This window comes from Lissotriton helveticus, chromosome 5_1, assembly GCF_964261635.1.
Source record: "Lissotriton helveticus chromosome 5_1, aLisHel1.1, whole genome shotgun sequence".
Lineage (NCBI taxonomy): Eukaryota > Metazoa > Chordata > Amphibia > Caudata > Salamandridae > Lissotriton > Lissotriton helveticus.
This window is the reverse complement of record NC_136065.1, coordinates 106,173,354-106,317,532: the sequence shown is the minus strand read 5'-3', so window position 1 is coordinate 106,317,532 and position 144,179 is coordinate 106,173,354.

The window sequence follows — 144,179 nt, the reverse complement described above, 5'->3', positions numbered from 1 at the left end:
CAGGGTTAGTGTAAGGTCTAGGGTGCAGCTTGGGGTTCGGACTGGGATTAAGGTTAGGTTAGAAGCAGACTGAGGCTATCGGGTAATTTAAGTCTTTGGGGTAGGTTACAGTAATGAGAAGTATTAGGGTTAGTTTTGGGGGTGATGCAGTAGTGCTTGAATAGTGGTCAATTACACTCACCCCTGCCCTGTTGACGTCGTTTTTGATGCAGAGTCGTCATATCTAAGGAGCCACAGCCCAGGGTTGTCTCAGGCTTTGGGGCAATCAGATGATTTGGGGTGTCATCCAAAGAGCTCATTTGGGGTGCACTAGATGAGCTGCGCGACGGGAGGGGAGATGGGCGGTCTTGGTCACCAGCTCTCCTGGTCTTGATAGCTCTGTACATCGGACCCCCTCCTCCTACGATGGAGCTTCCAGCCTCTTTTTACGTGTTCACTCAATTAACTCAAAGTACCTGCATTTCCTAAAAAGTGACTATTAGCAAAATTCGATTTGTTCATAGACGCAAAAGCTGCAACTTCCAAGATGTGTTTTGCTTGCGGAGAGGCGAGGAAGAGAAATTGAAAGATTTCCCAAACACTTGTCTTCATGTACACTGCAGAGGTTCAGGCCTGAGATTACGTGCACCGGCTCTTCCATCCTCTTGTGTATCACTAGTGAAGCTTCATTGAGTTCAAAGGGTCCCCAAGGTATCACTGCAAGTGTGTGGCATGCCCTCCTCCTCACTAGTGAAGCACAGTGCCAGGTGACCTCAATGATTTACTCTCATCCTGCTCCATAGCCCTCTAAACGTGGTCCTTTGTCTATTTTTACTTTTCTCCTAGTTCTCTGAGGCCTTAAGTGGGGCCATGTGTCACTTTACACGTGTATGCTTTGTCCTTATATATCCTAGGCTACTTGGCTAAATCCTGCTGTGCTCAGTACTTCCCTGAAAGTGAAATGGGATTACAATTTCTGCAAAACAACACATGCCAGAATTTACCACCTGGATGCTCTCACCATGACTGAGCATGACAAGAGACTGGAGATAAAACATGAAAAATTGAATCTAGTTCGCACCAAAGTAGAGCACCGGTTTAACCGAGCCATTGCATGTGCGGGCGAGGGGGCGGGGGTCGTGACGGCTGTGCTTTACAACTGGAAACAAACAACCTAGTGAAAGTGATTTTAAGAGGAGGGCAGGATTAATCACCCCCTTACCGCACCCCCACACCACCCCGATTCGCGTGTCCACCATAGAAAAGACTCTTTGGAAATGTATCAAACATTGTTTTCAAAGGTTGAACGCATGCGCACAGAGGCGAGGCGGACGTCAGCCAACCGTAGTATCGTGAGTGCTGCGTGCGCGCGCTCTGACAGACACATTATGTCCACCCCGCTCTGCTTTAAACACAAGATCTGCCTGGCCACTCACACATTAATGAACCTAGTCGACCTCATCGGCTCACAGATGTTTCCAGCATTTTGCCAATTAAAAAATATGGTTTCTGTCTGGGACACTGCACAAGTAGTAGGATCAATCAATCAATCAATCAATCAATCAGTCATTTGTTAAGCGCACTACATACCCGCAAGGGTCTCAAGGCGCTGGGGGTGGGGGGAGGGTAGGTAGGGGCCACTACTGATCTAACAGCCAGGTATTTAGTATCCTCCTGAAGGCCAGCAGATCTTGGGTCTGTCGTAGGCTCAGTGGGAGGGTGTTCCATGTCTTGGCGGCGAGGTGGGAGAAGGATCTCCTGCCGGTGGTTGTTCTTCGGATGCGCGGGACGGTGGCGAGTGAGAGGTCGGCGGAGTGCAGCTGGCGGTTGGGGGTATAGAAGGAGAGCCGTCTGTTGAGGTAGGCTGGGCCGGTCTTGTGGAGTGCCTTGTGTGCGTGGATGAGGAGCTTGAAGGATATCCTCTAGTTGACGGGAAGCCAGTGTAGGTTTCTCAGGTGGGGGGTGATGTGGCCGTGTCGTGGTACATCGAGGATCAGTCATGCCGAGGCGTTTTGGATGCGTTGTAGTCGATTGATGAGCTTGGTCGGGGCTCCCGCGTAGAGGGTGTTTCCGTAGTCGAGTCTGCTGCTGACGACGGCCTGGGTGACTGTCTTTCTTGTATCTGTCGGGATCCATCTGTAGATCTTGCGGAGCATGCGGAGGGTGTTGAAGCAGGAGGAGGAGACGGCGTTGACTTGCTTGGTCATTGAGAGCGTTGAGTTGAGGATGATTTCCAGGTTGCGTGCGTGGTCGGTGGGGGTCGGGGCTGCCCCCAGTGCCGTTGGCCACCAGCAGTCGTCCAAGGCTGACGGGTTGGAGCCGAGGATGAGGACCTTAGTCTTGTCCGAGTTCAGCTTCAGACGGCTGATCTTCATCCAGTCGGCAACAGCCTTCATTCCTTCATGGAGGTTGGCTTTGGCGGTGATGGGGTCCTTGGTGAGGGAGAGGATCAGTTGAGTGTCATTGGCGTAGGAGATTATGTTGAGGTCGTGCTGTCGGGCGACGTGTGCGAGCGGGCCCATGTAAATGTTGAACAGCGTCGGGCTGAGGGAGGATCCTTGAGGTATGTCACAGATGATCTCGGAGGCTTTGGAACGGAACGGGGGGAGGAGGACGCTCTGGGTTCTGCCGGAGAGGAAAGAGGTGGTCCATTCCAGAGCCTTGTCTCGGATCCCTGCGGCATGGAGGTGTGCGTGTAGTGTGCGATGGCAGACGGTGTCGAAGGCGGCGGAGAGGTCTAGGAGGATGAGTGCTGCAGTCTCCCCGTTGTCTAGCAGGGTCCTGATGTCGTCGGTGGCGGCGATGAGGGCGGTCTCGGTGCTGTGGTTGCTGCGGAACCCTGACTGGGAAGGGTCCAGGATTCTGTTCTCTTCGAGGGTTCGGGTTAACTGTTAGTTAACAATTATCTCGATGACCTTGGCCGGGAAGAGGAGCCAAGAGATGGGTCGGAAGTTCTTGAGGTCTCTTGGGTCTGCCTTGGGTTTTTTGAGTAGGGCGTTGATCTCTGCGTTGTCCTGTCCAGGACAAGGGCACTAGGACCATGGGGCAGCGCAGGGGCGAGGGGACACCGGACACCACATCCGGTCAAGGGGTGGGGAGAGGGACATTCTGATGCTGGACCTCGAAGCATGAGGTCGTGATTTGCATATGCTGTAAGGGAAAAGAATAAAGGCATACCTGTACAACACTATCTTGTCCTGCGTGTTTTCCTGGGTCTGGGAACACGACATCTGGCGACGAGGACGACGGACCGCATGCTGTGCCATCGGAACATCGTGAGTTGAACCAGGAGCCCACCCTGGATTGCGTCGTGGTCAAGAAGGAAGAGGGAAGAGTGAAGCGCCGTCCAGAAGAAAGCAGCGACGTGGGAGCCCACCCCGACCGCCGCAAACGAAGAAAAAACGAGCCCGGTAAGCGCCAGCCAAAGAGCGCGAGCTTCAAGATATAAAAGAAAAGCCAGCGCGAGCTCTCGCGAGAGTCTCGGCGGCCATATTGGGGCCAGGCGCGAGGGCCAATAGGGACGAAGAACAAGCGCGGCGGCCATTTTGAGGTCAGGCTGATCCGCGATTGGCTGCGAAGTCCCGCGAGAAGACGGCGGCCATCTTAGAATCAGGCTGTACAAGCCAATAGGGACGAAGGACAAGCGCGGCGGCCATCTTAAAGTCAGGCAAAGGGCGAAAAACATCAGAAAGTGCCGATCAAAGAGGAGAAAAGGCACAAAGAAGGACAAATAACGACAAGTGGGCATAAATACATAAATACAGGTACATAAGAGAAACACCAAAAGAAGAGGGGCCAATAAAAGGACAAAGGAAAGAAAAGAAAGGAAATAAAGAAAAAGGCACAAACAAGCATATGCAAAGGCAAAAAGAGGTAGAATAAGGAAATAAGGGTTGAACAAGGAGCAATAGAACAAAGAACAGAAAAGAAGGTGACAGCACAACGAACAGGTGCAAATAAAGAAGATACAAGAGAACAAAGCACAGACAAAGAAGAAAATAAAGAAAGAACAAAGGGTGCAAGGACGAATAAGAGAATCGAACTAAAGGAATTGAGCGCTAATAAAGCACAAGAGAAGACAAAAACAGTGAATAAGAGAAAAAGACAACAAGTAAAAGGACAAAGGAAAGAAAAGAAAGGAAATTAAGATAAAGGCACAAACAAGGATATGCAAAGGCAAAAAGCGGCAAAATAAAGGACAAAGGAAGGAAAAGAAAGGAAATTAAGGAAAAGGCACAAACAAGCATATGCAAAGGCAAAAAGAGGCAAAATAAGAAAATAAGGGTTGAACAAGGAGCAATAGAACAAAGAACAGAAAAGAAGGTGACAGCACAACGAACAGGTGCAAATAAAGAAGATACAAGAGAACAAAGCACAGACAAAGAAGAAAACAAAGACAGAACAAACGGTGACAAGGACGAATAAGAGAATCGAACTAAAGGAATTGAGCGCTAATGAAGCACAATCGAAGACAAAAACAGTGAATAAGAGAAAAAGACAACAAGTAAAAGGAAAGAAAGGAAAATAAAGACACATAAGAGAAAATAAAGACGACAAAGTGCAGAGCACAGGAAACAGAAGAGTGCCAGAAAGAGCACGGGAAACAACAAAAGAAAAAGACAATAGAAGAAATAACAAGAAAAAAAAAAGAGTGCCAGGAAGAGCACGGAGAATAGAAGAGTGCCAGGAAGAGCACAGGAAACAGAAGGGTGCCAGAAAGAGCACGGGAAACAACAAAAGAAAAAGACAATAGAAGAAATAACAAGAAAAAAAAAGAGTGCCAGGAAGAGCACGGAGAATAGAAGAGTGCCGGAAGAGCACAGAGAATAGAAGAGTGCCAGGAAGAGCACAGGAAACAGAAGAGTGCCAGAAAGAGCACGGGAAACAACAAAAGAAAAAGACAATAGAAGAAATAACAAGAAAAAAAAAAAGAGTGCCAGGAAGAGCACGGAGAATAGAAGAGTGCCAGGAAGAGCACAGGAAACAGAAGGGTGCCAGAAAGAGCACGGGAAACAACAAAAGAAAAAGACAATAGAAGAAATAACAAGAAAAAAAAAAGAGTGCCAGGAAGAGCACGGAGAATAGAAGAGTGCCGGAAGAGCACGGAGAATAGAAGAGTGCCAAGAAGAGCACAGGAAACAGAAGAGTGCCAGAAAGAGCACGGGAAACAACAAAGGAATACCAGGAAGCGCGCACGAAAGAGTGTCAAGAAGAGCATAGAAAAGAAGAAATGACAGACCCCAAGCCAGAAAGACAAAGTGCACAATACAGAAAACCACCACCATTCAACTTGTCGGAGCCACAAGTAGGAATAAGGTGGGAGAATTGGATCAGACATCTGGAGAGATACATGGAAGAGACTGATGTGACAGAGGCAAAGAAACTGGGTCTAGTACTAAATTATGCAGGCGATGACATTGGGGACCTCCTAGTGACGCTACCAACAAAGGAAACAACTACTTATAAAAAAACTAAAGAAATGTTTAACAATGAAATTTGACCAGCAAAGAAATATTGATCTTGAAAGATACAATTTCGCAACTGCGTCTCAACAAATAGGCGAAACACCAGATGACTTTTCGACCAGGCTGAGGAAACTTGTAACACATTGTGAATTTGACAAATTTGACAACACACAAGCAATAAGATTGCGAATAATAGAAGGATGCCGTGACAGGAGCTTCCGTGCAAAGATACTAAAAGAGCCAACATCACTAGAAAACATCCTGGCCCTAGCAAGAGCGGAGGCTAGAGCGACAGCAGACGCAAAAGAAATGGAGCGAGGAAAGTTCACAGAAGAAACAGCGCCATGCCTGTTGAGCAACGTCACAACGCAAATGATGGGTCTTATGGCAACTGAAAGACTGGAAGAAGATGATGCCATCACAAGCACCCCACCGAAGGGGCTAACAAACAAAGGAAAACGTGTCACATGGACCGAAGAGCACCACAAAGAATTGAAAGAGATCAGATTTGCTATGACGGCCGAGGACGACGCAGCACATGCTGACCGGGGACAGTGCAGAAAGCCAAATTCAGATGGCAACGAAATAGAACTGGTAGCAAAGGTGACACAACATCAACAAAAAAAAAAATTACCGAAGACAGGTGGTGGAAATGAGAGAATGAAGAAGAGTGAGACTATCACACACAAGAAAGGAAAAAGCGTGGAACAAGAAGACACTGCTGTAAGAGCTCAAACAGCAAACGCAACAACAAAGGCTCAGGAGAAAAAAGGAAGACATGCGACGAAACGGAAAAGAAAGAAAGGAGGCATTGCGATGGTCAAAGAAGGACAAGCGAGGAAATGGAGCAACGAGATCCCCGGAGGCAAATTGAAGATGACAAAAGCAAAAGAACGGATGGCAAAGGCGGCAGTATGGCCAGTGTCACGTCACAGGGCACCTTTCGCATGTCAGCAAGGCAGACGCAAGAGAAGCGGAAAGGTCAAAGCAAGAACTATAGAAAGGCACACAAAAGGAAGAAGCTCAAGCGGATATCAGAAAACAGCGATCAAGAAGGAAGCACATGGAACCAAAGAGACTAATTGAAGAGGTGTAAAAGAAGAGGCCTCTGGGCCATCGAACAACATCTATCTCTCTCTCTCTCTCTCTCTCTCTCTCTCTCTCTTTCTCTCTTTCCTTTCTCAAAAATGTTTGTTTTGCAACAGGGGGGAGATGTCCTGTCCAGGACAAGGGCACTAGGACCCTGGGGCAGCGCAGGGGCGAGGGGACACCGGACACCACATCCGGTCAAGGGGTGGGGAGAGGGACATTCTGATGCTGGACCTCGAAGCATGAGGTCGTGATTTGCATATGCTGTAAGGGAAAAGAATAAAGGCATACCTGTACAACACTATCTTGTCCTGCGTGTTTTCCTGGGTCTGGGAACACGACATGCGTGTTTCCAGCTTTCTGGGAAGGTCGCGGTCTCAAGGGAGAGATTGATGAAGTCGCGTAGGTGGGGTGCGATGGAGCTGCTTGCTTTGTTAAAGACGTGGTGCGGGAATGGGTCTGACGGAGAGCCGGAGTGGATTGTGCTCATGGTCTTGATGGTGTCATCGACGCTCATGCTGGTACAGGCTAGCAACGGGATGTGGTCGATGGTGTGCGGAGTGTCTATTGTGTTGCTGTCTGTTGGGGCTGTCTGGGTGTTGAAGCTGTCGTGGATGTCTGCTATCTTGTGGTGGAAGAAGGTGGCGAGGGAGTCGCACAGGGCTTGCGACGGTAGGATGTCGTTGGTGTTGGAGCTGGGGTTGGAGAGTTCCTTCACGTTGTTGAAGAGCTCCTTGCTGTCATGTGCGTTGTTGTTGAGGCGATCTTTGAAGGAGGTCTTCTTGGCAGCCCTGATGAGGTGGTGGTGATTGCGACGGCGTCCTTGTGTGCTGCGTGGCTGTCCGGAGTTTGTTCACTGTGCCATTTCTTCTCTAGTTTCTGGCAGGCTTGCTTGGTATCTAGGAGTTCTGGGGTGAACCAGCTGGCCCTCTTGCTGGTGTCTCTGTGGGGGGGGGGGTTTCAGCGGGGCGAGGGTGTTGGCGCAGTCCTCGATCCAGCATATGAGGTTGTGGGCATCGACGTCGGTGTTGGAGGGTTCGGTGGGTTGGCTGAGAGCAAGGTTTGCATGTAGTTGGTCTTCGGTGATTTTGCTCCAGCAGCGGCGGGGGATCTGTTGGGTGTGGTGGTGTGTTTCTGGAAGGTGAAGTGGATGCAGCGGTGGTTGCTCCAGAGGAGTACGGTGGTGTGGCTGACGGAGACGTGTGGGCCTAAGGAGAAGACAGGGTCAAGCGTGTGGCCGGCGGAGTGGGTAGGCGTTGTGACGAGTAGTCTCAGTCCGAGGTTGGCGAGGTTATCGATCAAGGTTGTGGAGCTGTTGCCGTTGTTGTTCTCAAGGTGGAAGTTCAGGTCTCCGAGGAGGATGTAGTCGGTGGAGGTCAGGGCGTGCGTGCTGATGAAGTCGGCGATGGAGTCGCTGAACTGGGAGCGGGGTCCGGGGGGTCGGTAGACGAGGGTGCCTCTGAGGGTGGACTTGGGGTCTGTGTGGATCTGGAAATGCATGTGTTCAGCAATGCTGAGCGTGTCGCTGGTGCTAGTCGAGACCCTGATGCTGTTCTTGTGGACAATGGCAATTCCTCCTCCGACTCCGTTGGTGCGGTCCCTGCGGGTGATCTTGTAGCCGTCTGGGATGGCTATGGCGATGGCGGGACCGGAGGAGTTGTTCAACCAGGTCCCTGTCAGGAAGGCGACGTCTGGGGAGGTTGTGTTGAGCAGGTCCCAGAGCTCGACAGCGTGTTTGCGTGCGGAGCGGGTGTTCAGTAGTATGCCTCGGAGGTGGTTGAGGTCTTTCTTGGCGGGTGGTTTGTCGGCTCTGTGGCTGGTTTAGCTGCAGTTCCGGCAGGTGAAGGGACCGTGTGTGCATTTCGGGGCGGCCTTGAAGCAGTTGTGGGTCCGTCCGGGGTTGAGAGCGTGGAGAGTGCTGGCATCGTAGTGGTGGTGGGTGCGGGGGCCAGGGGTATTTGCGCTGGGCGCGGTCCAAGCGCGGGCGGGCGCAGACGGGCTTGCCGCGCGCCAGCGGCACGACCACGCAGCGGCTGGCATGCTTGGGGAGGTGGGAGTGAGGAGCAGCTGGGAGGCGGGAGGCGGGAGGCGGGAGGCAGGGGCAGCGAATGGGCAGTCAGGGGGGTGGAGCCGCAGGGGACGCAGTTGCGGGGGAGGTGAGGGGCGACAAAGGAAACAGAAGGTAAAAGGGCACAACAATTGAGGGGGAAACGAGTGGCACAGAGGGCAGAAAGGTCACAAAAAGGGCAAGAAGGTCACAAAAATACAGGGGAAACGAGTGGCACATAGGGCAAAAGGTCACAAGAAAGGGCAGAAAGGTCACAAAAAACGGGGGAAACGAGTGGCACAGAAGGCAGAAAGGTCACAGAAATGCAGGGGCAGCTAAGCAACAGAAGGCAAAAACGGGCAGAGAGGCACGATGGCCGCAAGGGGAGCAGAAGGAAAAACCGGGCAGAGAGACACAGGGGCAGCGAGGGGAGCAGAAGGGAAAACGGGCAGAGAGACACGGGGGCAGCGAGGGAGAGAACTGGCACAGGCGGTGCTGTGCGGAGGGGGAGCGACCTACCTTGAAGGATCAAGGGTCGCTCTCCTCACCACGCAGCGGCCAGCCTATATGGGGAGGTGGGAGGGAGGAGCAGCTGGGAGGCGGTAGGTGGGGGCAGCAAATGGTCAGTCAGGGGGGCGGGGACGCAGCGGCGAGGGGCGACGAAGAAAACAGAAGGCAAAAGGGCACAACAATTAAGGGGAAACGAGTGGCACAGAGGCAGAAAGGTCCCAAGAAAGGGCAGAAAAGGTCACAAAAAATGGGGGGAAACGAGTGGCACAGAGGCAGAAAGGTCCCAAGAAAGGGCAGAAAAGGTCACAAAAAACAGGGGGAAACGAGTGGCACAGAGGCACAAAGGTCACAAGAAAGAGCAGAAAAGGTCACAAAAAACGGGGGGAAACGAGTGGCACAGAGGCAGAAAAAGGTCCCAAGAAAGGGCAGGAAAGGTCACAAAAAACAGGGGGAAACGAGTGGCACAGAGGGCACAAAGGTCACAAGAAAGGGCAGAAAAGGTCACAAAAAACGGGGGAAACGAGTGGCACAGAAGACAGAAAGGTCTAGGAAATGTAGGGGCAGCTAAGCAACAGAAGGCAAAAACGGGCAGAGAGACACGGGGGCCGCGAGGGGAGCAGAAGGAAAAACCGGGCAGAGAGACACGGAGAGGGAGCGACCTACCTTGAAGGGTGTGCCGTTTTACAAAACTTCGCGTGATGAAGCACAGATACACTACACAATATAATGTATGCTACACACGACAGCCCTACTCACACTGAAATACACTCTCCTCCTTAATTGCTAGACTGCTAAACATTTGTTAGGGCTCAAGATCTGATGTCACTACCTATGATGCCACTTCCTGTGATGTCACAGGACGTGATGTTGCATGCTGTGATGTCACACCCACGATGTCACACACCGTGATGTCACGCGCCATGATGCCACATGCATTCTAATTAACTAATTTAGTCCCCCCACTTTTTGTTTTAGGACTTGTGCCCCAAATGTTAGGTATGCTACACACATGACAGCCCTACACCCACTAAAAAACACTCTCCTACTTAATTTGCTAGGTCATATTCAAATAAGCCAGAATCTACAATGCACCTTATAGGATCTACAGTAGTTTCCATCCACATTACAAATTTTGACAGAGAAAAAAGTATTTTTGCCTGATGCAGCATCTGTTGGTCAAACTCTCCCACACCCAACTCCCTACTTGTCCTCTTAAGTTACCGGCTCACTAATTTCGTTCTTGCTAGGCAGCTAACAGGTGGTTTGTTCCACTTTGAAAAACACCAGGACCAGCTTGCCTTATCTAGACTCTAGAATGTACATTAGTGGTGGTGGGATGCACACCAGTGTACTCCATTATACAACTGTGCTTAACTGCTTTAGACATATATAGGCATGCAAGCTGGATTCGCGCTCCGCCCAATTGGGCGTTGCAAAGTAAAACAGACACACGGGAACCCTTGTCGATCCCTCTCCAGCTGCACAGATGTATACATTACCAATGAATCGAATAAATCAATTTCATATTTCTGTTCTTCAGTTCATCCACTTGTTTGCTCAATCGCTTTTGTATCCCGAAATGGATTGGGTGAATTATAAATAAAGTCGTGACATGTGGAAACATCTCCTGTTTATGGATATTCTTGAATGTGATATGGAAATGAGTATAATATATGTAGACTCTGGGGCATATTTACAAGGGCATTTCCCCCACAGGAACGTCACTTTTTTCGCCATTCTGATGGTGCAAAAAGTGGGGGGAGAAGGCACGGACAACGGGAAGGCAGTTGGGGGGAGAAGGCCCGGACAACGGGAGGGCGGGCGGGGGAGAAGGCATGGACAACGGGAGGGCTGCGGGGGGAGAAGGCACAGACAACGGGAGGGAGGGCGGGGGGAAGAAGGCACGAAAACTGAAGGGAGGGGGGAGTAAAGAAGACACAAAAGCATGTTGTGCCTGCAGTAGGAGAACCTCATTAAAGAAAATAGTGCTCACAGACTGAATAACACATATCGTGTAACAACCGAAGTAAAGGGGCCCGTCGCCATGGGAGGTGACAAATGAAAAGGAGACGGTTCTAAGGAGAGACTAACAAGTCTATTGATGAATCAGAAGCCAGCATTTAGGACAGACAATGACACAAGCCAATGGCAAATATGGGCGGACAGTGGGTGGAGCTTTTATTCCCTACTCCTCTACAATAAGTCTTGCAGAACAGCACATGTGTGATGGCTCTATGCTCGACCTAAAAATATGTGCCCTTTCCAAGCAGACTTGTCTTCGCGTCAGTGGTGTAGCTTCCCTACTCTTCCCGCCACTGCTGAACCAACCCTTCTCACCTCTCTTTCAGCACAAAACTGAAAACACGTTACCTTTGTCAGTGCAGGTTCATCCACAGATGAATTTGTCAGTGCCTTGAACCCTTCCTTTGGTGTCTACACGCTTGGCCAAAAATCCTAAATTAAATAATATTAAAAAATAATATTAAAAAGCATACACTCAGGCTTGGATAAGATGTTCAACTATAGACTTCCTTTAAGATCTATATAGACATCTGAGCTAATAGCCCCAGATTAACGCGCTTTTAGATTACATGTTCCAAATCGTGTACTGGAAAGGGCAGTGATGCAATGGCAAAGGCAAATTGTGCACTATAAAAACGGCAACAACGACATTACTACAAATACAAACGAGGGAAGATTCCCTCTATGGAGGAACTATTTCTTGGTAAAACCAGTTGCTCGACTATAAGTATTTGTAGGTCATAACTGGCTCCCTCAGGTGGCCACTCAGCCTATTGAAAGATAACATGTTTTGTGTTACCGTCTTGAAGGATAATCAACCTTTGAAAGATGAAAGGCTGAATGGATAAGGCAGCATTCAAAGATTTATCATGTTGGTGCAATAGTCACCCAAGCTACTAGACCTGGCTTGTGCACTAGGTAAACATATTATCCACTTAAAAGAAAAAAAACTACAATTCCACGTGTAACCTTTTAAAACATCCTTTCACTATTGGAATACCTTTGTACAATGTGCACCAAGGGCTACACTGCTGGGATGGAAAGTTTCAACAACTCGAAAAGTCATCCCTAGGATGCACTGCTAGTTCAAAGCTTGGTTTACCAACTCAAAAAGTTAACCTAGAGCTGCATTGCTACTGTAAAGAGCGTTTTACCACTTCGACAATATTTTCAGGTCCAGTATGTTTACGAAGTGTCTCCGAGGTAGAATCCCCTGAATCCCTTCCAAGGACCTGGGGCTTCTTCACTTCGCTCACTAACTTGGATCTATAGCTTGTACTTTTGGCCCACCACTTTCCAAGTTGACCAGCCGCCACGGCCACACTGAGGATTCAACATCTTTACATTTCTCTTCATTGAACAAACCTTCCAATTCAGACTTCAACTATTCTATAAATATTATCCTCACATTGTGAACTTTTTCTACTGCCTGGGCATCATGTTTAAGGGCAATTTTGTGAACAGAACCCCTCAACGTGCCTAGGCTAACCCTAAAAACCACAGTGCAACTTGTACCGTTCTACCTTTCTCCTTCGACAATGTTTCATGCAAAGACCTCTATCGCTGCAATGCCCACCACAAAGCTGTCTTAGCAATGTAAATGGTTAATTTGGTCGTTCATTCCTTACAATTCATAGTGTGCAGGAAACCGCTCCCTATATCTATGGACACTTCCCCCCAATGCTAACCATCTGGGGGGGACATCTGATAAGACATTCCCTAGAAACTTAGAGAAGTCATCTTCCCCAACGTGTTGCATGTTGATGACCACCTTCTCTAAAATCAATCAACGATAAGACATGCTGTAACCCGTAAGACAAAGCACTCATCAAGTTTGTTCTCCTTGTAGTTAAATCTATTTATATATTTGCTAAATTTGCTGTCGTCTTGCAATTCCTGCACACTTTCATTGTTGCTTGGCATTTCTTGACCATTTTAGAGTGGACATTGAACTCATACAACAAAACTTGCTTTTTGTTCTTTCCCTGTGTACTCATATCTCAAACATTTTCTGCTTGAATAGTGGATTCTTTCACAGGGTTTAACCACAAGAAGACCTACTTACAGAGGTTCTCTCCATGGATGGACTGGCCGTAGCAGGCACTCAGTGTTTTTCCGTTGGGCCGGAATGGTGGGGGCCGGTTTTGGACCGGTGATGTCAGTTTTTATTTCTGGGGGCCTGTTTTGCAGATCATCGGAGCGCGTCGGGCCCGACACGCTGGCCACAGACACACTCCGAACACTGCTCTGTTTCCCTAGACAGCGAATACCATAATACAGTACTTCACACTGCCTTAAACACAGAGAAATTTTCTCCACTACGAGTTTTCTTCACCACGTCTTAGAACGGTTTTATTCTCCATTCTTAACTCAGCAACTAAGGATGTAACTGATTTCGCAATCTTATTGCCCTGAAGAAGCCAATGTTTGGGTGAAACACGTTGGCTGTTTCCATCAATTTCATGTTGAGTACATCTGGAAATAAAAGACCAGAAACTACTCTCTTCTGACGTTTTTTCTATTGTTGTGCTTTTGTGTACCAACTGTGTGTGTTTATATATTGCCTCTCATCCAACTAGCTCATACATTCATTTCCATGATCTACAAGCAGCAGATCATTTGAGGTGGGCAATATCATTTTTACATAGTGACTAGTCCAGGTGATGCAGCCTTCTAAAGACCCAGCTGCTTTCCTTATTGTCCTTCCTTTGAAGAGTAAATGGTGGGCACTCATGAGAGGGGCTTCTTTTTTGCTCAGGTAGACGGGTTAGTGCCGGGGACAGAGAGGGTAGAACAGTTGCCAAACTGTTTTTGTCATGGGCGTGTAGCCCTCAGGTAACAACACCTCTAGGGTTGGCTAGTAACCTCTGCACAACAAAAGAAGGGTTTAATCGTTTTGGGAGTAGGTAGAATAGTGCACTTTGGGATAGATATATGCCTCACATTGCAGAAAGTCAATCAGAAAATCAGACGGGAACGATCTTGGTAACCGCCACATCCCTTAGGGCACTTTCTGGGCATAAATATGGCACCTTGGCACGCAGACCTCATATAACATCTGAACTGAAGAGAGGACCAAAGAAGGACTGTCCAGCTGTTCATTGGACCTGGCATGAGAGGCTGTGCCAACCTCTGAACTGCACATGTTGATCCTTGTGCTAGCAAAGAGAAGACAATGACTGTGATGCCTGGCTCATGGAAAAAGTCACTTCTGAGCCCCAGAGAGAAAAGGTGAACTCCAAGAGCCAATTGGCTGAATTTCTGTTATAGCACTAGGGCAACAAAGGCTGAAGAAGCCCATTCTGGCCAGTTAGCATCCACAATTTTTCACTTCTGGCTGCTGACATGCAGCACAGATGCTCAATGCTCAAATGTCACAATAGTGTCAGTTGGACCTGGGGAGTCACCAAAGTGCAGTTTGGTCACCCAAGATGGACAATAGCCATCACCAAAGAGAACCGCTGTTTTTTTTTTGACCGGAGACCAGTAGTCCAGTGGCATCTGGACTTCTGCTGCCCGAAGAGAACTCGAGAAACATTGACCCCTGTGGCTTAACTCACCCCATTTGGATGGTAGACGAAGACGTAGCCCCAGGAATCCCGCATCGACCACACAGCATCCTCAACATCATCAGCATCCTGTATCCCTTGCATCAGGACTACTCTATTGAAATCTATGGCAGTTCGCCCAAAGAGCCTCGAACTTGTTTTGAGACTGCTTTGGTGACCTCTCCTCTGTCGGATTTGGTCACACAACAGGGACCAGAGCAGCGAAACACAATTCTTCAAAGTTTCTGAACTTTACGGTTACGAATGTTTGTCGGAATTTTATAGTGACTAATGCTTTACTTTAAAATCTATATCTCCATAATCCTATGGTGGATTTTGTGTCTTCTAGTGTCTACAAATGCTTTAAAATAAGATCTATTTTTTTAAATTGGTTTGGGATTTTTTCGTGTTGTGTGACTTTCTTATTTAGTTGTTTTTGTACTTCTAAATGCTTTATACTTGTACCTTTGTTTAAGACTTGCTGATCGAATTAACAGCTACCCAGGGTTGAGCAAAATAATTTACAAACAAGCCTGACTGAATCCAGGATGGTCTTGTGATTGTAGTACATGGGGAGGTTTCACAACCACACCATATAATACACCACTTTCCTCACAGTCTTGTTAAAATCTCTTAGTGTTCAGTCAGAAGATCAACTGTGTGTTTGTGCAGCACTTGTGAAATGCAACACAACGCAGTTACATGATGCAAAGAAGTGCAAAACTGCAGCATTGATGAACTTTTCTCACAAAATATATTCATGCTGAAAAATTGATTCCAGCAAAATGTCAAATGGCTTTGCGTTGCATAGCCCCGTACCCCAGGTAATGAATGCAATGGCGGTGTGACGGGATAGGAGATGCCATGGGGTTCACACAAAGACAGTGTTACCAAAGTAGAACAACCTGGCTTTGAAATAAACTCCTGCACAAAATGAAACCAAGAGCAATCAATGGGCAAGGAGAATATAGAGTGATATTCTCATGTGTAATCTATAATTTAAGTAAAATTCCACTTTTTATGAGACCTCATCTTGGATGGTTGTTGAGCATAGATATTTGCTCTGAAAGGTGTACCTTGAGAAAAAAGGTAACACAAGACCTATCTGTCGGCCCTTCGCGTAGCACTGTGCTAACACAGTATGATGCCGTCTGTGGCAAGCCTTTCCAATTTTTGGCACTGGACAATTTTTTACAGTTTGCACAAAACAGTACCACAGATGTCCATGCACCACTGCACTGCCTAATCTTCTGTAAACCTGGGCATAGGAGCTACAGTGCTCTTCGAGTACGCTTTCTAGATAGAGCGCCCGCCACCCACCACAGACAGAATGCACCCTAGTGAAGCATAGAGCCCTTTGACTAGTAGTCCTGTAGCATTAAGGTGTGGATTCTGCTAAGGCACCACCTTCCCAATTCTGACAGCCTGTGTATATGCAGACTGAATGCTTCTGAGGACCCCAGAAGTGTCAGACATTGCATTAGGCCTGCTTTTTACCTGCAATACATGCATGATATACGTGCTATGACCGAGCTAGGGGTGCCTATTCACAAACTCCCTTTTGTAGTATGTTTAGTAGCGCTAAATAGTACTACTAAGGTACTACACAATGCTATTCACAAACTTACCACTGTAAATGCCAACCTTCACCTCTCCTATATTTTCTATGAGGAGATCCTGGCACATGTATTTTTCTCCTTAGCACATTTATTTATTATTAAATTATAAAATGATTTAGCAACCTTTTTTACATTTCTAAATTAACGCCTTTGACGCTCATGACGAGCTCAGCTCGTCATGAGGTACACCTCTCGTACGCTCATGACGAGCTGAGCTCACCATGAACCGCGGGTTTTTAAAAACGTCAGCGAACAGCGGGAAAATGCGCCGCACGCATGGTGTTAATGTAACATTACTTTTTATTAAAACTGAATTAAATTAAATTCCTTTAATTAGTGCTATGCAACACTTTTATTAATTGTTAATGAAAAATACATATGCATTTTTTACTTTAAATAGGAATTTAGTTTTAAATGTATACTTCAGAAAAAAATCTTTTTTATTTATTTTAATGTATTTAAATGAATTAAAGGTTTAAATCAAATGTAATTTATTAGTTCTGTGTTATTTGTTATACTGTTCTACATTTTAAATGAAGATTTTAAGCTAACGTACTTTTATATTTATCTAAAAAATATTTTTACTAAATGTTTGAGTTAAATAAACTTATTTTACTTTTTTCTATACAATAGAGAGACTCCCTATGGTAAAGTATAGGGGAAATTATAAAACGTTATTAAACTTTATAATAAATTAGTAAACATATTGTATAGTAAATATTAACAAAAATGAATTGTATGTATTTATTTCAAATATAGAACAAATTAAAAAGCAGTTACGATGTTTCAATGAAACTATAATAATTTATTACAGTTGAGCAGCTTAGCGATTTCATTATTACATGTAAAAAAACACCATATATTATAAGGATATTACAAGTCACCGAGGAGTTCCATGGCCATACAGAGTAACAAGACTGAAGGCTCAGTTCCTCTGCCTTGTTCCTCTATAAGGTTATAGAACTCCGAGGTGACTTGCAATAGTATTATTGTGTAAGGCAGGGGGTACTTTATTCCTTATATTACAGGGTTACACAGTCATCCTTCCCACAAACCATTCAAATCTTTGGTGCATAGCTCCTTCATAGGAAAGAGAGAGCGTGGGCCTGATTCACAGAACTAACTTAAGACAAAATCCTAAACTTACTACCATTTTGGTATTCACAGAAGGCACTTACTCATTTTGGTATTCACAGAAGGCACTTACTCATTTCGGTATTCACAGAAGTTAGGAGTCCTAAACTGAGAAAAATCCTAACTTTAGAACTTTCGTTATTCACAGATGGCATTTAGGAGTTCTAAAGTTAGGACTCCTAACTTCTGTGAATACCGAAATAAGTAAGTGTCTTCTGTGAATATCAAAATGAGTAAGTGCCTTCTGTGAATACAAAAATGGTAGTAAGTTTATGATTTTGTCTTAAGTTAGTTCTGTGAATCGGGCCCCATGTTTGCAAATATGAAGAATAAATATTGAATCTGTAGTGAATAATTAATCACATCAAAAAAGCTGTTAGAAAATATCACAAATAGTTTCATACAAGTCCGTTTAAAAAAAAAGGCAAGGTCGCTTATAATGTGTAGAAACATGTTGAAAGATTCTTAATTTTAAATAGTAACTGAGGAGGGCAAAAAAGTCACGTTGACATAAAATCACCTTTCTGCTTGTCATTGTACAGCTGAAAAATCAGATCAGAAGAAAGAAAAGCAACATTTCATTTTCTTTCTTTAAACAGCTGCTTTAATTATGCTGCCTTTCCCCTCGGCAGCTGGCTCTGGCAGAAGGCATTATAATGTTAGAACCCAACTGTAATAAGCTATTACAGTTGAGTGGCTACGTAAATTCTTTATAAAAGGCAACTGGGGGTTTGACAAGTCGACTACTATAAACACAATTAGTCACGGGTTTTGCGCCAGGAATTGTGGAATGACATGTATTAATTGAAATTAGAGATGAGCGTTTATACTGGGATTGCAGCTTTCATATATTACATGCTTATTACCATCCAAGTCAACGGTACTCTTATTTTACAGACATTTGAAGGAAGGACTGCAGAGTGAGCCCCCCCAGGTTGAAACGGAAGCTTCAACAAAAGCAGGAGTCCCTGCTCTCTCGTCAGCTGTTATTCGTGGATAGCTCTGCCTGGAGCTGACGAAAACCAAGACAAATTTAAGTGGAGTTTTAAAGGCTGACGACAGATGGACTCTGCCTGCTTAGTTGCCTGAATAGAACAAGGAGTTTTCTTCAATGTAAGAGGCTATTACCCCGAGTAGACTTTCTGATTATTGAAATCAGGGCTTTATGTAGGATGAAAAATCTGGGGGGGTCTCTCAAAGGGGTGTGGCCGATGTAATTAAAGGCGTGACTTAAAAACACTAGACCTAAAAATCTGTGTTTAGCATAGTGTGCCACTCACTGGTATGTTGCTGTTTCTGTCATTGCATCCAAATATATAATACAACAAGTAGCATCACACCTACAGCAAGCCAGGACTATTGGCTTTGTCAGTGGTTGCTAGTTGCATAAGATAAATAAGCAACAACTATAGCTTTGTTGTATATAATATTGAAAATGCTTCAGTTCTGAAATGAGGAGACTGTGAATTAACTATGAGTCTCTTAGAAGTTCCATCGCAGGCAGTGAAGGATGGCACTGCTGCAGAGGCAAAATGTATTATTTTTTTCCTGAAGACTGTGGCTAAAATGTGAGACCGATAGGGACCCGTTTCAGCACCTGCTTCTTAGAACTGCCGGTGCTGAGCACCGGTGGGACCCGGCCCACTTAAAGGCCTGATTGAAATCACAGAGAGGGCAGCTCTCCGGCTCGACAACTCGGAATAAAATATGCATGCTGAATTGCTATTGGTGCATGTATCATTATCAACCTTTATATCTCTATATGGGTATAAGCTGGACTTGCATGTCACTGTATTTGCTGTTATTTCTCCATTCGTAATTTTACCTATAGAATAATTGATGCACAAGAAAAAGAAAGCATATTGCAGCAATGTAAACCAGCTGAAGGAAGCGGATATCTCAGATTAGGAAGAATGCAGATAAAATAAGAAAGTGGTAATATTCATTCTGAAAGTTGTTGTGAAATTCACCCGCAGAATGTAGCCGTATGGTCAAGAAGCATTTTCATCCACAGCACATACATTTTTTAAAAAACAGTAGGATAACAGAGGTCTCACTCTGGATCACATTAATCAGTGACGTCATGCTAAAATGGATGCCAGAAGTTAGAGGTGCAAGAAAGTGCTTCACAGCTTTGCTTTTTATTTTTTAACTTCACCAACTCATTCCTGCTGCTTTTCAGAGTCTCAGGCAGGCTACTCGGTTCAAGCAGCATATACGTCATCATTTCGGGTAGCCCGCAGTTAGGTTATCTGTTTATTACACTTGATAAACAATACTACAGTGGAATGTTATTTATCAGGTGCAATACAGGTTTATACCCTTAAAAAGTGAACAATATGTTGGTCTTGTTGGTTAATGCACCAAAATCCACATCTCTTGGTATTTACTGGCAATTAACCCCTCAATAAATATGGGCTGCTTTGATTTTCCAAAATTCATGAAGTAATGTGATTTAGATTGCAAATCTTATACTGTCCTTATCATAATTTACCAACCATAGTCTCCCTGTGGGTCCTAAAAAGCGGTCATCTTCCCCTTCCCATTGCCATAAGTCCTAGGGGCCGATTACGATGGCGGGCGGACTTAAGTCCTCCCGCCATCGTAGTGGGATCGGGACTGCCTGCCTGTAATGTGGCGGTCCCGCACCCCTAATTACGATGCGACCGCCACAGTGGCGGTAGAATCAGGCAATTTAACATTGCGGCGGGTGCTGCTGGCTGCAGCAGCCACCGCAATGTTAAATGGCCATGTTGTGCATTTTCCTGCACAACGTGGCAGGCACCACGCGATGCCTGGCACCTTGTGCATGGAAATGTAAGGGGGGTACTATGGGTACCCCCAGTGCACAACTGGCCACCCACCACAGAGGGGGCCCGTAACGGGCCCCTGAAGCCATCGTCCGCCAGCCTTTCCTTGGAGGTCCCACCGCCATGGAAAGGCTGGCTGTCCCCAGCATTGTGATCGGGCGGGCGGTGCTTGCTAGGCACCGCCACCATAGCCCCAGGCTGACCCGCTCCGCCAGGCAATAGCAACGATTGCCTGTGACGGGCGCTCTTTGCGCCCACCACGCTTGCGGAATGATTACCCCCGCCATCCTGATGTGGCGGGGGGAAATGTGCATTCAGATGGCGGAGGGACCGCCACCGCACGGCTGGGAGTGGCGATCCCTCCGCCATCGTAATCAGCCCCCTAGGGCGGGACTTCCGCTAGGAGTGAATGAGAGGTACGTGCTTCGACGTCAGGCAGCCGCTGTTGTGTTTCCAGCTGCCACGCTGAGGTAAGCGCAGCCTTGAGTGACAGCGGGGAAATCAGGTCCCTGCTGCCAGATGCCTTCAAACCTTTGGACTGCATCGAATGGGCTGTTTGATGTAAAACTCTGGAATGAGCCCCTGTTTCCAGACTAGCTTGACTTCACATTTTGTGAACAAAGTTTTCATTTTGCACACTGTCGATGCACATGAGACCCAGCCTCCTGCACTTCATATAAAAAATACAGCTGCAAAATGCGGTCATGGCATCAGTTCACAGCGGCTCAGGGTGTTATTAAACGGAAGTGATCCCTCTGTCCACGAGCTTCCTTTGCTGGCAGCAGCAGGTAAAGCTTCCTGTCCAGACGTAGGAGGCTCGCGCTTGTCAGGCTTCCGCATGGAAACCAGATGGTCAGTCCTGGCCCGAGCACACGGCTCAACATCGTATGCAACACCAAGGCCTATTTTAATGTGTCCACGGTCCTGTCTGAACCCTGAGGACAGGTAGTAATAGTAGAGATGCTTTATTCTTGCTTGGGTGCGGAGTTGGTGTTCGCCACGCCGGAGCCCCTCGTCTTGCCCTTGTGAATCCCTTGGTGAAATTGTGTCCCAGCCTCAATCAATCAATCAATGCATTTCTAAAGCGCGCTATATACCCGTGAGGGTCTCAAGGTGCTAGGGAGGGGGGGAGGGGGGATGGTGAGGGGAGGGGGGCTCCTACTGATCAAAGAGCCAGGTTTTGAGAAGTCTCCTGAAGGCCAGCAGGTCTTGAGTCTGTCGTAGGCTGGTGGGGAGAGCGTTCCAGTTCTTGGCGGCGAGGTAGGAGAAGGATCTGCCGCCGGCGGTGGTTTTCTGGATACGGGGGACCGTGGCGAGGGCGAGGTTGGCTGAGCGGAGGCTTCGGGTGGGGGTGTAGATGCTGAGTCAGTTCTTGAGGTATGTGGGTCCGGTGTTGTGTAGTGCCTTGTGTGCGTGGATGAGGAGCTTGAAGGTGATCCTCTTGTTGACGGGGAGCCAGTTTAGGCTTCTCAGGTGGGGTGTGATGTGGCTGCGTCGGGAGACATCGAGGATTAGTCGTGCCGAGGCGTTCTGGATTCATTGTAGTCGTCTCAGGAGCTTGGTTGTTGTTCCTGTGTAGAGGGCGTTCCCGTAGTCGAGTCTGCTGGTGACAAGGGCCTTGGTGACGGTTTTTCTCGTGTCTGTCTGGATCCATTTGAAGATCCTGCGGAGCATTCGGAGGGTGTTAAAGCAGGATGCAGAGATGGCGTTGACTTGCCTGGTCATGGAGAGGGTGGAGTCGAGGATGACCCCCAGGTTGCGAGCATGGTCTGTGGGTTCCGGAGCTGTGCCTAGCGATGTGGGCCACCAGGTGTCGTCCCAGGCTGATGGGGTGGGTCCGAGGATGAGGACCTCCGTCTTGTCTGAGTTCAGCTTCAGTCTGCTGTCCTTCATCCAGTCGGCTACGGCCTTCATTCCTCTGTGGAGGTTGGCTTTGGCTGGTGCCCCCCCCCCCTTCCTGCTCCACCCCTACTGATCGGAGCAAGTGTCAGGTGTCCATCACAGTCCATGCAGTGTTCTAGTGCCCTGCTGCATCCCATCCCTGTGACACCTCTCCTCTTTGTTCAAAATGATGGCCCCTGGGGGGAAATAGGGTAGCAGACCAGTCTTCCCCCGGGGTTTTCATGCAGAAAGGACAGGCTGGGAGGTCAAGGGGTGGAGTTGGGGAGGGGTATAAGGGTTCAGGGGAGTAAGGCTCTTGCTCTTGATTCATTTGATTGATTGAGTACCGATCATGAGTTGATCATTTCATTCGGTATTCGGATTTGGAGTCGGACATCGGAGCTTCGTTGCAGCTGACCCGCATCTGCGATTTAGTTCCAGAGGGCTTGATTTTGGCCAGTGGATTTGCCAGAGATGAGGATTCTTGAAGATTCCTGCTCGGAGCCAACCCTCATTGTTAGACGGAGACTCTGAGGGTCGGCCGAATACTGAGGGAGAGGTCCCCGAGGAGGACCGTCTCCGGTGATCGTACAGACAAGTCACCTCCCTCCCCACAAATAGGCACCACACCAGGTCGAGTTCAATACTTTATATAAGGTTCGTAAGGCAAGGATATTAGCGATACAGGATATCTTGGACCCGAGGGTCCTCTCACTTCTAGTCTCTGTAGGGAAAAGGGAGTAGCGGGACAGTCTTGGTACCGGGTCGGTACAGGGGGTGGCAAGAGGCGAGCTCGCAATCCTCGAGCTGGAGAGTCTGTGAGTCGGGCCGCGGCAGCGCCAGCAGGCCAAGACGATGGTTTCACGAGGCAGAGGGCCGCGGCAGCGCCAGCAGGCCAAGACGATGGTTTCACGAGGCAGAGGGCCGCGGCAGCGCCAGCAGGCCAAGACGATGGTTTCACGAGGCAGAGGGCCGCGGCAGCGCCAGCAGGCCAAGACGATGGTTTCACGAGGCAGAGGGCCGCGGCAGCGCCAGCAGGCCAAGACGATGGTTCCACGAGGCAGAGGGCTGCGGCAGCGCCAGCAGGCCAAGACGATGGTTTCACGAGGCAGAGGGCCGCGGCAGCGCCAGCAGGCCAGTCACGGATGAGTTCTTCTCGGGTCTCTCGACTCCAGGATACAACTGCCTTCCTGGTCTGGCCCTGCCCCAGTTATAGGTCTGGTCCCCTTTGATGTCCGGACCCTCGCGCCTGGGGGCCAGGAGGTCCGGGATGAGGGAGTCCAGACACCCAGCAGGGGGGTGGAGCCAGCGCCCAGGGCGGCCGGGGGTGATCGACACCTGGCGGAGGAGAGCCGTTGACGATTCCTTCTCCCATTGACTCGTCAAGTGGTCACTCTGCCTCCTGGGGGGAGGTTGGTGCCTCGATGTCGGGGCCGGCCGGGCCCAGGGTTAGGGTCGAGTCGAGGCCACGCGGCCTCGTGCTGCAGTGCCCCAAGATGGCGGATGGGCCGAGGCCGTGGTGTGGATGGTGACCCGGGCCAGCTGGGTCCGGGGCTGGTGTCTTGTGGTGGAGGGATTGCAGTGTACTTCGGGTGGTCGTCGGGGACTCTGGCTGGGGATGCAGGGAGAGCCAGGGTCCAGGTCCCATTGCGGGGAGGGGGGACAGCCCGACCATGCGGCCTGTCCAACATGCGTCCCCCCCAGCTGAAGGCGGGGAGAGTCAGCCATCTTCCTGGGGACTCTCCTCGCTGAGGCGGAAAAAGCGTGACAGGCCGTCGGCGTTGGCGTGGTCCTGGCCTGGACGATGTTCCACCGTGAAGTCCATCCCCTGCAGGGAGATGGACCAGCGCAACAGCTTCGGGTTCTCCCCCCGCATTTGCATCAGCCATTGCAGGGGTCGGTGGTCTGTTTGCACCCGGAAGTGGGTGCCGAAAAGGTATGGCCGGAGCTTTTTGAGTGCCCAGACTACGGCGAAGGCCTCCCTCTCAATGGTGCTCCAGCGTTGTTCTCGGGGCAGTAGGCGCCTGCTGATGAAGGCCACTGGTTGGTCGACCCCTTCGGTGTTGAGTTGGGAGAGGACGGCCCCCACACCATAATCGGAGGCGTCCGTCTGCACAATGAATTCCCGGCTGTAGTCGGGAGCCTGGAGCACGGGGGCCGTGCACATGGCGGCCTTTAGTTTCTCGAAGGCCGATTGGCAGTCCGGGGTCCAGTTGACGGTTTTGGGGCCCTTCTTGGAGGTGAGCTCGGTGAGGGGCCCCACGATGCTGCCATAGTCCTTCACGAACCGCCGGTAGTATCCGGTGAGCCCCAGGAAGGCCCGGACCTCCGTTTGGGTCGTAGGGGGTTGCCAGGCCTGGATGGCAGCAATCTTGAGTTGGAGAGGGGCCACCAGCCCGCTTCCCACTTGGTGTCCCAGGTAGGTCACGGACCCTTGGCCAACCTGGCACTTGCTGGCCTTGATGGTGAGCCCGGCTTGCTGGAGGGCGTGTAGAACCTCCCGCAGGTGGCGGAGGTGGTCAGTCCACTGGTGGCTGTACACAGCAATGTCGTCCAGGTAGGCGGCGCTGAAGTCTTCCAGGCCCGCCAGTACCTGGTTTACCAGCCGTTGGAACGTTGCCGGGGCGTTTTTCATGCCGAAGGGCATTACTTTAAAGTGGTAGTGCCCGTCCGGGGTAGAGAAGGCGGATCGTTCTTGGGCCCTAGGGGTGAGGCCGATCTGCCAGTAGCCCGCTGTTAGGTCGAAGATGCTCAGGTAGCGGGCGGCCCCCATCCGGTCAATTAGCTCGTCCGCCCGGGGGATGGGATGAGCGTCGGTCCTGGTAACTGCATTCAGCCCCCGATAGTCCACGCAGAACCGGAGCTCAGGGGCAACGCCCGGGGCGGCCGCCTTGGGAACCAGGACGACTGGGCTCGCCCAGGGGCTGTCTGAGGGTTCGATCACTCCCAGGGTCAGCATTTTGGACACCTCGGTCTGGATGCAGGCGCGCACCCGGTCTGGTACGCGGTACGCCCGGTGTCGAATAGGAGGGCTGTCCCCGGTGTCCACATCGTGAAGGCACCAGGGGGTGACTCCGGGGGTGAGGGAGAACAGGGAGGCGAACCGCCTCAGGAGCGTTTGGCAGTCTTGGCGTTGCTCTGGGGACAGGGCCTGGGAGAGCTGGACCCCTTCCACTGAGCCATCCTGTTCGAGGGCCCTCAGTAAGTCCGAAGGGGTTCGGAGTCTTCTTCTGTCCCATTATCGGTAGCCATCAGGAGGCTGAGTTCGGATCGCACAAAATGGGGTTTGAGCCTGTTGGCATGGAGGACCCGTAGGGGGTTCCGGGCAGTCTCCATGTCGATTAAATAGGTGACGGGCCCCTTGCGTTCGATCACCTTGAAGGGCCCGGACCATCTGTCTTGGAGTGCACAGGGTTCAACCGGGGACATCACCCAGACCTGTTGTCCCGGTTCGAACTCAGTGGAGGACGCGTGCTGATCGTACCACCTCTTCATGTCCTCCTGACTGGCCTCGAGATTGGCTTTGGCGGTGTCTCGGAACCGCCGGGTCTGGTTGCGGAGAGCCAGGAGATACCTGTAGATGTCCGGGGGAGTTTTCTGGGGAGGCTGCTCCCAACCTTCCTTGACTAGGCTGAGGGGGCCCCGGACGGGGTGCCCGTACAGGAGTTCAAATGGGCTGAAGCCGAGGGATTTCTGCGGGACCTCCCGATAGGCAAACAGGAGGCAGGGAAGTAGCACGTCCCACTGGCGTCGAAGGGGTCCTTCTAGGCCCATAATCATTCCCTTGAGGGTGCGGTTGAACCTCTCGACCAGTCCGTTTCCTTGCGGGTGATAGGGGGTCGTGAATTTGTAGGTGACCCCGCATTGTTGCCAGAGAGACTTCATATATCTGGAGATAAAGTTCGTGCCCCTGTCACTGACGACCTCCCGGGGGAACCCCACCCGGGAGAAGATCCCCATCAGAGCTCGGCCCACCACGGGGGCCGTCACAGTCCGAAGAGGGATGGCCTCGGGATAGCGGGTGGCGTGGTCTACTAGGACCAGGATGAACCGGTGTCCTTGGGCTGTTCGAGGGTCGAGGGGCCCCACAATGTCTATTCCCACTCGTTCAAACGGGGTGGTGACGACAGGAAAGGGTTGTAAAGGTGCTTTGATTTTTCGGCCACTTTTTCCGCTGGCCTGGCAGGTGGGGCAGGCCTTGCAGTGGTTGGTGACATCCTTTCGCATTTGGGGCCAGAAAAAATGGGTCACCAGGCGGTCGTAGGTTTTATCCTGTCCCAGGTGTCCGGCAAGGGGGACATCGTGGGCTAAGTTCAGGAGGAAGTCTCGGAAGCGAAGGGGCACCACCAGCACCCGACTGGCCCCTAGTTCTGCAACTTTCTGCTCGCTGTAGAGCAGGTCTTGGTCCCAGTAGATCCAGTGGGCCCCCGAGGTATCCCCGGTGCTCTGGGCCAGGGCTTGCTGCCGGAGTCCTTCGAGAGAGGGACATGTTTTCTGTTCGGCCCGGAATTGTTCCTGAGTGGGGCCTCCCTCCTGACGCCATTGTGCCAGGTCAGGGACGTCCCGAAGCTGGTCGGATCCTTCTTCTGTTTGGTTCGGGGGACTGGCTTCTGGGGCGGCCCCCCGTGGGATGAGCACGGGAGGAGGTTCCGGCCACTCGGGCTCTTCTAGACTGGGGACCGCGCGGGCGGTCATGGACCGGGTCGTGACGCAGACCCATTCGGGGAGGCCGAGCATCCCCAGGTGTTCCCTCCGTTCGACAGCTGCCCAGGGAGAGCTTTCGAGGTCGTTTCCTAGGAGGCAATCCACGGGGGCATCATCGCGGACCGTTACCTTTAACATCCCTGTTACTCCTCCCCACTCGAAGGGGACGCAGGCCATGTGGCATAGACTTTCGGAATTGTCTGCTGATCGGACAGGGCAAAGAAGGTTCGGCAGGATTTGGTCGGGAGTGACAAGGTGGCGTCGGACCGCCGTTACACTGGCCCCGGTGTCGCGGAGGGCTTCCGCCCGGCGGCCATTAATGTTGACCCACTGACTGTACTTCTGCGTGTTGGCGGGAAGGGGGGCCCGCGGAATCATCTCTCTCTCCCCCAAGCAGACCAGCGCCATGGCAGCTGGTGCCCACTCAGAGGGGTCGGTCTCGTACTCTTCTTGGTCTTCCGGGATTAGTTCTTCCCCTAGGGCGGCCGCTGCGACCTGGCGGGGGGTAGTGTTCGGATTCTTTGGGCAGTTGGGATCACTGGCGTAGTGGCCGGGTCGCTGGCATCTGTGGCACATAACGTTGGCCCGGAAACCGGCCCGGATGGCTGGGCTCCCTCGGCCGACCGGGGTCGAGGGGCTGCTTGTGGGTGACAAGGGGCCGGGGTCTCTCCCCCGACCCTGGCCTCCTCCTCCTCCTCGGGGGCGATGGGGCCCTGGGTACGGTCTGGATGATTCGCTGGGTCCGTTCCGGCCAACTCGGGTGCTTTCCCACCGGTCGGCTTCGGCGGCGAGTTGTCGAGGTTCGGTTAGTTTACTGTCCAAGAGGTGTTGCCGGAGTTCCACGAAGCAGTTGTTCGACAGGTGCTCCCATACGATAAGGTCAAAAAGTTGTTCGTAGGTGGTCACTTTGTTGCCCTTGATCCACCCTTCGAAGGCTCGACTAAAGAAGTTCACGTACTCCACCCAGGTCGTACCCGGAATCCGTTTGCAGTCGCGGAACCGCTGGCGGTACATCTCGGGTGTGAGCCCGTATCGAGTGAGGAGGGCGGCCTTCATATGGTCGTAGGATGTCATCAGATGGTCCGGGAGTTGCAGCAGGGCGTCCCGCCCTTCGTTGACAAACCTCCCCCATAATCCGGCTCCCCAGTCGCTCCGTGGAATCCGGTGGGAGGTCATGGCCACCTCATAGGCTTTAAACCACTGCTGTATATCATCGTTCTTGTGGTATTCCCGGATGACATCTTTGGGGATGTGAACCTTGGGCTCGGTAGAGGCAGGCAGGGTCAGTCGTTCGGGGAACCCGAGTTCTTTATTCTGTTTCTGGATTTCCAGTTCCTTGAGATTGCGCTCATGTTCGTACGCTAGTTTCTTTTCCTCTAGCTCTCTCTGTTTTTGCTTCTCTTCTCGCTCCTCTCGGAGCCGTAAGTGTTCCAGAGTTATTTTTTGTTCCGCCAGCTTGAGTTCTCCATCCAAGCGAATTCGGGCTAGTTCTAATTCGTGGAGTCTGCTTTTTTCTCTTTCTCGGATCTCTTCCAGGGAGAGACCCGCTCTTCTTTCTTCAGCTGGTGCGGGGCTCGTCTCGGTTGTTCGTGTTCGGGGTACGGCCGTACCCGTTTCTGCCCAAGCTTCTAGGGCCCGTTTGAAGTCTTCCTTTGTGCTCAGACCTGTGGTTGGAAGGCCAAGTTCTATGCAATATTGCTTCAGTTCTCGGTGGTTGTAGTCTTCCAATTTTTCCATCTGGAATTTTTCCGTTGTTCCGCTTTCTGTTGTCATGGTGGTTGTGTGTCGTGGGGCGAGTGACTTTCTGTACGATTATGCGTAGGTTCGGATCCCGTCGCTGGCCACCCATGTTAGACGGAGACTCTGAGGGTCGGCCGAATACTGAGGGAGAGGTCCCCGAGGAGGACCGTCTCCGGTGATCGTACAGACAAGTCACCTCCCTCCCCACAAATAGGCACCACACCAGGTCGAGTTCAATACTTTATATAAGGTTCGTAAGGCAAGGATATTAGCGATACAGGATATCTTGGACCCGAGGGTCCTCTCACTTCTAGTCTCTGTAGGGAAAAGGGAGTAGCGGGACAGTCTTGGTACCGGGTCGGTACAGGGGGTGGCAAGAGGCGAGCTCGCAATCCTCGAGCTGGAGAGTCTGTGAGTCGGGCCGCGGCAGCGCCAGCAGGCCAAGACGATGGTTTCACGAGGCAGAGGGCCGCGGCAGCGCCAGCAGGCCAAGACGATGGTTTCACGAGGCAGAGGGCCGCGGCAGCGCCAGCAGGCCAAGACGATGGTTTCACGAGGCAGAGGGCCGCGGCAGCGCCAGCATGCCAAGACGATGGTTTCACGAGGCAGAGGGCCGCGGCAGCGCCAGCAGGCCAAGACGATGGTTCCACGAGGCAGAGGGCTGCGGCAGCGCCAGCAGGCCAAGACGATGGTTTCACGAGGCAGAGGGCCGCGGCAGCGCCAGCAGGCCAGTCACGGATGAGTTCTTCTCGGGTCTCTCGACTCCAGGATACAACTGCCTTCCTGGTCTGGCCCTGCCCCAGTTATAGGTCTGGTCCCCTTTGATGTCCGGACCCTCGCGCCTGGGGGCCAGGAGGTCCGGGATGAGGGAGTCCAGACACCCAGCAGGGGGGTGGAGCCAGCGCCCAGGGCGGCCGGGGGTGATCGACACCTGGCGGAGGAGAGCCGTTGACGATTCCTTCTCCCATTGACTCGTCAAGTGGTCACTCTGCCTCCTGGGGGGAGGTTGGTGCCTCGATGTCGGGGCCGGCCGGGCCCAGGGTTAGGGTCGAGTCGAGGCCACGCGGCCTCGTGCTGCAGTGCCCCAAGATGGCGGCTGGGCCGAGGCCGTGGTGTGGATGGTGACCCGGGCCAGCTGGGTCCGGGGCTGGTGTCTTGTGGTGGAGGGATTGCAGTGTACTTCGGGTGGTCGTCGGGGACTCTGGCTGGGGATGCAGGGAGAGCCAGGGTCCAGGTCCCATTGCGGGGAGGGGGGACAGCCCGACCATGCGGCCTGTCCAACACTCATCCACTTGGTTTCCGGATGATTGGATTTCTGCCTCAGCTGATTTCTCGGATGGCCGCCATGATGGGGGATTGAATCCTGCAAGCAGGGGCTAGAGAAGATCATGCCTGGTAGGCGCCATTTTCTATCCTTTGTGGTAGATTTGGCCTGCTTCATTGTTTGATTCATTTCTTTTTACCCTGATTTTCAGCGGGAGCTTTTCCGCTCTGCTTTGTTGCTTGTTTAACTTTCAATGCATGACTGGTTTTGTATACTGATTGCTTGATTTTGTGTTCAGACTGTAATTTGACATTGCTGCGCTCTGCTTGTTGAGTGAATTCCTCTGCTTGCGCTTGGACACTCAGATTTCATTTTGTCTTGCTGCGCTCTGCTTGCTTAATTCATCTTCACTGCCTGATTGATTTTGCACTCAGATTACAGTTTAATTTATTTATCATTGCTGCGCTTTGCTTGATTTATCTTGCACTCCGATTTTCGGCGGGAGACTCTCGGTCTGGCCCGCTCTGCCCTCTCTCCCACTCCTTTAGGGTGCTGGGCCTGCATCTCCCTGGCTTGACCGGGGCCAGGCTGCGTGCCGAAGAGGCAAAGGAGAAGGGAATAAACCCCTTAACCCCCCATCCAGCTGCATCAATTGACCATGGAGGCAGACGCCATGGCTCAATCCAGCACCACCACCGAAGGCGACATGGAATGGCAGATTAAAATAAAGAGAGGACGTGAATTGGGCCCAAACTCACCATAGAAAGCACCAGAACTTGCCCGCGCACCCCCCGCAAGCAGCGCAATTCCAACCTTAAACCGCTATCTGGCTCTCCAAAATACCCAGGACAGTGACGCCCACCCTCAGGACCACAAGACATCTGAACCCGAGACCTCTTCAGGTCCCATCTGGTGACTACGGATCCCTCCCATCATCCTGAAGAACTTAGCCACCCACAAGGGCCTTGTGGAGCTACTGGAGGAACACTGCACCTCCCCCTTCACCATCAAGACCCGGCAGGACCACGCCAAGATCATGCTCACCACACCAGAGGACTACAGAAGTGTGGCCAGCATGCTTACAGATCAGAAAATGGAGTACCACACCTTTTCATTGACCACCGCAAAAGCCCAGCGCTTTGTAATACGGGGACTCCCAGCAAACGCATCCCCTGGGCACATCACCCAGGACTTATCGGAACTTGGACTTCCAGTCAAAAACATAACACAGATTGCCTCTCCAGTGGACAAGAACAAGAAATTTCCCCTCTTTGTTGTAACCCTGTCGGCAAGCCATGATGGGAAGCCAGCAGACCTCTCAGCAGTCACACGGCTCTGCAGCTGCATCGTCACCACAGAAGCGCCTAGAGGGAAACGAGTACCAGTCATGTGCTACAACTGCCAGCGCTTGGGGCACACCTCTGCTTTCTGCCAACAGAAGCCAAAGTGTGTACGCTGTGGAAGCGAGCACACCTCTAACCAATGCACAAGGAACCGGTAAACCGAACCTGCAAAATGTGCCAACTACGGAGGACCACATCCAGCAAGCTATCGCGGCTGTCCCTACCTGCATAAGGCAAAGAAGGAAGGACAGCGCAAACCCCTCCAACCACAAAAGACTTCTCTACACTCAACAACAATGGACCAGGGGCAAAGGAAGACTTACAAACCCGCATTGGCAGACAGGATCCCAAATGGCAATCCAACCAACAGCCGTAGCAACGCGTGTGTGGATGGAAAAACATACGCAGAAAAAACAAAACCCAAACAGGACAGCCCACCACCAACAACTGCCCCAGCACCATCCTGTGAAATAGGCTCAGCCATCAACTGGCAGGAACTCATCACGAAGATTGCGAAAACAGTTGCAGACACGAACATCCACCCTGTGGTGACAATGGAGGCGAATCTTATTGGCGGATTTTTCCACGGCGAAGAAAAGACCTGCAATGGCAGCAAAATCTAAAGGAAACTCCCTCTTCTTGATGTGGAATGCTAATAGCATTCAGAAGAAAACTGCAGAACTCCTGCACCAGATGGAAACCATGGATGTGAGCATAGCGCTTATCTCCGACCCACCTCCAAGGAAGCCAGAAGCTCAACATAGCAAACCACAGGGTATACCGCACAGATCGAATCACTGGAGCCAAGGGCGGAGGAACAGCGGTGATTATCAGCACAAAAGTGAAGCACCACGAGATCTCACTACCACCAGTGGGGAGTATTGAAGCAACAGGCATTCAGATCCAGACACCTGCAGGCCCGCTACGGCTGATTGGCGCCTACTCAGCCCCAGGCAAGCTGAGCCCAAAGGACTTGGATGCTTTATTGGACCCCAGCATCCCAACATTAATTGGAGGCGACCTTAATGCCAAGCACCAGTGCTGGAACTCTCACACGGCAAACAGCAAAGGACACGCTCTACTTGCCCACTCAAAGAAGGAGGACTTTGTAGTGGCCAGCCCCACTCAACCAACACACTATCCAGGCTCTGCACTGCCTAAATCGGATGTTCTGGACATCGTTGTCATGAAGAATCTCTCCCAGACTATGGAGCTTGATACCTTAACAGCGCTGACGTCCGACCACAACCCAGTGTTGATCACAGTTGGAGATGTAATTGAAGACCAGCAACAGGGCACCAGGCACAACTTCAAGAAGGCAGACTGGAGCCTATACAAAAGAAGCCTGGAGGAGACACTGATCCCCGGCCCCCTACGCTGCATTGAAGGCATTGACCAGGCAGTTCACCACTTCACGGCTGCAGTCCACTCTGCTATTGAGCGCAGTGTTCCTGAGCAGAAACTCCAATGATACGCTATCTACGACCTCCCGAAGGGCATTAAGCAGTCGATAGCTGACAAGAACAGAGCTCGGAGAGAGTGGCAAAGGAATCACACCCCCGACCTGCTGAAGAAGTACAATGAGCTGACAAGACAGCTGAAGAGGCAAATAAGCCAGCACAGAGGTGAAAAATGGGAAGCAGCTACAGCTAACTTGAAGGACTCAGACAACACTCTCTGGAGAATGACCCGAAGCTTTACTGGGAAGAAGGAACCAAACCCACCGATACAAGGGAAGACTCACTTGGCATGCAGCAACAGGGACAAGGCTGATGTTTTCGCTGACACACTGGAGGCATCCTTCAGGCCTAATCAGGAAAGCAAACTGGCAACAGAAGTCGAGCAAGAGGTCACTAAGGACCACCAGGAGCACCCACCAGAAACAGAAGCTGCAATCATTGAGGAATGCTCAACGGGCGAATTACTGGCCCTGGTAAAGACACTAAAAAATGTCAAGGCACCAGGAAAGGACAGAATAGCCAACCAAGCCATCAAGATGCTCCCAGATACTGCTGTGGATCATCTTGCTGAGATATTCTACGCGTGTATGCAGAAGCAGTATTTCCCTAACGCCTTGAAAGAAGCAAGAGTCGTCGTATTCCCCAAGGCTGGGAAACCACTGCGAGATCCTGCAAATTACCGCCTCATAAGTCTGCTTTCTGGTCTATCAAAGCTCTTCGAAAAAGTTATCCTCGCCCGTCTCGTGGACTTTGCGACAAGCGAAAACATCCTCGCTAAAGAACAGTTTGGGTTACGGAAAGACCACTCAACCAACCACCAACTCCTCAGAGTTGTGGACATCATTAGCCATGGATTCAACATCAACAAGTCTACTGGAGTAGTCTTTCTGGATGTAGCCAAAGCATTTGACCGAGTATGGCATGAGGGACTGCTTTACAAACTTATCAAGCTCAAGTTTCCAAGCTACCTGGTCAAGCTGCTGTCCAGCTACTTGTCAAAACGGACCTTTCACATGGCGGTGTGAGAAGAATGCTCAACGCCACGCCCAATTCTTGCTGGAGTGCCTCAAGGATCAATCCTAGAACCATTCCTCTTCAACATATTCACAAACGACATCCCCACGGACCTAAAGAAGACTGATCTTACCCTTTACGCAGATGATGTTGCAGTCATCTCCCAACCCTTCAGCGACAAAGAAGTGGCTAAGAACCTTGAGACATCGCTCTGCAGACTCTCCGAATGGTACAGCGACTGGCAGATCACCCTCAACACAAGCAAAACAACAGCAACACTATTCACCAGGAAGCTGAATAGGAAACATCCACAGATCCTCCTCAACGGGGATGAGGTCAAATGGGAAAACAACAGCTCCTACCTGGGGGTGACTCTGGACTCTAAACTCAGTTGGAGAAACCACATAGAGAAGACCTGCCAGAAAGCAGCAGCCAAACTGGCTGCATTATACCCACTCCTGGAGACCAAGTTGATGCCCATGCGGAGCAAGGTGCGAGCAATCTCTGTAATAATTCAACCAACTATGACATACGCTTCACCAGTTTGGAGTGACTGCCGCCCGCAGCTTCGGAAAGACCTACAGAGACTACAGAGCAAGGCCTTACGGATTGCAGCAGGTGCTCTTATGTTCACACGAACAGCAGACCTCCACAGAGACCTAGGCGTTGAGATGTTGGACGACCATCTCCTCAAACTCAACAGGACATTCTACAAAGGACTGGATCAAAAAGAAAACCCACTGATCAGGAAACTTTCAGACAATTCTACAAACCCAGTTGACCGCTACCCGCGTCCCATTACAGCAATGACCTTGTGAAACCGGAAACAGCAACTAAAAAACAAACCTCAAAATACATGTAAAGCAATGAGCCTACCGCCTCAGCACCTAAAAAATTAATCATTGCCTGAGGGCTAATGCACCAACAGGCAACCTAAACCCTTTGCTGTCTGACGGCAAATCGCCTAGGCAGACACCCAAAACTCATCACTGTCTGAAGGCAACCGCCACGGCAGCCAACAAAAGCTCATCACCGCCAAAAGACATTTGACAGACAAAAACAAGACTCTCTGATAAATCTTGCTGACACTTCTGCAAACCAAATTGCCCGCAACCCACGGCCTATCACAGTACTGACCTTGTGATACACCCTCAACTGTAACAAAGCCCGCACGTCCTCCCCTCCACTGACTACATCCTCTTTGGGGACCTCAACTTCCACCTGGAGAACAACAAGGACCGCAACACCACCGCCCTGCTGGAAAACCTCGCCAACCTCGGACTCAAGCAACTGGCCAACACCCCCACCCACTACGCCGGCCACACGCTTGATCCCGTCTTCTCTTCCAGCAAGTACATCACCTTCAGCCACGCCACCGGACTCCACTGGACCGACCACAGCTGCGTCCACTTCAGCTTCAAAAGGTCCACGACCCACCACCACCCGCAACAGGTACCTCACAGGAATTGGAGCAAGATCACCGCAGACCAGCTCACCACCTCCCTCAGCCAGAGCCCACCCGCCAACACAACGGACCCCAACGAAGCAGCCCGCAACTTCACACAGAGGCTGACCACCTGCGCCGACGACCTCGCGCCACTAAAGAACCCTCCCAGCAGACCCAGAAGCAAGAAGGCATCCTGGTTCACCGACGACCTCAAGGACTCCAAGAAGACCTGCCGCACCCTCGCGAAAGCCTGGCTCCTCGACCGGACCACCGACAACATGACCGCCCTCAAACACGCTACCCGCAAGCACCACCAGCTCATCCGCACCACCAAGAAGAAATCCCTGAAGGAACGACTGGACAACAACGCCCACGACAGCAAAGAGCTCTTCACTATCGTCAAGGAGTTCTCCAACCCCAGCAACGGCACCAACGACATCACTCCGTCACAAGACCTCTGCGACTCCCTCGCCTCGTTCTTCCACCGCAAGATCGCCGACATCAACAATAGCTTCGGCGCCCCACCCACGCACCCAACCGTCGAACCAACGCCCCCCACCACCACCCTTCGCACCTGGACCGTGGTGACCACCAAAGACACAGCCCGCACGATGAACACCATCCACTCCGGATCACCGACCGACCCCTGCCCACACCACGTCTTCAACAAGGCCGACTCCACCATCGCACCCCAACTCTGGAACATCATCAACGCCTCCTTCAACACCGCCACCTTCCCGGAGAGCTGGAAGCACGCCGAGATCAGCGCCCTCCTGAAGAAACCTACAGCGGACCCCACCGATCTCAAAAACTTCCGCCCCATCTCGCTCCTCCCTTTTCCTGCAAAAGTCATCGAGAAGATCATCAACAGACAGCTGACCGCCTTCCTCGAGACGAACGGATCCCTCGACCCCTCGCAGTCCGGCTTCAGAGCCAACCACAGCACCGAGACCGCCCTCATCGCAGCCACCGACGACATCCGGACCCTGCTCGACAAGGGGGAAACAGTGGCCCTCATCCTCCTGGACCTCTCCGCTGCGTTCGACACAGTCTGCCACCGCACCCTAGTCCAGCGCCTCAGCAACATCGGTATCCAAGAGAAGGCACTGGAGTGGATCATCTCGTTCCTCGCCGGAAGAACACAAAGAGTCCGCCTCCCCCCGTTTCGCTCCGAGGCCACCGAAGTCATCTGCGGCGTCCCGCAAGGATCTTCACTCAGCCCCACCCTCTTCAACATCTACATGAAACCTCTCGCAGCCATCGCATGCCAGCACAACCTCAACATCATCTCTTACGCCGACGACACCCAGCTGATCCTCTCCCTCACCAGAGACCCCGACACCGCCAGAACCTGCCTACACGAAGGGATGAAAGACGTCGCCGAGTGCATGAAGGACAGCCGCCTGAAACTGAACTCGGACAAGACGGAAGTCCTCATCCTGGGATCTTCGCCCTCCGCCTGGGACGACTCCTGGTGGACCCCAGCCCTGGGCACCGCACCCAAGCCAACCGACCACGCACGCAACCTGGGCTTCATCCTGGACCCCTCCCTCTTGATGACCAGACAAGTCAACGCCGTCTCCTCATCGTGCTTCAACACCCTGCGTATGCTTCGCAAGATCTTCCGCTGGATCCCGACCGAGACCAGGAAGACTGTCACCCAGGCACTCGTCACCAGCCGACTGGACTACGGAAACGCCCTCTACGCCGGAACCACAGCCAAGCTACAGAAAAGACTCCAGCGCATCCAGAACGCCTCCGCCCGACTCATCCTGGATGTCCCCCGACGCAGCCACATCTCCAGCCACCTGAGGAACCTGCACTGGCTCCCCGTCAACAAGAGGATCACGTTCCGGCTCCTCACCCACGCACACAAGTCTCTCCACGACCTGGGCCCCAAGTACCTCAACGACCACCTGATCTTCTACACGCCCACCCGCCAGCTACGGTCCACCAGCCTCGCCCTCGCAGCCGTACCACGCATCCGAAGAGCCACCGCCGGAGGAAGATCCTTCTCTTACCTGGCTGCCAAGACTTGGAACTCCCTCCCCATCCACCTTCGGCTGACCCAGGACCATCTCGCCTTCAGGAAACAACTCAAGACCTGGCTGTTCGAGCAGTAGCATACCCCTCCCCCCAAGCGCCTTGAGACCCTCCCGGGTGAGTAGTGCGCTATACAAATGGCATGATTGATTGATTGATTGAAAGCGTCACACATCAATAAGACAACCTAAACAAAGACTGAAAAAACTCAAAATGAATGTGGAGTAATGAGGCTACTGCCTCAGTATCCAAAAACTCACCACTGTCAGAAGGCATCTAACAGACGAAAACAAGACACAGACGTGCTCTCCCTCTTTTTGCATCCTGGCACCATCAGGGAGGGTCACAAGGAGGTAATGTGGAAGGAGTTACTGGGAGTGGTAGTGTAGGCCCATGGAGTTAACCAGAGCCAGTCGGTCAATTGGTGGGGCGGTTTTTCCGCTAGTGCGACGAAGTCGGGACCTGAAGCGGAGGCTGTGCAAGGGGCTCTGCGCGTACTGGGCCGTGGGGGCCAGGAGGATCTGCTGCGGCCCGTCGTCTTGGATCAGGTCTGGGTCGGGATGGTGTGGATCCCACGGTCCGCACCTGCTGGCGTGGCTGCGGAGGTGGTGGCATGTAGGGACGAGCCACCACCGGTATGTGAAGGTATGTCTGGGCGGGGCCTGGTGAAGCATTAGGCAGCAAAGCTCAGGGGCCAGCGTTGGAGCCCGCACGCTCAATTGTCTGAGCTCCTACCTGGGGGTGACTCTGGACTCTAAACTCAGTTGGAGAAACCACATAGAGAAGACCTGCCAGAAAGCAGCAGCCAAACTGGCTGCATTATACCCACTCCTGGAGACCAAGTTGATGCCCATGCGGAGCAAGGTGCGAGCAATCTCTGTAATAATTCAACCAACTATGACATACGCTTCACCAGTTTGGAGTGACTGCCGCCCGCAGCTTCAGAAAGACCTACAGAGACTACAGAGCAAGGCCTTACGGATTGCAGCAGGTGCTCTTATGTTCACACGAACAACAGACCTCCACAGAGACCTAGGCGTTGAGATGTTGGACGACCATCTCCTCAAACTCAACAGGACATTCTACAAAGGACTGGATCAAAAAGAAAACCCACTGATCAGGAAACTTTCAGACAATTCTACAAACCCAGTTGACCGCTACCCGCGTCCCATTACAGCAATGACCTTGTGAAACCGGAAACAGCAACTAAAAAACAAACCTCAAAATACATGTAAAGCAATGAGCCTACCGCCTCAGCACCTAAAAAATTAATCATTGCCTGAGGGCTAATGCACCAACAGGCAACCTAAACCCTTTGCTGTCTGACGGCAAATCGCCTAGGCAGACACCCAAAACTCATCACTGTCTGAAGGCAACCGCCACGGCAGCCAACAAAAGCTCATCACCGCCAGAAGACATTTGACAGACAAAAACAAGACTCTCTGATAAATCTTGCTGACACTTCTGCAAACCAAATTGCCCGCAACCCACGGCCTATCACAGTACTGACCTTGTGATACACCCTCAACTGTAACAAAGCCCGCACGTCCTCCCCTCCACTGACTACATCCTCTTTGGGGACCTCAACTTCCACCTGGAGAACAACAAGGACCGCAACACCACCGCCCTGCTGGAAAACCTCGCCAACCTCGGACTCAAGCAACTGGCCAACACCCCCACCCACTACGCCGGCCACACGCTTGATCCCGTCTTCTCTTCCAGCAAGTACATCACCTTCAGCCACGCCACCGGACTCCACTGGACCGACCACAGCTGCGTCCACTTCAGCTTCAAAAGGTCCACGACCCACCACCACCCGCAACAGGTACCTCACAGGAATTGGAGCAAGATCACCGCAGACCAGCTCACCACCTCCCTCAGCCAGAGCCCACCCGCCAACACAACGGACCCCAACGAAGCAGCCCGCAACTTCACACAGTGGCTGACCACCTGCGCCGACGACCTCGCGCCACTAAAGAACCCTCCCAGCAGACCCAGAAGCAAGAAGGCATCCTGGTTCACCGACGACCTCAAGGACTCCAAGAAGACCTGCCGCACCCTCGCGAAAGCCTGGCTCCTCGACCGGACCACCGACAACATGACCGCCCTCAAACACGCTACCCGCAAGCACCACCAGCTCATCCGCACCACCAAGAAGAAATCCCTGAAGGAACGACTGGACAACAACGCCCACGACAGCAAAGAGCTCTTCACTATCGTCAAGGAGTTCTCCAACCCCAGCAACGGCACCAACGACATCACTCCGTCACAAGACCTCTGCGACTCCCTCGCCTCGTTCTTCCACCGCAAGATCGCCGACATCAACAATAGCTTCGGCGCCCCACCCACGCACCCAACCGTCGAACCAACGCCCCCCACCACCACCCTTCGCACCTGGACCGTGGTGACCACCGAAGACACAGCCCGCACGATGAACACCATCCACTCCGGATCACCGACCGACCCCTGCCCACACCACGTCTTCAACAAGGCCGACTCCACCATCGCACCCCAACTCCGGAACATCATCAGCGCCTCCTTCAACACCGCCACCTTCCCGGAGAGCTGGAAGCACGCCGAGATCAGCGCCCTCCTGAAGAAACCTACAGCGGACCCCACCGATCTCAAAAACTTCCGCCCCATCTCGCTCCTCCCTTTTCCTGCAAAAGTCATCGAGAAGATCATCAACAGACAGCTGACCGCCTTCCTCGAGACGAACGGATCCCTCGACCCCTCGCAGTCCGGCTTCAGAGCCAACCACAGCACCGAGACCGCCCTCATCGCAGCCACCGACGACATCCGGACCCTGCTCGACAAGGGGGAAACAGTGGCCCTCATCCTCCTGGACCTCTCCGCTGCGTTCGACACAGTCTGCCACCGCACCCTAGTCCAGCGCCTCAGCAACATCGGTATCCAAGAGAAGGCACTGGAGTGGATCATCTCGTTCCTCGCCGGAAGAACACAAAGAGTCCGCCTCCCCCCGTTTCGCTCCGAGGCCACCGAAGTCATCTGCGGCGTCCCGCAAGGATCTTCACTCAGCCCCACCCTCTTCAACATCTACATGAAACCTCTCGCAGCCATCGCATGCCAGCACAACCTCAACATCATCTCTTACGCCGACGACACCCAGCTGATCCTCTCCCTCACCAGAGACCCCGACACCGCCAGAACCTGCCTACACGAAGGGATGAAAGACGTCGCCGAGTGCATGAAGGACAGCCGCCTGAAACTGAACTCGGACAAGACGGAAGTCCTCATCCTGGGATCTTCGCCCTCCGCCTGGGACGACTCCTGGTGGCCCCCAGCCCTGGGCACCGCACCCAAGCCAACCGACCACGCACGCAACCTGGGCTTCATCCTGGACCCCTCCCTCTTGATGACCAGACAAGTCAACGCCGTCTCCTCATCGTGCTTCAACACCCTGCGTATGCTTCGCAAGATCTTCCGCTGGATCCCGACCGAGACCAGGAAGACTGTCACCCAGGCACTCGTCACCAGCCGACTGGACTACGGAAACGCCCTCTACGCCGGAACCACAGCCAAGCTACAGAAAAGACTCCAGCGCATCCAGAACGCCTCCGCCCGACTCATCCTGGATGTCCCCCGACGCAGCCACATCTCCAGCCACCTGAGGAACCTGCACTGGCTCCCCGTCAACAAGAGGATCACGTTCCGGCTCCTCACCCACGCACACAAGTCTCTCCACGGCCTGGGCCCCAAGTACCTCAACGACCACCTGATCTTCTACACGCCCACCCGCCAGCTACGGTCCACCAGCCTCGCCCTCGCAGCCGTACCACGCATCCGAAGAGCCACCGCCGGAGGAAGATCCTTCTCTTACCTGGCTGCCAAGACTTGGAACTCCCTCCCCATCCACCTTCGGCTGACCCAGGACCATCTCGCCTTCAGGAAACAACTCAAGACCTGGCTGTTCGAGCAGTAGCATACCCCTCCCCCAAGCGCCTTGAGACCCTCCCGGGTGAGTAGTGCGCTATACAAATGGCATGATTGATTGATTGATTGAAAGCGTCACACATCAATAAGACAACCTAAACAAAGACTGAAAAAACTCAAAATGAATGTGGAGTAATGAGGCTACTGCCTCAGTATCCAAAAACTCACCACTGTCAGAAGGCATCTAACAGACGAAAACAAGACACAGACGTGCTCTCTCTCTTTTTGCATCCTGGCACCATCAGGGAGGGTCACAAGGAGGTAATGTGGAAGGAGTTACTGGGAGTGGTAGTGTAGGCCCATGGAGTTAACCAGAGCCAGTCGGTCAATTGGTGGGGCGGTTTTTCCGCTAGTGCGACGAAGTCGGGACCTGAAGCGGAGGCTGTGCAAGGGGCTCTGCGCGTACTGGGCCGTGGGGGCCAGGAGGATCTGCTGCGGCCCGTCGTCTTGGATCAGGTCTGGGTCGGGATGGTGTGGATCCCACGGTCCGCACCTGCTGGCGTGGCTGCGGAGGTGGTGGCATGTAGGGACGAGCCACCACCGGTATGTGAAGGTATGTCTGGGCGGGGCCTGGTGAAGCATTAGGCAGCAAAGCTCAGGGGCCAGCGTTGGAGCCTGCACGCTCAATTGTCTGAGGCTGCGGTGGCACCGGAGGTGCTGTCTGGGGAGGCGGGGACCAGAGGGCGTGCAGCAACGGCAGCGCGATGACGAGAGGCCTCAGGAGACATCGGGGAGCAGTGGGAGGGGGCAGGGCCCTGTGGTGCCGACCGGGCTGGGTGAAGGGACCGGCGAGGGAGCAGGCCTGTTGTACTTGGAGGGCGGGGGGAGCATTTCGGCGGCCTGCAGGCAATACATTTATCCAGGCACCCCTCCTTGGGAGCGGATGGGAGTCAGTGGGAGGACGCTCCCCTTGATCTTACGTGGAGGGCACCGGGTATGCGAGAGCGGCAGGGTGAGGGGACTGGTGCTCCCAAGCTGCAGACAGGTTTAAGGCATGGAGGGAGGGGGTGGGTGGGCCAGGGGTGATGCAGGAGCCCGGCCTGTGAGGGTGGGAGAGGGGGGACATTGCCCCCCAAATTTGCCCAGGTGGGAGGGCATGTCCCTGGAGGACAAAATAAGGGACCAGCGTGGGGTCATTCAAGAAACAGAGGCTAGGTGGGGAGAGCTTTGCTCGGCAAGGGAAGGGAGGGAGTACGATGTTGGGGTGGAGGGGCCCTCCACCACCACGTCGGAGGAGGAAGCCTGGGCTGAGCAGGCGTCCCGGGTGGGTGACCATAAAAGTAGGTGGGTTTGGGTAGATGAGGGCAGCCACCCCCAGACGGGGACAGGGACAGCCATGATGGTGGTGAGACCTGATGGTGCTGGGTCCCACTCAGGTTAGAGCAGCCTGGGGGGTGAGGGGTTCCAAGACAGCGGTAGTTTGCAAGATGGCAGGGAGGCCAGCTGGGCGCAAAACGGCTCCGAGACGCCAGCGGAAAGCAGCAGGGGATTCCGCGGCACCCTTCCCTCCGTTGCGGGAGCGGGCACCGGAAGTGTGTGCGGTGGATGGTGGTGGTGTGCATGTAAAACAAGCATGGGCATAGCCAATAAGTCTCGCCTTTGGGACCTTATAAGTGTTTAGCTATGCAACTCTTGGTGTTGTTGCACCAAGGATATTGTGCTGGATAACTAAACACTTATAAGGTCCCAAAGGCGAGACCTACTGGCTATGCCAATGCTTGTTTCATTCGGCAGTCTGTCTGTGTGTCCCAAGCATTTTTTCTTAATGGATGTCTCATAAGAAGCAAGGTTTTTTTAAGTGCTACCTTCAACCCCAACTTCAGGGTATGAGTCACTATGCACGTTTCATTCATTCACACATTCATTCTGGGCTTGGTACCCAGTTGATAGCTTTTGATAAATAACACCCTCCCTTAATGTATTTGTCCTGAGCCACAGCCGGGGCGTACAGACATTGGGAGTGAGTGTAAAGCATTGTTCAGATAGACCTGGCAGGGAGGAGTAGCAGCGGTGCACGGTGGCGGTTATCGAGGCCTGAAGTGAAGGCGGAGTTATGCATTGTGAGATGGTGGACATTGTTGGGATGCAGGAAGAAGCTTAGTTGAGGATGGTGGCAGGCAGGGCAGCACACGGCAGTTCTCCAGAAACAATGGTCTTTAGGTGACAGTGACTTTGGCTGTGGTTGAAGTGGCTGATGGCGGGGAGGAGGTTGTTTTAATTTCCAACATATGTTTGGCAGTTGTAGGTGCTCTTGCAGTAGTTCCAGTGGCTGGTAGTGAAGTGGAAGGTAGTCCTCACGAGGTGTTGGAAGTATCCATGGGGTAGGTATGGTGGTGTGTTTTGGTGGTGTAGTCTATTGGGGAAAAAGAAGACAGCTCCACACAGATGTGGGACCAGAGGTGCTAGGTGCCTTGGTGTTGGTGGATGTGGAGAGGAAAAGAGGTATCTGCAGATTATGGATATAGTATAAAAGCTTGATAGATAGGTACATGGTAAGGAAATTTGAGGGAGGAGGCATTTACCTGAAGATGATGGACCCAGCAATGGGGTGGGAGCTAGCAGTAGTCAGTTAGCATAAGAGGTGGTACTGTGACAGTCAACTCAGTCATCTTTACATGATGGAAATAGCCAATGGGTAGTAAGTGGTTGTGTGTTGTAGAAGCCAGTGTTCAACATCATACTGGCCTGTGTTAACTCTACCCAAGCTTCCATATGCACTAACCTATTATTATGTATACATTAAATAAGATGAGCCTTGCATTTTTCTGACTATTGAATATATATTTTCATGGATGTGAATTTCCACACACAAATAAATTGTGACATACATTAAAAAAATACATATTGTTTACAATGAAAATATGTTAATGTTTAATCCTATTAAAATATTTTCATCAGAACCGAGAACTACTTTTTTGTGCAATTAAAAATATTTAAATCTCAGTCTGCAAAAGTAGGGAGCAAAATACTCCTATGTCAAAGCTTTACCTGCATACGAAGTGATGGAGGTGTCTGATCGCTAAATACGAGGCAGGTATTCAAGATATATATTTCTTTCAATATTTCCTTGCAAAGGGCCAGGCGGCCAGGAAACCGACACAGATCAGGCGAGTGCGAGACCCACCCCCTAGTCAAATCGTTCTATGTGAAAAAGTTTCATACAGAACTGGAGCCAGACACCGTTTGGGGTGAGAAATATGCATGTTTATTTATGCTTTTATTAAGGGAAAAACTGAGCATGGATAAAAAGCGGCCGGGAACGCTCGGGCAGATGCGGCCTTTGGTCGTTTTCACCTGACTGGTTGTGCAGTGCCAGGAGCTACTCACTGCGCGCCAGGGAGTGCCCGGAATGGCACACTTCTTGCCAGCCCTGGCGCTGTACACGCCGTGCCTGGGAAGACGCGTCCCTGCGCCCTGCCACCCAGGGAATGAATACCACCGACTTCACACTGAGCAACGGTCACTCCACGCTCCCGGCCAGACACTACACACTGCAGGGAATAACAGGCGCCATGCTGCTTGCAGAGAGCATCAGAAACTGCACGTATCCCTGCGAGGGAGCACCGTGCGGTGCGCACTCCCTTTCAGAGACAACCGGGCCCTACATGCACACACTCGATGCCTGGGAATACTAGGCACGTCACACTGTCCTCAGAGAGCGTCGGTCACTGCGCTCTCCCCTCCAGAGAGCCCCAGACCTGCACACTGCTTCCAGACAACACCAGTCACTATACACTCCCTGCCACGGAGTACCAGACACTGCACGTGCATGCAGAGAGCATACGACACTGCACACTCAATTGCGGGGAATATCGTGTGTTGCATACTGCTTCCAGGGAGCAATTAAAACGAATGCTGGCCCCAGAGAGCACCAGGCAGTGCCTAAATACCAGCACAACACACAATATGATGGACGGAATGTTGCACAATGGCAAAACACTCACCCCCGGTCACAGATCTGGGTTTAATCCATGTTATTTTGCTCACCAAGCCACCCCAGTTCAGACATGGCAATATGCAAACCAGTCTTGACCCTGTGCCTCATGCTAACAGTCCAGCCTGTACTGCCAAGCCATGTCTTCCCTGGACCGGAATCAAGCATCCTAGGACCGGTTTCTGGCTATCAGCCGTCTTCAGCCAGGATAGCTTGACTCCAGTGGCTTAGTGAGCACGGGAACCACGTCTGGGCATACCCTTCCCGCAAAACACACAAGTTGATGGACAGAATGTTGCACAATGGCAAAACACACACCCCCAGTCACAGATCTTGGTTTAATCCATCGTTATTTTGCTCACCAAGACACCCCAGTCTAGGATGCTTGATTCAGGTCCAGGAAAGACATGGCTTGCGATCTAAACCAGGAAAACCGCCAGTCACATTAGCATGCCGGTGATGACCGCAGCGGTGAGAAATCCCGTCGACCTCTTTTCCGCCTGTAGCAGTCCTCACGCTTGCCTGGCGGGCAGAGCTGGACTGCTAAAATGGGGCCGGTGCAGGGCCAGGCTCTGCCAGCACGATTATGATGCCGGTGGAAGCCAGCCTTTCCGCTGCGTTGGAACCGCCATGGAACGGCTGGTGGAGACAGGTTCCAGGGGCCCATTGCATGCCCCAATGTGTTGGGGGGGTGTGGGTGCACTGGGGGTACCCATGGTGCCCCCTACATGTTCCTGTACCAGGTGGCAGGCACAGTGCAGGGTCTGCCACACAGTGCAGGCAAATGCAGGACATGCTCCTTTTTACATCGCAGTGGTGCTAATGGCTGCAGCAACCACCGCAAAGTTATTGCCCGCGATCATACAGCCGCGGTCGGATTTCGGCTGCGGAGCATACTAATTGGACTGTCGATTATGTCGCGGTCATTGCGAGCTGTCTTTTCCCGCTACTATGGTGGTAGGGGTGATTTTCCGACCGCCATCCTAATAGACCCCATTGTTGTAGAAAATATAAATTTTTTATTATTGTTGTGAATTTTAGTACATATTTTATATTTATGTGATGTATGTTATTTTGTATAAGAATTGTTTGTATTCTTATTATATGTGTTACAACATTAGTACTTAATAAAAAAAAAATCAAATTTTGCGTTTTTAATACTGTAGCGGGTTGTGGGTTTATAGGGGAACAGGGTGGGAAGTAATTTCATTATTTTAAACTAATTGATTATTTTTTGTAGTTAGAAAAAAAATTATTGGAAGTTTGCGTTTTTAGTACTGTAGCGGGTTGTGGGTTAATAGGGGAGGAGGGTCGGAAGTAATTCAATTATATTAAATGTATTGAATATTTTTTATTTACTCATATTTGTTTAAGTGAGATGTTATAGTGTTAAATGTGGAATTTTTTTAAATTAATTAATAATTTGTTGTTAATTTTTAACCAATTAATTGGCAATTAATTATGGTAATTCTTTAATAATTTTAAGTGTGTGTTGTGGTATGTATATGTGTAAATAGTGGGAAGTAATATATTTTTAATTGATGATTCAATAATTAGCTGTTCATTATTTAAATTAAATAATTAGCAATTGATTATGGTAATTGTGTGATTAATTTTAGGTATGTGTTGTGGTGTTTATAGGTGTAAATGGCGGGAAGGGTGGGAAGTAATTTATTTTTAATTGAATTAATAATTAGTTGTTAATAAATTTAAATTATTTAATTAGAAATTAATTATGGTAATTGTGTAATAAATTTTAGGTGAGTGTCGTGGTGTTTATAGGTGGAAGGGTGAGAATAAATCTATTTTTAATTGATGATTGGATAATTAGTTGTAAATTAATTTAAATTAATTCATAAAAAAATAAATATGGTAAATGTGTAATTCGTTTTAGGTGTGTATTGTGTATATTTTAGTGTTAAAAGATGTGTGTTTATTAATAATAATTTTTTATTGATTATTAATTATGTTAAATATGGAAATACATTTCAATACAACTTTTTACAAGTGTGTTTATGTGTAAGGTGTTATAGGGTAGGAAATAGAATAAAACATTTATATTTAACATAATTTCTTTGTTTGGTAATATTTTCTCCTTTTAAATAATTATTGTTTTTACATGTATTTATTAATTTATTTTGATATAACATTTGTAGCTTTTTGTTATATGTAATTTATATTATAATATGTGTTCTTTTATATGTTTAATATTTTTAAATGTATATTTGTTTATTATTGTTTATTTATTTTTATGATTTTTTTATTTTTTCTATTGTTTAAATGTTATTAGTAATTTTTGTTTCTCTGCAATCCAGCACTTTCACTACTGTTGCACTCACTGGAGTGGGAATAGTAATTTTTACCCCTTTGCTATCTAACACTTTCCCTACTGTTGCACTCACTGGAGTGGGAATAGTAATTTTTACGCCTCCACTATCCAAAACTTTCCCTACCGTTGCACTCACTGGAGTGGGAATAGTAATTATTACCCTTTCGTGATCCAGCACTTTCCCTACTGTTGCACTCTTTGGAGTGGGAATAGTAATTATTACCCCTCTGCTATCCAACATTTTCCCTACTGTTGCACTCACTGGAGTGGGAATAGTAATTATTACCCCTCTGCTATCCAACATTTTCCCTACTGTTGCACTCACTGGAGTGGGAATAGTAATTTTTACCCCTCTGCTATCCAGCACTCTCTCTACTGTTGCACTCACTGGTGTGGGAATAGTAATTTTTACCCCTCCGCTATCCAGCACTTTCCCTACTGTTGCACTCATTGGAGTGGGAATAGTAATTTTTTCCTCTCTGCACTTTCCCTACTGTTTCTATTACTGTAGTGGGAATAGTAATTTTTACCCCTTTGCTATCCAGCACTTTGCCTACTGTTGCACTCACTGGAGTGGTGTAGTATTTTTTAATCCTCCACTATCCAACACTTTCCCTACAGTTGCACTCACCGGAATGGGAATAGTAATTTTTACCCCTCTGCTATCCAGCACTTTCTCTACTGTTGCATTCATCGGAGTGGGAATGGTAATTTTCCCCTCTCTGCTAAGCAACACTTCCCCTACTGTTTCTCTTACTGGAGTGGGAATAGTCATTTTTACCCCTCCGCTATCCAGCATTTTCTCTACTGTTGCACTCACTGGAGTGGGAATAGTAATTGTTACCCCTCCCCTATCCATCACTTACCCTACTGTTGCACTCAATGGAGTGGGAATATTAATTTTTACCCCTTCGCTATCCAACATTTTCCCTACTGTTGCATTTATTGTATTGCGAAAAGTAAGGTTTAATTTTTTTAAATAATGTAATGTTTTAAAATATTATAGAATTATTTTTTTATTTTAAAAGATTCATATATATATATATATTATTTTTATATAATTCCAAAGTTTACTAATTAAATAAAGATAATAGTTAAATATATGTATATGTATAAATTATGTTTGTGTGTTTATATTTTTTTCAATTAAGTTTATGTATTATATTTTGTTAAAATGTATATTACATTTAATTTAGTTTGCTAAACATAATATTATTACTTGATATATTTACCATATTTTATTTTATATATATTTTTAATTCAATATTGTTTACATATATATATTTTTTACTTCAAGATTTTGAATCAATTTTTGTACTTACATGTTTAAGTATAAGGAATCGATTTTTTGCATTCTATATTTTTACTTCGATATTTAGAACATGGATGTTTGTTACATCGCTATTCTATCAGCGAACTGTGTGGAGAATGTGGTGATGTAGTATGACTGACGACCAAGTTCCAGGTGGTGATAGCCTTTGAAGAGGTCCAGTTTGGAGAACACACACCCACCATTTAAGCAGCTGATCATGTCACTTAGGTGGGGGCCTGGGTGCATTTCCCTTTCTATGGCTATGTTCTATAGACACATGTCCACACAGATGCGAATCTTCTGAGGTTTTTTCTTCGGCACGGCGACAATAGGGGACACCCACGGAGTCAGTCCATCCGCTGGTTCATTGATGTCTTGTGCTAGTATGCTCCTCAGTTCTTCCTAACCCTGCGGCTGAAGGGCACTGGAACCCGGCGATGATGCTGAGCCTCAGGTTTTATGGCTTCATTGATGTGAAGGGTTACCTGCGTGTCTTTCAGCTTGCCAAGTACTCTGAAGAGCACTGGAAAGTCTTTCAGGATACTGTGATGCTCTGACACATGATAAGTCATAGCCAGCAGCCCCATTATTTGTTCCATGATGCTGCTTATCAAGCATGGTGTGGGGCTGTCACAACGTAGTACGTGTATCTCTTCTTGCACTGATGTGTCATTGTATGTAGGCGTCTCAACAACTTGCCTAAGTCCATTATTGGGAATTTCAAACCCCATGTGAAGACGTCAACCTTTGACAGTGATAGCTATGGGCTAGGGAGCATTGTGTCATATTTTGATGCAGACATGATGTTACCTGTGGCTCTGCGGTCAAGCACAAAATGCGCTGTGTGATCTCCACTTTGAGTTCCACTGTTGCTGTTTTCTTGTTGTCTTGCTTGTCTAATAGCTGTATGTGTTATGATTGGCCGCTAGCATCACCCTCTGCCATGAGATACAGGCAATTCTTTACCTCTTGTACAGAGGTTGAATCGGAGTCGGCACAGGAACCGTGGTTGTCTCTTTCCATGTGTCCTGCATAACGACTCAAATTGATTCTCAGCCTCTCTGACTGACCTCTGTCTGTTCTTGGAGCCCCACCTTGGCAGACACTCTCAAAGTGATTGTCCTTGTTGAACTTCCAGCACTTCTGCCCCATGGCTGGGCTGGTGCCGATATGAAGGTGTGCCAATCCGCAATGATAGCAGGTTTTATCATTCCTGGTTGGTGGCAGGGTCTTGATGTCATGTTTGTTATTCCCCTCCCCCCCCCGCCATGCAGCGTACTTATTCCAGCATTCTTGTTCGACCATTCTCCATGGTGATGACGTGCGATGTGGCACTGGCTTCCATCCGCACCATGGCGGCAGGGTTGACCAAATTATGCAGCATGACAAGGCGAACTATGTGGCATAATGCAGCACATTTGCTGCAGTATTACCTTATTATTTTGACATTTTTACACTTGTTAACCCTGTCTGGGCATGAGTTGCACTTCATTAGTATCAGTTTAAGGCGCAATTCTAGCAATAAGTAAGAGACTGGTGACCAGTCAACCTTCGCAAAGGGCCTTCACTGCTAGCCAAAATGTGTTGCTGCATTTCTAGTAACTTTTGAACCGTTCGAGTTAAAAAATAGAAAAAAAAATGTTTTGGGCGGGGGTAAAATCTGCAGATTATTCAGCAGATGATGGATTATGTGGCAAATGCGGGAGATTCATAATTTTGCGGGAAAAACACTTGTCACTCAATCGCAGAATTCCAGTGGCCCTGGTCATATTGAATCAGCAGCGGGCATGCCTTGTTGTGTGGAGTGTAGGGTAGGTATTAACAGACAGCAGTGTAGAGATGTTGTTGAAGTTAACGTTAGGGTTTTAATAAAATACAGACTGTACCTAAACCTAATGCAAAACTTTTTAAAAAAGTTTTTACTGAAAGGATTCAACTGGTGACACCTTACTGTACCTTTCAGAAGGATGTATCCTTTGTCACCCTGCAGCTTCAGAGAACTCCATCAATTAAATCCGACACTGGTTCCACAAGCAGCTTTTAGATTTGCTCATTAACCAACTGCAGAAATGTTCATGTCTTTCGGGTAGGAACAGCCTGGGGAGAAGGCATGCTTCTTCTTTAGCTCTCTGACCCCTGGCCCTCACTTCACAGCACACCAGACACCCTCCTTCCCTTTCTGCCAAAGCAACTCGACGTAACCATTCGTGAGCGGTTTTTTATTTTTAGTAGTATAAGTATAGTAACACTTTATGTCAAATTAAAAAGGCTTGGGGAAGTCGCTCCCCACCTCCAAATACAGGGGATATTGTGCAAGCACACGGCTTCTGAATAAAGCAAGGATGGTGCGTTGAAGTAGTAGTAGTTAGCTCCACCACAAGAGGGCGTCGAAATAAATGACCTCAAAGGAGGCCTTGATTGGTGGATCCCTCCTTCCATGGTGCAGGTGCGCTTTAAAGAAAGAGTCCACCCTGTGTCCAGGAGGGCACGTCACACCACGGCACAGCAGGCTCGGAGAAGTGTATGTTATTTGGCAAGAAGACGTGATCCCTGTCCATGGACAACGAGCTCCCTGCATACAAACAGGAAGCTACTCAATGCAAGTTAACGCGGCTTGTCAAAGATCACACAATGTGATCAGGTGGGAAGCCGAGAGTTAGCTAAGTGGATCACCTTGTCCGAAAAGCCAGCATTTTACCAGCTAGAACACGTTTCCCCTTTGTATCCCTCACCAGGTCGTGTCAGGACACTGACCTTCTTGCTCCTTACCCCCGACCCCCTCCCCCATGCTTGTTGCTCTCGGTTGAAGAGTCCTGCAGCCAGGGGAAGGGGAGGAGGTGCTCGCCGGAGGGGCGGTCCCTTCCCAGGAAGGATTGTACCTGCCCCGTTCCACGCTAATCCCCTTAGGGTCCCCGACCCATTCCATTAAGGCCTTTTCTTGAGGGGTCCCCGTTAATGAAAAGAGCCGCACTCGCCTTTCAATGTGAATAAAGAAGCCCCCTGCTTAGCTCAACCCCTCCCGCCCCGTGGGAGGGAGGGGGGGATTTGCACCCCTAAGCTCGTGTTGACAATGGACCGGTGCTCCGAGCCCCCGGGTCAGGGCTGTGGGTATGAATGGAGCCCCTTGTCAGCATTTACTTCCATTTTGGGGGACTCTCCAGATTGTAATTTGGACACACCCACTGGCTCGATTTCCCTGTTCTTTTCTTTCCGTCTCCTTGTTTGTTCAGGGCTCCTTTGGCGGCTGCCATGGTAAATAAATATGGGCAGAAGCACTCCTGGTGCCAGGGGGCGGGGGAAGAGTGCTCTTGTGTCTACTAAAGAACTGACGGAGAGCTGGCTGGGACTGGGGCGGAACGTGGTGTGTGACCTTACAACATTAATTCCTTATTGGTACAGTCCTCCACTACTAGGGTGACCAACTGGCATGGGTCCAAATTCAGGACGGTGAGTGGAAAAATTCAGGACAAAGGGTCAAAATTCAGGCCAAAACTTCGGGACAAAAGGTAAGTTTTACAGACACATCAAAGGAGGTTGCGCAATAGTTTGTAATTAAGTCATCCAGATCCAAACATATTCAACCATTTGCAAACCTATCCATCATGTATCCTTCCATCAATCAATTCACTCATCCATCCCTCCATCCACCCTTTCATTCATTCATTCATTATCCATCCATCCACACTTTCACCCTATCCATCCACTCACTCATCCATGCACTCTTCCACCCATCCATCCACTCACTCATCCATCCAGCCTTTTAGCCTTTCTTTTTTTTCGCTTTAAATATTTTTATTAAAGTTCATGCAGTCATTGTCACAGATTGTACAAAAACAGCCAATAAAGTGTAATCCAACGTAATATCTTAAACCAAATATGACATAAGAGCGTATAAAAGAAAAACACACATTGGTCCATACTCAATCAAAAAACGAACTCCAAGTTTTCTCAAACTTTCTTGTCCCTCCTACTCTTTGTGAATACAAAAGTTCATTCTTCTTTACTTTCTTCATTTTTTGCAGCCATGTCATAAACACAGGAACCTCAGTTGACTGCCATTTCTGAAGTATTAAGGATCTGGCAACAGCCATCATAATATACACCAATTTAACCAGCTGGTCTCCAAATTCCAGATCGGCATCGTAGCCAAACAATATTAATTTAACGTTATAGCAAATACCGATCTTATAGTGTATTTGAAGAAATTCATACACACCCATCACACTTCTGAACACGGATTATAAAATCACTACCAAATTATTATCAATTCGTTTCAACACTATTGCAGCAGGTCTTATTCATCCCGATCAGAATGGGTTTATTGCTGGACGTCAATTAGGTACTAACACACATTTTTTGGTGGAGGCTTTAGATTTTTTCAGACTAGGAGCATTCCGGCATTAGTTTTATTTTTAGATGCCAAAAAAGCTTTTGATATGGTGGTTTGGACAACCCTTTTCACTATTCTAGAGCACTTTGGAATTCCTTTAAAAATCATTAATTTAATCCGAAATTTATATTCTGGTGCTAAAGCCAACATCATCATTAACTCTGTGTTGGTTGGTTCAGTTTCAGTTAAACGTGGCACGAGACAAGGTTGCCTTCTCTCACCTATTCTTTTTGCTTTTTTTTATTGAGCCACTAGCAGTTGCAATCCGTAATGCGGTCAATGTTGCCCCCCCCCGATTAGTTCCATGGCTAAAATCAAACTTTATGCGGACAACATCATGTTATTGATTAAACCAGATATGCAATCACAGACCTGTATGCTACAAATTTTTGAAGAATTTAAAGCCCTAGGTGGGTACAGGATTAATAAAAAAAAAGACTGAGATTCTGGTATGTGGTGGTTCAGACCCAGAACTACATCCAAAATTAATTATATGTATTAACTCTAAACCCAAGCGATATTTAGGGGTGCTTTTTTCTGTTTCAGTACTAGAATTATATTCACTTAATTTTGATCCTTTGGTTCAGAGGGTCCGCTCAATGTTTGCCAAATGGAATTTGCTGCCATTATCAATCTTGGGCCGGGTGGCCCCGATTAAAATGTCCGTACTTCCACTCTTTAACTTTTTATTCTCAACTATTCCTTGTTTCTTGCCTGGCACCTTTTTTTCTAGAATAGAATCTTTGTTCTCTGGTTTTATATGGGGGAAAAAGTCCCCTCGTATAGCTATAGGGACACTCTATGTAGATTCTTAACAGGGCGGTCTTTCGCTACCCAATATCAAAGACTACTATAATGGATATTTTGGCCAATATTTGAATAGATTTAAAAGCGGAACACTGGGTCCTGACTTATTTATTAATTACTTTTTTGACCAAATTTGCTCTGAGGCTCAAATCCCTTCTCCTCTTCAAGTTCCTAAATCTCCGAAACTCGTTAGATATAAAATAATGAATTGGTTTTTTAAAAGACGGGATACCATGCTCAAAAGATATTCTCTCCAGCAGTTTGATCTATTGACCCCCTTACTTTATGTTTTCGTCTATTTGGGGCTTAAAATTAAGCCAGAAGTTGTATTAACTTGGTACCGTATGGGCTTCAATACATTATCAGATTTTCTAAAAGAGGGCTCATGGCTCAACCTGGGAGAGATGTCTTTTCTAACGTAGGGACATTTTTTGTTATTAGGATCTTATAATTTGATCTATAAAGCCTTGGTTCAAATTGATCTCAGACATATTAGTTTGCCACCTCAGTTACGGTATGAGCTATTTTCAATAATGTTGACTAGGAAGCCAGGGGAGTGGAAAAGATGTCTTGCCCAAAGTATCGAATCTGATTTGAGCTCTAAAGCATGTAAAAAGTGGCAAGATCAGGAAAACTTTTGTATGTCCCCTAATACTTGGAAGACCATAAATAAGTTACATTTTAGTGTACTGAGAGGCTCAAATTGGAGAAGAATGCTATTCTTTAGTAAATGGTTGTTATATCGCACCCCGGCAAGTATAGCTAAGATGTATACGACTGCTTCTGCCAACTGTTTTAGATGCCAACAATTTACCCCAGCTAATTGGTCCCACATAATGGTGCACTGTTCTAATATTCCTCCATTCTGGGAGGAAATTTTCTCCTTTCTTCAAATACAGCCTTTTAGCCTTTCACCCATCCAGCCATCCTTTCACTTACTCATCCATCCACCCAGTCACTCATCCTTCCACCCATTCACCCTGTCAGTCATCCATCCATCCTCCCTTTGTCTCTCCATCGACCCTTTCACTTAGCCATCCTTCCTTCCACCCATTCATCTACTCATCCACTCATGAATCCATCCATTGCCCACATTAGTCATCCATCCACCCTTTCACTCCTTCAGTATTCTATCCATCCTTTTGTCCATCTGCCCTCCTTTTCACTCACTCATCCATCCTTACATCCACCCTTTTACTCATCGGTCCATCCATTCACCCTTTCACTTATCAATTAATGAATCCATCCATCATTTTACTTATCCATCCACCCATTCACTCGCCCATCATCCACCCTTTAACTCATCCCTCCATCCTTTCAATCATCCATCCACCCTTTTACCAATCCTTCTACCCTTCCACCCATACATCTATCTTTTTACATGTTGTCTTATCATCCTTCTACTCATTCATCCATCCATCCTTTCTCTCATTATCCATCCATTCACCCTCTCATTCATCCATTCACACTTTCACTAATCTATCCAGCCATCCAACCATCCCTTCACTTACTCACTCACCCACATTTTTATTTTTATTAAGAACTGAGCCTTTGTCTGCAGAGTTGCAGACAGAAGAGGCCCATCAAGAATTTCACCCTTGCTCTAGTTTCTAAAGCAAGGGGTGGAACGGGGAAGGGTTCACTATGCCCTTGCACATAGGCAATCTGAAACACGCATGATGCACAGTGCCAGGCCATGAGGTGACTGTGACATGGTGTTGTTTCCAGGGCTTTAAGTGGGATGAAAAAACAGGGGGGTTTCTCCAAAGTGGGTGTTTGATGTAATTACGGGCGTGGCTTTAAACACCTAAGCTAAAAATCTGTGCTTAGTATAGTGTACCGCCTGACTGTTATTTTGTGTCTTCTGTCATTGTATCCATATAACACAAGTAACGTTATACCTGCAACAAGCCAGAACTATTGGCGTTGTCAATGGTTGCTAGTTGCATAAAATAAAAAAGCAGCAATCATGTCTTCCTTTAAAATTGAAAATGCATCAGTTCTAAAATAGCGAGACTGTCACCCAAAAGCAGTGAGCTGATGACCCAAAATTACGGACAAAAGGCGTCCGTAAAAGGGATCCTCACGGACAACGGACGTGAGGTCCCAATTACGGACGGTCCGTGAAATTTACGGACGGTTGGTCACCCTATCCCCTACACCCCTCCTCCCCTGCCTTAATGGAATGTTCCTTAGAGTTGACATTAGAATGTTGGGGGACTCTTCACTGTGGAGAGTGGATGGCCAGAATAAAGACTTTTACTTACCTTATCGGTTTCTTCTTATTATTCATTTTACCTTTACAACACTAACTATGTGATACACTCACAAAACTGTGTTGGGTCCAGTCAGTCTCGTTTGTAAAAACCTCTAGCTCCACTTTGGGTAGTTGGGGCTTCAACTAGCAAGGCTGAAACAAAGGAACTAGTGTAAAGCATATAGAAGCACTAACAACTAAATAAGACAGCCACACAACACAAAAGAAACCCAACATCAATTTATCAAAACAGATTTTTTAAATGAATTTTTAGACACCAAGATGTGCAAAATCCACTGGAGGATTCTGGAGTTTTACATTTTTAAGTAAAAAGTAAATATCAGCTCGTTAGTCCAAAGCGCAAACAAGCACCCTTACTCCTTTTTAGAAAAGGTAAAGTGCGCAGAGTTCTAATGCCAGCAAAACAGAAAGCGGTACAAAAGGGGGTGGTGATGGACGGAGCATCTGAACCAATCAAACACTCACACCCAGTCATAAGATCTGGGTTTTATCCATCACCGTTCTTTAGCCCACTCTACCACCCCAGTTCAGACATGGCTATATGCAAATCAGTCTGACCCTGTGCCTCATGGGAACAGTCCAGCCCGAACTGCCAAGCCATGCCTTCCCTGGACCGGAAACAAGCTTCCGAGGACCGGTTTCTGGCATTCCAGCCATCTTCAGGCAGGCTTGCTTGAATCCAGTGGCAAAGTGAGCAAGGGACTCAACGTCTGAGCATACCCTGCCAACTTATGGCGAACAAAGCGGTACAAAAGGGGGTGGTGATGGACGGAGAATCTGAACCAATCAAACACTCACACCCACTCAACAGATCTGGGTTTAATCCATCAACATTTCCATATGCAAATCAGTCTGACCCTGTGCCTCATGGGAACAGTCCAGCCCGAACTGCCAAGCCATGCCTTCTCTGGACCGGAATCAAGCTTCCTAGGACTGGTTTCTGGCATTCCAGCCGTCTTCAGCCAGGCTTGCTTGAATCTAGTGGCAAAGTGAGCAAGGAATTCAACGTCTGAGCATACCCTGCCAACTTATGGCGAACAAAGCGGTACAAAAGGGGGTGGTGATGGACGGAGCATCTGAACCAAATAAATGTGGCAGGGTATGCTCAGACGTGAGTCCCTTGCTCACTTTGCCACTGGATTCCAGCAAGCCGGGCTGAAGACGGCTGGAATGCCAGAAACCGGTCCTTGGAAGCTTGTTTCCGGTCCAGGGAAGACATGGCTTGGCAGTTCAGGCTGGACTGTTCCCATGAGGCACAGGGTCAGACTGATTTGCATACAGCCATGTCTGAACTGGGGTGGCAGAGTGGGCTAAAGAACAGTGATGGATTATACCCAGATCTTTTGACTGGGTGTGAGTGTTTGATTGATTCAGATGCTCCGTCCATCACCACCCCCTCTTGTACCGCTTTTGGCCACCATAAGTGTGGCAGGGTGTGCTCAGACGTGAGTCCCTTGCTCACTTTGCCACTGGATTCAAGCAAGCCGGGCTGAAGACGGCTGGAATGCCAGAAACCGGTCCTCAGAAGCTTTTTTCTGGTCCAGAGAAGACATGGCTTGGCAGTTCGGGCTGGACTGTTCCAATGATTCAGAAAAGGGGGTGGTGATGAACAGAGTGTCTGAATTAAGCAGACCACTCTTACCCGGTCCAAAGATCAGGGTTTGATCCATCACCGTTTTTTAGCTCACTGCACCATCCCAGCTCAGAACCCGGCTACATGCAAATTAGTCTGCTCCTGTCCCAGTGCATGATGGGAACAGAGCAAACCAAACTACCAAGCCAATTCTTATACTGGGAAGGAAACAAGCTTCCGGGGACCGGTTTCTGGCATTTCAGCCGTCGTCGGCCCGGCTTGCTTGAATCCTGATGGTGCAATGAGCAAGGGACTCACATCTGAGTATACCCTTCCAAGCTTATGGTGGACAAAATGATTCAGAAAAGGGGGTGGTGATGAACAGAGTGTCTGAATTAAGCAGACCACTCTTACCCAGTCCAAAGATCAGGGCTTGATCCATCACCGTTTTTTAGCTCACTGCACCATCCCAGCTCAGAACCTGGCTACATGCAAATTAGTCTGTTCCTGTCCCAGTGCATGATGGGAACAGGGCAAACCAAACTACCAAGCCAATTCTTATACTGGGAAGGAAACAAGCTTCCGGGGACCGGTTTCTGGCATTTCAGCCGTCGTCGGCCCGGCTTGCTTGAATCCTGATGGTGCAATGAGCAAGGGACTCACATCTGAGTATACCCTTCCACGCTTATGGTGGACAAAATGATTCAGAAAAGGGGGTGGTGATGAACAGAGTGTCTGAATTAAGCAGACCACTCTTAACCAGTCCAAAGATCAGGGCTTGATCCATCACCGTTTTTTAGCTAACTGCACCATCCCAGCTCAGAACCTGGCTACATGCAAATTAGTCTGTTCCTGTCCCAGTGCATGATGGGAACAGGGCAAACCAAACTACCAAGCCAATTCTTATACTGGGAAGGAAACAAGCTTCCGGGGACCGGTTTCTGGCATTTCAGCCGTCGTCGGCCCGGCTTGCTTGAATCCTGATGGTGCAATGAGCAAGGGACTCACATCTGAGTATACCCTTCCACCCTTATGGTGGACAAAATGATTCAGAAAAGGGGGTGGTGATGAACAGAGTGTCTGAATTAAGCAGACCACTCTTACCCAGTCCAAAGATCAGGGCTTGATCCATCACCGTTTTTTAGCTCACTGCACCATCTCAGCTCAGAACCTGGCTACATGCAAATTAGTCTGTTCCTGTCCCAGTGCATGATGGGAACAGGGCAAACCAAACTACCAAGCCAATTCTTATACTGGGAAGGAAACAAGCTTCCGGGGACCGGTTGCTGGCATTTCAGCCGTCGTCGGCCCGGCTTGCTTGAATCCTGATGGTGCAATGAGCAAGGGACTCACATCTGAGTATACCCTTCCACGCTTATGGTGGACAAAATGATTCAGAAAAGGGGGTGGTGATGAACAGAGTGTCTGAATTAAGCAGACATCTCTTACCCAGTCCAAAGATCAGGGCTTGATCCATCACCGTTTTTTAGCTCACTGCACCATCTCAGCTCAGAACCTGGCTACATGCAAATTAGTCTGTTCCTGTCCCAGTGCATGATGGGAACAGGGCAAACCAAACTACCAAGCCAATTCTTATACTGGGAAGGAAACAAGCTTCCGGGGACCGGTTTCTGGCATTTCAGCCGTTGTCGGCCCGGCTTGCTTGAATCCTGATGGTGCAATGAGCAAGGGACTCACATCTGAGTATACCCTTCCACGCTTATGGTGGACAAAATGATTCAGAAAAGGGGGTGGTGATGAACAGAGTGTCTGAATTAAGCAGACCACTCTTACCCAGTCCAAAGATCAGGGCTTGATCCATCACCGTTTTTTAGCTCACTGCACCATCCCAGCTCAGAACCTGGCTACATGCAAATTAGTCTGTTCCTGTCCCAGTGCATGTTGGGAACAGGGCAAACCAAACTACCAAGCCAATTCTTATACTGGGAAGGAAACAAGCTTCCGGGGACCGGTTGCTGGCATTTCAGCCGTCGTCGGCCCGGCTTGCTTGAATCCTGATGGTGCAATGAGCAAGGGACTCACATCTGAGTATACCCTTCCACGCTTATGGTGGACAAAATGATTCAGAAAAGGGGGTGGTGATGAACAGAGTGTCTGAATTAAGCAGACCACTCTTACCCAGTCCAAAGATCAGGGCTTGATCCATCACCGTTTTTTAGCTCACTGCACCATCCCAGCTCAGAACCTGGCTACATGCAAATTAGTCTGCTCCTGTCCCAGTGCATGATGGGAACAGAGCAAACCAAACTACCAAGCCAATTCTTATACTAAGAAGGAAACAAGCTTCCGGGGACCGGTTTCTGGCATTTCAGCCGTCGTCGGCCCGGCTTGCTTGAATCCTGATGGTGCAATGAGCAAGGGACTCACATCTGAGTATACCCTTCCAAGCTTATGGTGGACAAAATGATTCAGAAAAGGGGGTGGTGATGAACAGAGTGTCTGAATTAAGCAGACCACTCTTACCCAGTCCAAAGATCAGGGCTTGATCCATCACCGTTTTTTAGCTCACTGCACCATCCCAGCTCAGAACCTGGCTACATGCAAATTAGTCTGTTCCTGTCCCAGTGCATGATGGGAACAGGGCAAACCAAACTACCAAGCCAATTCTTATACTGGGAAGGAAACAAGCTTCCAGGGACCGGTTTCTGGCATTTCAGCCGTCGTCGGCCCGGCTTGCTTGAATCCTGATGGTGCAATGAGCAAGGGACTCACATCTGAGTATACCCTTCCACGCTTATGGTGGACAAAATGATTCAGAAAAGGGGGTGGTGATGAACAGAGTGTCTGAATTAAGCAGACCACTCTTAACCAGTCCAAAGATCAGGGCTTGATCCATCACCGTTTTTTAGCTAACTGCACCATCCCAGCTCAGAACCTGGCTACATGCAAATTAGTCTGTTCCTGTCCCAGTGCATGATGGGAACAGGGCAAACCAAACTACCAAGCCAATTCTTATACTGGGAAGGAAACAAGCTTCCGGGGACCGGTTTCTGGCATTTCAGCCGTCGTCGGCCCGGCTTGCTTGAATCCTGATGGTGCAATGAGCAAGGGACTCACATCTGAGTATACCCTTCCACCCTTATGGTGGACAAAATGATTCAGAAAAGGGGGTGGTGATGAACAGAGTGTCTGAATTAAGCAGACCACTCTTACCCAGTCCAAAGATCAGGGCTTGATCCATCACCGTTTTTTAGCTCACTGCACCATCTCAGCTCAGAACCTGGCTACATGCAAATTAGTCTGTTTCTGTCCCAGTGCATGATGGGAACAGGGCAAACCAAACTACCAAGCCAATTCTTATACTGGGAAGGAAACAAGCTTCCGGGGACCGGTTGCTGGCATTTCAGCCGTCGTCGGCCCGGCTTGCTTGAATCCTGATGGTGCAATGAGCAAGGGACTCACATCTGAGTATACCCTTCCACGCTTATGGTGGACAAAATGATTCAGAAAAGGGGGTGGTGATGAACAGAGTGTCTGACTTAAGCAGACCACTCTTACCCAGTCCAAAGATCAGGGCTTGATCCATCACCGTTTTTTAGCTCACTGCACCATCTCAGCTCAGAACCTGGCTACATGCAAATTAGTCTGTTCCTGTCCCAGTGCATGATGGGAACAGGGCAAACCAAACTACCAAGCCAATTCTTATACTGGGAAGGAAACAAGCTTCCGGGGACCGGTTTCTGGCATTTCAGCCGTTGTCGGCCCGGCTTGCTTGAATCCTGATGGTGCAATGAGCAAGGGACTCACATCTGAGTATACCCTTCCACGCTTATGGTGGACAAAATGATTCAGAAAAGGGGGTGGTGATGAACAGAGTGTCTGAATTAAGCAGACCACTCTTACCCAGTCCAAAGATCAGGGCTTGATCCATCACCGTTTTTTAGCTCACTGCACCATCCCAGCTCAGAACCTGGCTACATGCAAATTAGTCTGTTCCTGTCCCAGTGCATGTTGGGAACAGGGCAAACCAAACTACCAAGCCAATTCTTATACTGGGAAGGAAACAAGCTTCCGGGGACCGGTTGCTGGCATTTCAGCCGTCGTCGGCCCGGCTTGCTTGAATCCTGATGGTGCAATGAGCAAGGGACTCACATCTGAGTATACCCTTCCACGCTTATGGTGGACAAAATGATTCAGAAAAGGGGGTGGTGATGAACAGAGTGTCTGAATTAAGCAGACCACTCTTACCCAGTCCAAAGATCAGGGCTTGATCCATCACCGTTTTTTAGCTCACTGCACCATCGCAGCTCAGAACCTGGCTACATGCAAATTAGTCTGTTCCTGTCCCAGTGCATGATGGGAACAGGGCAAACCAAACTACCAAGCCAATTCTTATACTGGGAAGGAAACAAGCTTCCGGGGACCGGTTTCTGGCATTTCAGCCGTCGTCGGCCCGGCTTGCTTGAATCCTGATGGTGCAATGAGCAAGCGACTCACATCTGAGTATACCCTTCCACGCTTATGGTGGACAAAATGATTCAGAAAAGGGGGTGGTGATGAACAGAGTGTCTGAATTAAGCAGACCACTCTTACCCAGTCCAAAGATCAGGGCTTGATCCATCACCGTTTTTTAGCTCACTGCACCATCCCAGCTCAGATCCTGGCTACATGCAAATTAGTCTGTTCCTGTCCCAGTGCATGATGGGAACAGGGCAAACCAAACTACCAAGCCAATTCTTATACTGGGAAGGAAACAAGCTTCCGGGGACCGGTTTCTGGCATTTCAGCCGTCGTCGGCCCGGCTTGCTTGAATCCTGATGGTGCAATGAGTACGGGACTCAAGACGGCTGGAATGCCAGAAACCGATCCCCGGAAGCTTGTTTCCGGTCCAGGGAAGACATGGCTTGGCAGTTCGGGCTGGACTGTTCCCATGAGTCACAGGGTCAGACGGATTTGCATACAGCCATGTCTGAACTGGGGTGGCAGAGTGGGCTAAAGAACGGTGATGGATTATACCAAGATCTTTTGACTGGGTGTGAGTGTTTGATTGATTCAGATGCTCCATCCATCACCACCCCCTCTTGTACCGCTTTTGGCCACCATAAGTGTGGCAGGGTATGCTCAGACATGAGTCCCTTGCTCACTTTGCCACTGGATTCAAGCAAGCTGTGCTGAAGACGGCTGGAATGCCAGAAACCAGTCCCCGGAAGCTTGTTTCTGGTCCAGGGAAGACATGGCTTGGCAGTTCGGTCTGGACTGTTCCCATGAGGCACAGGGTCAGACTGATTTGCATACAGCCATGTCTGAACAGGGGTGGCAGAGTGGGCTAAAGAACGGTGATGGATTAAACCCAGATCTTTTGACTGGGTGTGAGTGTTTGATTGATTCAGATGCTCCGTCCATCACCACCCCCTCTTGTACCGCTTTTGGCCACCATAAGTGTGGCAGGGTATGCTCAGACGTGAGTCCCTTGCTCACTTTGCCACTGGATTCAAGCAAGCCGGGCTGAAGACGGCTGGAATGCCAGAAACCGGTCCTCGGAAGCTTGTTTCCAGTCCAGGGAACACAGGGCTTGGCAGTTCGGGCTGGACTCTTCCCATGAGGCACAGGGTCAGACTGATTTGCATACAGCCATGTCTGAACTGGGGTGGCAGAGTGGGCTAAAAAACGGTGATGGATTACCCAGATCTTTTGACTGGGTGTGAGTGTTTGATTGATTCAGATGCTCCGTCCATCACCACCCCCTCTTGTACCGCTTTTGGCCACCGTAAGTGTGGCAGGGTACGCTCAGACGTGAGTCCCTTGCTCGCTTTCCCACTGGATTCAAGCAAGCCGGGCTGAAGACGGCTGGAATGCCAGAAACCGGTCCTCCGAAGCTTGTTTCCGGTCCAGGGAAGACATGGCTTGGCAGTTCGGGCTGGACTGTTCACATGAGGCACAGGGTCAGACTGATTTGAATACAGCCATGTCTGAACTGGGGTGACAGAGTGGGCTAAAGAACGGTGATGGATTATACCCAGAACTTTTGACTGGTTGTGAGTGTTTGATTGATTCAGATGCTCCGTCCATCACCACCCCCTCTTGTACCGCTTTTGGCCACCATAAGTGTGGCAGGGTATGCTCAGATGTGAGTCACTTGCTCACTTTGCCACTGGATTCAAGCAAGCCGGGCTGAAGACGGCTGGACTGCCAGAAACCGGTCCTCTGAAGCTTGTTTATGGTCCGGGGAAGACATGGCTTGGCAGTTCGGGCTGGACTGTTCCCATGAGGCACAGGGTCAGACTGATTTGCATACAGCCATGTCTGAACTGGGGTGGCAGAGTGGGCTAAAGAACGGTGATGGATTAAACCCAGATCTTTTGACTGGGTGTGATTGTTTGATTGATTCAGATGCTCCGTCCATCACCACCCCCTCTTGTACCGCTTTTGGCCACCATAAATGTGGCAGGGTATGCTCAGACGTGAGTCCCTTGCTCACTTTGCCACTGGATTCAAGCAAGCCGGGCTGAAGACGGCTGGAATGCCAGAAACCGGTCCTCAGAAGCTTGTTTCCGGTCCAGGGAAGACATGGCTTGGCAGTTCGGGCTGGACTGTTCCCATGAGGCACAGGGTGAGACTGATTTGCACGGTGATGGATTAAACCCAGATCTTTTGACTGGGTGTGAGTGTTTGATTGATTCAGATGCTTCGTCCATCACCACCCCCTCTTGTACAGAAAACAGAAAGGACAAAAAATGGGGGTAACTTACATCAAAGACGGTCAATTTGTAATTTCCTAAAAGCATGCAATATTTAACTTACCTCTACAGTGCTACAATCGCAGCAATGGATTTCAGGATAAAGACAGATGGTTCCTTGCATATAATAATTATCCTTACATTATTTTTGGCTTTCCTCATTATATGACTGAATAATTGAATGCATAAGCCTAAGTAGATAAAAGAGATCCTTTCCCCATGCTTTATTAATAGGAAGCAGCTTGTTGGACTGTTCCCCAGATGTCATATGTGTCAAAATGAGCAGTTGAGCCCCATGAATTTGTTTTGTTCTTTTCCAAAAATGTATGCTGATTTACATTGCTGTTAATGAAAACGTTATGTTGTTTATTCACAACCATTTTGTATGCCCTTATATACTACATCCGCACTGTATTTATGCTTCTGATTAGTCTAGCCTCCTTTTCACATTGGCACGTATAATCATATAGTATATATAATCTGTATTTTTTCATGGTCCTCTTGATCCTTCTCATGGGAAAGCCCATCACCTGCTGAGATTCCCACTGTCTGACTTTCAGGTCCTGTCTCGTGTGTCCTTTCCATTGCTGGTTATGGCACGAGAATGCACAAAAAGAGCTCAGTTGTGGGAGAGGTCAGCATCCCATGGTCGTTAACTAGGAGAAGTGACGCAATGTCTCTCTGGGTGTTTATTTGTATATTTTTGCTTTAATAAACATGTTTTAGGCTTCCAATAGGTGTGAAGATATTAAACTTCATCCACAGAAAATGGTGCCTTTGGCCGGGAATTGTCTACTCTCAGCCAGAGAAGGGAAGAGAGCTGGACTCGACTCCACACGATGACCAAGAGTGCGGCCTAGCAATTCAGCAGCTCGTCAGGTAAGCTATTGTTAGCATAGCCGAATTACAAGGTGAAGTGTGAGCATGTTTACGTTTTTGTTGCTATATATGCTAGTTTATTTTTCGCAAAAGCATGCATTGGTCGCCTGAGTAATAGTCAACGGAATCCAACTGGTTGGGTAGGTAGGAGCCCTTAAACAACATCAGCAAGTGTGTGTACACCAAGGAATAGAGAGAAAGAGGTAGTGGTGGTCGCCATGGCTCGCGGGTAGCGTGGTGTGCGGGGGGGGGAAGGGGGGCGGAGGGGAGTGTCCTGGTTCGACACTCAGCCAGGGAATGGGGCCCGGGCATGCTCTCCTTGCAGGATGTAATGCAGCCTGCATGGAGAACATGGAAAGTGCGCATGACTGTTTTGGGCGGCCAAAGAGGGTCTGTCAAACAATCATGTGCACATAGGAGTGGGAAAACAACTCCTCCGATGCCCTGCTCCGAGAGCATAGTAGCCCCACCTACCCGCCCTCCGGCAATGCAGCACCGAAACCAGTACGGACGGAAACATAAAATAATAATAAATCAAAGTTATTATCATTTTTTGTTTCCTTTACTTTGCACGGCTTTTAAGCAGTGGGGTGACGCTCCTCCACCATAGCGGAAGAGCAGCCACAGGCGAGAGGTGACTCAAATAAGATTGCAAAAATGGGAATATAGGCAGGAGTTCCAGAACCCTAGCACAGACCGTCTAAGAACGAATGTGTGTGTGAAACTGCTCATTGATCCGCCACCTGACTCCTTCAAAAGCATTACAGTGTGAAGGGAATGTCAGCTAAATGCAAGACGGTCAGTGTGTGGGAGTAAAGGATACTGCCCTTCCTCCCTCTGCAAGGTCAGTTAGAAGAACTACCTGAATGTCTCTGTGAGAAGTTGGACTGGTATAGGATGTCCACTAATTAAAGTGGACACCTTGCACCAGTCCAAACGACCCTTATGATGTACGAGGTCAAAGATAACCTTTAGAAAGCTATCCTAGTGGTAGCTGTGGAGAGCAGCCTCAGGCCTCATCTTGAAGAAATGTAAAGCAGCTTGTTTTACCAGAATATCACCTCCTGAATTAATCAAATAAAAGGAGAACCACACATAGGTAATATAAAAATATGTGTTTATTAATATAACACTCTCTACTATCCTCTATACGAGGATAGAACACAAAGCACATAATACGAGATCAATAGAACAGTTGTAAGTAGCACAATACACAGTGTGCTCCAGGGGGAGACCAAACCATATACTAAAATAGTGGTATAACAACCACGACTCGGGTCAAGACAAGGTCTGGAGCACGTAGAATCGCTGGGAAGGAACCACCCAAGGTGAGTAGATAGGGACCCCACGGAGGACGGGTGCAGTATGCTAACACGACTGCGGGCTCCATACAATTCTATAGGTAAGTTGCGGTTGCAATTTTACAGTTTAAGGACCCTTGTAGGAGGACTTCGAGCAAACCCTTTGGAACTTAAGAGGTTGGAAAGCCACCCCACCCGTGGATACCATAGTACCTGAGTTACCTAACCCAGAGGCGCCCGGTGCAAAGGTCTGGAATGGTGTTGGAAACCGCCGTCGTTCTCAATGGAGGGCTGTGAAGAAGTACTGCTGCCGTGGAGGTGAAAATGGTCCGTGGAATCCAAGCATGGATTCTAGAAGGGAGGAACCTGAAAGCAGAGGAGGCAGGGTATGGGTAACTTCAGAGTTACCAGGGGCTCAGTAGACGAATGTCCACCGATGTCGGGTGCTTAAGGTGCGAACAAAGGATGCTTGACGCGGCAGCCACGAGGACCAGGAGACGTCGACAATGACCAGGAGCCAGATGAGAACTGTCCCATGAAGAATGTCGAGTACTGAGGGGTCGGTGCCCGGCTGGAGAATCACCAAGCCTTGCCAAAAGCAATTCACTCAGGAAGGTCAAGCAGGTTAAAGTGTGGACCAGCAACGTCCAGGGGACTCACCAAGCAATGCGGAGTCAGGGCACTCCACAGTGCAAACCCAGCACTCCCAGAAGTTACCTTTCAGTATTATCATAACAATCAATTATAAACCAATATGTATGATGAAAAGTTGTGATCCTTTGAAACATCACTTTATTTTGAGATCTTTTATGGCACAATATAAATTTGATTGTAGTATGTACAGAAATCATTAGCCAACATGTTTTGTTCCATCTTAACTTATTCAGGGCTGCAATAAATATATAAAATACACATTATCTATACAAGATGAAAAAATATTTACACTTTATTTGAATAAAAAGTTACTAATTTAAAAACAAGTTTATCAGATGTAACCAGGAAACCTGGTTATGAAGGAGACCGCTTCATCAAGCAAAATGAAACCTTGATTATTACAGAAGTGTCTATTATCGAGCCATAGAGCATCCTTTGCATCCATGGGAAGACCCCATGTGAGCCCTCATTCCCATTCCAGTGATTGCAAAGTCTCAATCCCATCCAAATGTTTTAAGGATGTACCTCGTATATAAGCATCGCCTCCGGGTTACTTCTATATATTGATGCACATTCCACTCTTCTTAGTAAAGGCAATTTACTCACTCTTCTCCTGTTCCATAAGATAACGTTTTAATAGTTTACAGAACACTTAGTACATATATTATATGAAAGGCAGCGCATATTAATCAAAGCTACTAACGGATACCACCACTCCTAAAATCCAGAAATAATTTAACATGGAAATGCTATTTCATTCTTCTTAATTTTAACAAGACAGAAATATGTATTGGTGAATTGTGCATGTAAGTCAAGCGTCCTCTTCAGACTTGCTTGCCTATATCTTGTCAAATATACAAAAGTGGAGAAAAGGTGCAGATGATGCAAAGTAAAAGAAGAGGCCAAGCCCATCCTTACAATGAATAATGGTCTATGCACTAAGGGCCTTCTCAGTTATATGGTCACATTTCACTTGGTGGTATACAGTATGCGTATGTTTCAACAAGACAGGGCAATGCAATGGGATGTTATGCATATAATCCAAGCACCATCTTAAAATGTAGTTTCTACCTGCTTCCCCCACATCCTCTTTTTTGTTTAATTAAACTTTTCCTTTGTATTAAACAACGAAAGTGACCTATAAATAATATCAAAATATAAAACATATTCTACAGAGACTGAATTTACTACAAACAGCCATGAAATTATGAACGTCCAGCTACACAAAAAGGAAAGAGATATTGGTGGGGAGAAGGGGGCGTCTCCAGTGGATTGGATTCCCGTAGCTTATACTGACTGCCAGTGTATGAAAACGATGTTGATAGTTTCCTAGAAGTATGACGTGTATGAGGGAGGGCGAGCAGATGATGCAATATCACTGAGCCCGGGCACTGATTGGCACCACGGGGGGGTCATTCACAACCCCTGCAGAGGATCCCTGGCGGGACGGAGGGGTCTTGAACCTGCTGTAGGTAAGTACGGTAGACTTGCCATATGCCCCTAGGTCGTGAGGTTGGGAGCTGTGCCGTGGCGTATATATCCATCTGTAGACTGCAGTATGACATGCTGCGGACCCACCCTGCCTCAGTGGGACAAAGTTTGGCACCGCAGTATATAGCTATTTCCATTTTGGCCAGCCTCATCCCTATGCTACAAACCTATGGTGACATGGCTTGATATGGTTGACCAATCCTAACAGACCTAGCCTCGGGGAGGGTACGAGAGGTCCGTCGATTATTTTAGCTTTCGTTTGAAATACCTCTTCCCAGAACGTCGTGACTTGGGGGCATGACCAGGCCATATGAGCAAAGTCGGCGTCCAGAGCCTTACACTTGGGGCAGGCTGACGATTTGGTGGGATCAAATTTGGCTAGTTGACGTGGAGTGATGTAAATGTGAACCTGTCGGAGCATCTAACAGGCCTTATATAGCTTAGTAACCAAGTGAGTGCCTTCTTTATCGGAGATAAGTAGAGTGAGTGGGGTGAAGTCTGCAGGCAGGGACGGGAAGGAGGTGACCGCTGTACGGAGTGTACCTAGCTGTCTAGCGGCCATAAAGTTGTCCCTATACGTCATCTCAAGGTCTGAGGACTTTTCCATCAATATGTGTGCCCGGCCCTTGGGGAATAGGGAGCTAACCTATAGATTCATCAAAGTGCCAGTCTGCGAATTTCTAATAGCGAAAAATTGCGCATCGCAATTTGAAAATCGCAGAATGGCATTCATGAAGAAATGCAATTGAAAAATGCGTATCGCAATCGGCCGAAATTTCTGATTGCGATTTTGTCACAATCGCTTAAATTTCGCAGAATCGCCCATTTTCTGTATTGAAATTGCGATCTCGCAATTAGCGAAATCGCAATTTGGGATCTCGCTAACTGCGAGATCGCAAAAACGGGAAGTCGCATTTCGAGCCCATTGATGACATCACAACCAGGAAGTAGGCTTTTCCCTCCCACAAACAGATTACTGAGCCAGACAGTGGAAGTAGCATTGTGAAGAGCTCCACAACAGTGATTTTGCAGCACCCCAGCAGGACACATACCACCAACATGTCCCAGGAAGCAGCAGGGAGCAGTGGCCAAGGAAGGAAGAGAAAATTAAAGATCTCTGAACAAGAACTTGAGTACCTCATGGAGGGGGTCTGTAAGGACCATGTACGCCTCTTCGGCAAGGACTCCCGGAGGGTGCCAGAGGCAGAGAAGCGCCGGATCTGGCTGCGCATCCGCGCACAAGTAAATGCAGTCGGGGTGACCCAGCGGTCAATCGACGACTTGAAGAAGCGTTGGTACGACCTGAGAGGTCGTGCAAAGGAGTGCATTGTGGAGAGGCTTGGCAAGCAAGTTGCCACCGGTGGAGGGGATCCAATTGCCACACCCAACACTCCATTGGAGGACCTTGTCGAGAACACCCTCACACCAGAAGCCTGCGTGGGTGTTACACAGCTGGACTCGTCCTGACCCAGCCAACAATCACAAGGTACGTGCCGTGGGACTGCGACCCGTCCCCTAACAATGCCCATGACTCCTGAGCTAGCAATATGACATCCCCAGTAATGCAGGCCATGCACACCTGAAATGCCCCAATGCATTGTGGTAGTTGTAGTGTAATCATAATTCCCCATATAGCCCAACACAGCCAGACCTGTCAAATCAAAGTAATTCCAAAAGCCAGTCAGGGAAAGCAAGCCTGCATGCATGTAGCAACATCTCATGTGCAAGATACATTTCATTAATCATGCACCATTTAACATCACAGGTGCTGCCGACCAACCCAGCACTGACAGCGAGGCCCTACATATCGAGGAGTTCCCGGAGGACACCAAGGTTGAGGGCCAATCTGACCTACAACCAGGTCCATCCCAGCCACCTGCAGTGATTCCACCACCACCACCCCGTGTGGACAGGGCCACCCCTGCAGCCACAGGTGTCCAGCCACCACCCCAACAGACACCCACGGCAGTTGTACAGGCCACACCACCAGCGGCTAGGAGGCAGACGAGGCGCACAGCCGGAGCAAGATCCCAGTCCATCGGACTGAGGCGCCAGCTGCGTCAAGCCTCAACAGGCACGGGCAGGGCACTCCATCTACCTGATCCTGGCCTGACCATTGAACGCCGCATGCTGGCGGTACACCAAACACAGGCGCGTCACCTGGCAGCGATACATCTTCAGCTGCAGAAGACTTCCCACAATGTCGGACAGATGACCGCAGCTGTCCGTGAAAATAGTCAGCTGCTGGTAGCCCAGCAGGACATGACCCGCCGCCGCCACTGCCAACTACTAGCCCGCCTGTCGGCCTACACCAGGTCCAACCACATGGTAGGCAATGCTACATCGCAACTTTCACGCAGATCACTTGCCATGCAGGGGCAAATGGTACAGTGTTGCCAGGATGTGGCCAGGTCACTTGAACAGCTGACAGCAGCAGTGCTCAGCATGCAGCCCACTGCCCATGGTGAACCAGGGGGGGGGGGGGTGACGATGTCAGCGAGGTCTCGTCGACCAACAGCGGCATGTCCTTGCCGCCGGTGCCTAAACGCCGCCACAGCAGCATTCCCACAGCAGGATCACGGGCCAACACCGTCCCTCAGGACCCTGAGAGACGAATCGGTGCGTCTGGACGTAGGTGCCAGTGACACCTTGAACACTGTCTGAAGGGCCATGCTGGACACCTAAGCAAGCCCTCTACCCCTGCATGGGGAGGTATGAAGCAATACTGTCCTCATGTGACACCAAGAAAAACAAAGGCCACATTATTGTGAATTAACAATAAAAATGTATGGTCTCACTTAACTCCAACTCATGTCATTATTACATTTGTCATGCATGAGTGCAGTGTTATGTGAGGGGAATGGGTGCACTAGAAACAGTTAATAGTGATGTGGTTGCGGCGCCTGTGTCCTTCTGCAGGATTTTCCCCAGGTGCATGACGCGCATGTGTAGGTGGGCGGTTGTCCCCTTCCGACTCACTGCCAGATAACTCAACAGGTATCCTGCGCTTGGTAGCAATGTTGTGTAGTATTGCACACACGGCAACAATGCGGCAGCAGACCTCAGGCTCGTATTTGAGGGCACCACCAGTCTTATGCAGTATGCGGAAGCGGCTCTTCAAAAGCCCAAATGTCCTCTCAATGCAATTCCTAGTGCGGATGTGTGCTGCATTATAACGCCGTTGCTGTGGTGTTGCAGGGTTGAGGTAAGTGGTGAGTAGGTACTCACGGAGACTGTAGGCGCTGTCACCTGCATGAAAGGAGCAGAGGGTGAGTGCATGTTCTGCGCAGCTACATGATCACAGTGTATTATATGGAGGCATGTGTACTTACCTAGTAGGTGTCCTTCGCCAAATTCTCCCCTGGCCAGTCGTGTGTGAATGCCGCTGTGCCTGAAAATGAAGGAGTCATGTGTGCTCCCCGGGTATTGTGCCACTATGTCCGTGATGTAAGTCTTTGCGTTGAACACCATCTGGATATTGAGGGAGTGGTAGTTTTTGCGGTTTCGGTACATGTACTCCGTTTGTACTGGTGGGCAGATATGGATGTGGGTACAGTCAATGCATCCAATGACTTGTGGAAATTGGGCAACGTTGTAGAATTGTACCTTGGTCTCATTCAAGTCCTGTTGGGTGGTGGGGAATGAGATGTAGTGGTGAAGGCGGCTCAGCATGGCCTCCAGGAAACTCTTTAGGCAGCGGGACATGGTGCTCTGGGATATCCCCCCTGCAACAGCGACTATCCCCTGGAAGCTTCCGGAGGCCAGTAGGTGCAGGCAGCACAAGACCTGGACATGTGTAGGCACGGCATTGGTCCTCCTTGTTGGGTGCTGCATCAGGGGTCAAGGTCCCGGATCAGCTTAAGAATCATTGGCCCATTCAGGCGGTACTTATCATAAGATTGCTCCCTTGTTTGGCCCAGCAGGGTGACCCGCAAGCGGAATATTCTCTCCTTGATCCTGCGTCTGTTCCGTGCTGCAGCCTGGAGCCTGCGCCGCCTGACCACCATATAGAGTCCTGGCATTGTGAGAGTCCTCATGCTACTACTGTGTTTCCTTGAGTGTGTTTGTTCAGGACAGCACCTGTGGCTCATTAAGTTTAAAAAAAAATAAAAAAAATTCCTTAATGGCTACCACCTGCGTTTGGTTCTCCTTAAATTGCGATTTTTCATGAATAGCGTTTGCGGATATTTAGCGGAATCGCAAAATAAATCGCAGAATCCATGGATTCTCGCTATTTCCAATTCGCTATGGGGGGCCTCCTAAATTCTGCGATTTATTTTCCGAATTCGCAAATACAGTGTTTTTCACATGATGAATTGCTTTTCTGTAAATTGCGATAAATTGCGATCGCAATAGCTAATTTGCAGCTATTGGGATCGCAATTTTGCTTCATGAATCTGGCTGTAAATATACCCAAGGCCCATTTTAGTAAGAGTGTGTTGTACTACCTTTTCGGAGACCAGCAGCAAGAATGGGTTGTTATCACTGTTCCCTCTAGGCCGCGCGCGCGCGCGCGCACCATCCGTGACGTCAGCGCGCACCACCTATCGTGGGGCGCGCACACAGGCCGTCGCAAGAGATTCGCGCCGCCTGCCGCTTTTAAAAAGCGAGCGGCGCGAACATGACATGCAGCACATTTCCAGTGGTGGCGGCGGCGTTTGGCGGCGGTGCGGGCGTGAGAAGTTGCAGGTAAGGAGCGGGAAGCGGGAGGAACGAGGAACCGGTGGTTATTGTGGGGGTTATGGTAGTGTGGGAGCGGGAGAAGTCGCTTGGCAATTAATGGATAGTGCCAGGGTTTGACTATTCTCCAGACGGCCGATAGATAGCCTTGACGCTCTCGCCCTTCAGCGCCTTACTAGAGAGCCTGAGCGGGAGACGTGGGCGGGAAGAATCGTCTGCTCTTTCTCTCCCGCTCGTTATTGAAATATTTCAAGAGGTGTGTTGGATGTGATAATATTCTTTGATCAGTCGTTTGGAGGAGTGCTTTCAACGTAGTGCTCATATCGGGTGAGGAGCCTCTCTGCTCCTGGACGGATTTGTGGTTGCAGGACGTTGCAGATTTTTCAAGAAACGTATAGTGCATCTGCCTTTTAAAGCAACACTGATCAGGTCAGTCTCAGACCATGCAGCAGCCTATCCTCCTTCAACAGCCAAAGTAAAAACTTCTGAACGATAGACTTCAATTTTCTACGAGCTTTATTCATTATAACACTGCTGTTTTCGATCTCTGATTTAATGGAACGTTTGGTGAAACGCAAAGCACTATGAAATTAAAAATGATCTTTGTTCGTAAAGATAACGGAAATAGTCCCATTTTCCGAGTAACATATTCCTTAACAGTATTGTACATATCCAATTTTACAAATGCTCAGACAAAATCTGAACACGATCAGCCCAACATTTTGAAAGAGACAAGCAATGTGTAAGCTTTTAAACAATTCTCAGCAGTTAGCTGCACACTCACTCGATCTTACCAAATGAAAATATCATAATGTTACAGACAGAGTAAGGTCACTTCACATTTCATTTCGGACTGGTGATCACGAATTGGATTAGTGTAAGTGAATCGTGACCAGCTGAAATGTTTGGATATGAAAAAGGTTAGTTGCATGAAGATTATTCTGCGCGTTAACAGTATTCTCCTGGGAGTTAAATGTCAGGTAGGCAACTTCAACGCTCCAAGAGATAAAAGGGCCAGTTCTGGACAAAATTATGGATAAAGAGACATTGTTTTGAATGTAGCAGGGAGGAGTAGACCTTAGAGGGACTTGTTGGCAGTGCCATCAAAGGCAGAAACGGAACGGGTAAATATGTATTCCTGGGTTCTAGCTCCTAACTGCTTGCTCAAACAGCATAGTTAGAGTGCAGTCTGCAGAAAGACTCTCAGCTCTGTTGGCAATTTGATGCAAGCCTACTGTGGGCAGGATTATGGTCTCGACTCTGCTTCTAGGCACTGAACATAAATTAAACTTTGACCTTCTAAACAGTTCACACCTGTCGATTCAAATTGTTACTAAATCGTACAGCGATTAAAGAAGCCATACGGTTGTATTGATAGTGGTTCAATGCAGTTCAACAAAAACAGAGATTACATACAAGGTTGGAAACTAAACAAGGGTACTTGACAAAAAGACAGTCATAATGCATGCAATTAGACAAAAGTGTAAAGCAGGAAACTCGGTCAGATCAGGCCAAAAAGATTTAGGAAATCCTCGGTGAAACAACATGGCATTTAACTGCTCTTATTTGGCCAGTGCCAATGTAGTGCAACTGACTAAAAAGTTGTAACTTTTGTTTAGTATACAGTGAAATCTGCAGAAACCATCAGACTTTCAGATCTCATCGATGCATTGTTACAATGGAGTATCTTTCCTGGTCGCGCAAAGGGTGGATGGAAATGTACCACGTCAGGGAGACAGAAATTTGTTTTGCCTTTAATTGTTGTACGTGGGGCTGTGTAGGCTGGATTGTTTTTAAGTCACATTGCAGAGAAGGACTGTAATCTGTATTGTGGTTGGTTTGTGTAGAAGCAGGACATGAAAAGCAAGTTAGAAAAAAATAGGATTTTAATAGCATTCAAGGAGATTGCAGAGCCAAGCGTGCCCATCGCTTGCGGCATTATTTATAAAGTAAAAGCCTTCACGCGCACGGGAGCCATTCTGAAACCACTGACAGAAATCCATATGATTCTCTGATCAAGCTGTATGTGGGAGGAGGGCTGGGAGGAAACCGAGTGCCAGTGTGGTTTAGTCGTTAGACACCTGCATCCTGAACACTCCACCTACAGGTGGGCTTTGCACACTTAACACAAACACACATACCTTCAAATTCTACATACCATTTTTAAAGGTACTTTAACAAGTGATTCATCATTGGTGATACAGGGCATAAAGGCACAAAAAACGAGTGGGGCAGAAGGGCACCAAAAACGAGTTGGACACAGGACAGAAAGGCACAACAAGCATTGGAAATGCAATAGGTCTCGCATTAGGAAAGTTGGAGCTATTGGTCTTGTAATTGACAAATATTTTATTTATGTGTTGGTTTTTAAAATAGCTAAATGGATAGCTTTGTCATTTACAATGCCAATAGTTATAACTTTCGCGAATGTGACACCTATAGCATTTGGAGTGCAACATGTTTTGTATGTACGTGACTTAGATGGCAGCTCTGGTCGTTAGGCCACATCTCTAGAGAGCACGAGCGTGCAGCAGGGGAGAGAAGCACAGAGAGTGCAGCAAGGAAGGGAAGCACGGAGAGGGAGCACAAGAGTGAAGCAAGGGTGAGATGCACGGACAGGGAGCCTGAGAGTGCAGCAGGGGACAGAAGCATGGAGAGGGAGACAGAGTGTATCAGGGGCGAGAAGTACGGACAGGGAGCCCAAGAGCGAAGCAAGAGAGAGAAGCAGGAGACTGAGGCGAGGGAGTCTGACATTATAGAAAGGGAGAGAGTTGAGCATAGAAAGGGAGAAGATGAGTTTGGGAGAGAGGCATGAGAGGTGAAAGGCAGAGCAATGGAGATAGACCTGGGAAAAGGAGTAACCATGGGGCAGATGAAGATGAGAGCAACAGGGAAAAACTAGTGGTGTTGACTAATGCCGAAATGGTATAAATGATGCTGTGTCAGTGCTCATTGACAATCGTGTGTACCTTGAGGAGAGATGGGAGAGGGGAGGGGAAAGAAGGGAGAGTGAGGAAAGAGGGGAGAAAGGGAGGAGAGTGTGGTGAGAGAGGAGAGAGGGTAGAGGAGAGAGAAGGAAGAGTGTGGTGGGAGATGGTGGAGGGGAGAGAGAGGAGAGAGAGGAGACAGGAGAGAGTAGAGTTGTGAGAGGGGAGAGGGAGGGTAGAGTGGGGATAGAGGGGGAGGGGAAAGCGATGGGGGAGTGAGGGGAAAAAGAGAAGGGAGGGGAGAGTGATGGTTAGAGGGGAGAGTGGTGAGAGCGCATACTGGTGAGGTGGGATGAGAGAAGATAGTTGTTATAGGGGAGAGTGCTGAGGGGAGAGTAACAAGACGGAGGGCATTGCTCTGGGGAGGGGGGGGGAGAAATGTGACACGGCCGCAGCGGGGGGCCGAGCGGGGTGAGCGGCAATGGGGGAGTGTGAAGCAGCAGGGGCCTTTGAAGTGAAGCTAAGCTTCACTTCAAAGGTGTGGGAGGAGTGCTGCTGGGGAGACAGATGGTGATTTGATCATGTCAACCAGACACTCTGAACCTGCCTGTTGGCTATGGGGTAATAAAATTATCCTTCTTCAGGTGGGATCTTTTGATGGATTGTGTGCTTCTCAGCCATCCTGTGGGTTACCTTGTTCACCCACCTCAACCATTTGCAGTTTGTATTTTGTGCTACACCCTCTGTAATGCCGCTTTCCCCCTGGGATTCACATTTATAGACCAGTTTAAGATAATGGATGCTAATAATGGAACACATGGGCACACCCCTGTTTGTCCTAGGCTGAAATCCCAGGTAATTATTTGGTCATTTTTTGTCTTGGGCCTCTTGACCGGTCCCATGCACAGTTTGTAATTTTTCGGGCGTTTGCTGACTTACTTGTCTTCACTTGTAGGTTTCCAGTCTGTACGGTATTTGGATTACAGTGGTCAGGTGCGAGTACCACAAAGACAAGGTAATTCTGTTTACGTTCCTCGTTGGGTTGGGGGTTGCTGGGTAAATAGATTCACAATCTGCACCCTTTTTTCTTTTGCAGGTTCGTGAGACCGTACTACAAAGACAATTGCACAGGCAGACGTGAGTGCAGGCAGAAGAGGTAATTGTTGGGTTGAGTTAAACTGTGGTGCGTCTTGAACATTGTAGTACCATATATACTTACCGATGTTTTCTTCTGTTGCAGGTTTCACAGCCAGAACCCCATACATTTAAAGAGGCGCACGTGAGTGCAGGCAGAAGAGGTAATTGTTGGGTTGAGTTAAACTGTGGTGCGTCTTGAACATTGTAGTACCATATATACTTACCGATGTTTTCTTCTGTTGCAGGTTTCACAGCCAGAACCCCATACATTTAAAGAGGCGCACGTGAGTGCAGGCAGAAGAGGTAATTGTTGGGTTGAGTTAAACTGTGGTGCATCTTGAACATTGTAGTACCATATATACTTACCGATGTTTTCTTCTGTTGCAGGTTTCACAGCCAGAACCCCATACATTTAAAGAGGCGCACGTGAGTGCAGGCAGAAGAGGTAATTGTTGGGTGAGTTAAACTGTGGTGCGTCTTGAACATTGTAGTACCATATATACTTACCGATGTTTTCTTCTGTTGCAGGTTTCACAGCCAGAACCCCATACATTTAAAGAGGCGCACGTGAGTGCAGGCAGAAGAGGTAATTGTTGGGTTGAGTTAAACTTTTGTGCATCTTGAACATTGTAGTATAACAGTTTGCATTCATGAGCTAGGCGTCAACGTAAGCCATGTTTCCTTATTTTGCAGGCTTTGTGGGACAGCAGGCTCAAGCCGGCGGGTACGGAAATGTTCAAGCGCAAAGCTGTAACTTCGGGAGAGTGCAGTGCTTCACCACAAAGGAAGAAATGTTGCCTTGTATTCAAGGAAGAGTGGATGAAGGAAATTGTGGAGGCTGAGACACAGAAGTCACGAAGCAAGGTCCGCATGCAACTCGGGGAACTATTTCAATACAGTCCGGATGTGGGCTTGATTTGCAAAGCATGTGCCGAAGCGAAGATTGTTGGGGACTTTTCCACAGGGAAGAAATGGAGTGATGGCTGGAAACTGGACTACATGAAACGCCATCTACTTAGCAAAGTACACGAGTCTGCCATGGTGATATTGAGAAACAGAAGTGCTGCTGCGAGGTTTGGTTTTGGAGTACGGGCAATGCTGACAGAAACTGCCACAGACAAAGCAAATAGAATGGAAGTAGTTGAACGCCAAAGATCTATGCCTGAGGAGATAAAGATTCTCATCAACAACGTGTTGCTGGCAGTCAAGATGAACACTTCAATGTTATCTGTACAAGACATCCATGACCACTTAGCTTTGTATGTGAAGATACCAGACAGCTGGAGGAGCAAGAACTATGCCTTTGAGTTCCTTGAGGCCATCAATAGCGTGATACACTGTGAAGCTATGACAGAACTTCGGCAAGCTTTGTATCACACCTTGATAATTGATGAGAGCACAGATATTTCTGTTTCAAAAATGCTCATCCTGTATTTCAAGTTCCGACCTGTAACATCAACTGAGCATAAAACGCAGTTTGGGGGCATAGTGAAGCTGACTAGCTGTAATGCTGAGGCTATCACTACTGCCGTGAAAGAATTCTACACTGCCAATAAACTGGACCTCTTGAAAATGGTCATGTTCACATCTGATGGTGCATCTGTGATGCTGGGGAAGAATAATGGTGTTGCTACTCGCCTTAAACAATCCATTCCTCATCTAGTTGAGCAGCATTGTGTCGCCCATCGAGAAGATTTGGGAGTTGATGATGCCTGGAAGAGGGTTCCAATGATTAAAGAGATGGAGACATTATTGAGGACTGTCTACACTGTGTTCTCCAGATCTCCTGCAAGGAAGTCCAAGCTGGATGAAATTGCATCGGTCACTGAATGTGAAGTTGTCTCTTTTCGACCACTGAATGAAGTCCGGTGGCTTTCAAGGCATTTTGCTGTTGGTGCACTAATTCGTAATTACGAAACTGTTCTTAAGTACTTTGAGCATGAGAAAGTTGAGGAGAATGATCCAATTGCTAAATATTGTTATAAAAAGCTATCGGACTCCAACTACCATATTTCCCTTGCAGTACTTAATGACATTCTGGGTGAATTTGCATCTTTGTGCAAACTATTCCAAAAAAGTTCTTTAACTACTGTTGAAGCCGTACAGTATGCAAGAGCAAAGATTGGCCAAATTAAGCAACAGTATTTGGGGGACACTGTCTTTTGGAGCAGCAATGTAAGAGAGCTGATGGTTTTGTACAAGGATAGGCAAGAGTTTGACAGTGGGCCTATTTTGTCTTTTGTTTCCCTTCTTTGTGAGCACATGCAAAAAAGGTTCCCTGAAGGTGAGCTAAAAGAATGGGCAAGTTTTGAGATCCAGGCAATAGCCACACAATCTCATTTTGATTTTGGGACTGAGAATATTGAAAGACTTGTTGAAAAGTATAAAAATGTCTTGGCCCTGGGTGATTGTGAAACACCAGAAGATGTTGTTCGACAGTACAGAGACTATAAATATGTGGTGGCAGAACATGTTAAGGGTGGGTTATTTACCACCTTTCAAGACATGGTGACTTTCACTGTACGCAATGCTGCTCAGTATAGTGTTGTGTCTCAGCTTGTTGATGTCTGCGCAACATTTCAAGCATCTAGTGCAGACTGTGAACGAGGATTCAGCCTCATGAATACTATCAAGAGCAAATTGAGGAATAGACTAGAGCAGAAGCATTTGGACATGCTGATGAGGACAAAGGCCTACCTCCTGAACGGGAAAGTTGACCTAGACCGAGTTTATCAGCACTGGAAAAATGGCAAGGATCGCCGTGAGAAGCAACCCTGTCACCCATCTAGTGACGCCACTTGACGTGTCTGAACAGCCCTCTACCTTCTTGTGTATATGTGATATTGTATAGGCTCGCAGCATTTACCCACCCAATGAACTGGGCTCCAGTTAAGAATATTTATTAAAATATAATGATGGTACCACCATTGAAGTCTTGTGCTTTTGTAAACTTGAAGTGTACTTGCCAGTGTAACCAGTTCATGTCATGGCGTGCTTATCCAATATTGCAAACTGCCCTTCAGACCCTTATTGTGGCGCTGTATGTGTGAAAACGCACTATCTTTTTGCTTTTTAAAGAAAAATTTTGGAGTGCCATTTGGCGCCGCAGACACGCGCGGTTTGGTTCCTGGCGCACATAGCCATGGTTGCAGCGCACAGAGACCCTCCACTGCCGCACACAGAGGAAAAAAATTAGAGGGAACATTGGTTGTTATGTAGAGGAATGGCCGGGGAATAAAGAAGGCCAGAACCCAGCATTTTATTGAGTTTACGACAAGCCCAACAAGTGGTTGAAAGGGGTTGGATATCATGGGGATCAAGTGGTATGCCCTTTGGGGGCAGGGCCTCCAACGTTGTGGGGGCCACCAAGTCACGTTCGGGTTTTGCATAAGGTATGCGGGCATCTGGGTGGGACCAGTGGTGGGCGAATTGAGCCTGTGCTACTAGGAAATAGAGTTGGGATCAGGAACTGCAAATCTGCATCGGTTATATGGGAGTGTCGGATCACTGAAAGAATATCGACGGACAGAATATCGACCATCAAAAATATCGTTGAGAAAATATCGACAGTCAAAATATCGAGTTTCTATCTACAAACAGGTAAGTACAAAAATATCGAGTTAAAAATATCGTTTACAAAAATATAGTTGTAAAAAATATCGTATTTACTAAAAACAGTGTTAAATTAAATTAATATTAATAATTAATTACTAAAATATACTTAAAATTACTTAAATTAACTTATAATAATTAAATAATTAATGAAAGTTAAATAAATATTTTTTTATTTCATATTTATTAAACATATATATATAGTAATAAAATATAATAAAATAATACCCAAAAACTGAAAACTGACCCTGAACCCTAAAAATACCCCTTTACCCAAAAACTGAAAACTGACCCTGAACCCTAAAAATACCCCTTTACCCAAAAACTGAAAACTGACCCTGAACCCTAAAAATACCCCTTTGCCCAAAAACTGAAAACTGACCCTGAACCCTAAAAATACCCCTTTACCCAAAAACTGAAAACTGACCCTGAACCCTAAAATACCCCTTTACCCAAAAACCCAAAACTGACCCTGAACCCTAAAAATACCCCTTTACCCAAAAACCCAAAACTGACCCTGAACCCTAAAAATACCCCTTTACCCAAAAACCCAAAACTGACCCTGAACCCTAAAAATAAAAACAATATTACTTCACTTACCTTAAAAACGATATTACTTCACTTACCTTAAAAACGATATTTTGGCTGTCGATATTCTGTCCTGTCGATATTTTCTCCAAACGATATTTTGGAGTCGATATTATGTCCAAACGATATTTTGGAGTCGATATTATGTCTGTGTACCGGGAGTGTCAGTGTCTCCCATGAGACTCTCTGTATGCTTCCCGTCCATATCAGGCATATAAGTAGACCCCGCAATTGAAGACAGAAAGCATTAGTGAGTGGGATCGGTATAGTACTGAATAAATACAAGAACCTGGGCAATACTTTCATTTTGATAAGAGCGATATACCAGGCCATAGATAGGGGCAATTGGATCCATCTCTCACCTGCTTAGTAAGCTGTTTAATTGCAGGGCCATAATTTAAATGCAGAACCTGCTCTTTATCCTTGTGTAAGTGTACACCAAGATATTTAGTGGTGTCTCCTGCACTCTGCAAGGGAAGCTCAATCTCATCTGCCACGACTGCAGCCCTGATGGGAAAACGCACTGAATTGCCCCAATATCTCAGCAATCCGGAAATGGCCCCATAGCGTCCAATCTCTTCTATGAGAGGTTGCAAGTTTTAGTTGGGACGTCGTATAAAAAGCAGAATGTCGTCCACATACATGGACATAAGTAATGGTCCTGAGGGAAACTGCAATCCTCGAAACGTGATTTTCTTGTATATGATGAACCAACGGGTCTAAAGCCACTATGAAAAGCAACGGGGACAGCGGACATCCCTGTCTCGTCCCACGTGTAATTGAAATCGGAGATGACAGGGAGGCATTTACCCGAAGCTGAGTGGTTGGGGACAAATATAGTAATGCTATCAAAGCAATAAAATGGCCTAGAATGCCCAATTTGCGCAGTGTGGCCATGAGAAAGGGCCCTACGAGTGAATCGAAGGCCTTCTCCGCATCCAAGAGAGCCACTGCAGCAGTAATAGTTGGTTCAATGCGATTTATGACAGAGAAGACAGTTCTCATGTTTAAGGCCGTAGACCTATGCGGATTAAGCCTGATTGCGCAGGGGAAATAATTTGCTCTAACAACAACAATGACAACCTAGAGGATAGCATTTTGGCAAGGATTTTATTATCAAAATTGATTAGGGAGATGGGACGATAGGAGGAGTAGTCCGTTGGCTCCTTACTAGGCTTTAATATCAGCAAGATGGCTGCCTCCCTCACAGAAGGGGGAGCGTGCCAGTCTCCAGGGCCTCCACATAAACCTCCAGGAGCTGTGGTGCCAGACTCTCCTTGAAGGTCCTATAAAAAATTCCAGATAGTCCATTGAGTCCCGGTGCTTTAGAGCCAGTCAGGGCATCTATAGCAAGCATGATTTCCTCAACCATGATGGGGTCTGCAAGAAAGTCTGTTTGCCCTTTAGTGATCAAAACCATTGCGACCTCTTCTAAATAAGCTAAGTGTTGAGAAAAGTTCTTGGGTAGTGTGGTAGAGTAGAGGGTTCGATAATACGCTACTAGTTCTGCTAATATGTCAGCGTCTTCAGTAGCCACAGTTTCATCAGTGCGCCATAGTGCAGCAATGTGTCCCGAGCCCCTAGGGGGCGCACTAACCGTGCCAAGGTTTTTCCTGGGCTTTCTCCTTCCATTATAAAATTTGCCAAGCAATGATGCCTCTCTGCCAGCATGCTCATTAAACTCCAAGAGAAGAGCACTACATTTATTCTGTGTGCTCGGCTCGAGTGGCGCAGTATCTAGTAATGTTAGTTCAGCTTCTACTTTAGCAAGACTCCTGCAGATCGATCGCAGGACCCTCGCCTGCTTAGATATGCCAACACCCCAAATGTATGCTTTAAAGGCATCCCACAATGTTGAGTATTTAGCCATCTACGTTCTCGCTCAGCCGAGTGTGGAATTTGTAAATGAAGGAGCACTGGTGCATGATCCGACAAAGTGTGTCCCCCACATTATCTTGAATACCCTAAAAGAGAGATAAAACGTGTAAGCCTTAATGTGAAAGGAAAGGGAAAAACCTGGCCTTGCATTTAATGATGGTCTATAAACTAAAGGCCCTTTTGGTGGAATGGTCTTCAATCAGTTAGTGATATGTATAATCGAGTCGTTCCTATCTGACCCTTACACATAGCAGGAATAAACAACAGTTGTGCATGTAAGCCTGGCGCCATCTTGAAACATGGTTCCGACTCGCTTGCTCACAATATTTTAAATATACAAAGTGGGGAGAAGAGATGCAGATGCTACAATGTAAAAGGAAAGACCATCTTTAAAATCAATAATGGCCTATGCACAAAAGACATTTTAGTGACATGATCGCCTTTCAATCGGTAGTACAGCACATGCACATTCATCCTTGCCAGCATTCACAAATAATATTTACCACACAAACTATTTAACCTCATTGGAAACTCTGTTTCAGGTTAGTTTTCTTGTTTAAAGCTTTTTGCTAGTGCTAATGGGGACAGTTATCCTGTGTTGTGAGGTGCTGTTACCACAACTCTCAGTAAGGAGTACTACATAAGCATCTGTGCTTTAAATGGTCAGTGAGGGACACGTTTTTCGTAAATGTGGGGTACCGGCCAACAAGCTAAGCAAAGACATCTGGCCTTCCAGGAAGCTTAAGAAAACTTAAAACCTGGCATTGCTGCAACTCCGCAATCCTAGCCCCCCCAAACCTTTCCACTGTTTCTTCGTATGCACCAGGTGCTACTCAGCCCTGAGCCTGCCTTCCACAACAGCACGTGTTTAAGAAAGACAAGGGAACCCAAAAGGTATGCCATAGGGACCTTGGGCAGTATCATGTTACAAAAAACAGTGGTCCCTATTCGTGGACACAATGGTATACTGAGCTGATAATCACACACCTGATAAGTGTTATGTCTTTTGTCCAGCCGGACAAGGAATTTATTTAACAATTTTCTTAATAAAAACTGAATGAACACATTAATAACAAGTGGGCACAGCCGTGATCCACAACATTCAGACAAAACAACGAACAGAATGGTAAAAGGAGCAAAGCAAAAATATGTCTGTGTACTTGTAGTCAGTGTTTCAGACAGAGATTGTTATAACCACACCATTGCATTTCACAATATTTTAAATGTCATATTGCATATGGGGGTTTTTTGGTCGACGACGTTTCGATGCCTAAGTTAAATGAGGGGCATCATCATCAGGACAAAAATATAGTCATTGTTGTCTTTAAATATTACACTGCCTTTTAACGCAATTGCGTATCGCATCAGGCAATTCAACGGATCAGCAGATACCATGAACAATGGAGGAAACGGTACTGCAGTTTCCAGCGTGGAAAGTCGTCTGGATTGGGAGCATAATAGCTCGATATGCAGAAGGCGGCAGCGCTGTGGCGGACGGTGGGGTTCTTACCAGAACCCCACCACAGCACAGCAACACACAACATATTTGTTTTACTTCTTTTTATTAAACATTTGTCAGTGTCAATATACAGCATCCCAATAGACAATATTTGTTAATACATCATCATCTCCGAAAGCAACACACAATATTGAGATCCTGGAGCCAGTGGGTAAGGTACTGCCACAATCCATCGTGCTTAAAAGTCCAAACCAGCGCGAATATATGATGTTACAACACATGCAATTACAATGCATGCTTTTACCACACAGTCTTTACATTGCAACTACCATTACATTGCATGATTTTGCAACGTATGCCATTACAACACATTTTTAAAAACTACCATTACAACGCATACCATTACAACACATACCATTACAACGTATACCATTACAACGCATAATACTTTTAGGGCAACAGTAGGGTAAGTGTTGGATAGTGTAGGGGTAAAAAATACTATTCCCACTCCAGGGAGTGCAACAGTAGGTAAAGTGTTGGAGAATGTAGGGGTAAGAATTACTATTCCCATGTACCCCAAAACGTATTCCCATCCTAAAACTAAAATAATCTCCATTACTTCCCTAATAATGCATTGCAATGGCATGCGTTGTAATGGTCTGCGTTGTAATGGCATGCATTGTAGTGACATGCGTTGGAATGGCATGCATTGTAATGGCATGTGATGTAAAGGCAGTTGCGTTGTAACAGTTGCGTTGTAAAGGTAAGTCGTAATGACTGTGTTGTAATGAATGTTTCCCACCAGCGCAGACCGGTGCTATAAAAATACCAATACAATCATGTACTTGTGCTTGTGCGATTAAACAGGAATAAGTAAGGGCAGGCAGCTCATGCGTTTTCAAAGTATGTTATTCACAACTACTGAGTGAGTACCAGACAAGAACATGTGTGACACTTACTGAGTGGCATTTAGTGCACTGCAGGCGCTTTTGTGCCTCATTTAGAAGAATGTACTAATGGGCACAATGGATGCCAGTATGTTGAGGGCAGATCAGGACATTTAATCACTAGCTGATAGGGACTGTATCATGGACATTCGGGTAAATTTAATAACCAGCCTGTGGGACTGAGTTGCATTTCCTGGGCTGATGTGAAGCCATTTATTATCCTACTGGGACATTTGTAGGGTGATTAAGACCAGTTTGAACTCGAACTTTAAGCAACAGTATGGGTGGAGGCACCCAGGAGTGCGCGTTCTAAACCATGTTTGCAATACCTTTCATATGATTGATAAATACTTACAAGGCTGGAATAGTAAATTTACCGCCATTATCGTGCCATGATAGCCCTGACAATTGACATCTCGCTCCTTTCACTCTTTTCAATCTTTCCTCCTGAGTTTCAATCTATCTTAGTGCTCGGAAGAAGCTTTTGCAGGTGCAAGCGCTTTGCAAAAATCTTATCAATCTATACGGAAACAGTAAGCACCACTTTATATTCTTTAAAAGGAGATTCTCTGTCCAATCGTAGGTTCTATCTCTTCTTAATGGCCCTTCCTGATAATAACTCAGTAACTCAATTTCCATCCCTCACTTTGTCATCACAATTTGTGGAGCCCTTTTCAGTCCTCCACCAACTCCTCCTTTCCTTGTGTGATTGCTCATCTTTGAAGTGCATTATTGTTCAATCCCAACATTCTATGCTGGAGGTCATCGGCCACTCGAATAAATTACAGACAGAATCATCTCAGAAGGATGAGGCTGTTGCAATCACTCCCAATTTTTGCAGTCAATGGATCTAAGACACATGAAGATTGAAGGTTTTACCCAGTACAGGAGGTCTTTTTCAAGTAAAAAAAGTTGAGATTTGACTTCAAGTCACCTATCGCCAACGCAGGGATTTACGGTTAGACCACCCCAGAATGAAAGAGGAGAAAGATTCTATTATCCCTAATTTCAGAAGAACGTCTGTTCTTCCCAACAACACCAATTCCCTTGAATGTACTGAAAACATCTTCTCAAATCATTTGACCATGTTTTTGCGTGTAGGGCTGGTACCGATGGGACGAGCAGTGGGTGGATTGACCCAGGAGGCCTTTCCATAGCCTTGTTAGTGGAATCACTGTGTCCTCTGCTGGCTTCCCTCCAGCCCAAACACTCACTCAGCCAATTGTGATGATAATAGATGCATTACTTTGGAATTTACTCCGACAACTGTTGTATGTTTGTTTTTAGCCCCTGGTGAAGAGATTTGGCTATTCGCGAACAAGTGTTCAAAGGCTATTTGGGAGCCTTTTTTGCAACCTGAGAGCATCTGTGCCTGTTCGGAGGTTTGAAACTGGCCCATGGACGAACATATGAAAATTGAGGGAATTACCCTGAGCTCATTTCTGGCGCACGCTTGTGTTTCTCATAGAAGCGCTAAGCTCTTCCATATGGCTCGCGTCGCTGCTGTGCAGCTGTATTCTGTTGCATCAGTCATTTCCAAACTTGTATCAGGGCAGGGCTAGGCACGCACACCTGCTCGTTGCCAGGATACCTTAGCGAGTAATAGCGCACTCTACAAAAACACTTAACATAACATATTAGATTAGATGGTCATTAGTTAAATGTATTGCGAAGGCTTGTATGTAATGGTGTGTATTGTGTTTGCTAGTTGTGAGTTAGTGTGTTGTGTAATTAGATGTAATGGGTGTGACAAGGTGTGGTGTGGGATGTGCCTTTAAGGTAGGGTGCATTGTGGTGCGGTAGAGTGTGGAAACGCATTGATATTCCACAGCGTAATGTGAGAAGCATAGGTGTGCGCTGTGGTACAGCATTGGAAAGTGAGAAAGTGCTACTTGTGTGAGCCTACGTGGTCAAGTGAGGTGCTGGCTGCTGTGGCGCTTTGTGTGGATTGTATGGTGTGGCATAGTTTTGACGGTGATCTTTTTTGTTGTAGTGGGCGGTGGGTAATGCCATGTAGTTTAGTTTGTGATGTGAACTGTCTTTGTGGTGAGGAGCAGTGTTTAGATATATTCTGTGTAATAGTGTTTTTTGGTGCTGTCAAGTGTTGTGTAGTGGTGAGTGGAATGGTGCTCTATGGTGAATGTGTAGTGCTGTGAGTCTGTTGAAGCTTGCTCTGCTACAATGTGGTTCTAGGCACCCCTGTAATTCCCTTAGTGTGACTCCCCTTTAGGTTGTGTTGTCCTGTCCCCAATTAGGGTCAATGTATGTGCTTGTTCCCATTGTTGAGTTCCTCCTTCGTGGCTGTGAGGTGAGGTCCTGAATACAAACAAACACGCCCATTTCAGGCAAGACACTGCTGATTTTCAAAGCGAAAAATAGCTTTATTCAGTTTTTTACCAGCTAAGATGTATTCCACTCGAGTGGAAGTCACTGATATAAATCCCTTAAATTTCTTTTTCAAAGTCTCTTTCCTGTTTCCAAATGATCGAACATATCGGTATTATATTGAGTCCCCCCCCCCCCACCAAACCTCACCAGGAAGGCTTTGCAAAGTTGTACAGCCTAATAGCTTTCTAGTGAGTGCAGTAAATAAAAACAATAAAAAACATAAAAAGAGGTAGAAAGGGGCCCTTCAAGGAGTACTTTCCAGATGCTCTGTAGCTGCTCCGAAGCTGCCGACCTTTCAGTCTGGGCGCTGTGCTCAGTCTCCGTGCCCTGCTCCTGGAAGTCCCAGGGTGGGACTTCTGGGAGCACGGCATGAAGGCCACCAGCCCATTGTGTTTGCCCATTTCCACTCACACATCAGTAGGGCAGCACATTCTTGCCCCCTGATGTCCCCTCCAAGTTAGAGGGGAGCTGGGCAGCTGGCTGCGGCCACTGCAGAGAGTTAACTATGCCAGAGTTGGGCAGATTAAGAAAAGTTCATACTTCTTCGTGGACTATAAACTCTCCCCGGCTATGCTGTCATAATCAATATTTTTCCTACCCCCAATCCCCAGCCGGGGGGATTTCTGGCACCCCCTCGTGCCTTGCCAGAGTAGAAGCGAGACTCACCAGCGCTAATACAATCCAAACCCATCTTTTCCTGAAGCTCAAGGTCTGAGTTACCTCAATTAAATGCCTGTTATTAGATTTATGTCAGTATGTTTGTTGTGCTTCCATTGTTAACAAGGTTGGCGTTGCTCACACGGATCAGTCAACATCAAACAAAGCATACTATAGTGAATATGTAATACACACACCCGACACAGCGCACACTCTCTCTTGAGGTGACCACCCAGATGGTCCCAACAGCACCCAGAGCTTTAAGTGGGAGAGAAAAAGTGAGGGTCTCTAAAAGGGGAGTGGCTTCTGTAGTTCAGGGCGCGGCGTAAAATTCCTGTAATTCCACAGTGTGCCACCAGACAGGTATTTTGGTGCCTCTTTGAGCTTTCTGTTTTTCCCATCTGGATAATAACACAACATTTGATATACACATTACACTAACCAGAAATATTGGCTTTGACAATGGTTATTAGCTGTTTAAGATAAATAAGCAACATCTGGAGGTGACTCAGTTCAATATATGCACTACACAAGAGCAATATGCTACACATAAAAAACAGGAACACAACATCCTGGAATAAGCAAACACTCTAAGACTCAAGACTAAGTAAAACTGAAATACAAAGAGCAACTAAACAGCTGACATGGATTACCTTCACGCTTTTGACATTCATTGTTCAGAAATCGATCAGTGATTTTGCCTTTACGTTTAAATTTAAGGAAATAAACATAGGGACCTGTTCCAATGTCTGCTTTTAATTACTATCAGGGCAGGACTGTGCTATTGGCCAATGGGCTGGTCTCACATATCAGCGTGTGTGCTGGTTTTTTAGCAGTTTGTGGGCTTGTTTTATGGCCAAGTGGGCCAGTTTTTACTGTTCATTTCTCTGGCATTGAAATAAACATTGGATGCAGCATACACAAATGCATGCAGTTCTCCAATACTTTGCAATATGCTCATACATCAATCTTTACATGTTCAAAACTGGCTTGATTTGTGAATGTGGGACGCCTTTTCCGCTATCTCGTTCGCTAACGTGGGCCACTTTTATTTCGGTACACTGGCCTATTTTTTACTCTCAGTCCGACTCTGATTACTACTGGGTCTGAGATTCAGAGGAACCCCGCCCCACTTAAAGCCCTGACAACAATCAATTCAAAGACATGCATCACAACAAAGCATAGCATATCGTTTTTGTTTCACACTAACCATATACTATATACTCTGCTATCAGTGCAATTCCAATGTCACATCCAACTATGTCATTGTTCAGTCTACCAAGATATACTCACAATTTTCTACAACAAAATAACATGTGAGGGCCAAATACTGACAATCTTCAACTTATAACAGCTGTGCACACGTCGAACAATCCTTAAATCTTATGTGCAGAACACACCACAAAATCCAAACAGTTGGCAAAGTGTTGACACCATAACAGCACCTTGCTCGCCTCACACCAGCACACACAACAACACCTAAGTGTATTGGTGCACGTAAAAAGTCAATTAGTATGTGCACCAATACACTTAGGGCCAGATGTATCAAAGGATGTTACTCATTCTGTGCCTGTGGGAAAATAAGTTAATACATAAGGGCCTTAGCACTGGACAACGATCTGATTGTATTCCTCCTATTAACCAATAGGAACCATTACTCAGTAAATGTAGGAGGCTGGCTTAGTATGTGGTGCTCACCTATGTATGTGTAGCACCCTGCACTAATCCAGACAAACCTATGGTAATTTTAGTAGTCTTAGACAACCTTAGAAACCTCTCGAAGTGGTAGCTGTGGAGAGCAGCCTTCAGGCTTAGTCCAGGAGGAGTGTAAAGCAGCTTGTTTTACCAGTACTTAATCTTATGGTATGAGTTAAGTGAAAAAAACAACACAGTGTAATTATAACAAATAGATATTTATTATTAATCCTCACTAACACATTGCAGTATCTCCTACTGGGAGATATTAACACAATACACACAATACTTTGTCAATAGAACACGTAAGTAGCACAAAAAAACAGTGGTCTCCAGGGGGAGACCAAACCATAGGACCCTTGCAAGCGAACCCTGAAGAAACCCCTTGGAAGATGGAAGATTAGAGATTTACCCCACCCGTGGATACCTCAAGAACCAGGATACCTACACCAGGGAAGCCGGGAGCATAGGTGCGAAGTGACGTCGTAAACCACCATAGACCACAATTGAGGACTTCAGTGAAGATGCCGCTGGTGAGGAAGGCGAAAGAGTCTGGTGGAACCCAAAGATGGATTTAAGATGAGAGGTACCTGTAAGCAGAGGGGACAGAGTCTATGCCACTCAGGTATGACCAGGAGGCACGGAAGACAAATGCCCACTGATGTCGGAGATGCTGGAGAGTCGATGGTGCCCTTGATGTTGCAGCTGTGAAGACCAGACATTGCTGTGGAAGACCAGGAGCTGTTGATGAGCTGTTTCACCTCAGATGTAAATAGTCAAGGGGTCAGTGTCCGGCAGAGGCACCAACAAGCCTTGGCAATGGAAACCAATGCAGGCGTAGAAAGAGGTACAGTGTCGGGACCAGCAAGGTCTAAGTGACTCACCATGAGCTGGTAAGTCAGGGTAGGACCCAAGCAAGCAGGGGATCCCACTGGAGCCAAAGGAGACCCTCAAGAGGACCTACAGGCTGGAGGCTCAGGAGTCGCAAGAGGACTTCGAGCAGCTCACCAAAGTATTAAGGCCCACGGTGCAATGGATGCAGTGCAGGTGTAGATCTTGGTTGTAGGAGATGCTTGAGGCTGGAGCTTCTTGAGGCCTGAAGATCTCTGGAGGAGAGAGTCAACAAGGCTTGGCAACGGCAACTCAACACAGTGCACAGGGCTTCTGGTCCAGCGGTTCCAATGAGGGATATTGGCCTCAAACTCGGTGAGAAGACAGTGCGGGCCTCGAGGGAGCTGCAGTACTACCACCTGTGTTGCTGGCCTTTCAAAGTCCGTGGGAGCTCCGGATCAGCAGACCGGTCAGCTTTGTTGCGGTGCCTGCAGATGAAGGGGAGTGACTCCTTCACTCCACGGGAGATTCCTACAGGCGTCTTGGATGTCCACAGGACATGTGAAAAACCTATATGGAGCACAGGAAGAGATGTTGTAGCAGACTTGCAGGACGACGAGACTAGAAGCAGCAGGAGTCTTCCCAGTTGCAGTCTTGGTTCCCAAAGCGAAATCCAGCGAAGTTAAAAGTGCCCAGACGGGTGAAGTTGAAGTGGTTTCATATCTGAATCTTGTCCCACGATGAATCTAAATACCCAACTACAATTAAGCCCTGAAGTACCCTAAAGAAGGGATTGGGATGATATAGGGGTCCCTCCCAGAGGTGGTGCTGGACAGTAGGGAGGATACTGCCAGGTCCTTTGTCCAGTTTTACACCAGAGCGGGGCACAATATGTGCCCTTCAAAGCAGTCTATTGGTGCTGGCAAGTGCTCCCAGTCTGTCACAATACACTAAGTCCTGTCTGGGAGGTGGTCACACCTTCCTGTAACAGGTAACCTATTGTCCTGCCTTCCCCTGCTCAAGATTGGCTCAGCAGCAGGAGGGCAGAATGGAGACTCTGTTCGGCAGCAGTTACAGACTGGTACCAGGAGCACTGAGGGCCTCCTTGAGGAGCTTTACAGTGCCATTTGCCTTTTATGGTGTGGGGGTGTGATTCCAACATGTTTGATACCAAACATGACAGGGTTTGCTACAGCCAGTTTAGAGTTAGCCATCACGTAATGACGCATGGGCACTATATGTATCTTAATGGCTGATGCACTTACAACCCGGGAGAATGGACGCCGAAGGTTGTAGGGGTGTTCTGCTCATGCAGGGGCACCTGAGCACTTAGAACCGAGCACTCTTCCTTCAGGGTTGAAAGGCCTGCCTTAGGGGTGTTTTATAGGTTTTAAGTGTAGTGACATCGGATATAACAAAAGTAATATCTTTTGTAAGGGGTGCTAGCACCAGCTTACATCGTCTGGAATGGCAGGTCTGTAGTCACAATTAGAGTGGTCTCTCAAGGTGGCATAATACATGCTTCTGTCCATGGGAGACCCCTGGTGTACCTATGCCCTGGGTACCTTAGTACTGTACACTATGGACTTACAAGGGTACACGAGTAGCCAATCTGGAGTGTACCTAAGTACTCACCATGATCCAATTTATGGATTAAGCAAAGAGACTGGGGTCCTGATTAGCAGGATCCCACTCAGACTAGTCAGTAAAACATAAAGACACCAGCAAAACGTGGGGGTGACCATGAAAGCAGATCCTACTTTCCTACAGTAATGCATCAGACACAAGAGAAGACTGACAATGTGGCAGCCACATCAGCATAACTTGGCCTTAACATCCACAGGGGCAAAACCAAGATCCTGAAGGCTAGCACAGCCAGCACAGCTGCATTCACTCTTGCAGGAGATGCACTGGAAGAGGTTGAGGCCTGCCTGGGTAGTGTCATAGACAATCAGGGCAGCACAGATGCCAATGACAAGGCACCAGACCAACATGACATGAGAAAACCCAGAACCTGCAGAACGGGTGGACTGCCTCACAAAGTGCTATTAGGCTGTTCAAATTCCTGAAATATTTTTATCAAACGCTCAGGGCCCGATTTTTGGCATTCACACAAGGCACTTACTCATTTTGGCATTCACAGAAGGCACTTACTCATTTTGGCATTCACAGAAGGCACTTACTCATTTCGGTATTCACAGAAGTTAGGAGTCCTAACTTTAGGACCCCTAAATGCCTTCTGTGAATACCGAAAGTCTTAAAGTTAGGATTTTTCTTAGTTTAGGAATCCTAAAGTTAGAACTCCTAACTTCTGTGAATACCGAAATGAGTAAGTGCCTTCTGTGAATGCCAAAATGAGTAAGTGCCTTCTGTGAATGCCAAAATGGTAGTAAGTTTAGGATTTTGTCTTAAGTTAGTTCTGTGAATCGGGCACACAGGACTTAACATAAAATAGTATGTTAATTGGTGCACAAAGCGTTTTCATAGCCCTTCCCACAGCAATCAATGTCTCCTGTGGTCATGTCAGTTTCAAGCACCTTCTGCCTCTTTCCCTTTCAGATGATTGAACTGGACATATTATAGGCCTTAATTGGAAAACACAATGTACTTGCTGGGTCTTAGCACATGTGATTTATTCCCGCTTACTGTTTAATTCTGTTTCATATGCTCCTTGTTATGTCCTTGGACACTGTTCACAAAGGCAGGTCAGAAGAAATTAGCAGAAACCCGGCACCCGGAGTGGTTTCACAGCGGTAGAGTCTGGATGTGAGGCTAAAGTAAGGACGGAGTTACTTCAGCTCCTCACCTTTGGAGCTGGGGCACACGGGCAGCAGTCTCGCCCAGCCAGCAAGGCTTTTGAACCATCTCCTCTCACAGTGGAAATGAGGGCAGTTGTAAAGCGTAATGTCACTGGATCAGCATGTGGTTGTCTTTGGAGTGTGCAAAATTGGGGATTCAAACAATTACCATTCCACTTATTTGTTTTTAAAACTTTGACATCTCCATCAAGTGTGAAAATAACAAAGTGTAAAAAAGGGAAGATGAAATAGGTCTCTGCACTACAGTATGAACGGTTCCCATTGCCTCTCAGGAACGGGAAGGTTTCTCATTGCCTCTCAGGAGCGGGAAGGTTTCCCATTGCCTCTCAGGAGCGGGAATGCTATCCATTGTCTCTCAGGAGCAGGAACGCTATCCATTGTATCTCAGGAGCAGGAACGCTTCCCATTGCCTTTAAAAAGTGGGAACGCTATCCATTGCCTCTCAGGAGCGGGCACACTTCTCATTGCCTCTCAGGAACAGGAATGCTATCCGTTGCCTCTCAGGAGCTGGAATGCTTCCTGTTGCCTCCCAGGAGCGGGAACACTATCCACTGCCTCTCTTGAGCAGGAACACTTCCCATTGCATCTCAGGAGCAGGAACGCTTCCCATTGCATCTCAGGAGCAGGAACGCTTCCCATTGCATCTCAGGAGCAGGAACGCTGTCCATTGCATCTCAGGAGAAGGAATGCTTCCCATTGCCTCTCAGGAGCGGGAATGCTATCCATTGCATCTCAGGAGCAGGAACGCTTCCCATTGCATCTCAGGAGCAGGAACGCTGTCCATTGCATCTCAGGAGAAGGAATGCTTCCCATTGCCTCTCAGGAGCGGGAATGCTATCCATTGCATCTCAGGAGCAGTAACGCTTCACATTGCCTCTCAGGAGCGGGAACGTTATCCCTTGCCTCTCAGGAGTGGGAACGCTGTCCATTGCATCTCAGGAGAAGGAATGCTTCCCATTGCCTCTCAGGAGCGGGAATGCTATCCATTGCATCTCAGGAGCAGTAACGCTTCACATTGCCTCTCAGGAGCGGGAACGTTATCCCTTGCCTCTCAGGAGTGGGAACGCTGTCCATTGCATCTCAGGAGAAGGAATGCTTCCCATTGCCTCTCAGGAGCGGGAATGCTATCCATTGCATCTCAGGAGCAGTAACGCTTCACATTGCCTCTCAGGAGCGGGAACGTTATCCCTTGCCTCTCAGGAGTGGGAGCGCATTTCATTGCCTCTTAGGAGCGGGAACACTTCTCATTGCCTCTCAGGAGCGGGAATGCTATCCGTTGCCTCTCAGGAGCAGGAATGCTATCCATTGCAATTCAGTAGCAGGAACGCTTCCCATTGCCTCTCAGGAGCGGGAACGTTATCCATTGCCTCTGAGGAGCGGGAACGTAATTCATTGCCTCTCAGTAGCGGGAACATTTCTCATTGCCTCTCAGTCGTGGGAATGCTATCCATTGCATCTCAGGAGCATGAGTGCTTTTCATTGCCTCTCAGGAGTGGAGACGATATCCATTGCATCTCAGGAGCAGGAATGTTTCCCATTGCTTCTCAGGAGCTGGATTGGTATCCATTGCCTCTCAGGAACGGGAACGCTCTTCGTTGCCTCTAAGGAGCATGAACACTCCTTTTTGCCTCTCAGGAGCGGGAACGCTATCCGTTGCCTCTCAGGAGCAGGAATGCATGCTGTTGCCTCTAAGGAGCGGGAACGCTATCCATTGCCTCTCAGGAACAGGAATGCTTCCTGTTGCCTCTCAGAACCTCGCATAGGCTGTATAGTGTTTATAGCACTGATATCCCATAGACAATCAACCTAACCAAACTCATTAATCGAAGTGCATGAAGGCAAGGCATAGCGCAGGAAACGCACACACCAAATAACATTAGCGGAGGAGGGGCACAATTCCTAAAGAGAAAAGTTATGTTGCAGGTTCATTAAACAAGTTAATGGGTTAACTTGTGGCCGATACAAAAGCAGCCAGTGATAATGCAGCCTTAACTGGCTGCCATCATCATTAGCTAAGAAGCAGGTCACTACTTGCAAGAGATGCAATACTTCAAACGGCGGCAGATGGGTTTACTCCATGTCTGGAGGCCGCCGTCCAGGAGAACATAGAGCAACCACAGGCCACCGCCCCAACAGCTCAGGCTTGTCCCAGGGAATACAGGAGTGCAGTTGCTTTCACCGGGGCCCCGCTGAATGTTTGCAGATTTATTGTTATGAAGCCCAATCTTCTGGGTACCCTTCCTTGGTTGGTTTCAATTACCAAAACTGTTGAATCTTCATGTAACTCTGCCAAGACCTTGGGGCAGCTTCCACCAGCACCAGTAACCCCCAGTCCCACATTACCTGTTCCCTGTGATCACTAGTTAATGGCAACCAACCAACATCAAAGCCTCCTCCAAATTCACACAAAATATTGAACCCAATGCCGAAATAAGTGGGCCCCATCATCCACAAAATCTCCTTTGACTTGAATATAGACATTACTTCTATGTTGATGTGGCTGCATCCTACATTTCTTCACATAGACTGTTTGCAAGAAAACATTAGGTGCCACCATAGTGATCTACCTGCGATGGCATCACAGATCTCCTCAACAAGAGCTTGTGTTTTATACCCACAAACCAAATCCTAAATAATACCTTGCTATCCCATCCACCCAACGTGTCTATTCCACCCTCGTGGGTAACGTTAACCTTCCAGACAACACAAGCTCAAAATAAACAAGAGATGTGTTTGTCAACCTCATCAACACATTCAATGTGGTACAGCATGCTACTCAACCAACACATTTTAAAGGTCACATCCTTGACCTTGTCTCCTGAATATCACCAACAATCATGGGTAAATCGCCCATAGCCCTAGACTGGATCAATCCCTTTGCCATAGCTGTCTCACTTCTCAGCGTCCTCCCATCACACCAAAGTCAACCCAAAAGAGAACAACAAACCTTCATATCCTTTAAAGACTTCTCCATAGACAACCTAATGCTTGAACTCATCTCTCACTCTATCAGTTTCACAACTCAAGCCGACACCATTCTAAATAACTTCAAAACTTTTATGGAAAACTTTGTAAACCTTAAAGCCCTAATTAAAATGAACAGATGCAAAGCAAAGCCTAATCGAAAGGCATTGCTGACAATCAACAATCCATCCACAGACAGGAAAGAAAATGGAAGAAAAACAGAACTCCGGGTGACCTCTTTATATTGAGGTCCGTCTGTGCAACAGGCAGACAGCTTATCACACCAGCCAAAGCAAAGTACTAAACCAACACCATCTAGAGGCCACCAAAAGAATAAGAACACGTTTCAAGACAATAAAGCACTGACTCAAACCCCCGCTGGACCCACCTATTACTTATTCCACAGAAATGTGCAATGCATCAACCTCTTCTTTAGTAAAAAAAACAACAAAATACAGAAGAACCCATAGCACATACACAACACCAAGTCTTCTTCACCTTAAACGTTCACCTCTTTCTGTAGAATCCAACATTGGTCCTCCTTTAATGCCTTATCTCAAGCAGTACTCACCAAGAAACTCAACTTCATCAAAGCCACTTCCTATGAGGATGGTGACTGTAAGAACTGGGACCACCAGTTCTCCGGGGGGTAGCTTGGCTCGAGCAGGAAGGCAGCCAGAGGCTTACGTGTAAAGCAGCCACTTAACACACACATCCAATGAGACACAACGTGGGACGCAATAATGGAGACCACACCAGTGGTTGTGTTTGAACGTAAGGATCTTTTATATAGGCTTTAGGTCAGAGCGGATAAAACATTAGCAAATCTTCAGCATTGCATTAAAGCCTCTCATTAAGACATTTCATGAATCACATTCAAAATGTATTTCCTGCAAAAGGGTAATCATTTCATTAGGCAGTTGCAGTAAGACTTATCATTAAACTAATAACCAGCTCCTCTGAGCAGTAAAACATTAAACAACACAGCCTGTCGCATCATACTCTTCGGCAGGCAAAGCGGGTACTTTCATAAACCTGGAGGATCCTACAAGAAGCGACCATAGCATTACATTGTAGTAACACATTAAACCTCTCATGGACGCCTTCTAAATTGCACTTCATAGAAAGTGATAAAACATTTCAGCAAGTACTTTCAGTACAACAGAGAACTTTAAGGAACACAGCCTGTTGTACCTTCAACAAGCTTTTCTTCTTGTGAATACAGATCGTTTTGCGACCCAGATCAGATCATCAGAATACTATAGAAGCCCACCCCTGCAAGAAAATTCAGTACAGTGAAGTGAATCTCCATTCCATTAATAGGTTTGTAAATAGGGTGCAACTATGAACATTTCAGGTTGGATACCTGCATGCAAAACGATATAGAGGGGAAAGTGTCTGACCCCCAAGCCTCCAAACTCTCGAGGCACATTCAGGAGGGGCCAACGGGGCCCAGTCACAGTTCACCCCGGGGGAGGGACGACCTCGGGCCTTACCCGGCCTACCGCCCTCCTCCCCGGGGGTTACCTTGAATATTCGGCGTAGGTTCTGGGGCCGAGGGAGCGGTTCCAGCCCTCTCGTCGGCCTCACTCGGCCCAGCGCGGTGCTCAGGGGCAGATGCAGGCACCGGCGCAGGGGCAAGGAGGATCCGTGGTGTGGGGGCAAACCGGAGGGGGCTCTCAGGCTCCACGGCCCCCTCCGCGACGATCCTGGGCTTCCCCGAGGGTAGGCAGAGGCGCGGGGATGGCAGCCAATCGCTGCGCGGCTCAGGCGGGGGCGCGGCCGATGACGCGGCTCGCGTCCCCCGTCACGTGATGCGGGCCCAGGGTGGCTTCGGGCCCAGTACGGCCTGACGTGCGCGAGGTGGCGGCCCTCTCCTGGCCGACGGGGGCCGCCGAGGGGGACAGGATGAGAAGGCGCTCCACCCGGGCGCCGGGGCTCCAGGCGAAGGGTGATTTCCGGCCCAGCGCGGCCTATCGAGGATTCCGGCGGCCCTCTCCTGGCATACGGGGGCCGCCGGGGGGGTACACGCTCCCTCTGAGGAGATTCCTCGACGCCTCAGGAGGGCGCAGACAGCTCCGGGCCGTGGCGGTGAGTTGGCCTGGTAACTAGCGCTTCAGGACACAGCGCGGTGACAGCGGCAGACAGCGGCAGGCTATCACAGCGCTCGGGGACCGCAGGTGAGCGCTTGGGGGCAAATGCAGCGCCTCGCTGGCGGGATGATTCCTAAGGGGAAAAGCGCCTTGGGATCCCAGTGCCTCACAGGGGACTACAGCGCTAGAGTCACGAGTGCACAGTTAGCTCAGGGCAGGCAGTCTCTGGCACAGCGGTCTTCAAGTTAGTCAGCAGGTACTGCAGGCAGGATGGGTGCAGATAATAGCGCTTGTCACCCACTGCAGTCAGGGGGAGACAGGTAGGCCCAGTTGAAGGCGGGGGGGGGCGCAGGGCAGCACAGTCCAGTACCTGGTCGCTCCCCCAGCAGTCTCTGGTCACAGGAAAGCAGTTTTCTTGGCGCTTGGATGGTTCTGCGCCCTTAGGTGCTTGTTTCTTGAAGTGGAAGGAGGGGGGTTGAGTTGAAGGCTTGAAGAGTTTCTCCTCAGTCACTGCAGATGGACCCTGGGGTTCCCTACCACTGGGCCAGATCAGGGGGCTAGTCTAGGACACCTCACCCAGCTTAAGAGGCAGCACCTAAATCCTGTCACTCCCAGTAGCATAGGTTCCTAACTAGGCCCTCCCGCCTAAAACTCCTGCGTGGGTTCCCCAGGTCAGTGATGCCCCAACTGACTAGAAAAAGTTCCCTCACTTGCTTATATATGCCCAGGACAGGTGACCACTCTCTGAGGCGGCAAAAACCAGGTCCGCCTTCCTTCTGGAAGGTTCCAGGAGCTACCCCACTCTACCTATGGACAGGGGATGGGTGGCCGGCATTGCAACATTGTATGGGGATCCAGCCTGCTCCTGTCAACCCCGATGGGGTTGTCGGGGGGTCTTCAAGTCCACGACGTAGGTAGTCTGGCCTCTACGCTCCACAATCTCATACGGATCAGTCCACCGGTCCTGGAGGGCACTAAGCTCCCCAGGCTCCATGACCCAAACCTTCTGTCCAGCGTCCAACTCCACCGTCCGAGCGTTGTGGTCATACCACTCCTTCATGACGGCTTGGCTAGCCTCCAGATTGTCTGAGGCTTCCTTCCACAGCTTGTCCATCTGACTGCGGAATGCCAGCATGTAGCTGACAACATCACGGGGAAGCTTCTTTGAAGTCTTCTCCCACCCCTCCTTGACCAGACTGAGGGGTCCCCTAATGGGATGGCCATAGAGCAATTTGAAGGGGCTGAACCCGACTCCCTTCTGGGGTACCTCGCGGTACGAGAACAGCAAGCAAGGGAGGAGGATGTCCCATTTTCGCCTCAGGTCTTCTGGCAGACTCCGGATCATCCCCTTCAGGGTCTTGTTGAAGCGCTCTACGAGCCCGTTAGTCTGGGGGTGGTAAGGAGTGGGGAACCGATAGGTCACTCCACACTCCTTCCACATGGCCTGCATGTAGGCCGACATGAAATTCGTGCCCCTGTCCGACACCACGACCTTAGGGAATCCCACTCGGGTAAATATCCCCATCAGGGCCCGCGCCACCACAGGTGCAGTAACTGTCCTCAGAGGGATGGCCTCTGGGTACCGAGTGGCATGGTCCACCAACACCAGAATGAACCGATGTCCCGCAGAGGTCGGAGGGTCCAACGGCCCAATGATGTCAATACCGACCCGCTCAAAAGGGGTCCCGACCACCGGGAGTGGTTCCAATGGGGCCTTCGATTTGGTCCCCGTCTTGCCACTGGCCTGGCAAGTCTTGCAGGTCTTGCAATAGGTGTCAGAGGCAACTCTCATCCTAGGCCAATAAAAGTGTGGGACGAGCCTTGCAAAGGTCTTGTCCTGGCCCAGGTGTCCGGCTAGAGGTATCTCATGCGCCAGTTCCATCAAAAAGGCCCGGTAACACTGGGGGACCACTAAGGCCCTCGAGGACCCATGCACTGGAACCCTTGGCTCACTGTACAGGAGGCCATCCTCCCAATACACGTGATAGCCGCCGGTCTCCTTGTTTGACGCTTGGGCTTCGGCCTGTAGCCGCATGCCTTCAAGCGTAGGGCACTCCCTCTGCGCCCGACAGAACTCCTCCCGGGTAGGCCCTCCTTCGACATGCCACTCGGCAAGGGTCGGCAAGTCCCCCACGGGAACGACATCCACCTCCACGGACTCCGGGGTTACCTCCGTGGGCTCCCCATCCATCACACGGGGTGTATCTTCCATAACACTCTCCTCTGGACCAGCATTGGGTTGGGCCTTTGTCTCAGGCTCCAACCCGGGTTGAGCTTCTTGCCGGGCAGCCATGGACCGCGTGACTACGCAAGTCCACCCTGGTAATCCCAGCATCTCAGTGTGGGCCTTAAACTCCACTTCCTCCCCATTGACCTTCACCCTCTGCTGGTACTTAGCAGTATTCGATGGTAAGGGCGTCACTGGGACCATCTCTTTATCTTGATGTACTTTTTAGACATGAAGGTATTTTGAAAGATATTCAGATCAGGTTTCTGATTTAGACCTCTAAGTTTGTTTGTTGTTCATGTTGTTCCTTCAAGGGGATAGAACTTAGACGGGTCTTTAAATGTCCCTTTAGCCCTCCGATACCGTTTTGTTAGTTATACCATCTCTTTATCCCCAAGTGAAACCAGGGTCAGGCCTGTCCACTACCCTTCCCTATCTAGGGGCAGCTCCAACCCAAGCGCTACGCTAGCCACCCCGGGACTCTTGCCACCAGTGGGGGCTAGGGGTCGTTTGCGACACTGGGGATCTCCCTTGTAGTGTCCGACCTCTCCGCACTCATAGCACCGGACCACTTTTGGCTGCTGACTCTTGTCAGGGTAAGTGGGTTTTGGGGAACAGTTCTGAGATGGGGTACCTACTCCTTTCCCAAACTGTCTAGTTTGTGGGCCTCGTGAGAACTCCGTTCTTTTATCACCACCCTCTTTCTTCTGAGGGGCGCCCTGTCCGCCTTTCGGGCCATCTCCCCCGGGGCCCTTGTGTGACACCTGGGTGCTGACCCAAATATCCGCCTCCTCCGCAAGCTCACGGGGATCAGTAAGCTTGCGGTCCACCAAACGTTGGCGCAACTCCGGAAAACACTTATCCAGGAGGTGCTCTCTCGAAAAAAGGTTATACAGACCCTCAAAATCATGCACCTCACTGCCAGGCACCCAACCATCCAGAGCCTTTCGGGCATACTCAAAAAAATCCACCCAATTCTGCGTGGACAGCTTATGGCTGCCACGAAACCTCTGGCGATACCTTTCAGGGTTGAGGCCAAAATGTTTGATAAGCGCCTCCTTCATGGGGGATACCGAAACTGGTCTGCCTTCTCCAAATACAGGAGGGAGTCCCTGACGTCAGGAGTTATATACCGGTACAAACCACCTCCCCAGTGTTTCTCAGGCATCCCATGGGCAGTCAAGGCCACTTCATACACCTCCAACCACCTGGCAATGTCATCCCCCTTGGTGTAGCTCGCTATCACCTCCTTAGGTAACCAGAATCTGGGCTCCTGATGAGCTCCTGGTACGCTGCCACCATTAGGACTCCCTGGCGCACTCAACTGCAATGCTTGCAGCTCCATTTCCTTGAGCTGCAGCTCGTGCGCCCACTTCCTTTCCTCCAATGCTAATTTTTCTCTCTCCAAAGCAAACTGCTTATCTTCCCTTTCTCTCTCTAAAGCCAGATTCTTATCTTCCCACTCTCTCTCCCTCTCGTGCTCTAACTAGGCAAGCTCCCACTTCAATCGCCTCTCCTCCCTCCTGTCCTCGTACTCCTGCGGTGACACACTCTCCCTAGATACACTGCTCCCTGCCCCGGAATGTCTTCCTGGCAATATATTGTCTGACATGTCAATGTTGAGCAGGTCTGGGTCTCCGTGAGTGTCCGCCTCCCCATGTGTGACCTGTTCCCCATCCTCTTCTTCCTCTGGGTGGGCCCTTACCCATGCCCTTAAGGCGGTACGGAGCTCTTCTTTTACAGCTCTCGTCCCCACAGGCACCCCCATCCCCTGACAAAACTCCCTTAACTGCACTACCGTGTACCTATCAAGGTCAGCCAGCTGGAACATCATTCTGTCAGGTGGGGACCTAGATAACCTGGAAGAAAGATTCTAGGACGTGGGCAACAATGCTGATTCAACACACTTTGCTGCAGGCTAGACAGTGGTGGGCAATTGGGTTTGCTTGAAGCACGATAGGTGTCCAATTAATTGTAGCACACTCTGTCCCACTGGAGGGTGTTAGGTAGCTACAGGTCCTGGATCCCACCGCTCGCCACCAATGTAAGAACTGGGACCACCAGTTCTCCGGGGGGTAGCTTGGCTCGAGCAGGAAGGCAGCCAGGGGCTTACGTGTAAAGCAGCCACTTAACACACACATCCAATGAGACACAACGTGGGACGCAATAATGGAGACCACACCAGTGGTTGTGTTTGAACATCAAGATCTTTTATATAGGCTTTAGGTCAGAGCGGATAAAACATTAGCGAATCTTCAGCATTGCATTAAAGCCTCTCATTAAGACATTTCATGAACCACATTCAAAATGCATTTCCTGCAAAGGGTAAGCATTTCATTAGGCAGTTGCAGTAAGACTTATCATCAAACTAATAACCAGCTCCTCTGAGCAGTAAAACATTAAACAACACAGCCTGTCGCATCATACTCTTTGGCAGGCAAAGCGGGTACTTTCATAAACCTGGAGGATCCTACAAGAAGCGACCATAGCATTACATTGTAGTAACACATTAAACCTCTCATGGACGCCTTCTAAATTTCACTTCATAGAAAGTGATAAAATATTTCAGCAAGTACTTTCAGTACAACAGAGAACTTTAAGGAACACAGCCTGTTGTACCTTCCACAAGCTTTTCTTCTTGTGAATACAGATCGTTTTGCGACCCAGATCAGATCATCAGAATACTATAGAAGCCCACCCCTGCAAGAAAATTCAGTACAGTGAAGTGAATCTCCATTCCATTAATAGGCTTGTAAATAGGGTGCAACTATGAACATTTCAGGTTGGATACCTGCATGCAAAACGATATAGAGGGGAAAGTGTCTGACCCCCAAGCCTCCAAACTCTCGAGGCACATTCAGGAGGGGCCAACGGGACCCAGTCACTGTTCACCCCGGGGGAGGGGCGACCTCGGGCCTTACCCGGCCTACCGCCCTCCTCCCCAGGGGTTACCTTGAATATTCGGCCCTCCGGGGCCCTTGCGTAGGTTCTGGGGCCGAGGGAGGGGTTCCAGCCCTCTCGTCGGCCTCACTCGGCCCAGCGCGGTGCTCAGGGGCAGATGCAGGCACCGGCGCTGGGGGAAGGAGGATCCGTGGTGTGGGGGCAAACTGGAGGGGGCTCTCAGGCTCCACGGCCCCCTCCGCGATGATCCTGGGCTTCCCCGAGGGTAGGCAGAGGCGTGGGGACAGCAGCCAATCGCTGCACGGCTCAGGCGGGGGCGCGGCCGATGACCCGGCTTGCGTCCCCCATCACGACCAGTGCGGCCTGACGTGCGCGAGGCGGCGGCCCTCTCCTGGCCTACTGGGGCCGCCGAGGGGGACAGGATGAGAAGGCGCTCCACCCGGGCGCCGGGGCTCCAGACGGAGGGTGATTTCCGGCCCAGCGCGGCCTATCGAGGATTCCGGCGGCCCTCTCCTGGCATACGGGGGCCGCTGAGGGGGGTACACGCTCCCTCTGAGGAGATTCCTCGACGCCTCAGGAGGGCGCAGACAGCTCCGGGCCGTGGCGGTGAGTTGGCCTGGTAACTAGCGCTTCAGGACACAGCGCGGTGACAGCGGCAGACAGCGTCAGGCTATCACAGCGCTCGGGGACCGCAGTTGAGCGCTTGGGGGCAAATGCAGCGCCTCGCTGGCGGGATGATTCCTGAGGGGAAAAGCGCCTTGGGATCTCAGTGCCTAACAGGGGACTACAGCGCTAGAGTCATGAGTGCACAGTTAGCTCAGGGCAGGCAGTCTCTGACACAGCTCTCTTCAAGTTAGTCAGCAGGTACTGCAGGCAGGATGGGAGCAGATAATAGCGCTTGTCACCCAGTGCAGTCAGGGGGAGACAGGTAGGCCCAGTTGAAGGCAGGGTGGGGCGCAGGGCAGCACAGTCCAGTACCTGGTCGCTCCCCCAGCAGTCTCTGGTCACAGGAAAGCAGTTTTCTTGGCGCTTGGATGGTTCTGCGCCCTTAGGTGCTTGTTTCTTGAAGTGGAAGGGGGGGGGTTGAGTTGAAGGCTTGAAGAGTTTCTCCTCAGTCACTGCAGATGGACCCTGGGGTTCCCTACCACTGGGCCAGATCAGGGGGCTAGTCTAGGACACCTCACCCAGCTTAAGAGGCAGCACCTAAGTCCTGTCACTCCCAATAGCATAGGTTCCTAACTAGGCCCTCCCGCCTAAAACTCCTGCGTGGGTTCCCCAGGTCAGTGATGCCCCAACTGACTAGAAAAAGTTCCCTCACTTGCTTATATATGCCCAGGACAGGTGACCACTCTCTGAGGCGGCAAAAACCAGGTCCGCCTTCCTTCTGGAAGGTTCCAGGAGCTTCCCCACTCTACCTATGGACAGGGGATGGGTGGCGGCATTGCAACATTGTATGGGGATCCAGCCTGCTCCTGGCAACTAGGGTGCTACACTAAAAAGACCACGCTGCAGTAGCAGGGGCCAGTGGCAGCCATGTTTGAAGTAGAGAGCACTGCACCCTAACACAGATTAGCTATGAAAAGGTGCCAGAAGACCTAAGGGCCAACAAAAAGGAGGTGGGAAAAAAATAAGGGAAGGGAAAAAAATCACAGGGAAAGACCACCATAGGGCTGACAGGTCTAACAATGACTTACCGTTGTCCTTCATAAAAGCTCTCTTTGGGGACCCTCTCTCACCCTTAATCACAATTGTCAATGTCTCCCTCACTCAAGGCATCTTTCCGGAACCTCTCAATATAGGCCAGATATGCCTACTCCTAAAGAAAGATACACTAGACCCTGGTATCCTCACCAACTACCAGACCATTACTCACCTACCATTCATCAGCAAGATCACTGAAAAAGCAGTCTATGTTTGACTCTACGATCACATTAATGCTAACCATCTCCTTCAGGGCTATGATTCTGGCTTCAGATCATACTACAGCACGGAGACCACTACCTTACTTACCCTAGAGAATGCCCTCCTTACCGTCAGATGACCCCTGTCTCATGATACTGCTGGACCCCTCAGCTGCCTTCGAGACATTCTAAACCCCCCCCCATACCGTACAGTCTCAAATGGGATTCTACAACAATGTCCTTCACAGGTTCTCCCCCTGCCTTTCCAAATGGCAAAAGTTTGTTAGCCTTGGCACCGCCAGGTGGCAAAAGACCACAATCACCTGCAGTGTCCCCTGTTATCTTCAACCTCTACCCGGAGGCGCTTGGTGCTCTACTCACAGATAACAGCATCAAGATTTACCAATATGCTGATGATATGCATCTCCCATTGAAAATCTCCTCTGCTTCAGACATCCAGTGCCTCAAACTCCAACTACACATCGTCCCAGACCTGGGCATTCAGTGCCTACCTGAAGCTCAATCCAACCACTGCAGAAATCTTAACACTATACATCTGCCTCAATGACTTGAACCTTGGTGGTGTGAACCCCACTTTCACCAAATGCCAAGTCACTTAGATTCACCCTGGGTCCCAACCTCAACCACAAGGAACACGTTGCTACAAAAACTCACAAAGACAGCCCTCCTGGTCTTGCTGGATCTAACTGCGGCCTTCGATACCCTCTCCCCCTCAGTACTTACATCTCGGCTGAGGGATGTGGGGGTGAGGGGCGCAGCTCTTGATCTACTGACCTCTTTCCTTGCTGGGAGGGAACAGAGAGTCAAATTGGGTGTGTTTCTATCTCCATCCCGATCTGTGCTATGTGGGGTCCCTCAAGGGTCGTCTCTTAGTCCGACCCTATTTAACATCTACGTGACCCCACTGGCCAGACTAATAAGAACTTTCGGGATGGAGGTAGTCTCTTATGCAGATGACACCCAAATACTCGTCTCTCTCTCCCATTCAGATGTGCAGACCGCCTCCAAGTTTAGATCTTGTATGGAGGCGGTTGGTCACTGGATGATTCAGAACTCTCTTAAACTGAATGGGGAGAAGACTGAGGTGATGGTGTTTGGAGGGAACGAAAACATCTGGTCAGCCAGCTGGTGGCCTGACTCGCTTGGAGTGTGCCCTTCCCCCACAACATCTGCTAAAAATCTTGGGGTGATGATAGATCCAGCCCTGGATATGGGCAGACAGGTGAGTAGAACCAATTCCACCTGTTGGGGCTTAATCCATACCCTGCGAAGGATCAGGAAATACCTTTCGTTACAGTCCAGAAAACAAATAGCTGTGGCACTCATTGGCTCACGCCTAGACTACTGTAACGCGCTGTATGCGGGGCTAAACAGGAGCCTCCTGCAGCGCTTACAGGTGGTTCAGAATGCCACAGCCAGATTCGTTCTGGATGTTCCCAGACGCAGCTCGGCCACGTTAGCCAGGAAAACATTGCACTGGCTTCCGGTAGAATGCCGAGTACGGTTCAAAGTCCTATGCATGACATACAGAGCCATCACAAAAAACAGTGACTCGGGAGTGGGCTCCATCATCTCCCACTATACTCCTGGAAGGAACCTGCGTTCCTCCGGGAAACTGCTTTTGTCTGCTCCTCGCATACGAAGAGCCAAATGGGGTGGTAGGGCCTTCTCCACTCTAGCTCCCAAGTGGTGGAATGATCTCCCTCTTGATCTTAGGTCCCTGCCATCGCTACAGACATTCCGCAGTGCCCTTAAAACTCGCCTCTTTTTGCAAGCCTATGTGTAAGGATGAATTGTTCAAACTTTCTGATTTTATTGTTTGGCGCCTTGATACCTGCGGGTTATTGTTCTGCGCATTATACATTTTTATCAATCAATCAATCAATCAGCCTGGTACCAGCTCTCTCTTCTAAAGACACTGACACCAATTCTTCCAGAAAGTGACTTCAGAATTGCTGTTCAAGCCCTCGTACTCTTGCATGTGGATGCTGGTAATGCCCTACTACATGGGCTCCCAGACTCCACGCTGGCACCTCGTTCGAGCATTGCACGTGCTTTAGCCTGCCTCATCTAGGGCATGAAGAAATATGATCACATCACCCCATTCCTGTTGGAATACCATTAGCTCTCCTTGCCACCTGCAACAACTTCAAAACCAGCTGCATCATTTTATATAGCGCCATTGTGGGCAATACCGGCTATTAAAGGCCCGCTCCTGCGTTAAAGGCCCAAACCGAAGGCGAGGGACTTTAACAAGGGACCGGGACTTTACTAGCCGGTGTAGCCCTGCTACGAAGGGCTATAAGGCTATTAAAACATTCTGCCACAAAAGGGCAGAATGTTCTAACAAATAAAACAAAGGCCTCTTGAAGCTTGAGGGATTTAAATCCCCTCGAGCTCCGAGAGGCCTTTGTAAAACATTGAAATGTTGCTCTGCAGGCCTTTATCAGCCCTTAGAAGCATGGAGCAAGCCATTGTCTACAATGGAGCTTCCAACATTGCAACGTTCTAATAAGACATCATGACCAACATTCCTGCTTATCCTGCAGTCAAGCTCACCGTCTCTGGTGGTTCTCGGCACACTGGCTGCCAGGAGCCCATCAGATTGCAGACTAAGAAGGTTAAAAAAAGAAAAAACAAGGCAGCAGGCTGTAGTAAATACTCCGGAGACTTCAGAGGCTGTGCTAGGTTTATTGCGCAGTTAGACAACAAAACATCTTCATCAAGGAGCTGGTCAGGAACAACTGACTCAACCCAGAATCTCCAGAGCAGTACAGAACCATGCACATTCTGGAATACAGTGAGGTAAGGAAATAAAAGAAACAAAGGTAGGAATAATGTATAACACAGGCCTTCTCTATCTATGCACCCAAGATCTGCAACTACGTCTCCGCATCCATCAGGACTAATCCAATGCTGATACAATTTAGAGTTGAAGACTCACCTCTTTAAAGAACTCTACATCACTATGCCATAAGAGTCTACAAACCAGCTACACCTCCCTTCAATGACTGACTTTATGCTTGTCTTTGACATAGTGCAGCACTCAGCTGCAATTTGGCTAGGTTTGCACTATGTAAATATCCCAAATATTCATACATACAAAGTCAAAGTGTGTGATATAAGCCTAAAGAGGCTATTACATCAAAGGAAAGTTTTACCTTATACATTTGAAACTGTAAGGCTGCTGCATCTATTTGCCCTACATTTGGTACAAGCTTGGAGAGGCTACTGAAATCGCCCTTCTTTGCAATGTTAGACCTCGTCATGAGACAAGCGGCCAGTATTGATATCCCTTCCTCATTTCTTACCAACTGTGGGGCATATTAGCAAGAACTTTGTTAACATTTTCGCCGTTTTAGTAGCAGGAAACTGCAGCTAAAACAGCGATAATGGGCTTTACAGATAATGGGCGTTACAGAATTTCAATAGAAGCCCAGGTTAGATGTGCAGGACATCTAACCAGGGCTTCTATTGGAATTCTATAACGCATATTAGCAAGCCAATCATCGCCGTATTAACGGCAGTTTCCTGCCACTAAAACGGCGATAATTTTAACGAAGTTCTTGCTAATATGCCCCTAAATTCTAAGAAAGGGGGCTTTTTCTCTGAAACACATTTTGTTAAAAAAGTGTCTATCTCAGTGAACCCGCCTTTGATAGTTTTTTAAAAACACATTAAGGACAACTATGCAAAAATATGTTACTACAAGAACTCCAGGCAAACACTACCTGTGCCCGACCTACACACGAGAAGTGAATGGGCGATCCTGTTCGTTACAGAGAGGATCTGGGATTGCACATTGCTCTGACTTCAGAGCAAAGAGCTATCGCTCATGTCACACCAATATGACTGATGCCCGAGAAAGCAAGGCGAGCCCTCTGGTGACTTGACTCTTATTACATAACAGATTAAACGTAACATAGATGGATCATGTGAGCTGTTCAGGTCAGAGACCTTTTAAGGCAAGATCAAATTGGCCACCTGCCCCAGCCCTCATCTTCCAGGGGGCTAGAGGAAAGGGAACTTTGGCTCTTTCATACTTCTGTTTATTTCTCTATCTCATCAATGAACATATAACTCAATATCATATAACTCAATATCATATAACTCAATATTATTTGCACTACTGACCTTGAACTAGCAGAAAATCGGTAGTAAGAAGTAAAGCTGTTCTGATCAGAGGCCTCCAAAATATTTCTTTGCCCAGGGCCATACAAATCTTTAACATGACACTGGTTCAAGATCACACATAATGACAATAGAGAGTCGTGACCTGGGGCCATATTATCAGGAAATGGCGATACAGTATCGCCGCTTTTATCGGCAGGAAACTGCCGCGAAAACGGCGATAACGGGCTTGATAATATACCGTTGTGAATTCCCATAGAAGCCCAGGTTCTGGTGTTAACCTGGGCTTCTATGGAAATTCACAAGGGCATATTATCAAGCCCATTATCGCCACTTCAGCGGCAGTTTCCTGCCGATAAAAGTGGCGATAATGTATCACCCTTTCTTGATAATATGGCCCCTTGTCACTTAAAAAAACCCAGCTTCTGTGTTGCTTGTCAGCTCTAAGCTCCCTGGTGAATTCCGCATCTGAGGCTGTCAAACTTAGAAGGCGCTATGTTCTTTACATGTCTTGCTTCAGTTGCACAAGTGCATTCACGCTACTGAGGTTGCTTAAACCTCTCTGTTCTTAAGCGGTGCATAAACACTATGGTGCAAAGCGCATTTCTGCCAGGTAGTACGTGTATTTTGTGCCACCATTGAGTAAATGTGTGGAAAATAATTGAGCATACTGGGTGCCAACAGTGTGTGCCCTTTTTTTTACATGTATTGTTACCATCTGAACCCTGGAGTCCTCCCAGTTACTACCTGGTGTAGCTTCACTGTGAGACCCCAGCTAAAAAGGGAGCAAGTACAACTTACACACAGTTTCAGTTGGGTTCAGGTGTTAGAAAATTGTGCCCTTGCCTACCTGCCACCAGGACCCTTTCTTCATAAGCGGTCGCAGACTTTGTTCTTAGCCTCTCTGTGTCCGCAGCGTGCACTGCTCCACTATTTCTCTGTCTTTTGTTGTAACTCTGTTGCCCTCTCTCTCTAAGCTGAACGTTGTGCATCATAAGAGGGTTTCGATGCAATTAGAAGACACCCTGAATGCAACCTTGTACATTTTATAAACCCCTAGTGTCTCTCTTAGACATTTAGGGCCAGCAATAGAATCTCCCTGAGAGATGTTTGGGACACATCATATTGTGCAATGTCACCCAGAGTTTCGACTTTTCCCAAACAACTCAAGAAATAAGATTCGTCCCCGGCCTGGTATGTACGTGTATCTATATGCCCAATAGGCCTGGGAGGTAAATTGCTTTCCGATCGCGGAATTTGGGTAATTTCACGTTCCGCGGAGATGGCGGAATTGCCAAAAATTCCACGATCGCTGCTTCGCGAAATTATTTGCTTGAGCACGCTTTCACAATGCATGTTCGTGAGATATTTGCCCCCAAGCAAGCAAACAGCATTCGCGAACAGGAAAAACGCATAGCAAACGGGCAATTCCACGTGTTCGCGGAACTCTGCGTGCTCGCTGGGATTTTTTACCGTTTTGCGGAGCTTTGTGTAGCGCGACTATGCAAATTCTGCCCACCCCTAATGCGCAGTATATATACAAATGCGTCATAGTCCTGATTATCGAAAACAAAAATATCGACCTACCAAAATATGAATGTCAAAATATTGACTTACTAAATACCATAACCCCAAAATACTTATCATTAAAATTACAAAAATAATGTTTCCAAAATATCTCCCCACAAAAATATGTAACATTAAATAATATCTAATACAAAAATACTGATTACAATCAAATTGAGGTTTAAAATTAGCATTACAATTAACAAAAATAACAAATACCAAAATATATTGTGAAAATATCAATAATATGATTTGAAAATATACAATATATATTTCATTAAAATTTATTTTACATTTCAAAGAACTGCAATAGTTTTACAAAGTATATCTTATATAATTAAAATTAATTTGTTATTTAAACATTTGTATTTTAATTTACAAATAGAAAATATCACCTTTTACATTAAAACATTTAATTAAACTTACACAGAGCAATTAAAAATGTAAATAATTTTTGCAAATAGCCATGTATCCAAAAATCAATATTAAATATTTCTACAAAAGATGTTTTGCTTCAATATTAAAAATGGAAAATAATATATTATGAATTTACAAAACATCTAAATATATTTTTAATAAGGTTTCAGCGTGAATAAAGTAACATATATGCTGCGGGTGTGGCAGCATAGGACATATATATGCGTTGGTCTCTGTGGCTTTATCAACAACCTTCAAACACAGCTGCTGAGAACATCTTGGACAATGGTTTGGAGGTCACTGGCCCATGGGGTTCCGTTGTTAGATGGTTACTTTCATTTTTGGTTAGCTGTACTCAGGTGGTCCATCTTGCCCTCTGTTTGGTTTCAGCCGTACTGGGGGCCTCATTTATGAGGCCGAGCATCACTTTTACGCCGCCGGTGCGTCAGTGGCGTAAAAATGCGCCTTGTTGCGCCATATTTACAAAGTGACGCATCTAGGTAGATGCGTCACTTTGTAAACCCCTGCGCCACATTATACCTGCGCCAGGTATAATGTATGCAAGGGGGGCGTATTGACGAAAGGAGGGTTGTAGAAGTGACGTAGTGAAATCTATGAGATTTCACTGCGTCACTTTTAGGACAACGTTGCGTCAAAATCTTGCGCCTGCCTCACAGCAGGCGTAAGACTGACGCAGGCCCTTTCACATGGGGCTTTCCCCATGTGAAAGGACGCATTGCTGGAGTTGCGTCACTTTTGTGACACACTCCAGCAATGCGTCACTTTTGCGCTCACAGATACGTCAGAAATTCTGACGTATCTGTAACTCCTTGCGACATGATGCGTCATACATTAAATATGACGCATCAGGAATGTCGCAAGGAGTGCGCACTGAGAAGTGACGCATCGCTGCTTTCACGCAGCGATGCGTCATTTCTCATAAATGAGGCCCAAGAAACTTGCTGAGTTCCGCATGTCTCGTCTTTATCTGTTCAATATGTACATCAAGCGAACACCCTGGAATTCCTTTGTGATGTAGCAACAGTGACTAACAATTCCTGTTACCCCCTGTTGCCACGTCAAAGCAACGACACACTGGATTTAGAATTCTATTATTCATGCTAATGTCTCCATGTGAGAGTCATGCATAACACCCACAATCATAGATCGATAACCGTGAATATTGGGGATGTTTTTCACTAATGAATTTTAAATGCAAAACATGACGATGTATTCTTTTAAATATGCTTGCTTTTATGATTTTAATGCTCAAAATCGAATAAAGCTCGTTTTGATTGATTGAGTGACACAAGTAGACAGCAAGCTTTAATCTTGGGTTTTCTATGATGTCACTCAGAACCTGAGGCGAAAAACATCCTCGTTATTCAGTTTTCTTATCTATAACTTTATATTGTCGTCAGTAGCCTCCCCCTTTCATCTGCCCCTGCTTTCAACATATATGCAGGGGCAGCGGAGTAATGAAGGAGCCGGTTATGAAAAAAATCTGCCCCCTGCCATCCACCCCTCTCACTATACACCCTCCACACCCACATTACAAAATAAATACCCGCCCTTCTGCCACATCGAACCCAATGGCTGCCAAAGGTGTGCCAGCGCACTGGGGGAGAAACACTGCACTATATCTAATATGATATGGTAAACGTTTTCTCCCTCCCTATGACACGAGACAGTACAGCAACTTCTATGCAGTGTTGTCTTCCTTCAAGGAATCGTAAATCTGGGCCTCAATCTCACCCACTCTCACTCACTCCCTTTTACTGGGCTCTCTTTTATTTTCACTCACACACATACAGAAAGATTTCCTTACACATTTGCACGCTCTCTCTCACCTAAACATGCTCTCACCCACAAGCACGCATATAAAAACATTTAAAAACATTTTTACACACCACAGCTGCCAAAATAGGTCCTAAGTGTGCTCCATTTTTTATTACACTAATAGTGAATAATAGAATATTATTTACGAATAGTATACATTTTTAAAAAGGCAGACATTTAGGAATGCAAAGCCCTCCCCATGTGTTCTTAGCACTCATTTTGCCACCCCTGTGGCCAGGGATCACAGAGGAAGTGCCAGGGGTCGCAAGGGGGGAGTCAGGGGTCGCAGCTGCGACGCTTGGTAACCCCTAAATGATGTTCATGGGAAGCAGGCAGTTGAGGACACGAACCTCCAAACCACGTCTGCGTGCTGGTCTCTCGAGGTAGAGGACCAATGAGAGCATTTCCCTCTATTGACGTCACATCAGTAGCTAGCCATTTTGGGTGTTCCTTTATTGTGACATCACTGCAGTGAATGACCAGATTTCAATACAGATGTTCACAATAAAGGCTTCTGCTAGAAGCCATTCACAACAAAGCTACAAAAACAAGCATGGAGGCTGGTCCCTGGGCATTCTTATTCCTATACTGTGGAACGACTTCAAACTCAGATCAGAGAAGCGAACCATCTACAATTCAGGAAATGTTTGAAAACAGAGCAGTGGAGGCTAGACTTCAACAGAGGGTGGTTGTCAAACAAAGATTGAAGGATTGTGGGTGTGAAGCTCCGTTTCACCCAATCATATCCCAGTGTACCCTCCCTCACACATGGCAGTGGGGTGATGTAACAGCCTGCTTCCTCCTGCCCAGAGTCTCCTAACAGTGGCCTTACCCAAGCATCACCAACTACATGCTCCTTGCACGAACGGGTACATGAATGAATGCTCTGAATGTAAAAATTAATGGACGAGCGTTAGAACAGACAGGCGGACTAATGAATGAATGAAAAAATAAAGAAGTGAGTATATTTGTTTATTGCAAGTCAAATAACCTCCGCACCTTCCTCAGTAGGATCAGTGAATGTACGGCTTATTCGTAAAATATGAGCTTTTTGTTTTTCCTGGAGTCCCTGTGCTTGGCTTTGTGGTACACGCACCGAGTGTGCATTCCATAGTTGGGGTCTAAGCCCAGTTTTCTTCTGGGCCTCAGCGTTGCCGGGGAGTGTGCACTAGTCTTGGGTGAGTGCAGCAGCGCCGAGCATGCGATGCTGTTGCACTGCTGTAGGGTCTTTGTCTGCACGTCTCTGTGGAGTGGATTTGAAGTCGGTGAGGGTATTGGTAGGGTGTCAGGGTGTTTTCAGGCTCCAGGAGGTGAAGCTTCCGTGTTTTGATCCTCTGCCTGTTTTACTGTACAGCTCTGCAGCATCTGTGTTAAGTCTGTCTTCAGTCAAACTTAAGACAAAATCCTAACTTTACTACTACTAAATGCCTTCTGGGAATACCAGTAGTAAGTTTAGGATTTTGTCTTAAGTTAGTTCTGTGAATAGGCCCCTAACTGCCTGAGAGCAGATACCATTATTGTTATACCTGCTGCTCTTATATAAAGGTTGAAAAACATATGCAAGCAAAAAGGCAGTTAGTAATCCATTTCCATGACCAAAGGAAGTCCAAAATCGAACCATGGGGGCGTCCAGAAGCAGAGTCTGATTTTTTGCAAAGAGAAACCACCAATCACCTTAGACACCCTGCCAGTCCTCTTCTGTTTCCCCTGCCACCCATACTGTCACTATACTGTGGAGGCTGCTACCTGGAAGCAGCAGTGGGGTGGGGTGGAGTGGACTGGTTAAAAAAACACTTACCTCCCGGCCGCCGCCTCTCCTACCTCCTCTTCCTGGCTTCTTGGGGGAGACAGTTAGCACCAGGGCCCCCTGCAACCAATCACCGCGACTGCAATGCAGCGTTATGATTGGTCTGAGCACCGTGACACGGCGCTCAGCCAGGGGCTGAAGGGGTGGGCATGTTCTCCACGCAGACTGTAGTACAGCGAGCGTGGAGAACATGTATGGGCGCATGACTGTTTTGGGTGGCCCGAGCACTCATGCTCACATAAGGAGTGCACACCACTCCTCCCCCACCTCTGAGAGCAGCCCCGCCCCACAAAGACGCTGCAACGGGGAAAACTAAAATTATATCACCCTCGAGTTATTATCATTTTATTTTTCCTTTTTTATACACTGCAAAAAGCTGTGGGGAGACGCTCCTCCGCCTTAGTGGATGAGCCGGTATTGTTCCAAAGACCAATGGTGTTGTGGATCAATATCTCTGTACCTCATGGCCCGTTCAAAGAGCTAATAATTGTGAACGCTGCAAATTATTAAAATGCACGTGCTGCATTGCTGTGAGACAAAGAAAGGCAGGTATAGAGCCCTTGATAATATCAGAGGCCATTTTTATATTCAACTTGGTCCCTGCCATGTTGTGCTGAGAATAAATTGTAGGTTAGCTGTCTAGATTTCCCGATATCCTGGAAGCAAAGATGGATGCCTCCAAGGACGAAATCCTGACCTGGCAACACCCCACCTCGGTGACGCTTGACAATTCTAAGTTAATCTTAGGACGCAGCAGTGCATCCTCAAGGATATCGTATCAAAGCTACGCTGCATGCACCTGGGAATCGATTGGACCAGGTCACAAATGAAGATGTTCACCGCCGTGGATACCCATATTACATAGGTCTTCCTATGATAAGGCACGACGAGGACCCAACTGTGAAAGTCCGCGGATGTCCTCCAGTGTCAGCACTGGTCTCCCCAGGCAAATGTCTGCATTCAAGTGGATGGCAGGGGTCCATCAACTGACCCAAGCCTCCAGCGCTCTGAAGAGGTGCCCCTGAACCCATCACTGCCATCCTCTGGCTTTTCATTGGTGATTCATTTGGCATTGAGCAGCAACAGTTGAGTTTCTCATCAGTTTCCCATCAGTTAAGATGCAAGAAACTGCATGACATGCAGGTCACGGCTGTAAACACCACAAAACACATCATGAAAACCCAGGTAAAGAAAATTCAGATTAGTGTAACAGCTTTAATGTTATTTTGCAAAATTTGCACTTTTTTTTACTGAGTTTTATATAGCACGAACCTGACCCAAATCAGGTATCAGAGCGCTTTACATAGCACCGGTTACGTTATATGATGACACGGATGTATGACATTTACAACGCATGCTTTTACATCGCATGCTTTTTCAACGCGGTTTTTACAACGCATACCATTACAACGCATAGTGCTTTTAGGCGCTGGATAGTGAATTGTTTAATTTACTATTCCAACTCCAGTCCCCGTGGAGAGTAGGGAAGGTGTTGGATAGTACATTAAACATATTCCCTATCCTAGATCGCCCCCCAGCGCAATGCGTTGTAATGGTTTGCGTTGTAAATGTTGCGTTGTAAAGGCACTGCGTGGTAAAAGTTGCATTGTGAAGGTTGTTTACAGATGACACGGTCATTTTTATTTTTTTGTTAGGCACAGGGAGATTATGTGATTTGCCCAGAATCACAGGATGTTCACTTAAGCTGTTTGTCCTTTGTTATCTTCTTAATCTATACTTTTTATGCAAGTCTTCTGAGAATCTAATCCTATGGAAATAGGAAACACAATAATCCAATCAATCAATAAAAATGGTAACGGCATGACAAAAAATTCAGCAACATGGTCTCATTTAAATGAAATACCAAACGAGATTTTGCTCTCACTGTAGTCAATTTGCAGAAATTGTGTCTCTCAATGCTGGCCAAGCATACACTTCCCTGCACTCCCAGCCTTCGTGTTGCTGTTTTTAATTCACCCGGATGTCCTTTCACTCCATTAGTGTCTAGTTGTCCATTTCAAAGACTTTGGAAATAGTCTACACATCCCAAAATAGCTCCAATGTTGGAACTTCCAGCCATCCAACTTCTGCTGCTGACAAATGGCCAGTCACATTTGATGAAGCTGTGTTATCTTTTACACTCTCACGTAAAGTTTTTTTTTTTAATTCAAAATATTTTAGTGAAGAACTATTTTACATATATGAAACACAATACAAAAAAAGAATACCGCACTATAGAAAATAGAAAAAACATACTAGAATATCTAGAGAAAGTACAATTGCATTACCAACATTGTAAAACAGCATAAGCATAATATAAATAATAGCACAAACATAAAAGTTCTATTTAAAAAAAAAATCTTTTTTATTGACAAGTCAAAAGAAAAAGCATCAGGTGACATGTAGCACTTTCACATTTGTCAAAAATACATTTCCATAATACAGAATAATACAAACGGAATAACATTTAGGGATCACAGGGTCTCCGACTCTACTGGTACTTCCCGGGTAACAGGAGGAACACAAATATCCCCTCGGTAGCTATTCCAAGCTCCCCAAATCTTCCCCCACTTTGCGAGGCAACCCCTAGCAACGTAAAACGACCTCTCTCTGTGCATGCACCAATCCAGATCCTCAACCCACTTCTCAATCCGGGGCGCTTGATTGGCGCCCCACAACTGAGCGATGTTGCGCTTAGCAATCATGCACGCCAGGGTCACCCACTGCCTCCCACACGTACTTAGGTCTGTGGGCTCCCAGACATTTAGGACACATCTTCTGGCCTCCAGCGCTATCTCTACCCGCAGCACCTCTCGCATCATTTTGTGGATTCTAACCCAGTAAGTCTGTATTTCTGCACAATGCCACAGAATATGCATGAAAGATCCAGTCTTTCCGTATCCCCTCCGACAATCCCCATTTTCTGCTAGATCCATGTGCACCAGCCGAGGTCCCGTAACATATGACCGGTGTAGAATCTTCAGTTGCACCAGCCTGAGTCTCATTTGGATGGCCACCACTTTCGGGGAGGAAACTGCCTCTTTCCAGTCCTCGTCATCTAATTCCAAGCCATCAGTACCCCATTGCTCCCTGATGGTAACCAGCGTATCGTCCATATTATTGATACATTTTTTATATATCAATGAAATGGTCTTTTCGGGAAGATGACCGTCTAAGATTCGGTCCTCCAGAGGGGAGGCATCGGGGGGGTACTTCTGGGGATATGAGCAAGAAGGGCGTGACTAATCTGATGGTTTCGATAACGCTCACTCTCCCGTAGACGATATTTCGAACTCAAGGACTGTGTCCTTGCCCCAAATGTCCTTGATCTGCGAGATCCCAATTAGATCTCATTTGTCAAAGCCTTTAGTTTTACAAAGGCTGCCCAGACTTCCACAGCAGGTTGCGAGGGTAAGTTTTCCGTCCCACTTAAGATATCGAGTAGCCGCATGCCACACCTGTACTGCGTGGGCCAACAGACCGGCAAGGGGAAACCCACCGGCCCTAGCATATAAAGCTCTCATAAAAATCCCCCCCCCCCCCGGCACCTGACCACGGTCCATTGCATATCCAGGGTCCACGGGAGACCCGTAGACAGCGTGGTTCACCGCCGCTAGCTGGGAGGCCCAGTAGTAATTCTGCAGGTCCGGCAATCCAATCCCTCCGTCGTACCAAGGGAGAGTGAGTTTGGTGAATGCAATACGGGGTTTTCCCTCTCAGAGGAGCTGCTGTTGGAGGGACTCAATTTCCTTAAAGTAGGAGGATGGCACCTGGTCCATTGTGTTTTGCAGCACGTATAAAAATCGGGGGAGGGCCATCATCTTAAATAGCACCGCTCGACCGAGAAGGGAGAGCGGCAATGCTCTCCACCTCGTCACATCTTTCCTAAGTCTGACCAGCGGAGGACCCAGATTATTATCGAATCTCAGCTTCGGATCCAATGTCACATAGATGCCAAGATAACGGAATCCCACTGGCTCAATCTGTAACGGGCAGTCCCTTGGAATTATCGGGGGATCTCCGCTAAGATGAAAGTTTTATTTTAATCAAAGTTGAATTATTACAAAAATGGAAATAAGCAGCCTAGATTGTAGAACATGTACTAATGTAGGCATCCAAACTAGACCACATACTAGATTTAGAAGGAGAAGAGTCCTTATGAGAATGTGGGTAAAAACATTGCCCACGTCTCAGAAAAATAATCCACTCCCACCATGCATTAACCGAAAGTGTGCTAGCATATTTCCAATTACAAGTGAAAGATTTGATTGCCGTAGAAATAAGGAAATCGAATAATTTACAATCCATAGAGGATAAAATAAATTTAAAAAGTGAGGATTTGAGAATTAAAACCTGAAATGATAAAGCTGTTTGGATTCTAAGAATCTGTGTAATAAGATGCCATATTTGTAATAAAAACTGATGTATGATAGGACAACGGAAAGGGTTTTAAGTTGGTCTTTATCCTTCCAGACCCCACGACCTGCACGAGCTCCCTTGGAAAGCTCCTAATTCTAAGCCACTGCCATATCTCCTTTTAACAGTTTTAGAGGGTCTTAAAGATATTGCTTTTCTTCTGACCTGGAAAGTGGCGAGCGGCTGTCGCGCCGTCAATGTTGTGCCAGCACAAAGACCACATCTTTCTAAATTTGAACTCAGCACGTGGAGATTAGCTCTGTGAACACATGTCCTCAAAAGAGGGCTTTGTGATCTCTGGTGTGATCAAAAGGATCTGATCTCAGTAATGTCCCAGGACAATCCCATGGAGCAACAGGGCTCGGTGGGGTGGAAAGACTGCAGAGCTGCAGAAGCTTGCTTTAGAATCACAGGCTGGGGCACGGAAGCTTCAACACACAGGCAACTGGTTTTGCAAGACTTGGCTTTCGTTTAAAGGGCCCATCAAGTGAGTGATGTCACAATTGGCCTCGATTCCCCTCCAGGACTCATCAAACAAAGGCCCATTCTGTCTGGAATCCAAAATCCAAGCAGCCATCAAACAAAGGAAACTGCAGGAAACTGCAATCTAAGCAGATATTATCAAACAAAGGGAAACTCAGAAATACTAAAGCCAAGCAAATGTACAACATGGAATGCACAATCCAAGCAGACACTGAACAAAGAGAACTGCAGAAAACTACCGCCTAAGCAGATATTAACAAATAAAGGGAAATTCAGAACTACTAAACCCAAGTATTCAACAAACAATGCACACCCTAGATGACAATGCAGGTAGTCACCAAACAAAGGGAACGGCAGGAATCTACACCCTAAGCAGATATTATCAAACAAAGGAAACTCTGAAATATGAACCCGAAGCAGACATCAAACACATGCACAACCTGGAATGCAAAGTCCAAGCAGGCGCCAAACAAAGAGAAATGCACAAACCTACAGCCAGCTTAAGCAGATATTATCAAACAAAGGGAAATTCTCCAATTTAGAACCCAACCCTAGATAAACAAACAAAGGGACTTTTTGAAATCCAAAACCCAAATGCCATCATAATAGAAAAGGAGGATTCTAAAATCCAAGGAGTAGTGTTGTTCAATTAAGCTATGCATTTCATTATTTACTTCCTCATTAGTTCCATATAAAGTGATTTGCATCACTTTGCAGTCCCTTTGGCGCATTTTGATGTTACTGATTGGGTGAGGATGTATCCTTACAGCTACAGTGGTGAACCTCGAAGCTGGAGAACTGGGTCCGAGTCTCGCCATATACGCTAAAACATCCTGTGATTCTGGGCAAATCACTTAATCTCCCCGTGCCTAACAAAATGTAATGTGTTCTTCTGTAACAAAACGGATGCTCGTGTAAAGCGCTCTGATACCCAATTTTTCGGGTCTAGTTCACGCTATATAAAACTCAGTAAAAAAAATGAAGAAAATTGATAAAGTACATGTGAAGCCAGGGGTATTATGGAGCATTTTGGAGTTATTGATAAGGTGCATGTGAAGGCATTGGTATCATGTGATGTTGTGTGGTTTTTGAGTGCTGCCGCAATCACCAATAAATGAGGTAAGTTCCCAGATACTCTTCATGTGTGGTCCCTCTCTCGCAAGGGGATAGTTTGAAGGTCGGGTTTATCAGGTCAATTTGCTGTTGTTTTCTGATGGGTGGATGGTTCAATTCTATACTAAAGTTTAATGTTACGTAATTCTGCATCCTTTTGGATGGACATCCAGGTATCTGTCCCCATGTTTCAGGCGCTTGGCGGAGTATAGATAAACAGTTGTCTCCATGTAATGGGTAAACCATTCCTGGAGGCAGCCTGGTTTTTACTTCAGACGGGTTGTGCGTGTTCCAAATAACTTTAAACTTGATCAGGTGTCCACCATGAGCAAATTGATCCCTTTATGTGTAGGTTTCAACAAAGCAGGCCACAAAGATTTGTAACCCTTGTAACATGCTGAGTTTCATTCAGAGCCTGTGTAGATAATGTTGCCATGGTCGAGGTGTCCCACCACCCAGGCTCTCTTCAGCCCCAACCAATGGTCAGTTTGATATGGTGTTAGATTTTCTTTTTTTTTTTTTAAACTGTTTATTAATTTTAAAACAAGAAAACAAAAGAACAATACAAAACAAGGCAGTACATTAAAACGTGTCATCACGTGGCCCGTGGGGGGGGTATATAGAGGAATCAAGCAGTAGTGCAATCAATAAGTGGGGGGGGAGAGGGGGGGGAAGGAGAACAAAATATATACAAAACAACTACATTCCTGCGGAGGAAACGTCAGGTTGGGAGGAAGACAAATCAGCATCAAATTCCGACATTGGGGGAGTACATATATCTCCACGGTATGCGTTCCATTGGGTCCACACTTTCCCCCATTTGCCTGGTCTGCCACGGGAAACATACACAGTTTTTTCTCGAAACATGCACCAATCCATGTTCTGTGTCCACCCCAGAAGTGTCGGAGGCTTCTGAGCGCCCCACAATTGGGCAATATCACGCTTGGCAACCATGTTGCCCAAGGTCGCCCCTGCGGATCTGCGCTTGATTGTAGTCATTCGGCTCCCAGACATTCAACAAGCATCTTCGCGCTTCAGGCATTAATCGCACTCCCGTGACCTCACTCATTACTTCATGCACGCGGTTCCAATAACGTATCACAGCAGGGCATTCCCAGATAATATGAAGGAACGTAGCCACCATACCGCATCCGCGCCTGCACAATCCATCCATCGAAAATCCCATTCGAACCAGACGTGGGCCAGTCACATACACCCTATGCAATATTTTTAGTTGGACGAACCGAAGACGTGCCGGGATAGCCACTTCCTTCGGGGAAGAAATCGCGGACTGCCAGTCCTCATCATCGAGTTCTAGACCATCTCTGGTCCACAACCCTCGAAGACTATCTAGTAGATCAGTCCTGGTATTGATCAACTTTTTATAAATTAGCGAGATCGTGCTATCAGGGACGTGACCATCCTGAATCCGATCCTCGAGCGGGGATGCCTCCGGCACGTCCGAGCCTAGTGGAAAAACAGACAAGACCGCATGCCGGACTTGCGCATACCTGAAAAATTCCTTATCATTCAGCCCATACTCAACTTTCAATTCCTCAAACGTCTTGACCCTGCCCTTGATCCATACGTCATCTACCCTACTGATCCCGATCATGTCCCACCGATCAAATCCCTTCGATTGCCAAAGGGAGCCCAGTTTATCCGAAGCATATAGTGGGGTAGCCTGGGTCGGCCTGTCGGCCCATCCCGTGGCCGCCGTAGCTCTACGCCACACCTGCACTGCTGTTTTGGTGGGGCCCGTAAGAGTTTCGCCGGCTGATTTCGCATATAGAGCCCTATTGTAGTCCCCACCGGGTAGCAACCATCTGTCCATCGCAAAAGCCATGTTTAGTGGGGGAGTGTAGGTGCCATGGTTGATGGCCCCCAATTGAGAGGCCCAATAATAGCGACGAATGTCCGGGAGGGCGATGCCGCCATCGTACCAAGGGAGTGTAAGCTTCGAGAGGGCGATGCGAGGACGGCCCCCCCATAACAATTGCCGCTGTAGACTCTCAATCTCACGAAAATATTCCGCTGGCACAACATCAAGCGTGTTTTGAAGCGCATAAAGGAATCGGGGGAGCGACATCATCTTAAACAACGCAGCTCGTCCCAAGGGAGAAAGGGGTAGTCTACTCCAAGTCCCGACATCCGCCCGAAGGCGTCTGAGAGGGGGCAGCAGATTGCGCTCATACCGAAGGGCGGGGTCCAAGGTGACAAAGATTCCCAGATATTTGAAACCATCAAGTACCACCGGAATAGGACAATCACGGGGCAGGAGAGGAGTATCACCGGAGAGAACATAAACGCAAGATTTAGACCAATTTATAACTAAGCCGGAATTCTTACGGAAAGAAGTCAAAACGTCGAAAAGGACGATTAACGACTTTCGGGGCGATGTGAGTTACAAAAGGATATCATCTGCGTACAGAGATACACGGTCTTCAAATTCCGGAGACCATCGAATGCCCTTCATGGATGGTTCCCATCGCAGCCAAGCCGCCAGTGGCTCTAAAGCAAGGGCAAACAAGAGTGGGGACAGAGGACAGCCCTGGCGCGTACCTCTACCGAGAGCAAAGGAGGCCGAGACACGTCCATTCACCACTACCTGGGCTAAGGGATCAGCATAAAGCAATCGAACCCAACGGATAAAGGTGAGCCCAAACCCGAATTTGGAAAGGACCGCCCAAAGATAGGGCCATTCAATTGTGTCAAACGCCATGGTGGCGTCCAAAGACGCCAAGATGGCCGACTCTCTCAATGTCCCCGCTCGCGCGAGGACTCCATGCAAGCGCCGAAGATTAAGCGCCGTATTGCGATGTGGTATAAATCCGGACTGGTCTGGATGAACCAGATCGCTTATAACAGTCACCAGACGATTAGCAAGTACTTTGGCCAGGATCTTGGGTTCAGCATTTATTAGGGAAATAGGCCTGTATGATTCGCAGCGGTCACGTGGCTTACCCTCTTTATGAATAACCACTATGGAAGCCAATCTCTGGTCAGGAGGAAGAAACCCTTCTGCTAGTGATTCCAAAAACATAGAGCGCATATATGGTGCCAGCACATCCGGACGGAGCTTGTAGAGTTCTATAGGGAGTCCATTAGGGCCCGAGGCCTTCCCGGAGCGGATCGAACGGATAGCGGTCGCAACTTCATCCGCCGTGGGCGGAGCTTCCAGCAGGTCCCTCTCTGAATCAGACAAGCATGGCAGCGAGATATCGCGTAAAAGCATGTGGGAGTCCTGCTCCGGTCTATCGGATACAGGGGAGTACACTACCCGAAAATAATCGGCGAACCTCTCAACAATCCCAGCAGGGTCCGTGATACTTTCACCATTCGCGTCAACTATAACAGGAACCACTCGACTCGCGCATTCTCTCCTATCCACCCAAGCAAGCAACTTCCCAGCCTTATTTCCCACATCATACAGACGTCCCTGCTGTTCACGACTCATCTCCTTCGCTGCATCAGTCACCAGAGCTCTGTACTCATGTTGTTTTAGGTCCAACAGATGAAGCCTCTCAGGGGAGACCCCAGCATCAAACTCTCCCTCAAGAACGGTAATTTCAGTCTCAAGACGAACAATCTCCTCTCGTCTACATCTCTTAACATTGCCAATCGACGAGAGGGCCTGCCCCCGAATTACAGTTTTGTACGCCTCCCACAAGGAGACAGAAGAGGATACTGACCCCACATTTTCGGCAAAGTATTGATCAATTGTCTTAAGTAGTTCAGCTCTAATCTTAGGATCACGGAGGTACCATGGGTTGATCGGGGCCACTCGACCCTCTGATCCCCCATGTGCGTTCACAACCAACCACAGTGGGGAATGATCCGAAATACCCCTGGCAAGATGTTTCACCTCCCCTATACGGGAAGCCTGGGAGGAGGGCATCAAAACATAATCTAATCTCGAAAGGCTGCCGTGGGCCCCAGAGTGAAAGGTATACTGTTGTTGCCCAGGATGATGTAAGCGCCAACAATCGGTCAGCCCCAGCGCCTCCATGAAGTCCCCAAGCCAGGATTGGAACTTAGCGAGAACTCGGGGAGGGTAACGATCACACATCCCAGATACCACGGAATTAAAGTCTCCCCCGACTACAAGCAAACCCTCGGGTACTCCCAGAATCACTCTTCCCAGATCTGCAGGTCATAGTTTGAAGACCTGGGGGTATGTAAACAGAAAATAATGTAACCACCCTACCCTCCCAACGCCCCACAATGGCGGCGTACCGCCCCCTATCATCAAGTATAATGTCGTCAACAGCGAGGGGGAGGGAGGTCCGGATTAGAATGCCCACCCCTCTGGAGCCAGAAGTGAAACCTGAGTGTGCAATGAGACGATAGCCACGCCTATTCACGGCGTGGCACGTATTACCCAGCAAGTGCGTTTCCTGAAGCAAAACCACATCAGGGGACAAGCGTTTCAGTAACTGCAAGACCACTCCCCACTTAATTCTGTCTCCCAGACCATTTACGTTCCAACACAGTATCCGTAGTCCCCTACCCCCATCCCAGATTTCACCCCAAGTCCCCCCCCCACACCAGCCGCGACACCACAACACAGAAGATCATCAGCATTATGCCTTGAAAAAAACAAAAAACACATCCCTGAACTTCTCAACCCCCCAGAACAACATCATACCCCCCACCCCGCACCCCTGCGTTAGACTCAAAAGCCACCCCAACTCGCAGCGTGCCTGTCGCCCTAATATACAACTAATCTACGAAAAGAACCCCAGAGGAGGAAGTCTCACCCGCCCCTCACCCACACCCCAGTAAGACAATGGAGTAGCAATCATTATCAGTATAGCATCGAACCACTGCCGAAAGTCAAAACGTTGGTCCGGGAGCCGATGTCGCTCACTATTCCTGCTCCGTCGGGCCGCCCTCTGCTCCATCGGAAGGTTCCGATTGTTCAAATCGCCCTCGTCCCGTAGGCAGCGAGTCCAACCAGTCATTAGCCGCTTCAGGATGGTCAAAGAAAAATGTTCTATCGTTGTGGACGATACGCAATCGAGCCGGGAAAAGCATGGCATATTTCATGTCCCTGTCTCTCAGTCTCTTCTTTACTCCTTGAAATCCCAGCCGCTGCTTCTGGACTTGTTGGGTGAAGTCCGGGTAAAAGCTGACCGCAGCGTTCTCATATTCCGTGGGGCCCGATGTGCGGGAAGCCTGCAGTATCACATCTCTGTCACGAAAGTTGAAAATCCGCGCAATGATGGGGCGCGGAGAGGCACCCAGCTTGGGCGGGCCACCCGGGACACGGTGGGCCCGTTCTACTGCAAAAAACTTGCTCAGGCCCTTGGGCGCTAAATGATTTAGGACAAGGTCCTCCACCAGTAGGTCCACAGCTGACGATTCCGTCTTCTCCGGGACACCGACCAGTCGGACGTTGTTCCGTCGTGCTCGGCCCTCAAAATCGTCCAAGCGGCGGGAGAGATAGTCACGGGCGGATCTCAGATTTCCGACCTCCGTCTGTAGGTCAGAGACGTCGGTGATAAGACTAGTAGTCTTCAGGTCGAGAGACTTGACCTTTTCGTTGGTTTTTGCAAGATCCGCCCTGATCAGATTGACATCTATGGCAACAGTGTCCAGCTTGTGGGTTAGGGCCTCATACTGTTGTCCCATCGCGGCCTTCATCCCAGCAATGGCGCACATGACGTCTTTCAACGATGGGTCATCACCCAGCAGGGATTCGTCCTCAATGCCGGCCGGGGGTTTAGCCATTCCGCTCGGAGAGCTCTTAGTGAGGGTATATCGGTCCATGACGTTGGATTGGACAGAACCTCCTCGAGCTGCCGGTCTGGTCTTGCGCCTCTCTGCTTCAGGCTTGGTGGCCATCTTAGGTCGTGTGCCCCGGAGGGTATTCTGAGACCTAGTGAAAATGGCTACACTCGATGTGCCCGCAGAAGCTCAGAGAATAAAGTGAGGACCAGTCACTAGGCAAAGAGCAAGAAAGTCCGGATCTCCGAGCGATGTTGCGAATAGTTGATTGGAGCAAGCAACCAGGGCGACCAAGGCAAGGTCAATGACGTAGGTTCGTCAGAATCGAAACTGAAAGTAGAAGACCGGGCAAGGGAGGTTAGCGCAGGCTGTTGTTATTCAATTACTACCCGGCTGGCAGAGAAGGCAAGCCCGGGGCAGTGCCATGGAGCAGGCCGCAAATATTCAAAAATCCATATATTCGGTTCCCGGAGACCAAATCGAAATTCGCAAACGGATAAGTGATCAGCAGGTTCTCGACCACAAAAGCCCGTCGTCCAAATCAGGATTAGTTGCAGGATAGTCGATGGAGGTGGTGAAGGTCCGGGAGCTCTGAGCTCACGCGACCATCTTGGGTACGCGCTAAGCTCCTCCTCCTGGTGTTAGATTTTCAGCGTAAGGTGAGTTCTAGGATGATGCCAAGGTTAACTTGTGAAGCTGCAGTTACACCATACTGGGAACATATCGTGATAGCACTGTGCTCACTCACAGGCAGACAGATTGTTCTAGACATTAGGACCTGCCTGGTAGGCCTTTTATCACACCCATCAGAACATAAACACACGTCCAATTTCATTGATCTGGGGTGGGTCTTGGCTAAGTGAGCTATACCCGGGGCTAGCTCTATCTGAGCCACGAGGTACCGACGGACAGGTAAGACTGTGGGGTTTAGGATTATGACTTAAACTTTGATTTGAGAGGCGAGTTTGTGGGAAGAGACCTAGTTGTAAGAACTTTCTCCCTCTATGCTCCCTCATGTGTTCAATTGGGTCAGTGCTTTGTTATACCCTTTTGGTGCCTTTAGGCTCCTTTTTAGTTGAACCTTAAATTTGGAATTTGTACTATGTACTTGTTGGACAGTCTGCTTCTTGCAGTTAAAAAGTATAGGTACATGAATATGTATAACATTTTTCCCCTAGTGCGGGGCCTCCTCCCAGAGCAGTCTGCCAGGTAGAGGTGAGGCAGGATTTCCTACTTATTGAGGGTAAGTCCTTAGGAGTGTAACAATCCTAAATATACTACACCATTGAAACAGATGATACATATCTAAGGTACATGTGTGATTTTGACCAAATGTGTATATGTTTCTCTCTCTTTTTGTTTTGCTACTTCACCCTGCAGATACCTGGGTATGACCTGATCACCAGAATATTAGACAGGAATACCGGTGGAGTATTATTTCAATTCAATTTAATTTTGTCTTTGTCACATATTGGCAGCAGCAATATCACAATTTTTCCCATCTGGTCCTGAAGAAAGCCGATGATACCTTTTGATCAAGAGGCTGAAACATGTCGACCATTTAGTGACAGTGGTTCTACCTCTATACCACTGTGCTGTTCCTTTTTAACCCTGTCAAGCGGAGCACATCAATAAATTAGTTAGTGCATCCCCTTAGATAGTTTTAACCTCACTTGTTAATGTTATACACAGCGCTGCTATTCTCACTACACCTACCTTGCTCACATATGGGATTATCATCCCTTTGCCCATAAAACATCTCTGAGCTCCTCCTTTAAGATCCCGGAGTAGTAGCTCCCAGTGTGGACTAGGTTTTCTACACTGGTAAGGGGGACCCATATGATGAAGCATGTCACCTTCGGGTGAGTGAGGGTTCTTATCCTTAAGGGATGTCTCCCCAAGTTAGGTGCATGACATCACAGGGGTGTTAGAGAGGATAACCTACTCATTTACCATATACACATGACCTTGACCACAGTTGTGCATTTTGTGTGTTAAGTGAGCTATAGCCAAGGTGTGGAAGGAGGGAACACCCCAAGACACTACACAGTGGCTACAGGATGTGGAAAATAGACTAGGGCTGAAATAGCAATACTTCGGAGCACTGTAGGAGGACAGCACAATGTCACTGGGATGACCATTGGAATGCCCCCCTGCAGACTACAAGCCAAAACAGAAAACATGAAAGGCCACCGTAGCTTCTCTCTTTTTGTCATTCACACATGGGTGACCGACAACAGAATTGGTGAGCCACCCACAAAACTCAGACTCCATTTTTGTGGGTGTACCATGTGCAAAACCTTCCTCTTGCACACTCAATAGGGCCTGACCTCTCCCCGGCCTTCAACACAGTCTCCCACAATGCCCTCATTAGAAGACTCCACGAGATTGGGATACAAGAATCCATTCAAATTGATCAGTTCCTTCCTCACAGGAGAACCCAAGGGGTCAGGCTGCCACCCTTCACATCAGAGGCCAAGAACCTGATATGTAGTTACCTATACATGACACCGCTCAGCAACAACATCCAATCACAAGACATGACAGTCATCTTCTATGCCGATGACACCCAACTCACCCTCTCAATGGCAGACAAGACAAACACCACCAGAACCAACCCCAGCAACTGCATGGCCATGATGGCAAACTGGATGTGAACCAACTGCCTGAAACTCAACTCCAACAAGACAGAAGTACTGGTCTTCGGCAACAAGACCTCCCCATGGGATTCCACCTGGTGGCCATCGGAGCTAGGACCAACACCCCCACCCATAGACCATGCAAGAAATCTAGGGAGCATCCTAGTTGACAAGATCAACATGACAGCTCTAGTGAAAACAGTGTGCACCTCCTACTTCTACATCCCACACATGCTACAAAAGTTCTTCAAATGGTAGCCTCAGAACACCAGACGGACCATCTAGCAAGCATTCATTGCCAGCAGGCTGGACTACGGCAATACTCTATATGCCAGGATATCCAAACAACTACTACACAGACTCCAGAACATCCAGAACACAGCCACAATGCTCATACTCAACCTCCCATGCTGCACCCACAACCCACCGCACTTCAGGAAGCTTCACTGGCTCCACAGTCACAAACACAGCCAATTCAAACTTCTAATGCACACATACAAAACCCTACACAACACAGGACCAGAATACCTGAACAGTTCCGTTAGCAATTTTTCTAACTCAACAGATACCTAAGCTCAGCCTCAGTCTCACTCGCACACACTCTCGGCATTTGCTAAAGCAAAACTGGAGGTCGCTCACTCTCCATCGCATCCAAGACATGGAGCGACCTCCCACAACACATCAGTGCCGCCTCCTCACTTCTTGAGTTCCGCCAGCAGCTGAAGACCTGGCTCTTCATATAAGCACCTTTAGACCACACACCTTGCCCAAGCTCCTGGATACCCTCTCCGATATTTAGTACGTGACACAAATCATAATTGCACGATATTTGAAAGATCACGGGCTAATATTCAAGGAGCTGTTACAGGCAGGACATACTGACAATGGGCTCCTAAAATGTTAGCTGGAAAAAAAGTTCAGACCACCACAATCACTTCATTGTGTGTCAGGTTCACTTGAGCAATTTGTCACTTTTGTTACCTTTTTGGTGTTATTATTGCTTCAATGTTAGATTTCTTTGTCTTCATGTTCTCATTTTTCGGCAAGGAGTCTTGTAAAATGTCATTTCAATGAATAGATGAAAATCAGCCAGAACATGAGAAGATTTTTGTCTAAAGGGGAATATTTTGACATAGCTTCTTGGCCAAGTCACACTGGCTGTGTAGAGCACTGATTCGGCAGGACTGGTGTTGTGGCTCATTGCAGGAAAAACACCTAAACCATTCCTTTAGAGGGAAAATCTCAGGACATAGAGTGGGATTAGTGTGCATTATTCCAGAGCTCATACCAACCTGCGGAATGTTCTTTATATAAGAGTATGAGCGCCCCTGTACGTCCACAAAGGCCAAAACCACAATCTCCAGGAACATCACTGGCTCCGAGAAGGATCCCATTTAGACCTCAATTCCTAGTATAGTTGTAAATTCTGACAGGTGTGGTTCGTCATGTAACCACACACCAGACCTTCAGATGTGTGGTCAGTGCCTCACACCCGCTATTTCCTCCAGTTAATTTTGGGAGGTCAAACCTGCTGAAATTTTCCATGGTAAAAATGTCCGGTAAATATGGATACTTGCAGAATTCAGTTTAGTAAGCTCCAAATTCTATGCATGATGCACCACTTCCAAGACAAAGCTTGGAGTAGGAGGCATTTGGCAGACTCTGAGGGGTCAGTATTTAGTAGGTGAGGTAAATACCTCATTCCTGTCTCCCGACTCATAATTTTTTGGTGTATCCGAAATAGATGGATATAATGACAATCTGGTATGGATTCGACCTTCGTGGATAATGACTGGGCAACTCTTCATTGGTCTATCACGCATGGTTCATCCTTCTTTAAAGCTAAGATACAGTGGAAATAAATATTAATGGTAACTTAAGTAACCCCGTAAGTGCTCCCGTAGCCAACGGCCGTCGCAAGCACTACCTCCGTAGTGCTGCGCACATCCGTTGGCCAACCCGGCCCCACCCACTGATTAAAACCACCGCACCACGGCAGAATTCGCACTGCGATAAGCGGTTAAACAGAGAGAACAAACAAATCTCATGTTGCTTTTACACAATGTCTGGCACAGATCAGCAGCACCTATGAGATCCTATTTCCCTCCTTTCTAAGAGTGCCATCGGGGACGTATACAACGTGCACCATCACTATGTGGGATACAAAAATTGTAATGGGTGGAATTCTTGAATTAATCTCAGCCACTGGTAATTACTTGGTCCGAAACCTCATCCATCATGATTTTGCACACCATGTCACCTCAGTTTTGACCCCGACTGTATGCAAATCACACTTTACCCTGCTCCAATCAAAACAGTCCAACCCAAACTGCTAAGCCACATCCCCCCTGAACCAGAAATAGTATTAAATCAATTTGACAACTCAGAATTACCTCAGAAGTGAAATGTGTAAGCAGAATGACATGAAGGTGCAATCATGAAAATGCATCTTCTGAGCTGCTGTTTACTGCCACAGTCTTTGAAATAGCACACAGTTGTGGACATGCACCAAAATTATTCATCTAAGTATGAAGAAACAATAAGCAGACCTATCAAGGTTCAAACCTGTGACTTAGAGTTGCTAGCCTTGTATATTATATTTGTGTATGTATGGTTTTCGAGGTCTCATATGTGTGTGGTATTTGTATAGCTCAAACCTTGTCATAAAGAAGCTGAGCACGGTACAAGGTCTAAGATAAACATAAAGTCAATGAGTAATAGGGGAGATAGCTGATTTGGGGATGGTTAATGCATTGTGATGTAATGTTCTTTAAAGAGATGCATCTTCAGCTTTTTCCTAAATTGGATCGACGTTGGGGAGGTTCTGAAGGATAGCTTTTAGTGGTCTGTCGACAAAGGCCTATTGTGGATAATACCAATACTTGCAGCGGGCTTAGGGTCTGCTCATTGTTTACCATTTGCTTGTTTCTATTCACTAGTATTTCCTTCCTCTTCTTCTGTTGGCCCTTCTGGAGCAGAGCGTCTTTATCATTTTTTTGATTGGATGACTTGTATCCTTCCACTGCTCACATTCAGAGAACTACTTTTTTCTTTTTATTTAAATACTGTATGTGTTTTCTTGCTGTCTCCCTCGTGTGCTGAGTCCCCACTTAAATCCCCACCCCTTTACTGCCTGTATTGTCCGTGAACTCTCCCATCTTGTCCATTGCTTCCCCACACCTTTCCATGTAGCTTTTTAATATTAAATTTCACATGCCCCCCAACGCTTCTGTGTTGCTCCAAGCTTCCTGTTGCTTCCTCCCCACCACGCTAGCATTGACTTTTTCCCCCGCAAAGCCCCACCTCCTTCTTTGTTACACCCACGCATCTCACTGTTACCTTGATAAAAAACATTTTAAAAATTGGGGTTTTTTGCATGCCAAGCACCTCCAATTTGCTACCAGTTTACTCAATGTTTTCTTTAATGCAGTTGTTACATATTTACTGCCCCAGGATTGGTGTTTGCCATTTCTGAGCCATACTACGATACTGCTCTATTGAGTGCCGCTGAGAGCCATGCTCTCTGATCCTTTTGGCTCCCTGTACTGTATTAAAGCAGGGAGGCAGAGTCAGGGTCCAAGGTGGCTTTCAGCTGGTTTAAGACATCAGGCATGCTTGTACTGTCATACTCTGTTTATCCTTACTGGTGAATCCCAGCTGATTCGGCAGTATGAACTCCACCACTCAGGTAGGCTCTCATTGGTAACTGGGAGAATAACTTGCAAGCGGGGGTGGGGGGGCGCTCACTGGAAAGACTAGGTAACGAAAGACGTTCACTGCATGAGGCAGTCTGGTATCGCCCCGGCCACGAGCTTTCACTGTTTCTCAAAGAAGATGGACCTAAGGATATTGGGCTTTGGATTTTAACTAAAGTCATATTTTCAACAATATTATATCGTTTAAAGAGGCTTAAAGCTGGGCTTAATGTCAATGAGGGAGCAGGAAAGAATTAGGCAGGATAAGCCCGCGGTTATGTATTTGGATATGTTTCAGAACAAGGGCACACCCTATGTAGGATGGGCTCACCCCAATACATATGGTAAACATCCTTCACAACGCGGTCAAAACACGGCGGTGCCATTACGACATGTATTTTACAACGCAAGTTGTTACCACAACTTGCGCTGGAGGGTGCTCCAGACTAAGGAATAGTAGATTTACTATTCCAACACCTTCCCTACAGTACGTAGGCTGGAGTTGGAATAGTAAATCTTACTATTCCTAAATCCAGCACCCTACAGCGCAAGTTGTGGTAACGACTTGCGTTGTAAAAGATGCGTTGTGATGTACCGCGATCATTTTGATCGCGTTGTAACATCATACATCCATTGTTCCAAAAAACCTATAGTGCCAGAAATTAAAGACCTGAATCAGTTGGGACTTAAACCTAAGAAACCAAATAAACACTTGACTTTTTTGGGAGAAAGTCAGATAATAGTATTTTCTTAGCTCCTAACTTTCAGTAGCGGCCCGTGGAGGGAGTTCCGTGGGGCAGTGAGCCGGGATTGTGGGAGGGGCAGGGTGAGGGGTAGTAAGCACCGGAATATGGATGAACGGCGGTAAGTAAACATTTAAATAAATAAAACGAATTTCGTTGCGCGTGCTGCATCGAATTTTGCCCCGCCTCACTGCCCCACAGAACTCCCTCCATGGGCCGCTGCTGCTAACTTGGCTGGAGTACTGGAGACTCTGGGGAACACTAATTTAACATCTTCATTGGAGATTATGACCTCTACTACATGAACGGGAGGATGACAGTGATCCCTCCAAGTAGAATATTAATGAAGTCTGCAACAGTCCCCTGGCAAAATCTAATCTACTTTATAAGCCAGCCTCGGAAAATGAGTTGATAATACCTTCTGACCTAACTAATTCTAAACATCTTCACAGGAGTAAACCAGACTCACATCTGGCCACCTTCAGCATTCCTTAATTGCACAATTTCTGACATTCTTTTATCACAGGCTCCTTGGCTCAAGTTTGATATATTATCATTGCTAACTGAAAGTCAAATATCTCATTGTTTGCTGGGTGCTACTCCATGTCTCAGACTGACTACTGGGAGAAATGGAAGCACCTTTTGCTATCTTGAAGTTTGGCACCAGACCCTATTCATACATTAACAGTTATAATGTAGGGTCTTCTGGACATGGATGACCATAAAAGAAAAAACAAGTGAAGGTTCTTCTCATATGAGCAAAGTTCAGACGGCTCCTGATAAAAGTCAAGCACATCTGGTATTAAGACTATAATTTAGATATACAGCATAGTTTGAGATTAAAGTCCTATTTCACACTAGTAGACTCAGTACTCTTGGGGAAACCACAGCTCTACCTTGATATGGTATATTAACTTAAGATCAAAAGATCCTTTTATTGAGAACTTGTAGTTTACCTTTGTGATCCCTTTGTGGAGAACATGAGGACGTCCCCACTCAAGATTGTGTCTGTCCATTATGTACATCAACCATCCAAGATTTAAAATATTTTCTCTTCACTTGTCATGCTCTAGGATCTTAGATTACATTTTTTGTGAACATTGTTTTTATGGCATGTTTCTTCCACGGAGGACATATACCAACTTAATATGTTACCACCTTTCCCAGCTACTTATTATTGTACTTATATATAGTTTTTAACTTGCTATATCTATTGCTATAAAATATGGAAATGTAGGGTGAGACAGTTAAATGTAGGTATTTAACTGGTATTTGTGATTATTTGCTAGTTGCTGAAGTTATGTTGTACTCTTTAAAAGGACCATAACATTTATAAATGAGATGCTGATACCGTGAAAAATGGTGGGCAGGGTTTTGATTGAGCGATATATTCAATCAAACGAGGAACACTACCAAGCAGTACAAACCAGGCTTTAAAGATGTGGAGTAACAAAAAAGTGGGAAACCCAATATACACTTGGAGGCTTGGGCAGAACAGCTAGTAATAGGCAAATATGCCTACAAGGGATTTTGTTCAATGTACTCAGTTGAGTTATTCCAGTCTATTACTTGTTGGTCAAGCCCCAAATGGTGGCTGACTATTAAATAATCTGGGCATCAATACATTTATTTGGAATATGAAAAATCTATAATAAACAGTTTCACAACACGGGGATGTATTTTTCAAACTATAAGCAAATTTAGGGGCTCATTATGATGGAGGATTTTCCGCATCCTCCGGGCCGGTGGAATTCACCGCCGGCCCGGCGGATGCGGAAAATCCAGTGCGGACCCACCAAAGACCCACCGCCACATTAGGATGGCCGGTGGGTCCTGGTTTAGGTCCGCTGCTTTTCCGCCACGGTTGGCTTACAAACGCGGTGGAAAAGGCCTAATATGCTGGCGGTGTCTCTCAGACACCGCCAGCCATATTAGGATGTCTGGATTTCAATGCCTTTACACGGCGGCATGTCCGCCGTGCAAAGGCATACGGAGTTTTGTTTGGGGGCCCGTTGCGGGCCCCCAGGGGTGCAGGTGGGTGTGGGGGGTGCACATGGGGGGTACCTATGGTACCCCCCTGCATTTGCGTGCACAGAGCGGCAGGCACCGCGCGGTGCCTGCCGCTTTGTGCATGCAAATGCACAACTTTAATTTTTAACATTGCGGCGGGTGCTGCTTCAAGCAGCACCCCCCTCAATGTTAAAAATAGAGGATGTGACCGCCAGGGTGGCGGTCACATCCTAATTACACAGGAGGGAACTCCGCATACCATGCAGAGGTTCCCTTCTACTCTATGGTGGCGGACGGACTCAGGTCCGTCCGCCATCATAATCGGCCCCTTAATGTCTTGACAAGCTCATCTAATTCCATAGCAACTTTTGTGTTTAGGAATTGTTTTCTGTTATTTTCAGATTAATTTCCTATTGGCTGTATTATTTGGAATAGATGTTTACACTTATGGTTTGAAGGTTGATTCTTTTGTATAATATTCAATACCCTCTATCATGGTGTTTTGTTATAACCTTATGTACCCCATCCTGATTTGTTTACATTAAATTTGCTTACAGTTTGAAAAATGCATTCCCGTGTTATGAAACTGTTTATTATAGATTTTTCATATTCCAAATAAATACATTGATGCCCAGATTATTTAATAATCAGCCACCATTTGGAGCTTGATCAACAAGTAATAGACTGGAATAACTCAACCGAGTATATTGAACAAAATCCCTTGTAGGCATATTTACCTATTATTAAAGATGTGGAGGCATGTTCGAGGCTCCTCACCTAGTGACATTCTTCCGGCACATTTGAGGTTAGAAGAGTTCCTCAAATTCTGCAAGCGACCAACGACCCACCTTTTGTGATTAACCCGAGGCTATGTGGCTCACCGCCACTCTATGCCAGCCATTTTCCTAGCACCAATGTTCACTACGATGCTCTCATCATGATTAACTATTCCCTGGTATGCCCAACATATTTGGCCAAACCTTTATACTACAACTCATGAACTCCGCCAAGGTTCTGCTATCTTGTTGCATTCTGTTTGGTGGTTTGATGGGAGGCTCGTTTAAGGTATATTCACTCTACATGGACTTACCCAACCTTCTGGCTTACCGTTGCACCTGGCACTTCCCGGGCTTGTAATAGATTCACACCAGATGCCTTCAGTGGTAGACTCTGAACCACATGTCCCGCCACTTCTGCTGCATCAACTGCATCTCCATGGAATCCATGGAATCCACTTCACCGCTACGAAGTGCACTGAGATAGCTAATACATGTGCATAGCGCTTTACAAAAGGACAAAATAAACAAATAAAATATGTTCAAACAAGTACATTGATTCAACAGAATGCCAGGGGTAAAGGAGTGACCTCTTACATCCCGGTATCACAGGGTTGACCCCATGTATTACTCCGTTAGTATCCTATGTACTGCTGAGTTATTTAGAGATGTCCATGAAGTGGAACCTGCAGAAGGATCCTACCACTGCTGTTATGCCCTCTGAGACCAGGTGTGGCAAGGGCAGTGCCAGGGTCCCTCCAGGGAAGCTAGGATAGGAGCCTCAACCCCTTATAGATACCCATGTATCTGGAGCGCACTTATACCAAGTATTTACACGTGGGCATCGGTGGCAGATGTGGGTGTGAGGTGAGATAGCCAATGGGCATACAGGTGACAAGCATTACTGAGCCCTTCTTTCTTGATAAAGGAAGGACCCTTTGCAGGACCTCTGAACCCCAGGAACGATCAGATGCTCTTCATTCGAATGGGAAAGGCATTGCAGAGGAGTGACCCCAGCAGCTCACAGGCGTCTGTCGGCCCCTTCTGTAATACCAAAGTGCACCGGGAACAAAAAAGGGAGCAAAAGCCAGGATTCAGAGTTGTGCTTGATCAACAGCCTTCCTTCTTGGTGTCCTTGTAGAGATGCAGGAGTGTGTTGGGGAGCACGAACAGCCATATTTCAATGGGATTAATAATATTCTGAAACTAGAGGTGGGCGAGCCATGCCAGATTCAGGATAGATGTGTGTCTCTGGTCCTCCGTGAACCTCGAGCCTAAAACGAGCCGAGCTTTCATGTGGCTTCTGCTTACCAACCTCGCTCGAACCTCATGCACCACAAATTAAAGCCAAAGCAGTGACCTATAATGTAAAAAAGGAGGGACTGCACTGCATTATGAGAAACCAGAAAATCTGGAATCAGTCCCGGCTTCACTCCTTAACCAAATCGTGTGATCCCAGGTAAAATGTATATTTCACTGTGCGTCCTTTTCCTTGGTCGCCACCTATGAGATCAATTTTGTGAGTTTGGGAAGTACCTTCCACAAACAACTGGGGCCAAATTGCGGAAAGGGTGCACTGTTCCTGTTTGCACCACACAGCACCTTTAAACAAGGCACCCTATGACAGTGAATGTGCAGCTCCCAGGGCAGCCACACACTGCGCTGCCCTGAGGGTCGGCGCGCTCCGCCTGTTTCAAAGCTGCCCTGTGTCTCACAGTGCAGGCGGCACAGTGTATAATATGGCCCCAGTTGTGTTTGATTTAATAGATTTGAATGTTGCTTCATGTATAATAAACATTTAGGCCATATATAGCAAGTGCATGACAACAGCCCCTTTGCTCATTGGTGGCACTGTTGTCACAGCAAGAATGTTACTAGTTTCATGTTTTAAAACTATCCTTTTTTTTTAAAGCCTTTCAATGCTGTGATATAGTCTGAGGTACAAAGGTGAAATGCTTCCACGTGTTAAAGAAATCCACTTGTTTGAATTTTGAGGGGACTTTCTCATATTTTCATATGATATTTTATTTGCGTGCACGGTCTCTTAGAGCCAAACTAGCCCCTTTGCTTAGCTCTGGTTTTCCCTGTTAATTTGCTGTTTTGCCCATTCCGCATTCCAACCTCAGGGGCTTATATACAAGCCACTTGCGCCACTCTTACGTCCCTTTTCCCATGTTAAAAATGACGCAAAAGTGGCCCAAGGGGCTTGTAAATAAGCCCCTCCGAGGCAGATTTACAAGCCCCATGCGCCAGTTTTGCATCACTTTTCCCATATTAAAAGTGACACAAAAATGGCGCAACTGGGCTTGTAAATCTGCCTCGGAGGGGCTTATTTACAAGCCCCTTGGGCCACTTTTGCGTCATTTTTAACATGGGAAAAGGGACGTAAGAGTGGCGCAAGTGGCTTGTAAATAAGCCCCTCTGTATTTATATACATTTTCCCAAATTAATGAAATTTTCCTTTGGGTGAAACTAACACAGGCTGACCAGCCTCTCCCTTTTCTCTCTGAGTACAAATTAATTCCCACAAGTTAAATAATTCCATTTTACTCACCCCGTCCACCCCTAAAATAAAATGAATGTGGTATGGCCAGAAATCAGTTTCTCAGAACCTTTCGTTTTCGATATCGTGAGAACAGAGACGGGCTTTTCCATGCGCTGTTTTACATCGAGCACAACAGACTCGGGGCTGGGAGGCATCGGGGGCGTCTTAAGTCCCCAGGCGCTGTCAATGATGACTCGCTGTGTGACCTTGGACCATCACGATGGTTACTTGGTTTACGAGCAAGATACTTGGATGCGAAGGAAATGCTTTATTGAATTTGACACAAGGTCGCTACAAAAACGTACATCGGCACTTTTCAACGAAAAGCAAATAAGATTCTGTGTGCTTTCTTCATTTGGTATTACTGTTAACAAAATTATGTTATTGGGGGCCCCTTAATGAATTAGATTTCATAATAAAATGGTTGAGGCTAAATTGTCTTTGCAGTACTGCTGCTCCAACATTTCGAATCTTTTGACAGTGTTAGTTTTTTAAACATACATCCCCTTATTATGTTTGTTTAAGTACATCTGTATACCCCTTTCCCACCATTTGTATGGTCCGAATCCGGGGCCATATTATCAAGAAAAGGCGATACATTATGTATTTGTATAGCGCACTTATCACCCCTACAGGGGTCTCAAGGCGCTGTACGAATAACGCTGTGGAACCCTTCCTGGCTTTCCCTGTGAGGTGTCCACTCCTGGGCACCCCCAAGGTGAAGCCAGGCATCCTAGCGTTGTTGGGGCCGTTGTGGAGATTAAGCAAGCTATTGCCCAGAGTTGCAGAGTGTGACCCATGATTAGAATAGGCACCGAGGTGAGAATTATCGAGTCCGCAGACATCTGAGCCCAAGACCCTGCGTCGGGAATTGAACCCTGGTCCCGGGCCTGACCTCTGCTTCAGGGTCTGCCGCTCTACCCATTGAGCCACACTTCTCCACAGATTCTCACCAGAACCTGAGCTGCTATGGGAATTCACAAGGACATATTATCAAGCCCATTTTCGCCGCTTTAGCTACAGTTTCCGGCCGATAAAAGCGGCGATTATGTATCGCCCTTTCTTGATAATAAGGCCCCTCGTTCGGAATCTGGGAGCTCCTTACGGTTCTGGTGCTTTCGATGACAGAACGCGTCTTGCTCTGTTGGGATTGTATTTGCTTCTGTTTCAGATTGCACTGTAACATTTATATAGCGCTTACTTCCCCTACGAGTGGTGCTGTAGCACTTGCCTACTTGGGTAGCAAGCTACACTCTGTATGGTACATCATTGGCAGTTTGCTGTCTTTGTTTGGATCAGCCGCGGCCGGTAGTGGGAGTATCTGTCGGGCGGTGATGTGGGGAGGGGGAGGGAAAGGGTGGGGGGGTAGTAATGTATGGATTACAGGTAAGTAAATATATAAATAAATAAAACGAATTTCGTTGCACCCACTGCATCGCATTTGGTGATGCAGTGCACACAACAAAATTCGTTTTATTTATTTATATGTTTACTTACCTGTAAATCTCCGTAATCCATACATTATTACCCCCCACCTTGCCCCTCCCCACATCACCGCCCGGCAGGTACTCCCACTACCGGCCTCGGCTGGTTTTGATCCTATGTGGGAGGTGTTCCCATGTCGTGCATGATGACCACGGAGGTGCGGTTAGTGTTATGGGACACAGTGCTCAGCAGTGTGATGGATGAAGACGTGTGAGAGGAAGACGCACAGATTCATGGTTTTCAGTAAGCCTGTGGCTTTGACCAACTCTGCAGCTCCCTTTGCTGTGTTTCTTGTGATGTTTGTCACTTCGCTGGTTACTGCACTGGGTTGTCCATTCCGTGATACTTTGTTTAAAGTTTATGTCCTGAGCAGGCAAAGGTTGGAGGTAGAAATGATGGAGAGAGCTGCTCGGATGGACTTTGTTATTATCATCCCATATCTGATTCTCATTGTTCGAAGGTGAGCCTCATTGGCTAATGACGCTAGAAAAGACTGGTGTTTCGTGTGGTGACGGATTAGATTGGATACTGGTTCAGGTCTGTGTCTCTCTGGAGTGTCACATGCCTGTATGACTGTGCCAGAGGACATTGCTGTCTCATTTGCTCTTCTAGAACTTATTGTTGTCCATGGTTCGGCCCTCAAGGTGGTGGTTGTTTTTTGAGGCAATATAACAACTTTTATGCCATTCTAGATGTGTGGGTGTTTGGGGTGAAGTTATATTATCCAGCATGGTTGATTGTTGATTGGTAAGAGCAAATAGGTTTGTTAGAATGACCTGGCTGTATGTACCACTGAGGTGGCAAATCCTAGGCAGATATATGCCTTGGGGCAGTGCTGTGTGTGATGCTACCTGGCTCTGTGTCTACTGCGCACTGTTGTGGGACGTTGGATGTGTGAGTAGAGTTTGATGAGGATGTGACATTGGGGTAGCAAAACGCTTAGGCAACTATAGGGCTTGTAACTTTGGATTATGCATAATAGTGTTACAGCCTGTGTTTAAAGTGTACTCTTGTTGTAGGCCTTGGTTGAAGTGGGCAGGATTGGCAGGGCACAGCATGCCCCAACTTTTTTAATTTAATAGAATCTGTTCCCCTACTTCTTTATTTAAAAAATTTGTCCCAGGACGGCAGAAATAGCCAAGACCGATACATAAGGCTCGTCCGTTCGGGGATGGGCAGAGAAGGAAAAGGAATCTGGGGCATATTTCACAAGCTTTGTCTCCGCTTTTTTGGCTTAAAAAGCCAAAAAAGCGGAGATAAAACTATCGCCCTATTTACAAGAGGGTGCTAACATGCATAATCTCATGTTAGCATCCTTTTTCCCAACGCCTCCCTTTGCATCTCTAATGAGATGCAAAGTGGGCATCTCTGGGCGTACCCCGGATGGACTACTTTGCAAATATTGCTGATGTTCACATTGCGATATTTACAAGGCAGCCCCAGCATTTTAGCACACATTAGTTTTTGGAGAAAATCGCTGTTTTCTCCAAAAACTAACGTCTGCTAAAATGCAGACTTACCTATCCCTAACTTTGGGGTGGATTATGCTGATACGACCCACAGGGAAAACCAGCGATGTTCCCTGCAAAACAGCAATAACCTTGCTATCTCTGGAATTTTTATCGCCCTGGAGAAATGCGTTGTTAATAACGTGCTACCAGGGCGATACATTCCAGAGATAGCCTGCGATAATAAAATTATCGCTAAGCACAGCCAGTGATAATTATTGCTGACCGTTGATAATATGCCCCTCTGTCTTTTGCTTCTTACCCAGAGAAGACAAGGGCAGTGTCCACTTCTCCTGCTCTGCTGTGGCAGCTGCCCCCTCTCTCTCTTCTTCTTCCCTCTCTATCTGTCTCTGTCACACTCCTCCTCACTTGCTGAATGAAAACAGCTCTTACCCTCTCTTTCCTCTCCTTTCCTTCATTCGTTCCCCTGTGAAATGGATCCAAAAAAAAAAAGAAACACTTTTTCTGGAAATGTTGTCTTTTTCTGACATTTTTCTGTTCCAAAGTGCAGACTCGGGGAGAGGAAAAAAAGTTTTAAAATATGAAAAATAAGTAACTAAAGCAAGACAGAGTTGTCACAAAGTGGCCAGATTGGTTTTATTCACACCTTAACACATTAGTGCCACTTTAAAGAGTTTGCCAGTGAAGCGATACTTTTGTGTTATCCTATTTCTTCGAAGAGCATTGTTTTCCCAGATGGGGAAGTGCACCATTCCTGGAGGTACTGCAATATCTAGTTGATGGTGGATTGGAAAGCATTTAATGTCATCCTTATCTGCTGTTTTCCTTATTTTAGTTTATAAAATGTGTACTGCAGGTCTGTGTTCTCGGA